This window comes from Paramacrobiotus metropolitanus, unplaced genomic scaffold (genome assembly GCF_019649055.1).
Source record: "Paramacrobiotus metropolitanus isolate TYO unplaced genomic scaffold, Prichtersi_v1.0 Parri_scaffold0000042, whole genome shotgun sequence".
NCBI lineage: Eukaryota > Metazoa > Tardigrada > Eutardigrada > Parachela > Macrobiotidae > Paramacrobiotus > Paramacrobiotus metropolitanus.
The window spans coordinates 598,713-720,608 of record NW_026570262.1 but is presented as its reverse complement, the minus strand read 5'-3'; the positions used below and the strand labels follow the sequence as shown (position 1 = coordinate 720,608).

The following is a 121,896-nucleotide window of genomic DNA, read 5'->3' as shown; positions in this document are numbered from 1 at the left end:
TAGAAAAGTTGCGTACTTAAAGTCTTAAATATTAACGAAGTAGGAATTCAGTGAAAAAACAGTTCGTCGTACGAAGTAGCCATGGTGCGAAGTGCGAACTCTAGCTAGTTAGTACGCCGCCAGTAGCTTAAACTCTAAATTAAATTAAGAACGTGCATTTACGCACAATTGGCGTTCCACCGTCGCTGACCAACTGGCAAGCGGCTTCGTCTTCCAGGCGGCGCTAAACAGAGCCTGCGATATACTTACAGTTGCCGAAGAAAACACGCTCGTATTGGCTGGCTATTTTTATTATGTTCCTCGACTATGATTTATCATCCTCAGAAGTGAAACAGTTACTTAAATACAAGGCGATGAAAAGAACACCAGAGGAATTGAAGTACGCACCAGCGGAAGAGAGACTTTCGCCCAACGCCCGCGATGAACGTTGGTTGTGCGTTGCGAAAAACTGACGTCGTGCTTCCTCCGCACGCATACTAAAATGGAATTTCGTAGACCAACGCCCTCCAATCCGCATCGTTTCCCCTGCCTCTTTTTCGTGATATTTTAGCAAACCTAAATAAACCATAAGATCCAGCGAGGCGCAAGAATCTTTCGTCGTAGTGCGCGATATATCGATAGCAAGCTCAGCTGCCGAATTTGTCCTGTGCGTATTCTTTCGCGTCGGCCGGTTTTTTATCCAGTCCGTGTTGCCCTAAAGGCCATTCCATTTCTGTGATTCCCTTACCAATTTCGGGCAGGTTTTGCTATTTTCTTGGTAGAAAAAGAGGTAAGAACTGAACATCGTAGATTTGTAGTCAGTTTCTATAGGTTGGGTGTAAATACCGATGTAGAAAACGATAAATTAGCGGCTTTGACACACCGGTTGTGGACTTACTCTCCTTACTATACAGTATACACATGCTGATGGCAGCACGGCAAACCCACTTCAGCGTTCCCATCGAATCGTTAACACCGTATAGATAATGGGTGGACTTTTGACCCTGCGCTATCGCGCCGCTTGTATACTTATCAATGATGCATTGTACTTACCTGCTACGAACCAAATACACATATCACATTTTCTGAAGAATTATGATTGCAATATGTGAAGTGATTTGGCTAAATTTAAAATTCGGGGATTGCGGCAATCGATATGCAAACTGCATAGGTAGCGATTGCCTGGCTGTGTTTTATTATAAATCGGCCAGCATTTTCGGCTGTATTAAGAAGGGAAATATTTTTGGTGGCGTAACTGAAGACCCTTTGCAGCCAAACAAACAATACCATGGACGCGATTAAGAAAAAGATGCAAGCTATGAAGCTTGAAAAGGAAAACGCAATGGATCGTGCCGATGCCCAAGAGCAGAAGTGCCGCGAAGCCGAAAAGCGCGCCGAAAAGGTTTCACTTCTGATCCGATACTTGTGGATTACTCCTTTGCTGGATCCGTGTACGTTGCAGTGCATCATAAGCGTTATGTGTTTAGGCAGAGGAGGATGTGAAAGACCTCCAGAAGAAGATCCAGCAGGTCGAGAACGACCTTGATCAGACCCAGGAGAAACTCCTTGCCAAAGAAAAGGCCCTTGAGGAGGCGGACAAGAAATGCGCCGACGTAAGTTTCCGTAATTGCACGGAATAAATTGTAAGCAGCACGTCGAGTATACTTTTTTAACCAAAAAATATCGAAAAGGATAGAACATAACCAACTCCCAAGGCACTTTGCACTTTTATACCTCTTCGCCTCGGTCGCAATAGTTCTTTTGTGTACGAAATCAGTACTTGTGGTTCTAACGGTCAAAATTAGTGTCCAGGATTGTGATGAAATGTTTAGATTTATTATTGCTGCTACCGAATACTTCCCCGATTTTGTTTTGTTCTTTTTATTCTGTTAGGGCAGAAAAGTTTGCCGGATAAATTTATTTGTGAAAACAGTTTTAGATTCGCTATCATATCTTTCTTTTTCTGTTAATGTGCTGTAATAGTGCTGGCGAAAATTTCGCTCATGTTTGTGGGGAAAATCGTAACGTGCACTCTTTAAAAGTACAGTATTTTGGAATTTGGACAATACAGTAGTGGTCAGTCGTGTTTGAGCAGCACTTTGTCCCCGGCGACACATTTGATTCAAGTGAGTCAAGAAGTTTATTTGCTGTAAGAAGGGTTAACGTTAGTGTAGCTAGATTTACAAGCTCATCAGCAGATTTTCTCGCGTTCTGGCTGTCAGCTTCCGCCAAGATGTTAGCTTCGTGCGGGCAGAATCCAAAGATCAGGGGACGGCGGCAACCGATACGCACATCGAGCTATTTTAGTCACGTACAAATCCATCGCGGCTGTGGCGCGAGTTTGTGCTCTTACCATGTTTGGATAAGTCGAAATGTACGTCAGACACGATTAATTTTTTGTCCCAACCCACCTCGACTAGTGCTGATAGCGATGTAAATTTAAATAGAATTTTTTTTAATGTAGCATCTAAACTTCCAAAGGAGTATATTTTTTGTTGTTGGCTTTTCTAAATGCTATACTTACTTCTCCATGGATTAGCCATAGCGATACATAAAGTTGTACATAGTGATGTCATTTAATTTTTGTAAATACTGTAACGCAAACGAAAAGGCATTTGCGGTTGTATTTAAGGTTACGAAGTTTGCTTAAATTTGTGGACATAATTTTTAAACGTTAGGCAGTGTAGTGGTCGCTCAGATAATCCAGATTCCAAACCTTCTAAGACTTTCTAAATACGCAATTAAATAATATAACGAATTGAATTACCGAATTACGTTCAGAAATTCAGTTTTCGTCCATAGACTTCAACCAGTGCTCGCTAGATTAGTTAATATGTTACCATTAGCATTAAAGAATTCTTGAACAGTATTACAGACCGTACTACGGTAAAGCGCGGCGAAAACGAAAAAAAACTATGCGAAAACTTTCACGCCAGTTTTCCCTTCTGCCGGCTGCTAATTGTTTTTCTTAACTGTTTTATTTCGCTGTGAGTTTAAGGATGACGTAGGTTTGTTCGTAATATAACAAACTATGTGTGCTACTTTATGAATATGCAGCATGGTGCCGAAATAGCAGTACGATTCAGTTGCGATTTGCGAATCTGCAGTGTACCTGAAACTGTCCAATTTCTTAAATTGAAAATATGAAAGCATTCTGCAATGAAAAGGTTCATCTTCGGATGAAGTGACCTGAATAATAGCAACTGCTGGATATCAGCAAAACGAGGCCATTTAATAAGCGTGAACTTAATAAGCGTCAGATCTTACGATCCACATCTTTCACACACTGACCACACCAAGCTTCCGTATTGAATGGCTTTCACTGATTTAAAAATAGCTCGGAATATAAACTGGCTACAGTTTCGCAGTCAGAAGTATAGTCAGAGTCGATCTGAGTAATCCTCGACGTTCAGGGAACAAGCAGTCTCCACAAGGAAAAACCATATTGATGATAGTGGTGTTAGATGTTTGAGTTGTGTGTATACGACTAATGTACGAACTACGAACAGTCTGCAGAAGAGGTCGGAGCGATTGCTCGGCGAATGTATTGGATAACTTTCATGCATGTTCGTTTGTTTCGCTGTATAGTATTTAGTTGATTACCGCGGTGTTGATCAGAATGGACGGTTGCGAAATTTTTTCTAATGGTTCATGATTATGATGCCGTATTGAAACTGGTCCGCTGTGACGACAAATGGTAGAAAGGAGCAGGAAACCTTTAGAATCGCCGGCGCCGGAAGCTGGTGGTGGCCAACCCGGAGGCGATGTCGCGCGTGCAGAATTTGTCGAAGGGGAGGATTATTCCAGTGTCCGTTGTAAATCTCAGTCTGTGGAGCAAATAAGCAGTCAGCACAAACAAGCACAAACCAGAAAGTCCAGATTTCCAGGCCTGGCTCTAGGGTCTTCCTTAATGAAGTCTCCGGCTGAAATGAAGTTTCAGATTATTGGGAACGAACTACATAACATTATAAATGTTCATATGAAGCGGGTAAGAGCGAATGTTCTATAGATTGTGGTGGTTAAAAACTTTGGAATATATGTTCAATGTATCGATATCCATCTCAGTACATGTACGTTGGTTTTCATGGCAGTAATCTCAACGAAGTCTGATGTGCCTCCAAGGCGAAGACTTAAGACCAGGGCACTGTAATCGAAAAGTGACCAATACTACGAAACGGGAATACGTACCGTGTGCGGCATCACTTATAAGCCTGACAGATTCGAATAATTTGTTGTGCTGTAAATTTGTGATAGTGCCCAAAGGTGCACAGCTGTTGCAGCTCTTGGCGATCGTACCAGTTCCGGCATTTTCGTACAGGTTCCGATATAGCGTGCACTTTCATGGCATATCAAATATTTGCTCTACAGAACGATCTACAAGCTTACGTCAGAGTTATCAGTTTTTAGGAGATGTACGGACTGTCTGTCTATCATCATTCATAGTGCAAATCCAAGTTCTTAAGCAAACAACTTGAACATTCAACTTCCACATCGTAACGTGCAAAGGCAGTTGCAAGTGCCGTAAGAGGTATCGAATTCACTGATTGCGAGTTGTGAACTCATTTTGACGAGAGTACGTAGGGGCAAGAGCTCTGGAACTTAGAGGCCGGTACGCAGCTTAAATTTTGAAAGAAAAACAGTGCAAGGTGCGAAATCTAGTTAAATTTTAAGCTTCTTAAAGGTTAGAACAAAATTTGTTACTCAACTTATAATTAAGTTGCAGGTTCTTTTTTTTCCAAAAATGCCCGCCATGCGACAGCAAATACTTATTATTTACTTAATAGGATTTTGAAAATGTTAACTGTGTTAAGATCGTTTGTCTTTGTGCTTTGTTGTTGAAAGACGCATAATGGTTATTTTGTTTTCTGAAGTCTAAATCTTGTAAATCAGTGCTCATTCAATATTCGTAATGGTATGCATTATGCAACTTTGCATTACTGTGCTCTCTGCTGACTACGTCAGTACTTACTGTATTGTACATTACAGCACCTTGCTTACAGATATCTATATGCAGACTATGAGTATGCAGTACACTGTTTGGTGCCTTCAACCCCATAATAACCCGAAAGGCGCAATAATAATCAATGTAACCGGTGAATCACGAGTTGACGAACTCGTTTGCAGACAAAACACGCATTTACTTTGTTTTCCTAAGACGAGGCTCTTAGTCATTTTGTTTATGAGCGCTTAACCTAGTCAGTGCGAATTTAAACGCCAAATAGGGACGTGGATCGATATTAATCACGGCCCAGGCAAACAACTCTTCGGTTTATCGTATTTGTTGTGGTTATGGGCTGACCGGAAGTGGTCAAGTGCATTTGGGCTTTGGGTTGTATGTCGGTTGTCAGATAACGATACCGATTGCCGAGCTTATCGTTAATTAGGATTTCATTCGATATCCCGTGCGACTGTTTCTAGTAATAATTTAACCCGTAAAACTTACAATTTGTAAACACATCACCGTTGAAACTTTTGTAAACACATTCGTCTGCTGTACGTCTGCACAAAATTGTATGCACACCTGGACGGTAGTCTGCACATGTACAGACGAAATGGGCAACAACCGTTCACAGACAATTTTTGATTTGGTTGTTTTATACGCATTCGATAAAAGTGAATAAATGTCGGCAGTGGTGGTCAAAACCGGATCACAAATCCATTGCAACGACTCAGCCACATGTTACGACCAGTCGACCCATAGTCGGTCAATAAGGGGGTGTGCCAAACATAGAGAGAAGCAAACGAAACGTCCACACACGGAGTTGATGAGCAGGTGGTTTAGTTCGCTTACGTATATTTGCAGCGCTGTATTCGAGAGAGCTTACCTATGCGTTGTTCAGCATACCTGTTCCGTTTCACCGCGTTCCAATCTGATGCGTTAGTACTGAAGAGAGATTTTTTCCATAAGTACCCTGGCTAGAGAGCAGTTTGCTTTGGTGGGCATCCTATCGAAACCCCAGTTCCTCCGCGATCGTGGTGATCACTTGGGATACTCTTATCATCCGCTGGTATCTCTTCGCTCCAGTTCCGTCTTCCCCTATTAGGTCTTTTTAGGCCGTTTCTTCCATTTTCTGGTTTTCGTATTTCTGATTCAAAATGGCTCACCACACGCAAGGCAGTATGCTGGATATCCTGAAGAAGAAGATGCGTCAGGCTAAGGAAGAGATGGAGAATGCAAGGGATTCTGCAGAAGAGGCTGAAAAGCGTCATGCTCTTGAGATTAAAAGGCGCGAAGAAGTAAGGTCGCCATTATATTTTTTATCCATTTTTGTAATATCTTGGCGAATCTTGGACTGCAGATTATGCAATGTACATTATGTGCAGTAATGTTACTTAGTAAAAAATTTTAGAATCCGATTCTGAATTCGCAGGCTACCAGTATAAGTCTTCATGTGCAAGACTGCAAAGCAAAGCGATCCGATTTGACCATTTCTTTTAAAACTGTTAAACTGATCGCTATTGGAATTTGATTGAGATCTTTGTAAATACACTTTGATAAATTTTGTAAACGTTCTGGCTTTGTTCTTCTTGTTCCAAAAAGATTTGGCTTGGAAGTACTTATTAAGGCGTATGGTTTTGGAGGGAGTTCGGATTTGTCTGTGCTTGCTTATCCTGCGAAATTTTGAGCCAGCTACTTTACAACATTAGATTTCCTTATGCGTATGAAATATAGATGAATATTAGAATCCGTGCTGGCATAGGATTTTAATTTAGTGAAATCTTAAGCCCGAATTCAAGGTTTAAAAAATTAACTTGGAGGACTGATACTGGCTTCTGATTTGATACTGCTAAATTTTCTTGTAACTGCGTTTTCCAGAAGCAAACACGAGGGCTGGGAACTTGAGACATAATAGAATAATGATTCTGTTTTTAAATAATATGTTGATATGATTGCATTTTAATGCACTGTGTGTTCGTGATGCGTATGTGGGGCTTTAGTTCAGGTCTTTCTGATTTACCGCTTGTTTTTTGTTAACGCTAATAGCAGAGCGCCAATCACCAATCTCTGCTGCCATTATGATATTTGTATATTGTAGTAATTTTTTACAACGCAACTTGAATAATAAGTGTGTTATTATGATATCGGAGCAATTATAGAGGCCATCGTGCAAGAATGTGTGAATTAATGACACCTTGTGGTACATTTCGAAGCCATATTGATGATTGCTCTGTCTACAGATACATGGCAAAACTGATTTTTTGAAAATCTTGGAAATGGCTTTCTTTTAATCGGGTTTCCTATTTTGCCAGTTACCGTTGCCTGATTTCGTGTAAAGTTGAATAATTTCTTGCAAATTTATGTTTGCAGCTAGTTGATATATCGTTGTGCAACGAGATCGGTGTAAGTTTTCGCAAAATTGCGCATATTATTCAAATTGACTGCCATGAAGTTTGACGGGGTCTTTCAGGAGTTATAATTATCTTGAGGTATTTGCACAGGTAAAATCAGCCGTCAGACGCAGAATTTGTCTTGACCTATTCTAATTTTACCAAGGCGTGAAAGAGAGAGAACCGCCGGTATCTGTACAGCATTATGTAAAAAAGCGCTAATGTCAACGTTGTTGGAAGACTTGGTTTGAACACTGCCACTTCCAAAAAAGGTATTGGGATGGCCGCCATAAGTGGTGTGTACATTTAATCAAACAAGTAGCTTTCCTTTGCCTGTTGGCGAAAAATCGCGTGATACTACGCGAGTGATACCGCTCGTGAAGTGTTGTTGCTTCGGAAATATGCAGGGTGCTGCACATTCTTGTGGAAATAAGTTTAAAAGGAGCGATTTTAGAATAGGTGCATCATTCAGTGTGTGTCCATAAAGGCATAAACGGTACTTCGCTATCTTTTCAAATTGAAGTTTTTTTCATGATTATTGCGAAAGGTTATCCGTTGGGAGCTTGTAGTAATTTAATGGATACTAGCACATAGCAATTTTGAACTCAGCAATTGGTGCTCGTTTACATACACAAATTTACATACAGACGAACACAATACATTTTCGTTTTATATACTATTTAGCTAACTGTAAACTTCTGTTAAATTTCAACACGATGATGGCGCGGTCACTGTTGACACGTTTGAACAAACGTAGGCAGAAGTTTGTCCACAAAGTTAGATCTGTGTTTGAAATTTTTGATTGTATGCATGGCGTGCAGCTTCTTTGACACTTAGAAATGCCTGCACGTTATCGTTTACGTTGTGGATCTTGCATAAGAATTGAATATTTTCGGTTTTGTGCTGTCTGAAGTCAGTTACCGTTGATTATTGAAATCCTGTAAAATTTTGAATGTGCGTATAAAATGCAATATGTAGGGCGAATTCCCGCAATGAAGTCTTGTCTTTAATGGTGCACTACACCAGACAGTACCTAGCTGTAAGGAAGAGTGTAAATGAAATGGTCGTACTGTACTTACCGTTGAAAAGGGATGCCGACGTTTCGTAAGACAAAAACCTATCCGCCACTGTTATGTGCAGTCGTTATAAACTACCGGTCTTGTTCGATTGTACTTAACACATTTTGACACTATTTTGCTAGTTATATTGCTTAATAAGCGCATATTTCCGGAAGATAGCGATATTGATAACATGCATTGACTTTTCTTGTTGAACTCTGCATTGGTCGGTGTGCAGATTAACAATTCATAGCATTTTGTTGCGATCGAGACGGAAATAGAGACGACACAGAGAGTATGTTACGGTGCGCCGCCGCCGCATGGCCAGAGGCCACTCTTTCACTAGATTGTTTACGCGCTCTTATTTATTTTTTGTCTGTTTTTGTATTACACAGGCGGAAGCCGAGGTGGCAGCTCTGAATCGTAGGATTCAGTTACTCGAGGAAGATTTGGAAAGGACCGAAGAAAGACTTAAATCGGCCACTTCCAAGTTGGAAGAAGCATGCGCCGCAGCCGACGAATCGGAGCGGTGCGTATTATCGAAACACGTAGCATGACAATTTGTGACTAATTTAGTGATCGCCTAACAATTCACGCCGAAAACAGTTTGACTGTCTAGCACTTTATACCAAGAATTTTTGTGATAGGAAAGCATATTCTCAGTAAAAATCTTTAGAACATAATATGATTACCATACCCTTAAAGTATAAATTTGAATTATATAAAAGTTATATAATACCCTTAAAGTAACCTTAAAGTAACCCTGCATGTTCATCCCTTTTTCACCTATCAGTGCGAGGAAAGCCTTGGAAAACAGATCAAATCTTGACGATGATCGTTGTTCTCAATTGGAAGAGCAGCTTGCACAAGCACGAGCGTTAGCCGAAGAAGCAGACCGAAAATACGAAGAGGTATCTTTTGCGGTTTCTCCTATCCGTCTGGGTTCTACTGAGGATTTTGTAAGGTTGTTGGGTTTTTAACAATTTACCCGTAATTCTCCGCATGCAACACCCTGCACCAAAGTTTTCGGCCATAGAGCGAGCGCAGACTTGCATCAAATTTAATGAGATGCAGAACGGACAGACATGTTATAGCATAAGTATAATGATAGTGTTCGGAAGTCACTGGAACAGCGGTTCAGCATGGATGATTTGAGAGTTGAACAGCTGGAAGAACAACTGAAACAGGCCAGAACGGTCGCTGAGGAAGCTGAAATCAAATACGATGAGGTTAGCGTTGATCTCCTGAATCCACTTTGCCCTTACTGTTTAGAAAGACCCCTTCGTTCGGGTGAAAGGGTTAGGGTGATTCGGCGGCTTTTGTGATGTGTTGTGATGTTTGCATGCTGGTTGATTAGCTGCTTTGGTGGTGGTACCTGCTGTATTTTTTAATGCTCTGCAATGGCCGAACAGCAATCGGAAGGTGCTGGAGAGCCGCAGCATCACTGATGAAGACCGGTGTGCCGTGCTGGAGAGTCAGTTGGCCGAAGCCCGACTGATGGCTGAAGATGCTGATCGCAAGTACGATGAAGTGGCCCGTAAGCTGGCCATGGTGGAAGCTGATCTTGAACGTGCGGAAGAACGTGCCGAAGCCGGTGAATCGTAAGTTGGTCACCGCGGATTTTATTGTACCATTCGACGAAGCCGCTGTGCAGAATGCTTGTTTTTGCACGAAAGATTTCGGTGTTGCATTCGCATGGAAATATATCAAATGATGCACTTCGAAAAACTAACATATAAACCTTGTTGTGCAACCAAGTAGCGAACCCCAAAACAACCTTGCAAAATGGCTCCAAAAATGCTGTTTATGTGACCCATGTTGTCTCGTGTTTACTATTGCCATTTCCTTGCCCATGACATTATATGGCATGTTCTTTTACTAACACGCACTTTCTTTTTCCAATTCTCGTAACAGGTTGCACGCAAACTAGTCATGGTTGAAGCTGACCTTGAGCGCGCGGAGGAGCGCGCCGAAGCCGGAGAAATGTAAGGCCTCACTAACCATGTGAACATGTATTTAATAGCCTGTGAACTGTTTGTCTGTACTAATGTTGCGGCACGCGAATGTTTTCGTTTAATATTTGTAAACGGTGGTTGTATAACGATTCTGTTCAAACGTCTAGGAAGATCGTGGAGTTGGAGGAGGAACTCCGTGTTGTCGGTAACAACCTGAAATCTCTGGAAGTCAGCGAAGAGAAGGTACTGACAAAGCCATAACAAATGCAAACTTAGCAATACAAATATCTTTTGTGGTTAATAGGCTCTGCAACGCGAAGATTCGTATGAAGAACAAATCCGCGTTATGACCACCCGGCTTAAGGAGGTATGCATTGTTTAGCTGAAGAGATCCTGTTCAGATTTTAAAATTTTACAGGTTTTAGGCATGTTTAACTGTGTGATGGTTCCGCGTGCGATTGATAAAATTAATGCATACACAACAGCGCAATATTTTCAAAATTGTAGCTTTGACATCCAGTTTATACGTGAATGGGTCAATCAGAGTTGTCGTTTTACTTTTTATGTGGTGTGAGGTGACCAAATCTCTTGCAGGCGGAAACTCGCGCGGAATTTGCCGAACGGTCTGTACAGAAATTACAGAAAGAAGTGGACCGCTTGGAAGGTATGGAATTTGTTTTGTATGACATCTCCAACAAAAGTTGGGGTGTTTTCATGGTTGTTCTTATTGCGTACCGTTTGCGGACCGTTGTGTATGTATACAAAGGTGTATGTTATGATAATGTGCGACCATTGTATTTGCCCGCGTGTTCTTTACGTTGTCTCACAAGTTGAATTGTTGTGACTAACACAGACGAGCTTGTTGCCGAAAAAGAGAAATGCAAGGCCCTTACGGAAGAAATGGAAGCGACGTTACAGGATATCCAGTCCATGTAGATGTGCATTCTGCATGTACATATATGTTATCTGTATGTATGCCCCATTGGATTAATAACAGCATCTTACGATTAGATTTCACCCTACTAACCGTATGACTTGTGTATGTATAAATGCTTGTAATAAAATCAAAAATTAATAACGATCAAAAATGTGTTCATATGCCTTAACAGCACACTACTTATATTTTCCCCATCCGCCTTCCTTAAAACTTTTAACCGTTTATTGGACGTTTACGAGTACTTATTGTGGTTACCAAAATCTGTGCAAAAGTGCTTGTCGAATTTTCGTTGTGTTAATGAATTGCGTTGTAAGATTTTGTGATGAGTTTTCTGTGGAAATTTGTTATCTTGTTGAATTCGACGGCTTACAAATGTGGCATTTCGCAGATGTGTCGGTTCTTGATTGTAATACTGTTGCGTTGCAGACGACGTGGTCCACGAGAAGGAAAGATACAAAACCATCTCGGACGAGTTGGACCAGACTTTCTCCGAGCTATCAGGCTACTGAGCAGTCTTCTTCTCTCATCTTCCGCTTTATTGTGCCCTTCTGTCATCAGCTGTTTGTAAAAATCTTAAAAAGCCACCCTGTATATCAAGACCGAAAAGATTTTCGTTTGTGTTGTCCTTTGTTTATTTCTGACCGTTTGACGACATCATGTCCATAACTCCCTTCATCTGCACTCTCAATTACGCCATTTCCGTATCATCCACCCCGACTACACCATCTGTTGAGTTTGGGTTCTTTTTGGTTGTCGGATATTGGTTATAGTCACCTTGCTATCCCTGTGCTTTGGCCAGTTGGTAGTGCTTTTGGAAGCTACACATGCAGTATGGAGTCAGACGTACTAGTTTGTGTTCTAGTGCAAATTAACTTTATTTTAGCTGTGTCTTTTGTGCTTTCATAGACCATTTGATTTATAATTTCTTGATATTGTTTTAATTTTACCTTCATAAAATTATGTTTTTGCTGTTTATTCTGGTTCACTTTGCTTTTGTGCCATTCGATACCGGTAATATTATTATCATTGAGTCAGTGTTTTATTATCTGAGGCTACAACATCATGGTTTAGCTATTCGTTGTATGCGGTTTTCAACAATTTAGCTGTTCCTGATATTTACGGTTTAATAAAAATTAACGAGGCAATCGGAGATGGCATCAGAAAAAATCATGGTAGGCCTTAAAATAGCAGTGTGCGTTATACAGTATCTTGTCGTCACTAAAAAAAGCGGTATGCATAAACTGCATTATCCTGTGGTAATATTACATAAAATAATGGCGGACCGTTACACTATTTTACTAACGATAAAGTGGGTCGACTATTGGAGAATGCACAAGGTTTTGTTTAGTAAGTGGTTATTTGATGATAGACTGCAGCTTCTGAAAAGGTCATACAGAGTACTTAAGGAACAATCCAAGCAAATTCTTCGGGACTCTGAAACAAAATTTTGTAGTGTACTAAACATCGAACGGTTTTTGTTTTTTAGTATTAAATAAACAGAAATACGCGTGAGTGTTTTGATCTGTATATATAAATCATAACAATTTTAAAGGAACAGGTAAATTTTAATGCTAAATCACTTATATATACCGTGGAATGTGGAATGTGACCACTGTTCTAGAATTGTTGAATCCTAACAATAGAAATTGTTAGGATTCATTTTGAGTAGTGTGACCGATGTTGTTGTTCTGCGACCCTTTGATGGCATTAACCGAATAAAACTTACATAGAAATTTAACTGGTATGTTAAACAAATAAAATAAAATGATCAATTCTGAATCGGATAAAGATTTTTGTGGAGTAGCGCATTCCGGATTTGTCCAATAGCTCCATTATCCCCACATGGTTAAGAAATTTGAGATTTTCTCAACTAGCGCGCAGCCAATTAATCTAGGGTCGGTATATGAAATAAACCTGTGAATGTATCAGTATAATTGCTTTTAACAGTATAATCAAATACTACCTAAGGTACAATACAGCCAGCTTGCGCAGTCCGTATGCTTCTGAGTTCCGGCTAGTACTGTAAATGAGCGTAAGTGAGTGCGTACATATGAGCTTTACTTTAAACAATTTCAGCGATATTTTACACATAAATAAACCTTGTAAAATGATTAAATGGTGACCATAAATAAATCGGAATAAATTGATAAGTGTAATACAACTCCTGAACAATTATGGGTCGCTTTATTAAGAAAAAATTCTTCGCTGGCTAGCAATTACTGTAATTGAGAGCAGTTATGGCATAAAGGTTAAGAAAGAGCACCGGCTGCGCTTAAACAAAGCTGTAAATCATATCATAATTTAACATGGATATTTGCTATACATACGTATTCCTTTCGAAACAACGTTATATCCAGACAGGACCAGACTTATGAGTCCCGTAACTATGTATAACACAGTTAGCAGTGCTACAGTAAACGTATTATGCGCAGCGGCAATATCAAGCGAAGGAAACCGGAGAACGGCCAACACTAAATGCAATCGACGCCGCGGCCACATTCCCGAAGCAGCTGGATCATGTGTTTGCGATAAGCTGTATAGTATGCATTTATCACAGTTAGCTCTTCTCTTGTTCCCTCTTCCGCTAGCCGCCATCTCTGGACCCTTGGCACGGGGTTTGTTCGTGATGAACTAATGTTCGCGTTGTCGTACTGCCGCTGTTGACTGTGTTGTATCAGCAGTTTTCCCCGGCTAACATACATATTCCCCAAATCATGTCATGACATAATGTCGGGCTGGCCGGGCGCGTTCCCAGATTAAGACCGCCGTAGTACGCGGCACACTACTCCAGCCATCCATCCCATCTTCGTACATGATACAGCCCGCAGCTCAGATATATGCGGACATGGCGCGAAAACTTGTACCCCACCACAGATAAGTGTATTCCTATATACACACTCTCCAGCGGTGGTTGTGTGTACATTACTATCAATGCGCTGCTTTGGAAAAACGACGGCATCAAATCAAATGTCTTCCTCTCATGGCTTCCCATTGTTATATGCAGATTTTTGCTCATTCGCTCGGTAGCCGCATATCGTCGTCGTCGCTGCGCACATTTTCGCACATTATGACTTGCAACCGCACTACTGCACTGTATATAAACTGCACAGTGCACAAATCGTTTTTTCTAGCGGAATTAATGAATGTGGATACATTACGCGGGAATTATGGCTGACTAAACTCATGTGAATTTTTAATTGTGACCAATTAGACGATATTTGTCAAATGGATCCTTCGAATCTTGAAATAATGAGACGCGAGAGTTGCTGTGCACAAATACCGTATATAGATACATTCCGCAAATAATGCGCCGATGCCGCATGCATCGTTATATATATGGCACAATGAAAACCGCAATAAACGAGAACTGCTTGCATCCGTCTTAAATGGAATAATCTGGTGGATTAATCCCGGCTATCTCTTGTCACATGCATGGATAAGGAGGCCCTAGACAATGAAAATGGCATTTTTTTGTCCACCTCCCTCTCTGATTTTCATACCGCGGAGGTAAGCTGCAAATGTTTTAGATATAAATCTTAGAACTTGTTGTCAGTAAAGGTTTTCACTTTCCGCAATAAACGGTGAACGCTTTCTACCTTTTATTGAGGTTGTAAATTTTTTCATTAACAATTACAAATCCACCATAATTAAGTTAGATAATACATAAAGCTTACTTTGAGGGAAATGCACAATGCAAAGCTGGCTTACGTTTACGATTAGTACCGCTACGATTTCAAATTTTCAGTTACTTAGTTGTTTGTAAGAACCTCCTATCCTCAGATTCATTTCTTTGGAACCCAAACACTCCTTTCTTGAAGCAATATTTGTTATTCGTTTCATTACTGCAAAAGTTATACTTAATTATTGTACGGAGATCGTGTATAAAACTTCATAAGAATTCTTCAAATAATGCACGGAAAATTTCCGATCAGCTAAGCATGTAACACTGTTAAATACGATATGCACATTGCTACCGTACATTTGCATAAACCGAAAAGAACAGAGGAAGTGAAATCCAAGCTAGCGTGTCCTGATCTTCCTGCAAGGCCGCAAGGTATAACCAATCTTCAGTTAGACGGCGGATGATGGGAAAAAATAGTGTATAGTATACTTTGATTTCCACATGAGATCTGTCGGTTTTTGCATAACCTTTTAATACTTACGTGATTGATCAGATTAACCTTATCATTCAAAATCAGGCATATTCTATACATACAAGTCAGTGAATTTTTTTGCAGATGTTTTATTTATTTGCGAAGGTTTTAAGTACAGAACATAATCAAGCAAGGTAATAAGTTTTTTTGGAACTACGGGTTTCAAGATTTGAATGTTCAGTACGCATGCCGCAAAAACTACGTATAATACAGATAGTTTAGTTTCAGGTACAGGTTCAGAAATTTGGTTCATGATTTATACAAACTAAATAGTTTATGATTTAATGATTGAAAAACAGTATATAGTCACTCTATTTTGTTGCTGTTTATGCGATAATCCGAAAATGTTTCGTGAATGTGCTGCTGCAGATTGATACGATTTGCATTATGCGTTAACAGGAAGTCGAGTGCAGTATGGCAACCATAATATGTTACCGGATGTGAGCAATTCCGTTTAATTTGCTACAGATCACAGAATTCTTACAGATTCCTTAGAGCTCGTGGTCACATAAATAAGACACATTACACTTTCTTTGCGTCATTCCAAGATTGACATTATCCTGTAACCAGCGGCGAGAGGCTAAGCACAAATATTATTTGGATTGTATACAGACCTATGTAGAATGATAAAAAATAAGCTCTTCAAATGTTTAACTTCGGTGGAAAAGTTATGCCATTGTGTTTCTACTGTTGAAGTACATCAGGAATTAATGTTTACTTACGCTGCTTTATGTCACACTTTGCGCAGAACACGCCACTATGCTACATGTATCGTGCTGTAACGCAGACTGTGCAACACACAAGACTGAGACGAGCGTGTAAAAGTTACTTAATTATATAGATATTGAAGTATATCTATACTTCAGAAAAGTATAGTTCTATACTGTGTATAGTATACTCGTACTTTTGTATGTGGATCACTGCTGCACTGCTTATGTTTATTTCTTCTACTTCAGTTAATTATGTAATAATCGTTAATTATTATGGCGTAGCTCACAATCCGTCTACGCGACGGTCAATATAGTAATCTGCTAATTTTGAACGTACTTTCTTTCGTAACAAAAGCATTGCTTATTACAGTTAGGAGCAACGTTTACTTTAATTGGCTACCATTTTGAGAGAGCAATCCAAATAATTTAAGAAATTAAACAAAATTTATTACGGATACTTTGAAGTTGCCGATGCAAATTAAAAAGTATCCGACGATCGAGTTTCCGCCTTGCTGCAATCAAATGCTAACATTTATGAGTAAGTATGTTTAAACCTTTAAGTTTTACCGATGTACATGTATGAGTCCACTGCATTTGCCATAACCTTTTGCATAGAAATGGAACTGCAAAGCCTGTGTTTTTTATGAGTTTGGCGCTATTGTCATGCGTAGTTTCAAGATGTTTCTTGACAATTAAATTCATGGCGAAGTTGTAGCAGTAGTGCAAGAGCAAGGCGGAAATCAATTTGCAAATCGGTTAGTTGCGGGCCGTAGGAATGGTCGATTTTCTATAACTAAGTTTTTCCCCTTTGGATACCGTGCGTATGTACAGCGCGGATCCCACTTCGCCGCGAGTTGAGACGTTAGGACAGTAAAATGTAAAAATCGTCATGGTTATGTTGTTGGATCAGCGAGGGTTTTGATTACCAAGCGCGCGCGCCGCTGCTTCTTAATAACAAAAAGTGCAATCGATATTAACGACGTCATGGAACTGTGGACGCTAGACAGTTGTTAATACCAAGTTTTTGTTGCTGCTCTAAATCATAAGTACAAGAAGGCATTATACATGCCTGTCAAAAATCTTCCAAAGCTGCAACACCGTCCTCCAGACGATGATGCAATTAGCATATTCTCGTAACCGAAAAAAGCATTTTTACGTTAACATTGAGATTTACGACTCTTTAATCCCGATGAAGCCGGCGCAATTGTGCAACAATGTGGCGTTTTGTGTGCAACTTATTGTTAGCTGATTTTTATACATACTTCAGTAAATTTACACACAAACATATTTGCATGCACCGATACTTGACAAATGTAGGGCTAAATATACCGCTAATTACGTTGCTGTAATAAGTAGCGCTTCCGGTTGAGCCGGCAAGTTGCGGAAGAATCCGTTGCAAAAATAATATATACAATAATTATAATGTAGTCGGAAGGATCAGGACACATATTTCAGGGCAAAGTGGTTAGTGACATTTACTGCTATCTTCTTCAAATTCCGGCTCGACGATTAACGTTTAGGGATGTACTTGAAAATGGTAAGTAACAGGAAGCTTATTATTATTAATGCTGATCCCCGCCCAGCGTTTTTGTACAGGCATCAGCATAGAGCCAGCCGCATGTGTGTGATCAGCGGACTGTGAACCCGTACACTGGTGCACACTGGCCTAATACAGGAGAGTATGATTATTTTTGTGTTTTGCGCACTGAGCTTTTCGCGCGCGGCGAGCCGCCTCTCGGTCCATGCCACACTACTCTGACTCTTGATCAAACACATTCATAAATTTGTTTAATTTAAAATACTGCAGCGCTGTACGATTATTTACAGTGGGACAGTGCACTTATAAAGCGGCGCTTGCCGAACTAGATCCACTTCAGATGCCGTGTAACGTTGCGAATATGACGACTTGAGTTGCCCATTAGTCGAATGTAAAGTCAAGGTTTCGCCGAGCGTCTCTTGCTCGCGTCTGTTGTTTATGATCAATCCCTGACGAGAGTAGCCAGAGAATCACGGCTGATATTGTGTGTGCGCGCGCGCTCTCATCAGTTCTTTTGATAATGACTGCTCCACAAAGTGTATCCATTGTTGCAGCCTCTCTTCCCATCGGCAGCCGACGATACTGTGGAAACTAGTTTCATTCATGCGGAATCAGAGGAGGAAAGCAGCGCCGATATGGAACGGCGTCCCCTACAGGGACGCAGCACGGCTGGCAATGGTTTTGCGGAGGATGAGGCCAGCTCGTCAGCCGGAGGCGGCACACTGGCCCCGCTCGATCCCGAACTGAACGATGTGCTGGAGAAACTTCTGACGCCGAAGAACACCTCTGAATCCCTTGTGCTTCCCTCTTCTGACCAGCCGGATACGGATGTGGGGGAAGATTCCGACCGGTTTGATGATGAAGATTTCGACGGTAGGCCGAGAAAAAAAAACTTTTCCGTTTACAAAACAGTAACTGTAAATATTCAACTAAGTTGTATTGCATAAAAAAATGTGTGTCTTGTTGATCAAAGGTCTGTGTACTCTGTAAAGTGTTGTTAAATCATCGTTCTTATCGGCATTGGAATGTTCAGGTGTTTAGGAGATAACCGATAGTCGATACTAATTATTACGTATGTCGGTATGTGTTAAGTAAATGTGCAAAAATATGTTTCTGTATTATCCGAAAATTTAATTTAATTTATAATTATTTTTTGGCGTAATTAATGGCTATTTTTGGATCATTTGCTAACTGTTTGTTGAAGCTAAGTCACTAGAGAGTGTAAACTGCTGTGTTTTCCTCAGCCGCACATTTAACTGTATGACGATTCTGTCATCTGCAAGATACGCGATAATTGCACCTAAATTTACGGCTGATTGTTAAATACTGTTTTTGTCGTGTCTTTCTTTGATGCAATGCTTTTGTTTCGAATCTTTCGATAGTTCTTGTTTTTCCGGTACAGTCTGTTGTTAATCTGGAACTATTTCAGAGCACCGCGGCTTTAGCGGAGCCACTTTACACACCCACCATCCCCTTGTCCCGCAGTATTTAAAAAAGAAACTGGGCCGCCGGAAATCTATCCCGCCTTCTGCCAGTCATCCGGCACGTTTACAGGAGCGCACGTTTACTCCCGAATTCCGAGCCTTATTAGATGCACCTGCCTCATTTCCGCATATTCTGCAGCCGGTTAGTGAGCAGACAGAGCCCACCGACGGCGATGATCAACAGGTAAGCACCAGTATTAATTCATCGTTGAGTCTGTCGCACAAACCACGGTGCACAAAGCGGAATTATTATTCATCAGTCCCTCTGTGTTGGTATTATGGGCCCGGTTAATGGCTGGCAATAATTCGATAACTCGCATTTGTATTGATTTTCTGTAGCGTAATACGATGTCCCATAGTGGGAGATAACTACGTTAACGATCGGGATGTTGACGCAAAAGTGCCGGTGTTCTTCTGAAGTGTTCGTTACTTACCTGTTTTATGTTAGTCATAATCATAACAAATGCTTCTTTATGTTGCATGGTTTACAAATAACACTGGCATTTTTTGACGTTGGAATGAGCAATTGAATCCGCTAAAAATCACTGTAGCCCTTACTTAATAATAACACAGTATTGCTGAAGCAAGGGTTTTCGATTCGGAAAATAAATAAACTTTTTTGCCACTTCGGCACGTTGTTCATCGTTCCTTTTACTTTTCAAAACATTAAGCGATTGAAAGGTTTTGCGTCATTCTTGATTAGTGAGATTCGATGGGAAACACCAGCCAACCAGACCAGTGTTGATTTATGGAAAGTGTGGATTGTGCATCTCATCAGCTCGTCCTTAACAATTAGAGCAAACTAAAGAGCACATCACTGACACTCATAACAAGCTCTTTGCAGTCAATTGAAAATTTTCCTAACGAGCTCTACGATGTTGTAAACTGTTTAAGGGCTTTTCAAGACCACCGTAGAACTGAAGGGGCATATTTTTAGCATAAAGATATCGCATGAGAGACTGCCACTAATTCGTTGTTATCGAATGCCAATTTATGATGCAGTGCTTGCGCGGAAGGTCTTTGAAAAACGTGACTAGATCGTGTTTCTGCTATGGACTTGCGTAATATGTTTGTGCAATAGTACGCCTTGTAGCACAATGTCGAAACAAAACAAATATTAAAATTTTCGAAGTAGCTACATATTCTGGATTTCTGGATTTGCACTTTATTATTCTTAATTTTTTTAACAGTTTACATTATTGATTTTAAGTAATGTGTACATATGTACATGTACAATAAAGGTACAGTAACAGTCTTCGGTTCAGAAATACATCGAGTACGCAAATGCACAAATCACGAATGGACTTTTGAAGGATTTTATTCAGTACGGCACCAGTGGCCGAGAACGTACTGTTGAATCCACGAATTAGTTTCAGTCAGGAAGAGGCTCACTGATACGAAATTTTGACAATGAACAGAGTGAATTAAGCTAGTTTACCATGTTTACATGCGATATTAACTCCATTAATAGCTAATCTATTCCACAGGAACCGCTGTTATCAGCACTGGCCGATGCCGGCCCACCAGTGTATGGAGGGGAGCATGATCATGAGCCTGAACAGGAGCCGGCATTCCAGCCGACTAAGCCCTCCCGAGCCAAATTTTATTTCAGTGCCGAATCCCTGGCGCATGAGTCACCACCCGGCTCACCTAAGGGAAGTGTGACTGAACATCGCCGTGGCTCAGCCGGCAGTCATAGGCTTCAGAAATCCGTATCCATTCAAGAGCATTCTTCACCCGAGCATCAATCCACAGGAACACTGCTCCCGCGGGCGCCGTCGGAGCCCAATGGGGAAGTGCGCTTTCTCATTGGTACAATGTCCGACGATGACGAATTGTGGCAAGCAAAAGAGCGACGACGCAGGTGAGTTTGCAGAACTGGATGCTTGATCATTTTAAAATCATTGCGCATGGTAAAGGTGGTTAAAAAATTACTGGAGAATTTCCACTGTGACTGTAGCATCGGAGATTTTAATTGTCGGTCTGATCTTTTAAACATGTTAAAATGACTGAAAGCGGATGTGTTAGAATTACGCCCTCATGTTGCTGTTATGGAATAAAATTTTGTAGTCGTAAACAAATGCGTGCGGCACGATCTACGCCGCTGTTTGAGGATCCCAGTTCACGACGACGTGTCGGCTCTGATGTGGAATCCGTCCTAAAGTCAATGCCAACTGAAACCGAAGAAGCTGTTAATTTGAAAGATAAAGATTTGGATGGAATGTGGGGTATGAGCGTAACGTAATACTAAGGAAAGCAGTCAGATTTTAAAAGGTTTTTGTGTACTTCGGTAGGCCATAGAATGCAGGCTGGGAAAGTTGGAGTAAGACCAAGAATGAAAGGTGTAAAATCTATCATACATCCCGGCAAAGGTCATCCAGCAGCAGCAGTCCTCAGAAGAGCCGGTACTGTGCACGCCGGTGGACCAATTCCACAAAAGAGACGATACGAACGCACTCCACATGAAGTACGTAGGATCGTGTGACCGTCGCACAATTAATTGATAGATTTTTACATATTTATGGGACTGTTTCTTCTGACTTCGAAAGTGCTAAGCGATTTTATTTATTCATTGGCAGCAGAAAAAATTACCTTAATAAAGAGTGCGAAAGTGAGAAGATTAGTATATCGTACGTATGGAATATTAATACATTTTGTAATAGGTTTATGTGGAGATGGAAGAATTAGTGCAAGATGGAGAGCAAATGGAATGGAAGGAAAAGGCCCGTTGGATAAAATATGAAGAGGATGTTGAAATGGGTGACAAGTGGGGAAAGCCACATGCTGCATCCTTATCCTTTCACAGTTTGCTTGAACTGCGCAAGTGTCTTGAGAAAGGTTCGTCGTCGTCGTTGGGTTTATGTAACGACAATACGAGACATTGAATAGAGATGATGTTGACTCTGCATTCATTCAGGCACAGTTTTATTGGATCTTGAAGGAAGTGATATTGGCACTATAACCATGGCTGTTGTACGTAGAAGGCCACTTATGCTTTACTGTTCAGTCACAGAAAGTATATTTTATATGCCGCATTTTTTGAAGGTGGATAATATGGTTATCACGGATCAGATTAAGCATGCTGATAGGTGGCCGGTGACAAGAGCTCTCCTTGTTCGACACCGGTGAGATGCTGTTTAATCAGAATTTGAAAATCTGTAGAGAATCCACAAGGGATGAATGATTTTTAGTTAAGCAGTCTCGTAGAAATAATTCTTATCGTTAGTGCTTGCTCAAATACTGTATTAATTACGGCTGCTTGTGAACAATCGTGTGTTTAGAATGCATTTTGGTCTTAAACTGTATATTTTAAATTTGCGTTGGAACGGGACAGTGTTTGAATGTATATTTTAAAACTCAGAGTTACTTACAAACGTCTAGCGGAGTTGTTACGAGTATCGTACCTTAGGTAATTTTATTAAATGCGTGAATATTATGATAGCCATATGTCGGAGCAACCGCCAACTAAAATGAAAGGGAGCGGATCGGCCATGAATTTCCAGAATTTGATCGCATCGTAAGTGTCGCCGTTGCAGTGGCAGCACTGATTTATATCTGGTTATATGCTTTGATTTGGATGACTTCCGCTAATGATTGCCATTGTGTCATACAGACTGAGCTTTTCACGAACACGAACCGGAAACAGTGTGCAGCGGATGAATAGTGCAGCCAGCCTGAAGGATATCGAAGCGGGCCAAGTTCAACTACCAGCTAACGCCACGGATGTGACAGTGTCGACAGAGAACACCGGCAAGCCGTTGCCCAATAGTGCCTCATTTGATGCGCATCCCCGGAAGTTCTCGCAGATCCCTCAGATTCGCAAGCGTATTCCTCACGGCGCCGAAGCGACAACAGTGTTGGTGGGAGCGCTGGATTTTCTCCGCGAGCCGGCTGTAGCCTTTGTGCGACTGGCTTACGCAGCTAATCTGCATGGATTTTTGGAAGTGGATGTGCCGATTCGGTTTCTGTTTGTTTTGCTATGTCCAAAAGGTTCGCTCGATTACTATGAGATTGGTCGGTCCCTGTCCACTCTGATGTCGAACAAGGTAACGTATGGGATAAATACCTTAACCAACTTGGAAAAGAAAACATATATTGTAATAAATAAATTCTATCGGTAAATTCAAAGAAATAGATTCGTAGCAGTAAGCAGTAGAGAAAATGTCGCCGGAACATGGATGAAAAAAGTGTTTCAGAAGAAAACAGTAGATAAGATTATTAAGATGTTAAAGTTGTCAGGCAGAGAGTTGGGGTAGTTCAAACGTCTTTTTTGTTGAAGATTTATGTTTTGCTACATGCGAACGTGACATAAGGGTTGACGACAGTTTATTGTGATGCACCGTTGTACGCACACAGAAAACTTCATCTTGTGAATTTTGTTTACAAATGACTTCCACGAAAACGCCTGGTAAATTAGTATTGATTGATGTTTTATTCGATTAAGACTTGGGGTAGCAGATGCTGTGCATGTCAATTTGGCAGCGGTTGTACTACGCGGATTGTGTACTCTAGCCTGCCAAAATCCGTAGCTATAATGCTAATGACGTTTCCAGGATTTTCACGATGCCGCATACCGAGCCGATGACCGGCGCGACTTGCTCAACGCTATGAATGAATTCCTGGCCGACAGCATCGTTCTACCACCTGGCCATTTGGATAAACCATCGCTGTTACCCTTATCAGACATTCAAAAAATGAATAAAAATGTCCAGCAAAGACGTCGTATGTCCCGTAAAGATGTCTCTCCGCTTGCTAGTCCAAAGAAGTACCCTGCCAAAAAGCGCCGATATTCTGTGATTCCGGATGATACGTTACGGCGAACGGGTCGACTGTTTGGCGGCCTGATTAATGATGTGAAACGCCGGTTTCCTTGGTACTGGAGCGATATTCGGGATGGACTGAATTTTCAGTGCCTGGCATCAATTTTCTTCATCTTTTTCGCTAATCTGGCCCCGGCCATAACCTTTGGCGGGATATTGGGTAAGGCATAGAGGAGGAAAAAATGTTTGCATAGCGCCTGTTTACCGTCGAGTTGCTTGTGTGTAAGAATGTGGTTTGTTCTTTGGATGCAGAGGATAAAGTCAAACATTACATGGGAGTGTCGGAAATGTTAATCGCTTCATCGCTCTGCGGAATGATGTTCTCCCTTGTGTCAGCCCAGCCACTGACTATAATTGGCGCCACGGGACCATTACTGGTTTTTGAATACAGTCTTTATAAGGTATTTACTTGGAATAAATTGCGCTTATCTACAGAAAATGCAAATATGTGTAGTTCAGATGTTTTCAGTAAAGTATGAGAAATTTTAGTTCCCTTGTTACAAATTTTACAGAAGAATGTAGGATAAAGCAGTGACATTTCGTTCGAGTTTGTTCGTACTACTTTATATTTCGTTTACAAGATAAGAAGTGATCTAATATGCTACTGAAAAAATGTTTTTATATTGACCGACCCTTATTTCGATGGATGAATGTATTTTCCACGGCCGCATTGATGGTGGTCGCAGATGCTTTACCAGCGGGATAAATTTTTCTGCACGCATTCCGGGGTGCGATTAACGAGTCATTACATCATAAAGCTATTTTTTTGCTTGGAAAATACTTGAGAGTATTGGACGCTGGCGCTGATGAAACGCCTTTGTAAAAGAAGCTTTCGGGTTATGGTTGATTACCAACCAATAACGCTGCCGGCAGAGAGGCCGAGGCCGCTCCATAATGTTGTAAACTTGATCAGGCTGAGCCTTTGTGCGCAAAAAAATTCCCATGCTGTGGGATCTTTTGTGCGCGGTTATACACTGTCTATGTGTGTGTGTATGGACCGACCGTCTTTGCGGACAAACACACAGAGCGCTCTGGTGCTGTCATGGCTGAAGGAAGCCATTAAAATGCTCGTCGCTTCCTGCCCCGGAATGTGCTGGACTATTGATTTTTGTATACACACATATATGTACATATTCTTTATTCAGGTTCAGATGTTTTTGACACATCAATGTCGTTTATTTGCAGTTTTGTAAGTCAAGTCACATTGAGTTCATGCCATTTCGGATATGGATTGGATTCTGGGTGGCGGCCCTGGCTGCCATCGTCACGGCCTTCGATTTAGGTGTTTTGATACGTCACGTGACCCGCTTCACGGAAGAAGTCTTTGCTGTATTGATTGCCTTTATCTTTACATTTGAATCGCTCCAGAGAATTTATTACGTAAGTTGCTGTTGAAAAGCGAAAAGACTGCGGACGTGGACTATGCAACGCGCTCTGCTACATGTCGTTGAACAAATTTACACAAATAATCTGGGAGTTTTCCAGTTCAGAAATAGTTCCAAAACAGCACTCGTGAATAAGAAAATATTTACGTATTCATAGGGACTAAAAAGTTGACTTAGATGCATAAGGCGCGTTATTATGCGCCACTAAGGCATAATTATATTACTAAAATAGAGATATCGTCATGTGTCATTAAAAATTGCAAAGGTCATGCGCTTATTTCTAAGTTATTTGCGACGCTTTGGTTAAAATTGGAACAACGTTGTTTGCTCTAGGTCTTTTATGCCCATCCTTTGCTGACGATTGATGAATACTGCACGGAAAGGGAGAAAACGTTAGCCATCCGTGCGTTAAATGGCTCACAGATTCAGAACTTGAGCTTATTAAATCCGGCTCATCGTCGGACGTACGAAATTCTGCCTTCCTTCGACCATCCCAACATCAGCCGTTCGTTCGCAACACATTTTGATGAGACGGTGACCGAATATTCTAATGAACCGAACACCGCTTTATTCTGTGTTATTTTGATTATTGGAACGTTGTTTATTGCCACTGAGCTCCGGCAATTTCGAAATAGCAAATACTTAGGGAGAAATGTGAGTACTGTATGGATTTTCTTGTGATAAATTTTGCCAGCAGTTGTTGAATTTTCTTTGTAGGCGAGAAGAGCCATTGGGGATTTCGGTGTACCGATTGCAATTTGTGCTATGGTGCTGGTGGACATCTTGGTTCCTATCCACACGGCGGTAAGTAAATTTATACGTAGCGCGTCGCTCTTAAAATAGTTGTATGGTAAGGCCGTAAGGGTTTGGTTTAGTACTGATGTAGTGATATTACTTATTGTCCGAAGATTGTAGATACATATACGAGTATATTGTATGTATGCATGTAATCTGATTTCGTAATTACCTTCAGTTATTAGATGATAATAACGAATCGCGACGACTGAAAGCAAGACTTGTTGTGATCGTTATAGAAATTAGACATTCCAAGTGATTTGACCCCAACAGCGCCTAATAAGCGCGGTTGGTTTATCAATCCCTTTGGGATTAAGAAGGCCATCGCTGGGTGGGAGGTGGTGGCCGCAATCATTCCCGCCCTCCTCGTTTTCATCTTGATGTACGTGGAGGTGCAGATAACGTGGTAAGGACCTGGGAAGTTTTTCAAATCCATCTCGTAGTGGGTTGCGTAATGGAAACACCCTTTCCTTTGCAGTATACTGGTGAATAAGAAGGAACGCAAGCTAAAAAAAGGTTCGGGTTACCATTTGGATTTGCTGATTGTTTCCTTTATGGCGCTGGCCTGCTCTTTCTTTGGATTACCATGGATGTGTGCAGCCACTGTCCAGACCATCTCCCACATCTCCAGTTTGTCGGTTTATAGTCGAACCCATGCCCCTGGTGAAAAGCCAAAATTGTTGGAAGTTAGGGAGCAGCGTGTGACAAATTTCTTCTGCAGTTTCCTAATTGGTAAGAAGGAAATTCCAGGGATTCGGTCTTTCGGATAAACCTTGTAGAAATCTTATTCTCTTATGTTTTGTGACTTAATCGAATTAATTTCCAAAAGATACCTATCTGTAATTGTATTTTAGGTGTGAACAAATGAAAAGTACTTGGTTGTTGTATTTATCACTGTTTTATCATTGTTTTTAGTTGTTGTATTAAATACATTATGTAATGCTTTACCTCGCAGGTTGTGGTGTGGTGTTTGGATCGCCCGCCCTGCGTCTTATCCCCAAAGCTGTGGTGTTCGGTGTTTTTCTGTACCTGGGTCTGAGCTCCATTACGGGCGTGCAGTTTGTGGATCGGATTAAACTGTTCTTCCGACCAGCCAAACACCACTATGATCTGAACTACGTACGGAAAGTGCGGACCTGGAAGATGCACGCCTTCACCGGCATCCAGCTGGCCTGCCTGGCCGTGCTGATTGCCGTTAAATCCACCGATGCCGCACTGGGATTCCCCTTTGTCCTGTTGCTCATGGTGCCGCTGCGGCGCGGTTTGTCGCGATTTTACACGAAGGAGGAACTGCATGAACTGGATAAGGATGATTGTGATGTGGATCAGAGCGATTCCGAGCGGGACGATGGCGATGACGAGAAGAGTTCCTTGGAAGAAACGCACATGCCGGTGTGACACATTCGAGTGACGAAGTTGTTGGAGGATTCAGTAATAATAATAATTGTTGTGTGGATTATGGCCGGTGCGATCTCGCTCTCTGCGATCGGAAAGAGATGCTGTAATAATTTATTATGTGCCCATTGGTGCGATAAGTGTATTTTTCTTTCTGAGGTTTTTTTATCCGATTCTGGTGATATTCGGGGATAGCCGATGAAGGAGCTTGTATACTCGCTTTTGCGGAAATGTGCGTTGAATCAACGCGAACTATCAAAACTTTTAATAATTGTATTCAGAAGTTGTTTTGCCTTGGATTTGCGTGGCTTCTGGTATTCTTGTCTTCCTTTGTTTTTGACCGTTCCGTACGTGTTTTATTTAAATGGTTTTATTTCCTTTCCTGCTCAACGGCTCTTGAAAGTGATAAAAGTCTATTCGGGCTCAGTCTGTCGTTGCTATAATTTTTCTTTTATTTCAATGGCGTTAAAAATATTAGCAAATAGGAAGCGTTAACTGCTTAAGTATAATTATTGCAGTGGAATTAGCAAACGTTTACTGAACTTCGTGGTTCCGTACTTTGCCATTGCCTCGTGAATTATGCATATTATATGCTATTTTTGTAGCCTATTTTATATCTCGGATATATTACTACTCGTATATTAGTCGCCTTTCATAAAGGTCACTCACTCACTACGTTATGTCGGTCAGCATGCCCGGCAACTCATTGTTTTCAAGGGTGTCTAATCGCCCTTAAAAACAATTATTCATCATTTTAATACAACTAGCCGGCATATTGAACCCACTGTGATCCTTTTCATACCCTTTTCATTATCAATGGATTCAAAAGGAAATCGGAAAAAGTCGGTGTCCCTGGCGGAGAGCAGCGATCAGCGGAGATCTAGAAGCAACTCTATGGAAAAGCGCGGCACAACGCTGCGTTTGAGCGCCGGTACTGATCGTCCACCACGATTTACAACAAAATTCAAGTCGTTGATCGATGATTATACGGTAAAATATTAAATGAGCTTCCAAATTTGTCTCGTGACCACAAACTCTTTTTTTTTGCAGAAGCTTTACAAAGAACATCAAGAAATCATCAAGGAAAATAGCAAACTGCAGAACGGAATTGCGCGATATTTCAAAGAACATTTGGTATTATGGAACGTCTACACATCATGAATTATGAGACATTTTTAAAGATAATATTAATTAATATTATCTTATTAAGTAATGTAATTAAAATATTTATTTCAGCAAGTCGCTCAGGACACAAAAAAAGCCAAGGTCGAAACCAAGGAGGAAAAGGAACGCAACGCTGGAGAAGCGGAAGAAGAACACCAAAGGCGATACGAAAGTGGCTTTCGTACGTACAGACTTTTGTGAACTTATAGCGTGATACGTCAAAATTTTTGCTTGTTGTTGAGCTGTCAAAATTCGTGTCGAATTAAGATGAGTTGCCTTGTTTTTTAGGTGTGGTTAAGGAACTGACAAAAAAGATTGCCGCGACGAAAGACGACGCTGCTGCTCGCAATGAAAAAATGAAGACTGCAGCGGCAGCAAAAGAAGTTGCAGTGCAGAGCAGCTGGAAAGCATTTGAAGATAAGCAACTGCATTCAGCGAAGGCAGCGGTTACCCGCGATGGGCAAGCATTAGATCCCATTGTCATTTCTGAACACCTCGAAAAAATCCGCGGAAAATTACATGATTGGCGAGAAGTAGGAATGCGCGGTGCCCTGATATGGAAAAAGAAGCAGGATTTGGAAGATCAGCTACGACGACTGGTCAGTAGTCTCAGTACAATAAATATTCGCAGTCTTGTGCGACTTCCATACAAATATTACATGATTATCGTATTTATTTATAACATGAAATATGAGTAGCTTGGCTTATAATATTTCAGTTAGGGTAACTACCTTTCAGAACCCCGAATTCTGATACAGATAAATCGTTATCTAGATCTCCATTTAATTTGTTTATCGGTCTTTTTAAGCAACAGATAAAAATGCTTCCTTTAAATTAGGGAAATGCACCGCTTTTAGCTTGCAGTGCGGCACTAGAAGACAGAGGCGAAGCGGGAAATCAAAGTACGAGTACGTAACTGTTCACCGCGCTTAAAAGACACATTTATTTAAAACAAACACGGCAGACTATTTTACTGATTTAGTTTTATGCTCTCAAACTATTTGTGACAGGCAAGCACAGAGAGCTCACAGGTGACTTTATTGTACAAATAAAGTGGAGCAAATACCGCGTGAATGCGGGGAAAAACACAACAAAGGCCAGTGTCTGGCAGAAATCAGCAAGTCAAGTTGCTGCGAGCTAGTTCTAGAGCGTAATGATTGTAGAGAAAGAAATGTGCTGGCGGCAACGGCGTCACGCTGTCCAGACACATGGAATGTGAGTGCGCAGACTGGACTCGTATCCAACGCGAGCGAATATACGCTGAGTCATACAGCGAGAGAGGAGCGAGAGAGCAAGTATGCTCAGTGAGTGCGCCCGCGGTGTATCCGCATAGGCGGAGAGTGCAGTGCAGCCACCCACGTACGTACAAGAGAGGGCGAATCAGCATGTGTGCAGTGATACGCATACGCAAAGTGGCGTATCTATCACGCAGGCTGTCGTGCCTCTAACATGCCTCTGGGCGGGAATCCGAGCTCCTGCGAGGATGCTCCGACTCAGTACCGCGCCAGCGTCGCACCTCTTCGGTCGACCCATGTGGGGTCGCCGGTACGCGTCCTCTTCCGGCGGGAGTCCGGTGTCTGTTGACCGTCCCATCCTTCACTTCCAGATCCATGAGAGGCAAGCAACTCACGGCCGCAAATCTGGAAGCCGCTCGGGGTTCGTTGTTGGACCGGTATTGCTTCTGTTAGCCTGGCATCTTGCTTCTGTTGGCTCGCGGAGAAAGTGAAAGAAAAGTAATGACGGTTAAACAGCGCGAAGTAAAAAAGTAATAAAGTTTAATCACAATTCCAGTGAGCAAAAAGTAAATGCAAAACAGATCTGGTTAGAGATTCTAAGTAAAATACAATTCCGTTTGTTAGAAAATGTACAAAAATACTAAAAAAAAGATCTGTCCGGGGGCTTATTCCGACTAGGATGACGTCCACGGGTCTTGAGTTTCCACGGGGTCTCCTGTCTAAATGCAATCCGGCGTATCAGGTCCGGGGCGTCGGTTCCCGGGTTACCCAACGTAACCGGTAAATTCGTCCGAGGTCGGGTAAGCACGGCTGACACTTACGTCCGACTCGTATTCATCCGTTCCGGAGTGAGAGGCACTGTCGCTGTTGCGAATGCCGAAGCATCCTCTCTAATTAAGGGGATGGACCAAGGTCATCGGACCAAGGTCAGCCTACCGGTAAGTTAGCCGGCGGCAAGGGAGTTCGGCTAAGTCCCGAATTCCAGAAAGTCAGGTCGGACAAAACCGTACTTGTGTCGTGCGACTTCTGTGGTCGCCAAGTGGTAATGCCGATGGAATGTGGTCGGTTAAAACCGTTAAATCTGCTACCACGAGCCTGGGTGTGACTTCCGATACGAACTGGCTCGAAGGTCCGGTCGGAATTTCTTGTTCCTCCATCCAACGGTGGTTTATCCGACCTTCTGTCGGTTGAGGATGGATATCCGACCTGAGGTCGGTTGTAATGTTGTCCGACCTGAGGTCGGTGATAACGCACCTCCATGGTCGACCTCGGTAACTCGTGTTATTTAGGCCCATGTGGGGCCAAACAAGTCCCGTTAGGTCGAATTCGTCCATTCCGAGGTCGTTTCCAGTTCCGGTCTTCAGTTTTAGTCGTCTTTCACCGACCTGTTATCGGTGACTCCTGATGTCCGACCTGAGGTCGGGTATGATGTTATCCAACCCGTGGTCGGTGGTAATGTTATACGACCCGAGGTCGGTTACCACGTGACTGGTCCGTTCGAAGGTCGTATCCCGGCTAAGCCGCTGATGTTCCGGGCGGAACCGAGCGATCCGGCGTTCCTAACCGACTTCTGTGGTCGGTTGGACCGGTTCTCCGACCTGAGGTCGGTGATAATGTTATCCGACTGGAGGTCGGTTACTCCAAGTCCCAGGTCGATTAAGGTCGATTCCTTCTGTCCGGAAGTCGTTTTCCGTGAACATCCTGGATGGCGTCTCCATCCACCGACCTGTTGTCGGTTACTTCTCATGTCCGACCCGAGGTCGGTTAGAACGTGGGATCATCCTCATAACCGACCTGTTGTCGGTTGTTCCACTTTATCCGACCTGAGGTTGGACGTAATGTTATCCAACCCGAAGTCGGTGATTCTTCATCCAGGTCGGTTTCGTCCGTCAGGAGGTCAGTTTTGAACCTCTGGGCACTCATCCGATCTCTGCGAGGTTTGTTTGAAGCGATGGTCTCTTTCATGCCTCTAACATGCCCTGGTTCGGGTCGATAGTTTTGCCTCTGGACGGGTCCGGGTTCCGTCAGATGCGGCAGTTCCATGGCGTCTGTTGTCCATTCAGCATGCAATCCAGGTCGCTTGTGGCGTCAAGGGACTTCTGTGGTCCCACTCCACAAGACAGACTCTTTGGTTTCAAACCGGCGTAAGGTCCTCGCGCCTCAGCAGAGTTGTGCGTCGGGCCCCGACTTATGTCAGACTGCCCGTTCCCATCCCCATACAACATGCAAACTGAAGTAAAATCAGATCACTTCACTTCCCTGGTTTGGAGTTCCTCCGTTCGGTTCCGCGAACCTGTGACGCCTTGCCGCTTCTGTTGGGGAAAGACATCACACGTCCGTAGGGATCTGTATGGGGGTGCGAGCCGTGTGTTCTAACACGGTCTGCCTAGGATGTTCCATTTAAAACATGGGGAAGCAGGTCGCGGCGGAGTCGTTGGTACGTCAGTAGCCAAATCACCGTCGCTGTTCCTCTTCAGGTAATGGCAGCACGGTCAAGCCGCGCGTAGTCGTGGTCACCGGTGAATCGGTTGGTTTATCCGATATCCTCCGGGGGGAGACTGCGGTTGGACTCCAGGTACAGGTTCCTGGTTGAGAGCCTGTAGGTCCGGGTTCAAACGGAGAATCCGTCCAGACTAAAATCGTAGTCGGATGTCGCGGTTTGCGGTCGCCATTACCGACTTCTGTGGTCAGTAAAGGCTACGATAAAGCCATCCCGTTTGTAATTTCCGTGTGCTTCCGTCAGGCCGACGTCGGTTAGTCGACATCTCAAAGGTCGGCTACCGTTGAAAAAATCGACTTCTGTGGTCGGTTCTAGGTAGCGGGTCTTAGTTGACACTGTCCGGTCCGTTGCGGTCCGAGTGACTCCGTGTTGTTTGCGGACTTGTTATCCTTTCGGCCATCCGATTTCGGAGTTAACCGTGGGTGCCTTGGCAAGCATGGTCCTGAACACACCGCAGTGCTGTGTTCCGGGCCATGCTAGCGGAATCCTCGCTGGTTCGTACTCCGGAGTCCGGTTGCCGGAGTGTTGATGTCGTAGATCGTAATTAACCAACACGGTCTGCGTTGGATATATCCTTCTGTATGACTTATCCTTCGGATGTAAGGTTGAAACTTCACCGACTTCTGTGGTCGGCTAAGTTATCCGAGTCGTGATTAGAGAAGGTCCAAGTTCTACCTTAAAATTGGCTGACTTCCGTGGTCAACGAAGGTAGTGGATCGTGGTTCTGTGACACGGTCTGCGTCACTTCCTTTAGTTACCTCGGGAATGGTCAACTTCTGTGGTTGACTGAGGTAACGGGGCACGGTTAAGGTCGCGGTTTGCGAAGTTAGGTCTCTGGGCGGGAGTCCGGTTCTTCGCTCCTGCCTTCGGTTAATCCAAAGCGTCGTGTCATAACAGGTCGGTTTTGACTTCTGTGGTCAATTCCGAACCATGTGACATTGCGGGCCGATGAGGATACCACTGTCTGCGGTGATGAAAGTTACTGGTCGGTTACCCGGTCCCAAAGTCGGCCACGGGTGCCAGGCGAACATGGTGTCGAGAACGTGACAACGTTTTCGACACCATGTTAGCGTAATCCTCTCGGTCTGTTCTCCGGAGTCGGTTAGCCGGAGTAATCTTCTTCGGTAGCAGAACGTGGTTCACGATATGCTATGTTAGCAAGCCGGGGCGTCTGTTGGCTCCGGTGTAGCAGATATGGTTCCGATCTGCTAATGCCATGCTGGGGAACTGAGGTCGGTTGCCCAGTTCATTCCAGGGGATTCCTTGGAGGACGTAACGGTACGGTGAAAGAACCGAAATACCCAGGTCTGACCACACGTTTCCGGGTCCGACCAAAGAATCCGGCCAACTTATGTGGTTGGCGCTTCTGGCGTATTCGTGGTTCACGTCTGCTTTAGGGTCCATAAAAGAAAAGTATCCGTTCCATGTTTTCCATGTCGTTTCTCGACGTGGCTGTTTCTCAGCCGGGCAGGTTCTCCGCTAGGTCGGTTCTCGACTTCGCTGTTTCTCAGCTCGATGTCCCTTCCTTACTGTTGAAGTGGGACCACAGGTTCCTTATGTGGGAACCTGTTATCCCAGGGGGACTGAGATCGGCGGGTCTCCGCCGAAGTAATCTTCGTCGTCATCGTCAGATTTAGGTGGTGGTCGACCAAGGCGCCGGAAGACGTCAGGCTTACATGTTGCTGGTGGTTGCCCATCTGGTTGTGGGGTGCCTTCCTGGCCAGGTTGTTCCGCCCGCGCCTTCTTAGCTTTCTGGACCTTCCTACGGAGCTTATGCGCGTTAGGTACTGCGCCGGGTGCCAAGTCGTCCGACATCCCTTCTCCATATGGTCTAGAGGTGAATCCACTAGGTAACGCTTTTTCTTCGCGGTACCACTTCACGAATTCGGCCGCATCGTCGTCTGGATCTTTGAAGTCCTTGCGGAAGGCGTATCTGGCCGCGTGCCGTTCCTGTATGTAAAGGAGATCGCGTGCCAAACTGCCAAGATGATACTTCGCATGGGTGAACCAAGTTGTACGACGATCGTATCCAGTTCTGGTGGGATATGTGCCGTGCGACGTGCTCCCCACAGCGTGTAGTGGCAAAAGTAGTTGCCTAACCTTGCTGCGAAGACGTACCGCAAAATGGTTGCATTTCGATCTTCTGGTCCCGGTTCTTCCTCCGGCAAGTACTGCAGTAGGTCCAGGGCCGCTCGAGCCGCTGCGATGATGAAGGCCGGGTGGGCGTCGGTGATGACGAATTGAGCCACGCTTTCCAGTTGATCGCGTGAGTACTCCTGAGGTCCGAGCTGACTTAGACTCGTCCTCTCCGGTGTGGACAAAGGTACGTCCAACAGTGCCGGATCATGCACCGAAGGCAAAGCGTTTGCTCGATTGATCGGGTGTTCCACGTTGGGGTGGTCGTTCATGTTGAACTCGCCCATCCAGTTATTCAATTGGAATCTGGTCTGGAATCCGGATCGGATGAGGAACTGACGCAGGTTTTCCACCATCCGCCAAATGTGTGGTCGGTGTCGTTCCTCATATCCCAAGGTATTCATGATGTAGTTCGTCCGTTCGGTCGGGTGTGGCATGACGACCTCAACTCCCTGTCGTCGGGCGTTGTCATAGCGAGGGTCGTCCTGGCTTGGAACTTGCACTGTTGGCATCAAAGCCATCTGGTTTGCCACATCGACGTCCATTTCTTCAGGTTTATCTGCCGGTTCCGCCATGTGGGCTTCCGGTTCTGGTTGCTGTTCAGGTGGGACAAAGTTCCGTTTCGACTTACTGGTTGAGTCGACGACCAGTCCCATACTCGTCTTCTCCGGACTTGACCGTTTACCAGGTGAAGGTCGGGTTGCTTCGCTATTGCCGTGTCCGGCAGAGGCTCGTCGTTCCTCGATTCTGTGTCGAGCGTCGTGTCCGAGCCTATGTCGAAGGTCGTGTCCGGCTAATGGTTTAGCGGGTCGGCGCTGCTGTTGAGTCGACGACGCGGCAACTGGTTGTGCCGGGGTTCCAGGTTGAGGAATCTGCTGGGGGACGGATGGCTGGGTTTGTGTAACCACTGGAACGACCTTCTGTGGGATCGTTGCCATCTGCTCCACCGTTGCGGGGTAAAGAGTGACCATTTTCATGGTTCCGTCGTCCTGTCGCATCATCATTTGGATTGATGCGGACTGAAGAGGTCGGTGGATGTCTCCGACTATCACTTCTCTCACGTCATGAAGCACCTGTTCCGACTCTGAGCGGCCTTGTGTGGGCTGCTGTAGGTGAACAGTGATTTGGGGTTCATGCTTCGTTGGTGGTGGATGGACCTTCATGGTGGCAATTCTTTCGTTGACTGCCTTAAGTTTCGCACGGTCCTCCTCCTGGCGCCGCAGGTCTTGTTGCTGACGGTATTCCAGAAGCCGATGAGTCAAAGTCGGTGGCACTGTGTTAGTCCATCCAGGGTCGGAAGCGCGGTTGCGTTGGATTTCCGACAAGTGATCCTGTTCGTAGGCCCGTAACTGGTTAATTAGACGTTCGCTGCGGGCTAAACGTCGGTATGCGCTGATGTTCCCAGCGACGACGTTTATGTACAACGCCGCTGCTTGCATCGCGTCACGACGTCCGACTTGTGGGGTATGTTCATCCGAGAAAGAAATGATGCAGTCCGCGCATGGGAGTCTGTTGCCCTGCGGAGTTGAGTTCTCTGCAATGTCGGCGGTCCGCCGTGTACGCCTCCGTTCGCGGCTGTTAAAAGAAAAATTAGACGATCCGTTTCTCGGATTCGTTAGCCTATACGTGTTACGCCCTATGATTACAACGGTCGGGCCAGGTCGGTTCTCGAGCTGGTCCAAGGCACTTATGTGGTGCCTAATGAGGTAGGTCGGGACATTCTGTTGTGTCCGAGGGGAGGTCGGTGATCACAAGTACTTGTGTGGTACTCATGAAAGAGGTCGATTCTACGACTCTTCCGACGTATTCCATGTCTCCTCATCCGTTAGTCGATTCCACCCGGTTCACCTGGAGAGAGTCGGTTGGCTCATTCTGTTGCTCCATGGTCGGTGGATGCTTCGGTTTCTTAACCGTTCCGATCTTCCGTTTCGGCTTGGGCGGTCCGACCTCCTGGTCGGTCACTTCGACTTCCGTGGTCGGTGCCGCCGGGTCGGTTGATTTAACCGTCCTTTTCCTGTAAGTCCGTTTCGGCTTCGTCGGTGCGATTGCCGGGTCGGCTACTTCGCCTTCTGTGGTCGGTGCCGCCTGGTCGGTCGTCTTATCCGACTTCTTCTTCCTTGCCGGTTTAGTCACCGACCTCTTGGATTCTTCCGTAGGTTGGTTGGATGGCTGAACTGGTTCTTCGGACTTGTTGTCCGACTCCTTTGGTTTCTCCAAGGTTGGTTCAGCTGGTTCATCCGGTATCACATTTTGCTTCTGCAATTCCTGCAGGGCTGGTGTCTCGAAGTCCATCGGCGGTTTCTTCCGAGGTCGACCTCGACCTCTTTTCTTAACCGTTACTTCGGGTTGGTCGGTTAAGTCCAATTTCTGCGATTGTTCGATGGTTACTTCGGGCTGTTTAGTCGACTTACTGGTTGCCTTCCCTTCCGTGGGGTCGGTTCCCAGGTCGTTATCCGGCTTCTTTTGACCAGATGACCGAGTTACTGGTCGACGTGCGTCGGCTGGAAAATGTTTCACTCGGTCGACGGCTACGGTGTCTTCCCGTCCGTCCTCACTTCGGAGTAGTAGGTTGTTCGGGCCAACGTAGCTGATGACCGTCCACTCTCCGTCGTATCGTTCCATCCTGGCGGGGTCCTTAGTTGGGAATTCCACCGTTACCTTATCCCGTGGTTTGAAGGTCGGTGATGACTTCTTCTTATTATAAACTTCGGCGCTCCGTTCAAAGGCTTCATCAATGTTGATGCGCGCAATTTCGTGAGCCATCTGAAGTCGTTCCTTTATCCGCCTGATGTAATGTTCCTTATCCGTATACTGTTCCGGTGCGTTTGTTCCGGCCACTAAGTCCTGTGGCATGGTCATTTCCCGACCATACAGCATGTGGTAAGGTGAGAATTTGGTCGAGGCATGGACTGCTCTGTTCATCCCGCAGACGACATATGGTAAGGCTCTGTGCCAACGGTGTCCGTCCTTTATATTGCAGAACTTTCGTATTCCGTCCCATATCGTCTGCATTTGCCGTTCGACTTGTCCTTGGCCTTCCGGATGATAGGCTGTTCCAAGCGTATGTTGGATGCCGAAAATCCTCGCAACTTTAGCGAATGTTTTCGCCGTAAAGTGCGTCCCTCGGTCCGAGTGGATGAAGGTCGGCATTCCGTACTTCAGCAGGACATCTTCCACAAAGAACTTTTCAAATTCCTTCGCGGTGTTTGTTTTGGTTGCCCGGGCGATGGTGAACTTCGTCAGCTGGTCGGTTACCACTGCGATGTATTGGTATCCTTTCGTCTGCGTTCGAGGTAAAGGTCCCTTGAAGTCCGCGTAGATACGATACCAAGCTTCACCAACCTCCATCTTCTGGAGTTTACCCGGTGGGGGACGTCGGACCTTGTTGGCCAAAATGCACTGTCGGCATTTCCGAATGTATTCAAACACATCGGTTGACATCCGTTCCCAGTAGTAGCGCAACTTCAATGCTTCCATTGTTTTATCACGTCCGAAGTGGTTTCCGGTTTTCCCATCATGTAGCGAGCGTATGATGTTCGTTCGCATGAAGAGAGGTACGACGAAGCATCTTTCCAGCTTGTCGTTAATTGTCTTCAATCGATATAGGAGTCCCTGAGCCATTTGGTAATGCTCGGTGTACTTCGACTTGTAGTCGAGTTTATCCAGGTTCTCCAGTTCATCGATGATTTTCCGTAAGTGCGGGTCTCGCAACTGTGCTTTGCGCAATTCCGCGTTTGTTGACACGGGCGGTACGAGTATATCGCCATGTGGGCTCAACTCGTCCGTCTCTTCCGCCGTATTTGCGGTCCGGATGGTCGGTTCCAATATGTTGAGGTCCGACGTCTTCGGAGCTGGTACGTTGACGACCCGTACTTCTGTGGTACTTAGGTCATCCCAGTCTGAAATGACGTTACATCCGGGAAGAGGTGGTGGAAGTGGAATTTCCGGTGGTTCCTTCTCATCCCTCTTCTTCTTCTTGTATGCTTTGTCCTTCAGACGTCGTAAGGTCCGTACGGTGCAGACTTTAATTTCGTCCTTAAAGTCTTCGAAGTTAGGCACCTGATCCAACTCTTCATGTGGATCTTTGTCGTCACTCCGTTCGAGTGGCCACCTCGACAAGGCGTCCGCATTGTCGCAGAATACTCCTGGCTTGTATTTGATGGTTATGTCCCGTCCTTGTAAAGCCAGTGCCCATCGTGTTAGCCGAGGGTTGATGCCAGGTCGGTTTGACTCGCATCTAAGCAGGTTCTGCAATGCCCGATGATCCGTTTGTACGGTGAAAGGTCCATGGTCGATGTAGTGCTTGAATTTTTGCACTGCCCATACCACGGCCAAACATTCCCATTCTGTGACTCCATAGTTGAGTTCAGGTCCGTGTAAGACTCTGCTGGCGTAGGCGATCGGATGTCCGTCCTGGGATAACACCGCGCCAAGTCCGGCTCCGCTTGCGTCACATTCAATGACGGTCTCTTTTGCCGGGTCGAACTTCGCCAGTACGGGCGCTTCTGTTAACGCCTTTTTGATTTCGTTGAACTCGGCCGTGTGGGCCTCCGTCCAATCCTTTTTGATGTTTTGGTCCTTCCGTAGGAGCTCGTACATCTTCGATGTCTTCTGGGCGTATCCTCGGATGAACTTACGGTAGTAGTTAGCCAATCCCAGGAACGACCTCAGTTGGCGTTCTGTCCTTGGGTAATCATGTTGAGCTATGGCTGCTACTTTTTCATCGTCGGTTTGGACTCCGTCTTTGCTAAGGACGTGTCCGAGGAACAGCATTTTATCCGTTCCGACCTCGCATTTGGAGGGCTTAATGGTGAATCCGGCATCTCTGAGGCATTCGAGGGTCGCTCGGAAAGCCTCGACAAAATCTTCGAAAGTTTTGCCGAAGAAGATGATGTCGTCAATGTATGCAAACACGCCTTTCTTCCGGGCTGATGCCGTTATCTTATCCATATGCATCTGGAAGGTCGCTGGTCCGTTGCAGACTCCAAATGGCATACGGTTAAATCTCCACATTCCCTCCGGTGTTACGAAGGTTGTGTAGTCCTTGGAGTTTTCGTCCATGGGGATTTGCCAGAATCCGGACTGACAGTCTACCTTACCGTAGTACTCCATTCCGGCGCACTGGTCCAGTAACTCGTCCGGGTTCGGTAACGGGTAGTTATTCTTCTTTGTTACTGCATTCAACTTTATGTAGTTGATGCAGAAACGAGTTCCAACCGTGCCGTCTCCGTTCCGTTTCGCGGCTAAGACGACGGGGAAGCTCCATGCAGCCGATGAAGGTTCAATAACTCCTTGATCGAGCATTTCCTGCACATGTTTTTGGATGAACTCCCTTCCTTTCCAGCTTGTTCTGGTGGGGTTCATCTTAATCGGCTGTGCACCTTGGACGTCGATGGTGTGTGTTACACCTTTGACATCTCCATATGGTTTCTTTGAGGTTGGGAAGACGGTCCGGTATTCCCAGGCGACTGCCTTAAGTTGGGCAAGTTGCTCATCGGTTAAGTTCTTACCGAAGTTCATGGAGTCGATGATTCTTCGTCGCTCTTCCTGGGATTCCGCGTCTTCTTCCTCTACCTGGGCTGACCGTATTCTTGCTTCTTCAACTCTCTGGTCGTCCGTCATCATTTGGAACGGTTCGACTCGACCCATGGGGGCACCTTTTCGTAAGGTGACCTCACGGTGAGTGTGGTTGGCTACCATGATGGTAAATCGTCTCCCATCATGTTTAGTTACGCCATCCATCATTTCGACTCCGTCTCGTTGGGGGTCGGATCCACCAAGGTACATGAGTTTCTGTCCGGTGGCTACTGCAACGTCCATTATAACGTGTACTTGGGTTATCGCCCGCGGTAGGAGTTTCACTTTCCGTTGAGCTCTAACTCCTGTCGCCTCGAAAATTTCAAATTTCGGCGATGGCTTTGGTTCCGGCTTGGGTGGCCAAGTCTTGGCAATTCCAAGTGGGAGTTCCCATTCGACGTACTGGTTGTCGATATCCGGTTCGAACATGTCGCTGTATTGCATATGGCCAAGTTTTATGCCTTTCTTCAATATTCGCGGTAGGTGAGTCATGTTCTGGATGTTTATCCAGGCCGTGTCTATCTGAGGTCGGATCTCAATTTTTGCTTCTATCGGTCGGATAGGTCGGTGCTTCCGCCGTAAGGTGTAGAAGTAGATGGGTCTCATCGGGTCCATTGGTCTGGCTGTCCGTACCTTGATAGAGCACGTTGAGTAAGGTGGGAGAGAGACTCGCTCGCTGTTAAAGACCACCTGTCGGTCTAGCGGCTTCGAGTCGATGAACGGGTCCAGTGCTAGATGATGGACTTGTGGGTGCTTGTTGCCCAAGTTCAACTCCGTAATCGAGTTAACTTTTGCAATCCGGACCTTCTGTGGGCGCGGTTGCTCCGACTTCTGTTGGTCAGTTAAGTTAACCGAGGTCGGTTGTTCGGTTGACAGCTGCTGGGTTACTATGGTTGGAGGTCGGAGGTCGTGTTCCTCCGGTTGGCCTCCTCCAAATTCCCGTAAAATTTGAAGTTGTTCGAGTTCCGCTTGTTGTTCGACATCGACTGGCTTTTCCTGTCCGGTTTGTTCCGGGGGAGGGTCGACTATGAATTCAGTGTGGATGATGGACCGCAAGGCTTTTGTCAGCCGGACGTCGTAGGTCGGTTCTTCGTCCTCTCCGGATGAGTCGTCCGAGTCGTCATTCCGCGGTTTATCTGACCTGCAGTTTCGTACTGACGGGTCGAATTCCTCATCATCATCCTCCTCTTCGGATTCTTCCGAAGGTTGGTTGTCGGAGTCTGTGTCCGGTGAGTCACTCGAACTTTGTACGTCCGAAGCGTCCGAGTTATATTCTTCGGATTCTTGCTCGTCTTGAGGGTTAGCGTCAGGTGTGTTGTCGTGTCCGACTTCTGTGGTCGGTGGCACGCTACCTTCTCCGACTTCCGTGGTCGGTGCACCCTGGTCGGCCGTTTCCTTTGGTTGGGTCGGTCGACTCTCTCCTTCCTGATTCTCCAGGTCGGATGGCTGTGAGCTTATGTTGCTCAGCCATTGGTTAGCTACCGACTTGGTCTTCCGGCTTGAGTTTACCTTCCGTTCTGGTTGCGGAGGGGCCGGTGACGACGGTCTGCCGTCAATCCAAGTCAGGTCATGGTGAGTCTTCAGCGTCCGGACGACTCCATCAATATTATCGTTGCAAATTATGCAGCGATCAGGTCGGTCAATTTCGCCAATTTGCGTGTGCTCAGTTGGCTTCTTCAGGTCATTGACGAATTTGACTTCCTTCGGAAAGTGTTCCGTGATTGGCGGTAACGGGTCGGGGATCGTCCTTGTTATTGAGGTGTCCTCGCCGTACCGTTTCCAAAACGCAGTTGTAGTCGATTCTCCGTACAACTGTACTTGTCGCATGTAACTGAAGAGTGCTCCGCCTAGTTCTTGGCAGGGTATCTCCAGAGGGCGTGGTACTGGAAGTCCGTATTCCATGTACTGCCGATGGATTGGGACTCGTTCGTCTTCCCATTCCCAAGCTTCATCGTCGATGTCTTCGGCGAGGGCCAATACAGGTTCGCATGTCCGTTGTGCTTCCTGTATCTGGTCCGTGGTCACCGCTCCGTTCTGTTGGAGAGTGGCCATCATCTCCAACGTCCGTCGGTCGAGAAAGTGTTGTATTCCCGTAAACCAAGTCCGGTACTTTTGTTGGACTTCTAAGATGGCATCCGCTTCCGTTGCGGATGCCTCTGGTATCGGGATAGACTTTACTGCCGTCTTCAGTATGCGTTTCTTCGGACGTAGTTTTCCAGTTCGTATCCTTTCTTCGTACGCTTCGATGGCGTTGTGCAGTTGCATCTCCTCGATCAGAGTCCGGTTGGTATCCCGGCAGTCACGGCAAATGTTGGGCAAAGGGTTTGACGGGTGATCAAGCCGACTTATCCTTGCTTCAGTTGTTACCGTGCCCGATGCCTCTGGTATCGGGATAGACTGCACTACCGTCATTCCTCCAGGTCGTTCCGGGTTAGGAATGGGCGTTAGCACGAAGGTGAACTTGGAATGAAGGTAATCACATCCAAGTAACACTGGGATATCCGCGTTGTTCGGTTGAACGTGGAAAGTGTGATGGCTCGTAAATCCCTGCAGCGTTACCGGTACGGTGCAACAGTGAGTTACGGTGAAGGCAACTTGTCCGCCTACGCCAAGTATCCGAGTGTAATGGCCAAGAGGTTGCATTGGCAGGTCGTTTTGTTCGCAGAATCGTTGTTCGATCAGCGAAGTCTCTGCTCCTGTGTCGAGCATCGCCATAGTGGGCGTCGGTCCGATCTGGATTGCGTGTGTCCAGGCTCTGACCGTCTTCGGTTTCTTGTGAGTCCCTTTTTCGAAGGTCACTTCCCGTACAGTCGGTGTGACGGGAATTAAGGAGACTGATCCGCCTTCTGTTGGCGTCAGCGTGCCTTGGATTGGTCCCACTTCGGTTACGACCACTTCATGTACCTGAGGTCGGTTAGCTACTCCGTCCTCCAGCACGTCGGTGGGAGTTTCGAACCGTCGTGTTTGTTCTCGTATCCGTTCTTCTATCGAGGTTTCTGTTGGCCTCACTTGCGACCATATGTAGTCAAGGTTGACGAACGTCCGAGATCCGGCTACTGTTCTAGCCGGTTGAGGTTGTTGCTGGGAGAGGTCCGACTCCTGCTGCAGCCAGTGAGCGGGTGCCTGTGCTTCCAGAGGGACTGTTTCCCATATTTCGACTTCTCCTTCCGATTCTTCGGTGAGGTCGATAGCTGCCATTGTTGCAGCGTATCTATCCGTTGCGCGTCCGGATGATACATTGGGGAAGTTTCTGTTGCCCCTTTGCGTGAATCGGCGTCCCGGTCCTCCGCGTCTTGGCCCTTGTCTGGGCTGCTCGGTTGGGTTTCTTCTCACCGGCAGTCCGGTCCAACTTCCGTGGCCGGTCCGTCCTGCGTCACTTTCTGTGGCGGGCGGCGCAGTCACATTGTTCGTGCTGCGTAGGTCGGGCATTTCTTGCGTTCCGACCTCCGACGTTCCAATGCCAAGTTGAGGTATTGGGTCGGCCGTTCCGGGCAATCCCTGCGTTCCGGCCTCTGACGTTCCAGCGCCAAGTTGATGCGTTGGGTCGGGTGAGTCGGGCATTCGTTGCGTTCCGGTCCGGATCTCGAATTTGCCATTGTTAACAAAAATTCCGAGTCGTTCTGCCATTGTTCTGGCCGTTGTGGCTTCATCTGTTGAAGCCATTAATGCGTTGGCGAATTCTTCTTCCGTGCTGTTATGGTCCAGACCTAGTTGTCTGACCAAGGCATCCATCCGTTGGATGACTTCCCCTTCTGTTGTGGGTATGGGCGATTCTCTCCGGTTAAAGTGAAGTTGGTTAGTAGGGTTATCCTTGTCCGGTGGTTCGGTGGGATGTCGCAGGTCGAATGAGTCACCGGGGCTCATCGACCTTAAGCGTTTCCCGAGGAGTTTCCCCGAGCCGGCCCATTGTTGGGTGACGGCGAGCCAAAGGGCTGATGTGGCGGTAGCATTTGCCGCTGTTCCGGAGATCCCTGTTGACCTCCACCGCTATTCCTGCGGTTTCCGCCCGACCCATTTCCTGAGCCGGCCTGCTGGTTTCCGTTACCAGCACCGCCCGAGCCTCCTCCTTGTTGGCGTTGGCGCGGGGTGGCACGATCTGTGCCGAGTTCGGGTTGGCCGAACCCAACGGTCCTCCCGTCAGGTATCGCGTATGCCAATCCTCATACCAGCGGCGATTCGGGTTGTCCTGCACCCGAGTGCCGATGAACGCGCAGCGTGCCTGGGGATGGTTCCCGAACTTGCAGAAGTGGCAAGTAAAGCTGTCCGCCAGCGTCCACTGAAGGAACAGTTGTTCCATCTTATCCGCATAAGTCGTAAACTGCCGAGCACCTTGTTGTGCTTGGGAAGGTCGGTTACCCTGTTGGTTTCCGCCTCCGCCGCGGTTAAAGTTACCGCGGCCGCGATTTCCGCCGCCACGTCCTTTTCCGCGACCGTAGCCTCCGCCGCCGAATCCTTGTGTTGGACTCTGACCGTATGCGGAGTATCCCTGGTTTGGGTTTTGGTTGTATCCAGAACTTCCGTTGTTCTGGTTACTTCCAGAGCCAGGACTTTGGCCTCCGTAGTTGTTTACTGGGGCTCCGGCTGCTGGTTGGGGTGCTGCCAAGTTGACAGCCGCCACTCCGGCCCAGGTCGGTTGCTGGACCGGCGCCATTTGCGCTGGTGGCGTCATCGGTGTGGTCGGTTGCACGTATGTTGCCGGTGGACTTTGGTATCCCGGCATCATGTATGGCTGGTACACTGTTTGTACTGGTGCCTGCGGTAAAGGAGCTGGTGTCGGCGTTGTTGCTCGGACCCGGGCATAGTCGGTATCCCGTGATCCCTTCGCCACGTCGTACATCTCCTTTCCGTTTACGAACTGGCGTATGTAGTCACGCAGTTCTACCGGTGTTGCCGGCATACGAATCTCCAAGGCTTCTCGTAGCTTGGGTTCGTGAATGTTATCCTTCAGATGGAAAAGTGCCATCTGGTCCGTGATGGTGTCACATCGGGACTTGATGTTCATCATGGCGTCATAGTACTGTTCTGGCGTCTCTTGTCCAAAGCGGTACTTTCGTTTGGCCATGGCGGTTACGGCGTTAATTTCCTTGTTTTTGTCGCCGAACCGTTCTTCGAACTTAGCCAACCAAGGTTGACTGGCCATCCTCCGGCTGGTTCACTGCCGGCGGTGTCCCTGTGCCATTGTGCGGCCTGGCCTTCGAGTCGTGCGATGAGGTCTGTCATGAACGTGTGGTCCGATTCATGCCATTCTTGTGCTTCCGCGTAGAATCGACGGATTTGTTTCAACCATCCCTCGAGTTTGTTATGGTCGCCGTCGTATTCCGGCAATTTCTGCTTACGTCCGCGGGCACACACACGGATCATCGTTTCCTGGAATGCCCGGTTAGCCGCTTGTTGGGCGTCCATGGCAGGCGGTGGGGGAGGGTTTGCTTCCCAACCTTGTTCCGCATGGTATCCCCGACCTTGTTGGTCTGGGTAATACTGGTTCTGTTGCTCCGGATATCCATAATTCTGTTGTTGTGGATATCCTCGACCTTGTTGGTCTGGGTATGCCCGACCTTGTTGGTCTGGGTATCCGGCCGGGTACGGTTCCGGCTGAGGAGCTGGTGCTCGTGGTGGCCGTTGTGGCTGTTGGTAGAATCCCGGTGGAAGGTCGTTCACCCTTCCATGCTGACTTCTGAACGGCCTTCTCGGTGGTGCCCGACCTTCTGTTGGTCGGAACCGAGGCACGTTCTGCGAGTCTTGTGGGTACTCGGCGGGAGGGCGTTCCGGATTCGGTTGTCCGCTTCGTCCTCCTGGAGGTAGGTCGTTATTGTATGACCTAGCTCGTTCACGCCGGTAATCGGAGTCGCTTATCGTCAAGCGGCCGAAGTCGTCCATGTTGGGATGTGAGCTTGTTCGCTCTCCTAGTCGCCGTCCTGCGCCCCATTGATTAGGCGCTGGTCCATTCGGGTGGGACGTGGTGGGCGCTGGCGCATGCATCGATGTGTGTGTTGCATACGTGGTACTAGTGTAGGTACCTGACGTGGCCGTCGTCGTTGTCGGCACGTTTGACGTTGGCACATGTGGTGCCGCAGTCGACGTATTCCGTTCCGGTTCTGGACGGTGGGGCAGAGGCTGTTGCTGCGGAGGAGTTCCGATGAGCGGGTTAGTTGTCACCACGCCCACGAAGAAGTTCTGTTCCTTCTTCTCCTCTTTAGGTTTAATGTCCCACAGGATATCTCGGACTGTTTGCGACGGTTCAAAGTGGAAGTCCGTTGCCATCGAAGTCCTGTAGGATGGAGGCTCCGTCCTGGATTGTTCCAAGTGTTTCGTTTCCTCCTGGAGACAGCGTACCTCCGTATCCAAGTCGTCGGTATACGTGGTCATTTCGTCGATATATCGATTTAAGTCATCGATATATTTATCCGCGTCCAGACCGTAGTTGTACAGGTCGTTTTCGCGGACTTCCAAGTGTGCGATGCGGTTCTGTTGCGCTTCGTGCACCTTTTGGGCTTCTGCCAGGCTGTGTTCCAGCTGTGCTCGGAGTCGTTGTTCCTCCTTCAGCACATCGTTGAGTCCATAGACCTGGTCGGTCAGTTGGGCGTTCGCCTGTTCCAGGTCGGTGATGGCTCTACTTCGGTCAGGTGAGGCAGGTTGCTGGCCGTAGTGAGCCATTAGCTGTCGTCCTGCCCTGACCAGGAGAGTTTCCATCTCCCTTTCGAGTTGTTCGATTCGGTGTCTTTGCCGGTCGACCTCGTCGTCGGCCTGCTTGAGTTCGACCATGTATCGGTCGACCTCCTTCCGGTACACTTCAGCCTCTTCGTTGGCTTGATTAAGCTGTTGGTGGAATTTTCCTGCTGCCAGTTCCGATTCGACCAAGGCTGCTTGTGTGTCAGCCATGTCTTTTTCCACAGCGTGGAGCCGTCTTTTCAATTCAAAGATTGACTCCATAGATGTCGCGAGTGTACTCTTGAGTCGCTCGACCTCTTCGAAGTCGTACCGACATGGGTTGTCGGACCTCTTGAGGTGACTCTCCAGATGTTCTATCCGGCACTGTTGAGCGGCTATGCCTTTGTTGGCGTCAGCGAGTTCTTTTTCCCATCGCCTCCGTTCGAGTTTATGGGTGTCCTCCGATCGTGACATCTGACTTTCTGTGGAGTTAACGATTTGGTCGGCCAGGACGATTTGAGTTATCAGATCCTGGCATCGTTTCCTGAGTCGATCGACGTCTTCGATCTTTTCTGGAGGTGTGGATGCGATCCACTTCCGTGCTGTGTACTCAAGCGTACTTGCTTGGTACCTATGGTTACCCAAGTGGGGTGCCACCGGCGTTCGGAAGAATCCATCCTTGCTACTGGGACGTGACATTACTGTTGTGTCAAAAACGTCGTCCATGGGTGGTGGCGTTTCGCTACCCGAGTCGCCAAGTTCGAACATCGGTGGCGACTGCTTCTTCAGTAAGTCGACAGGTCGACTTGTTGACGACTTGTCCGACTTCACCTTCGGTTGAGCTTCTGTTACTCGGGTCGACCTGCCTTCCGTTGGCGAAGGTCGACTTAACGGTGAAATAGCCTTTTCGTTAGGCATCGGTATGTTGGTTGGTGATCCAGCCGGGTGAGGTCCGCTTCGTGGCGGGGCCTCAGTTTCTCCCGTTTTGGCCGATAGTTTAGGCCACTGGATGTCCATATCCGACCTGTTATCCGCTGGCTTCCGTTCCAGGGAGGTCGGTTGGACTTTACCGACCTGCTGTTGTCCGATCCTTGGAGTTGGTGGGAGTTGTTCGACCTCGGTTCCGACTTGTGTTGTCGGACGAGGTCCGACCTCCATGGTCTGTCTTTGTTGACCGACCTTGGTCGGTGGAAGTAGTCCGACCTCAGTTCCGACTTGTGTTGTCGGGTGAGGTCCGACCTCAGCAGGTGGCTTCTGTTGACCGACCTCCTTGGTCGGTGGAAGTAGTCCGACCTCAGTTCCGACTTGTGTTGTCGGGTGAGGTCCGACCTCAGTAGGTGGCTTCTGTTGACCAACCTCCTTGGTCGGTGGACTTCCATTCTTCTTGGTCGGCGAAATCCTCCCGACTTCTGTTGTCGGTTGGACTTGGCCAACTTCCTTGGTTGGTGATTGCTGTAGTCTTCCGACCTCAATTCCGACTTGTGTTGTCAGATGAGGTCCGACCTCCGGTTGAGGATAACCGACCCCCGAGGTCGGTTTCCGTTGACCGTCCTTAGAGGTTGGTGAAGCCCTACCGACTTCTGTGGTCGGTTGGACTTGACCGATTTCCGTTATCGGTTGCTTCTCTCCGACCTTCGAGGTCGGTGAAGTCGCTCTACCCGAGTTGGGCGATGTCGACCTCTTCACGTCATCCGTCTGGTTAGGTGATGTGTGTCCGGCGTCGGTGACTTTCGTAGTCGTTACCGACTCCTGAGCTTTCTGTGAGCTCAGTTGAAGTCCTTCTATTGAGTCCGTAGAGGTCGGTACACCATGTGGGTGTTCCGCCTCGGCATGAGACAATGTGGTCTCAGCCTGCAGATGCTCCATTTCCCCCCCGGTCGGGTGGGACGGGGCTGCTAAGCCAGCTCGGGGCTCGAGGAACGTCTTGTCGTGGGCGTCCTCGAAGCTGTCATCGGACGTTGGGTTGGAATCGGCGAGGAGGATCCGCTCGTTGCGCTTCTCCCTTGCCTCGGCCGACTTCGTTGAGTCCGTTGATGACGGCTGACTTTTATCCTGGCCAGAGTGCCGTAGTGCATACGGCGCGTTGGAGGTCAGGCGCCGCGAATAGTCCGTGTTGAACTTTCGGGCGTATTCGTTTTCCTTCGGGTTCGACATCGTTGTCGGGTCAGGTCGGTTCAAGTGGAACCAACGAGAAACTTGTACTGTTGTACAGTAAATTGAACAATCCCTTATGTGGGGATGTTCAATGAAATCAGGAACGTCTTTGGGTTCAGGAACTTCCGAGGGTCAGGATGGTCCGACTTGTTGTTGTTGCTGTTGTGTTGATGTGTCTGTGTGTGACTCAGTACACAACGTTACAATACAGTACTATGGTACAGTACAGTATGATAAGGTACTACAGTAGAGTACGTCCTATACTACTGTGCTGACCAGTATGACGTCACAGGGCTAAGTGGTCTTGCACTTCGCTGCCTACGTCACAGAATGCGAGCCGCGTGCAAAATTTAAAAAATGATGATTCACGCCTATGTTAAGCGTATGGGAAGTTTCCCCTGCACGCTGATTGGCTAGCTTCAAAGTACTGAAAATCGAGCGTTCTGACGTCACAAGGAAATTCGGGAATTTTCGCGCTTATTTTCGCGGAAAAACAAAATTATTTTTAGGTCGATCAGAGATGTTTTCTGGTCGAAATTTTAATTTTTAAGCCGTTAGAAATAATTTCTAGATTCTCAGAAATTTTTCTGACGGTGGAAAATCCGTCAAATCAAGAAAGTAAGAAGATGACCGACCTCTGCTCCGTTACACAGGGTGGTCAGTTAGGTCGGTAAAGTAATTTTGTAGGTCGGTTTCTCCGACAAAAATTAACTTTTTACCGTAGAAAAATTATTTCTAGTTCTTAGAAATAAATTTCAGCCGTTAAGAATTAAGAATTATAGCTAGATTCGACCTGTGTCGACCTGTAACCAGGACTTTACCGGTTCGTTACGGTGTCCGTGGAGGTCGGTGATCCGCCGTTGGGAGGTCGAATTCCGCCGTTAAAGTTGCGGGTCTCCGTTCAAGGAGAAGGTCCCCGATTGTTGAGAGGATCCTTGCGCGCTGCAGGCTTCCTTCTGAGCCTGGTCCGTCAGTTGCGGTGGGGGAGTTCCCGTTTGTCCGTCTGGGGCAGTCAGCCAAAGTGCTCTCCTTGTGTGGAAGAGCCAAAAGATAGGGCAAGCGAAGGTGGCAGGGATCGCTTTTGCGATCAACCTGTTGCTACCACAGTCGCTAGACAGCAAAGACCAGGTTGAAGCAGAGGCTGCGTTCGCAGTCAATCTGTTTTCAACCGTGGGTTCTTCGAGTTCTCCGCAAGTTATGCCTTTACCGTCTCCTCAAAGGATCCGATAAACCGAAAAACCAGACGATCTGCTTACCATGTGACAGGCAAGCACAGAGAGCTCACAGGTGACTTTATTGTACAAATAAAGTGGAGCGAATGCCGCGTGAATGCGGGGAAAAACACAACAAAGGCCAGTGTCTGGCAGAAATCAGCAAGTCAAGTTGCTGCGAGCTAGTTCTAGAGCGTAATGAATTGTAGAGAAAGAAATGTGCTGGCGGCAACGGCGTCACGCTGTCCAGACACATGGAATGTGAGTGCGCAGACTGGACTCGTATCCAACGCGAGCGAATATACGCTGAGTCATACAGCGAGAGAGAGGAGCGAGAGAGCAAGTATGCTCAGTGAGTGCGCCCGCGGTGTATCCGCATAGGCGGAGAGTGCAGTGCAGCCACCCACGTACGTACAAGAGAGGGCGAATCAGCATGTGTGCAGTGATACGCATACGCAAAGTGGCGTATCTATCACGCAGGCTGTCGTGCCTCTAACAAAACTTAGGGGATCTTTTGTAATTTGTAGGAACTGTTTCAGTAATATCGCATACAGTAGTTTATCAACTTCATAAATTTGTGAAATTTTTACTGGTACATTGTTAGCATCGTTTTAAAATTTTGTTTAATTTGAAGCATCTTTTTTGTCGGCGAATTTTAATAATTGTAAACGTTAGATGTGATCGTCTGGTTAAAATATTTTATCGTATTCAAGTTGTTTTAATCATTTTTTTTAATTTTGAAGGGAATTTGCTAGATAAAAGTTTTCTTTTCGCGCGAATTGTTGTGATTGGCGTTGCACTTATAATTAACTTGTAAAGCAGTGTAATCTGATGAGACTGTGGTTAGCGGGTGGGGGATGGCAATGTTGGCAGTAATCCGTATGTGGGCGTGAAAAAGCCCCGCGATCGTGGACGAAGGTGTGTCAGTTTACATTTCGGCGGCTGTTGCTGAAACCTGTCAAATGACGCTGTCTACATGCTTATTATCGGCTCATCGTTTCGCGCTTTCTTTTACGTATTTAACGGGTTTCCTTCCGGTGTTTATCACGTTATCAGCTAACGGTTGCTGTCGTTTTTCGGTTGGAAATAAAATTAATTATAAAGAATTATTTCACGCGCAAAATATTATTTTAAAAAAACAGGGAATTCGGAAAAAATCGTTTCAAGTGACCGGACTTCCGGTGGTGAGATATTGTTTTTTTATTCAGATTTGAAAAGCCCCTTTTTTACTTCCCGTGGCTTTTGACATGCTGCAAAAATCTTTGTTATCCTTGATTTTTTTCGATGCGTTATCGATTGCCAAAAACGCTTTTATTTGCAGAAAGAATATCAAAGATTTTGTTTAACATTTTATTTAGCATTTTATTTCTCGTTTTATTTAAGTTGTATATTTTAACAAGTTATTTTATTGTTTTTACTGGCAGAAAATATAGCAAACATTTTATTTTCCGGAATTTTTCCTAAACTTTTTGCTCTTGATTATTCGTCCCTTTTCTTTTCTGTGGATTTCTTTGCGGGTATTGCAGTATTACACTGTTTACTGGTGTTATGTTGATTACGCGGATATTTTCCTGGACGGCTTTATCAGGGCACAGGAAATTACACAAACTGGTAAACAGTTTAACAGCCTTTTAACCCGGATTGATTGCTTAATTTCTGCGCCGTCCCCGTTCCCTCACCTGATCGCGCAGCAGCCATACACCCGCGATAACCTTATCAGTCTCCAATTCAAATTCACCAAATCACTATTTACCACCGGCATGTACCGTGTGGCACACGTAGTCTATTCCCCTGTCTGCAAACTTTGATGTCATAGTCATATTTTCTCCACTTTTCATATTAAATTTCGAATCCACTCTGCTGCTTAGTTACCCCTTGTTTGAACACGGAAATGTGGTACTTGTATTTTCTCACATTATATTGATTGCTTGAATCCTGAGTGTCTTACTTCCCGCCCCCCATTGACGTGGGATATGATCCCGCGGGCTGTTGATTACGCGCGGGATCCCCGGTGTTAATTAACGCGCCATGGAGGAGATCAGTAAACGCATCAGTCAGCGTTTATCGTTGCAGTTGAAAACCCTGCCCCTACTGGTTGGCTTACAATCCCCGCCCTCCCCCCTGGCGGTGATTACCTACCCCCCGAAGATGGACACCACCGTGGAGGGGGTGCCCGCTGAGAAGGAGGCCCCGCTCGACCTCCCGGAGCCCCGGAAGTCCCCGCTGCTCTCGGCTTCCCCGCAGAACGCTCGGTAAAATCAGTAACCCCCTCCCATCCACATTTTTTCAAGTTTTTTCGGTGTAGGAGGGCCTCCAGTCCCGCGCTCCCGGATATCGCCCTCTCGGCGCCCGACCAGTACCACCTCCCGCCCGTTAGCGTCCCGGCCAGCCCCACGGCGCCGCCTCGCGTCCGCCACCGCGACACGGACCGCGCCAAATCCCCCAGCCCCTCCCCGGGCAACGACAAGGACTCCCCGGGGAAGATCGGAGATTTTGTGGCCTCCTACTCCACCGCCAGCCCCTCGGCGGTCAGTATCGCGTTCGAGAAGAAGGAGGAGGGCGCCTCGCAGTCCGGGAGCTTCGACAACAGTCAGGAGGTGCCCAGCGGCGCAAATAGCCGCGAGGGCAGTGTGGAGCGCCCCCTGACCCCCCTGATCAGTCCGCAGGGCGCCAGTGCCGAGGAGGTCAGTCTGGGCAGTGCGTCGTCCACCAAGAGTTCGGAGGAGGGGAAGGAGAAGTCGTCGGGTGGGAGTAATGGGACGGCGGGCGGTGGGGAGAAGAAGCAACAGCAGACGCCCAGTAGTTTGGTGGTGCGGCATAACTCCGATGCCAGTTCCATCGCTAGTTCGGCCGGGAAGAGCGGGAAGAGCTCCGATAAGAAGCGCCAGCAACGCTGGTACCAGGTACATTTTATGCATTTTTTTGTACACTTTTTTTAATTTTATCATTAATGTTGCACATTTTTCCATATTTTATTCGTACACATATTTTTTTACACATACCTATTACATTTTGTTCACATATCTATTACATTTTATATTTTTTTCGCGTTTTATGTGTATTTTACACATATTTTATACGTTTGGATATGTATATGTTGGTTTGATACTCCTATCGGCTGTCAGAAGTTTAGTAGCGGCATTGTAGAACAGTGGCACAAGGTTGTTCCTTCGGCTACCTAAGCTTGCGCCTCATCCGTGTACTACTTGTACGAGTAGTTTTTAAGATAATACGTAACTTTTTATTGTTATGCATAAAGGTACAGCAGGATCGTAAATTTTATATAGTTGGTTATGTTACACAGTTGGTTTGCATTCTTCATACGCTTATCCCGTGGTATAATTTTCTAATGCGTATTTTTTCTTCTGTGTTAGTCGCTGTATCCTACGTACAAACAACGCAGCGAAGAGTTCCGTCGGCTGTTCCCCAGCATTCCGGAAGGCGAACGCCTACTGATCGGTACACTGATAAAAAATAAATTTTTTCTGTTGATCATTGTCGGTGAAGAATTACCCGAATTCGTTTTCCTGACAATGACGGTGGGAAATGGGGAAAATTTAATTTTGAAATTAATTGGGTAATTCCCGCCGCACCTTTTTCTGATGAATTTTGTGATTTTTATTTGCAGATTATTCCTGTGCACTGCAGCGTGATATTCTGGTGCAGGGCCGCCTGTATGCATCGCAGAACCATATTTGCTTTTATGCCAAGATTATCGCTTGGGAAACGAACGTATGTGTATTTCCATTTTTTTTTATTTTCTTAATATGTGTGGAAAAATTTATAAATTGTAGTTATACAAAAAATCTATAAATGTCCTATATGAAATAAATTTATCTGGAGTTTTCTGTGTACAAAATAACCTATAAATGGTTTGAAAAGTTCTAAATTAATTGCGGTTTTTGTGAAGCATCTGCTTTATAACTAATCGTATTCAAATTTTCTGATTCAGGCAAATAAGCTGTGGTATATAAATTTCGTTACATTCTTTAAGAAAGAAAATGGTATAATTAAATAATAATATATAATTTGTAAATGGAATAAAATCGATTTAAAATTGCGGCTTTATTCTAGAGACGTATTAATGGTTACAGATTTGTACGTCGTGGAAGAATGTGCGTGCGCTAAACAAGGAGCGCACCGCCAAGATCATTCCGAACGCTATCAGCTACGCAACGGATCAGGAGCAGTATTATTTTACGTCTTTCGGACAGCGCGATAAAACCTTCACCAATCTGTACCGGATCTGGCAGGGCGCCGTGAAAAATCAGGTACGTATTAAATGGCGCTGTTAAGTTACATTATCTGGTCATGGGCAAGGTTACAGCATTTTTCACCGCCTCTTTGCTAAAAATTTAGCTGAAAGTTTTCCTGTTGGAAAACTTCCAGCTGATTTTAACTGTTTATAGTGTTACGATAAATTCTGATGGCAGTGCATCCGCTGCATAGTAGAAAATCAGTGCAAATTTGCCGCGCATGGAAACAGGTTCAAAAGTTTTAAATGTGTTTTTAATTGCAGCAATGAAGTTTTTCGTTCAGTGGATAAATTTTTTTATTCCAGAGAAAATTGACTGGCAGATCTGACACTTTTGTACTGCACAAGTCCGTATAACGGATAACATTGTAGAAAAGTGGCTGCAATTTTCATAAGTCCATCGTCTGTTCAAATGTGGCCCATTTGGCAATATATATGTACAATAGTAGAGGCACCGTATTGAAAGTAGTAGTGGGGTATAAGTTTTACTTTTTTTTCCTTGCTTTTTTCTGTTGTTCACTGCTAACCGGCCCAAGCATTAGCCTACAAAGATGACATAATTATTATAAAAAATGTAATTTATGTGTACAAAATTCCTTGTGTATCGTCTGCAGCCGATAAGCCCGCCGGAAATGTGGTCATTCATCCACACCAGTACGGCGACGATCTGGGCCTGACCAGCGCGATCAGGCCAAAATCCGCTGCATAATAAAAAATCAGATAAAACACAATTGGCGCGCATGAAACAGTTTAAAAATGTCGGAAAGTATCGTATATGTTTGCTACAAATTAAATTCATCGTTTTCTTTTGATTTTAAAAAAAGTGTGCCAGATCACGTACTTGGTACTGGGAGCGATTCGTAGTAGTGTGGTTGTAAACTAAACCGTTCCAGGCATTGTTGAATGCCGCGTGTAGACAGCATAACACAGGCACGAATTACGAGTAGTAATGTTGTGATACTTAACAGTTTTCAGGTTTTTTTACGCTTTATTGTCATTCACTGATAACAGACCCAGCGAGTGACCTAAAAATAGAACAGAAATGAATATAATTAAAAAAAATATAATTTTGTGTAAAAAGAGTTCTGTGCATTGTCTGCCCCTATGAGACCATGATGCCCATCGGAAATGTGGTCGTTCATCCATTATCCGTACGATGACAATCTGGAGAATCACAATAAAAAAATATAGAGAATCACAATTTTGCGCACATTTAAAGCAGGTTGCAAAGATCGAGAAAATTGTTGAATAGCTTAAGTATCGATTTTGTCTGATTTTTAACAGACGTGCCTGATTTCCTGTAGATTTGTACTGGAAGAGTTTGCAGAGCAACTAGCATCATAGAAAACTGGCTGTAAGCGAGGAAACGGGAAGCGCACCAGGCAAAAAAGCGCAGACGCAAATTAATTTGTAGTGATAAACTTGCCGTTTTTTTTACCGCTTGGGCGGCTTTCTTTTATCCACTAACCACTGATAACAGGCCCATCGATTAGCATAAAAAGAGAAGAGAAAATTAATTAGGAAATGTAAATGGGTGTGTAATGATGCAGCCGATGAGCCCGCCGGAAATGTGGTCGTTCATCCACTACCAGTACGGCGACGACCTGGGCCTGACCAGCGACGACGAGGACTACGTGCAGCCGGCCTACCTCCGCTCCCTGCCCGAGCTGATCTCGGCAGTCAACGGCGCCGCGGAGGCGGAAGCGCAGGCCGCCCAGCACCAGCAGGAAGGCGGGGGCGGGGAGTTCCCGCTGCCCAACGGGGCCGTCGACAAGAAGCTGGAGACGGAGATGATGGACGCCGGGCCGGTGTTCAGTGTGGGCCCGTGTGGCCCGCCGGAGCTGGTGCGCAACCGCAGCGGCAGTGTGGGGTCCGGATCCAGCCGCAGTTCGAGTAGTGGGGCGTCGGCGGAGGGCGAGGAGGCCCAGCAGCAGCCGGTGTTCATTCCCCCGGTGCCCAGTGGGGCGCAGGGATTTATCGATCATGAATTCCACGTCCCGTTTGATAAACTGTTCCTGGTGCTGTTTTCCGAATCCACCCTGCTGAAGGTAAATAGCGGAAGAGAGAATTAGCTGTAATATTCGCTGTTTTTAATAATTTTTTAAATTCTATCATTTTATTATTTAGTGCCATTTATTTATTTTTATTTGTTTTAGATGTTTTTACTTTTATCATTTTATTATCTGTTTATTCTATCATTTTATTATTTATTTTATTATTTCTACCTGCGCTGGCTTATTATAACGCGGACTAAAGTAGTATGAAGGGGCCGGTAGAATGTACATTTCTATCATCTTTGTCACATGTAAAATGCATTTCTATAGTTTTTCCACTTTCTCTAATACAGAATAATATTAAAAAAATACATCAATATAGTTTGTTAACGTGATTTTGACTATATTGAAAATTCTGCTTCTTTTCCAATGCTAAGACCACGGGGACCTCTATTGAACCGCTGCACTACGATTGCTGTCAACTATAGAACTTGTTGCCGCTTTACTGCTTAGGATGTCATTTACCTGGCATTAATTACCCTTGTGACTGTGAGAATCAAATGTTATGTTATCATGAATGTGCGTTTTTCAGGAAATGTTCCTGCGACGAAAGATTTTTGATACGAAATTCGGCCAGTGGGTGCTGGATCCCAGCAATGACTGCCAGGTGCGAGATGTGAAGTACTGCATCTCCGTCGGACCGAAGACCATTCGGACGGAAGAACGACAGGTAGATCATTCGAACGATCCTTCTGAGGTAATTGCGCGACATAACAAACATTTCGTTGAATTTGTTAGACGCTCCTCAAGGAATCAGTTCCGGGCCGGCTGCATCTGGTGGACTCGGTCGCCCAGAATCACGGCGCTCCGTACAGCGATAGGTAAATTGGCCGGTGATTTTTCTGGATTTTTCTACCTGATTATTCCTACATTGTTTTCTGGATTTATCTGCATTATTATTTTATTTTACGTGATTATTTTTACATTCTTCCTGCGAGTCTTGTGTATTTGTAGCTTTTCCGTCGTGACGCACTACATGGTGCATAAGCTGGACAGCAAGAACAGCCGTTTGCGTGTCGTAACCGAAATCGTCTTTCGCAAGGCCAACTGGGCGGTCAAGGCGCTGCTGGAGAAGGGCGTGATGGACCAGCTGCGCGACTATTTCTCTGATCTCAGTACGTAAGGCGATAACTGTCGTTATCTCAGGCGTTAACTGTCGCAGCAACATTTTTTTTAGCAGTTACGCATAGCATGTTGACAAATGTTGTAGTGTAGTGGCCGACTGAAAATCTCAGTCCGATGTGAGGATTTACACTAATTTACTGCGCAAACCACGATTTACGAATCTAATAAATATTTTTGCGATTTTTTAGAAATTTCGGATTTATGTTGCACCTTTAATTTTTATTGTAGAACGGATAACCGAAAACCGGTGTTTTAACTACATATTGTTAAGAAGCCGTGTTTGTAACCGTTTGTGGGTTTCTGTTACCGGTAGCCGATACGTTCACCGGGAATGTATTCTCGGCTTTTTTACCGTGTGGTTGATTTTGTTGCTGTTTACAGAAAGTCGTCTGGTGACGTACGAAGCTGAGCTGGCCACCGCCGGCCACGAGGAGATCCCCGGCTCGACTTCGGACGCCACGTTGCGGGTGGGTCGCTCCCGCACCGGTTCGCATCACGGGGAAGGCGAGGAGACGACGGCGGGCGGGGCAGCCAGCGCGGTGCCGGGCAGTCCCCATTCGCTGCTGCGACACCGCAGTCGCAGTAAGTGGGATGATTTATTACCATTATTACAACTAATAAAATAAATAAATCATAAAGAATAATAATAAAATAAAGGAATAAAGAATAAAATAATTGCCAAATGAATTCTGATGTGGGGTGGTGGTGCCGTAGCGAGTGTCCACCATGTTGCGGCCGATGGCCTGCCGGAGGGAACGGCCGGGACGTTCTTTGTCACGCAGTTGGAGTACGGCAAAGTCAAGAAGCTCGTCTACCTGTAAGTCACCGCCCATACCGTGTTCTCTATCGACATTCAGAATATTTCTGGAATAAAAAATTTATTTTCCACTGTATTAATGATTATTAACGTCGCCTTGGAGGCTTGGAGATCCCTCTCTTGTTGTGAGAAAAAGACATTGTAAAGTGATGATCGTAGTGCAGGGGCCGTAGTAACATCTGGGTGTGGGTAAGAAATATTTACGCCTGTGTGGAAATTTGCGACGTGCTAGTAGAGCGCTGTAACTGTAAGTTGTTTTATTTTTTTATCTACTGTATTTTACTTTGTAAATTGAGATTTCTTTAACGAAAGCTTGAGATTAGAAATAAGGATTTTTTTGCGGTAAGGAATTTCTGGGACATAATTTCTGGGACTGGGCGCCGTTTCTGCTTTCATGGAAAAATAATCTCACAGTTTTTCACATCACTAAAACTTTGTTTGGCGTGATGGCTAATAATGATACCGTATTTAAGCGTTAAACTCGTCCACTGATAGCTTACTAATAGTAATTTGATAACTTAACAAACACCGAATACTGGGAATATTGACTGATAAAATAGTGCGTCGTAGTACACTGACTTAGATAATTCAACGAATTCTTTTTTGACATATTTTTATTTTGTTTTTGCAGCATTATTGTCTTGTTGTTAATCAACGCCCTGCTGTACTGGCGCGTGTGGGAAGGCCAGGACAGCGCCCCGTCCGCGCCCCTGCCGCCGCCAGCCCCCGCGGCCTGCCCACCCGGTCCGATGCCGGGATTTGAGCGGATGACGCCGCGGTAAATTGGAATAAACCTGACGAAAAATACGAGCATTGTTGTGTTGATGCGGCGATTAATACAAGCGTGTTGTCGTGATTAGGGAGGGCGTGGGCGAGCAGGAGTGGATGGAATTACTGCGCGCCAGCATGACGGATACGGGGAACGCGCATTTGCTCAAGGATGTCAATGAGGGACTGGGCAGTGTTCTCAGTGGCTTACGCAAGGTGTGTTCAGTAATATTCCCTTTTGTTTAATAATAATACAGTATTAAATCCGGTTATGGTAGTGAAAGCTGATACTCGTAATATTTCACGCCTAAGTCAGTCTGATACTGTAATTAATTTCGTTCACGAAAAGCATTATGCCTTGATAGCCTAGTCGTGTCGAGAGAAAGTTTTCAGAAATTTTACTGGAATTAAAACCTGATATTATGAGTAATCAGTTAAAAATGATTAATTTAAATTCTTTATTTGATCTATAGTTCGGTTTAATACTTGATGAGCATTTTAAGTGAGCAGTTAAGCTTTGTGGATAGCGTAGGAGTACTGATGTTTAGCGGAATTAATTGTAAGTTTATAAAAAAATCACCAGGTTATTACTGGGAATGTCCTTTTTTTAAAAAATTGTCAAAGTAAAGGTGCCAGTTGATGTGTTTATTGTTACAACCAGACCGTATTGCTGAATCATATAACCTTAGCCATGATAGAGACATTTTGGAGGGCACGGTTATATCGCCATTGCACTACCATATTGCTTAATTTTACAGCGGGCACACAGACGATGTGATAAGTTGGCACACAGTGACTGTTAAATATTAATAACGATGTTATTATAATTAATAATTTTGCTAATTGCAGTTAATTTTTTGTTTGAAAATTAAAGCTGCTTGTGTTGTTATTAAATATAGCAGGAATACATCAACCTTCACTACGAGTCTGGCCCGGTAGCTGTGCACATAAAAGTTGGTAACTTCTGTGCTTGTTAATTAAATCTTGTTGGTTCGTAAATTCCGAATTACGAGGTACTAGTACAATTTTTAATTTATAAATTTTCAATAAATAAATTATTAGTATAATTTAAGAATTAAATTCCAGAGAAGTAAATTATTGGTACAGTTTCTGAATAAGGATTTCTAAATAGATAGATTTTAGTGTAATGTGTGAATAATATTCTGAATACATGATTGTACCTAAGTTTGATTTCTCAATAGTGTAATTTCAAATTAAACCCGGAGTTTTTCAAGAAATTGTTTACAGCATGAATCTGATGATTGTAGATTAGCACGGCGCTGGAGACGCTGCAGAGCAGCCTGATCAAAACCGGCACCGCATCTCAAATCGACAACGTGATACCTCCTTCCGGTGAATAATACATTACCCCATTTTCCCCTGTTATTCCTTTCTTTTTCGTGGGCTGTCTACGGTGCGCTTCGCTGGACCTCGCTAAGCTTCGTGTGATATATGGATTCATGGATAATTGCGCCGACACAAACACAGTTGTGGATCTGATTATTATTGGATTACGGAATTCCCGGTGTGGCTAAAATGCCGATTTTGCTGTTTATTTTTTGCATGTTTCTTCCGGTTTTCTAACCTGCAGCGCTGGTTGCGCAGCGTGGATTTTTTTTTCGTTCGGCTTGTGTGATGCAGCAATCGTGGGGGAAGCGGATGCGCAGGATTCTCGCTGATTTGTACAGGAATGCTGTGATGGAGGCGGGGATTACGGGAGCGTTTGTTTCAATATTGTGTTGCGTGTTTTACAATATTCGCGATTAATTTAATATCGCCGCGCTTTGTTCCTGGTTATGTTAATGTAAATGTGCGCGATTCAGAGAGTATTAAATCGTTGCGGTTTCGTATTAGGTTTGTGAATGTGATTGTAGGCCATATAATTTATTGTTCGGAATAATCATATTTGGTTTGGTACGACGTAAAACCACTAAGCCGACGAGATTGCGACTGAGAAAATACAATAATACTTAAATGCAAATTTGCAGTCTAGATACTATGTATATGGAATTTCTTGTCTGATTATTTTTTTACAATCTTTAATAAAACTTGCTGCGAAAACTCACACCAAAAATAGTACCACTAAAATCCACCAATGAAGCAATCTTTAATGCTCTAGTAATCACTCTAAACCAGTATCCAGTACAAAAATAATAAACTTTTACCACACCAGTGAGCAAAAAAAACGAATTAAAAAAGGCGCTCTCAAAAGACGCTGTAGATTACTGTTCAGAGATCATTAATTTTTAGGATTTAGGAAAGAACAAGGCACGCATAAAAAACTAATCGACATCCTCGATGACGTTTGCTCCACACCAACGAAAATTCATACAAAAAAAGGGAACCGAAATTCGAAAAATAAACAGGAATGCACAGACAATAGTCTTAATCAGTTGGAACCGTGTTTGATTGTACAGCGACCGCGCGAGAGAGACGAGATGATTAGTTCAGAGGAATAAATAAAGGGAAATGCAGGGTGCGCGTCTACTTGTTGACATTGTGCTCGATGACGGTCTTCTCCTCCTTCTTGTACGGCACATTCCCCCCGTCGCCGGTCGTCGCGGGCGCATTGGGATCCAGCGCGGGCGTCACCTTCTCGTAGGCGGCCATGGCGAGATGCGCGGTGTCCCCAGTCGCTGCGGCAGAGTATCCGCCTAAAGAAAACCATAGAAATTAAGTTGTGCGCATACTGGCGGAATGCCTGTACTGCGTGGCAGCTAGTAGTCAATTTAAGGCGGAAATCGATCGCTCGTTAAAAACCAAGCGCACATTAACGATTAGCTCGTTCAAGCCGGCTTACAAAGAAATTTTTAAAAACGAAAGCAATAAGTAAAAACAACTAGTCGAAAACTGTAACAAAAAACGAATGCATGCGAAATCTAAAAAAATAAAATAAATCCCGAAGTATGGACACAGGACTGATTTATGTCAAGTGACTGTAACCAGGACCAGGCCAAGGGAATTCAACAACAAGATCCGGCAGTTCATGAATTATTATAGAGGAATTCAGAAATAAATCAAAATGTTAAAAATTCATTAAGAAACCGCGACGAAAAAATCGACAAATGTTAAGGCATTATAAAAAATATTTAGGAAAATATTAGGGCATTAGTTCGAAGCTCGGAACCTATTTAGAAATTATTAAGGAATTATAAAGAAACTACTAGAAAATTAAAATTAATGAAGGGCAAGCAACAGATGGAAAAAAATGTAGAAAATCATCACGGTTAACTGCTTTGGAAAATTATTACAAAGTATTGTAAATTAATACGAAATTAATGTGACGTACCGACGACAGCAGCCGCCGACTGCACATTGTCCCCCACGACGGTGGCCGCGTGCGCCGCGCCCTCCTTGGCCTGCTCCAGGAAGCTGCGGTTGTCCTGCACGGCATCCTCGGCCTTATCCAGCTGCTGGTTGACCTTCGTGTTGCTGGCGTCGCTGGCCTGGAGTGTGTTATCGATGGCGGCCTGCGCAGCGTCCTTGCTCTTCTTATCGGCGGCGTCCTTGGTCTCCTCCGACTTTTGGCCGGCCTGCTGCGGGCCAAAGGCACCAATGAATTGCACGTCGTCGTCGGAGCCGTCACCGTTGCGCTGCACATTATGGGCGGCATGCTGGGCGTCGTGCTTCAACACCAGCACTTCCATCTTCGCCGGCGCCGGAACATAGTCTACGCATGCAAAACCGTACCATTACAATTCTGCGAAACGTGACAGTTTAGTGGATGATGAAAAATTATCAATAAAGGATCGCGTAACAATTTATGAATGACAGTAAATTTAAGAAGAATATCTTATCAAAATTTATTAATTATTAAAAATACATAACAGGATACCTGCTGGGAGTTACAGATATAGGTAATCAAAAAATAAGAAAATATTATAACAGAATTTGTCTTACCGTTGATGACAACAATGTAGCGCGTTTCGCCTAGCACTCCGATGACAACTTTAAAACTCTCACGACGCCGGCCCTAATTACAAACAATACAACTTAGTATTTATGTTTTTTATAATTATTACAAATTCAGTAACCGAAATTTATTTTGACATAAATTTTTAATACTTTCACTGTTTCATAAGGTAGATTCATACTTCGTGTATGCGCATACAAAATACAGAAACCTGTCAGGGAAAAATTTTCAATTATATGATTATTTACAAATGTGCCAAAAATCTGTTCTGTCGAAAACTTACAGAAACGTCACGATATCTGCTGTTACTAATTATGTTTATCTGCGTATCTGGTAACCTGCCACAAGGCGGTAACGTAGTCGGGACCAGGCGAAACTCGAATGTATTTCGCCACATGCACGAAGAATGAATCTACCTGAAGAATCGCGCCGACTGAAAACCCGATACCCTGGGACGTGGATGGGGTGGCGGCAGAAACAGTATCGCTGTCTGACGGCAATCCGGAGGCATTCGGGCGAAGCGGTGCCACTGCAGTAAAAGTCACACCCACGTCCTTGTATCGGGTCGGGATATCGCTAAAAAAAATTTACATATTCAGATTTATGGCTCAACTTACTTATTGACGCCTTGTAGCTACCGAAATAAAAATAATCACAAGCGCTGCAAATTACTTCATGGTTAAAACAAAAATTTTAAACATTAAAAAAACAACCAAACTTCCTACCCCTCTCTAGAGTTAAATGGTTATGTGATCAGAACAGCCGTAGCGTTTCCTTTAGCAATAGCTGAACGAAAACGCTGCTTGAGAAAAGCAGTAGAATGCGCTTCGCCAATCAAGTTATTTAAATTTAATTATTTATTTAAATTCAGGTGTCCATTTTTTTTAAATTTTATCTTATGTAATTAGAAAGGATATTTAATTCGCTCAAGTTGATGTCAATATATGACGCTGTCATGTGCTTAAATGCAGGAAAATAAAGTTAGCAGATTATACTACTGAAAACTAAAACAGAAAATACTATAAACAGGCTATTTATTCATACAACAGCAGACCTAAGACCACTCCTTAAATTAATATTTTGATTCAATACCAACGGCACAGTCTCCTTAAAAAATTTTTGAAAATTTTTTTTTGAAATTTTTTTGTCTTGCCCAGCGTATTTTCGCAAAAAATTAAATGCTGCATCTTCAACGTCCGCGCATACTACTCTGTACACGAATTAACATAGCAGCACAAATATCAACTAAATTTTCTAATGCTATTACAACCAAGCCGGCCATGGAGTGCACTATTAACTGAGTCGATAAATCTTCCTTTTCTTGACATGCACATTAGAATTTAAAATGTATGGACACTCGCCGCGCATGCTTCACCTGGACGAGCCGTGTAAATACTACAGGCGTCTCAACACTTTATACCACACCCTTTACAGAAAGATGCAAAAATATTTATGCTTTCTTTTTCTATTTAAAAAATACTATCTACAATTTTCATATAAATATTTTTTCTGTTTATTATAGTACTATGACTGATATCATTAATTTTACGGTTTGTAAATATGTACTAACCGTTCCAGTGGATCGACCACATTATTATATGTTGAGAACTGCATTTAGCCTATGTTATTGTGAATAACCCAATAAAAACTTTTACCAGACAAAAAGTATGGACTTGGATATAAACGCATTTTAACGATGGCCTGACCCATGCAAGGGAAAGCCACTTACTACCGGGTGGCTGAACAAAATGGCCGTCTGATTTTTCACGGTGTACTGAGTCAATCTAATGTCTGATTGGCAGCGTATTGATTTTATTCGAAAGAGCAATCTTTACTACATACAAAAGTTAAGTTACACTAGCCCTATATAAAGATCTAATTTAACAGTAAATTATTTTGAAAAATTAGGTGGAGTTTGGGGATGTCCCGGAAACCAAATTTCAAATTTCCCTATTTCTAAATTAAAAATTGCTGTTACTCAGCTAAGTAGATGGCAGTATTTTGCATTACAGTTTTTGGTAGGGCAGTTGTTTCCTGTTTTATTGCTGCTAAGAGTTGTGGTTTTCCGGTGATTGCGTTCGGCCAGGAGACGAGTCAGTTTAGGCCATGCAAATGAAATTCTAGTGAAACGGAAGTAGAGTTTCAAAATCAATTCCTTTCTAATGCAAGAAGTATTGATCTGCACCAAACTAGTTTCTACTACAGCAAGGCCTTAGCTACATATTTCAGTTAAGCCGACATTAATTTCCTATTTCACTCTACCAGGCAGCAAAAAAATTGTAGCAAAAATGCCTAAAATATCAGGTTATAAAAGTGAAATTTTTTCGAAAAGTGACGAAATGCGCTAAATGTACAGCGCACCAGGCGCAAGCATCAAGTAATTAAAATTTTGGTAGTAAGTAAAATTCTCTGTCGAACGACTGTCAACACGATACGGTGCGACAAATCGTTCGCGAGAAATAAACGTAAAACGGAGACGGCCATTTTCTTCAGCCGCCCGATAAATACTGTATATTATTACTTAACGCTAACGATATATCATACTAAAAACAAAAAAAAAAACACCGCACAAAATTCTTTCAATACTTAATTTGAAAAGTGATTATAAAAATATCAACAATAAAACAATACTTGAAAAATAAAAAATTCACAACAAAAATATGAAAAAAATACAACAATATAAAACAACCCAATACCACACAATCATGAAAAATAATAAAACGAGTACACTCCCACTTACCCTAAATTAAACATCTGCTCGCTGCCGGCTGAGGCTGCCATGCGCACCTCCACCACCGTGCCTAAGACTCGTCGGCGAACCAGGCTGTCAGCTGCGATGAACCATTCCAAAGCTGACCAGCAGTTGATCACGCCTGCCTTCAAACTTTCCAGCAGGTTTTTGGCAGTCAGCTGCTTCTCTGCTCCGAGCAGTTCTTCGAGTTTGGAGAAGGTGATAATTGCAACACTTTCTAAAAAAAATAAAAAAATTCCCCAGATTAGCTGATTAGGACATCCTTTCAGCGACAAAAAAATAGTGTTCCACTGTTCCTCGCTGGGCAAACACTGCTGCTTCGGTATTCGGGCTCCCAGTTAAGGTAATCCTCTTACCAATTTTTAAAAGAATGTCATACTGCCGAAAAACAGATACTGTTTCTTCTTCCACTCTCTTCGCTTTCTTCGGCGATCCTGGCTCTCCCGACGATGATCGCCGTTTGCCCGGAACGTGCTCCATGATCCCGCGCACTGATTTGTGAGTCAGACAGATTCAATGATAACGTGGCTCGATACAGAGGACAAATAGATAAGCGCGAAATCTGTGGAAAATGATTTATCCAGGGATATCCAGGAAATCGTGAAAACCCAAACAAACACTTCTCAGACTGCCTGAGACATGAACGATACGGCACGACTCGTGCCGCACGAGACGGGCCTGAGACGGCGAGCGCTGAGGCGGTGAGTCTAGTCTGCAAAATGCTGAGCCTGACGGCCAACTCTGCAATCGATGCGGAATAGCATATGCTCTGCGCACTGGGCGGTCCACTTGGAGCGAGGCGGAATGCGGCTGGTTGCCAGGCCAGAGGGCGCTCTAAGCGGAAAATTGGGAAACTGCACCCGCTGAGCGGTAAGCCATGCGATAAGCCATGGTTGACGTACATACCTCAACCAGACAAAATTTTTCTTAAAAAGGGTGTAAGGCGCCATCCATAAATTACGTCACGCAAGTAGTGGGAGGGGGGAGGTCCTGAAAGCGTTACTGTTTGTTTCAAGGGGGAGGGGGGCTTCTAAAATTTGTTACGATTATGACGTCAACATGCTATATCGATGGAGGGGTTCTAATTTTGTTACGTAGCGCTCAGGGGAGGGGATCTCGGTTTGTTAGCATTAGTGACACAGGGGGAGGGGGTATCAAAATGTTCAATTTTTTGCGTGACGTAATTTATGGATGGCGCCTAATAAGTAATAAGTTCTAATAACATAGTAAAAATTTCACAAATGTACCAAGTTGATAAACTGGGCTTGTCGAGGAATTAAGGGCGTAAAGATACATGCAGTGCACATATTATACGCAAAGCGCTATAATTATTGGCATCAGATTGATGGCCACTACACTACAGTTTTCGCAATAATAATTATTTCATGCAATACCAATTAATAGTTCCAATATTATTTCAAGTATGTATATTACGAGTAAAACAACAAAAAAGACATATTAATTATGGATAAATAGACATCTGACGTGCACCAGTCATGCCTAATTCAGGTAACGTGTAAAAAATGTGGCTAGCTAGAGGCGCGCCGTGGTATGTACAGTAGACTGCCGGCGGTAGTCTGCCGCAACCCACAAATGTGCATTTTTCGCTGTCTTCATGCGCCCATAATTTCTCGACAAGTATGTGGTGACGGTGACGTAAAGGTGACTGTTCGATTGGCCCGACTTGAAATCCCTTGTAGAGTTCTTTAGTTGTGCCGTAATAAAACAAACAATAACGATGCGAAAAAAATTTATCAATTATAACTGAAGAAGCAGCACTGCTCAGTGTTCTTAAAGCTGGCAACTTGTGGGCTTACAGCATGTGGCATTTTTCGAAGGAACAAGATTTGAACATGGTTGCTGTAAACTAGCGGTGGTTGTGAACCACATTATTTGCCCTGAGCGCGCGTGCAATACCGCTGGAAATTAGTGGAATTGAAATACTCGTAGTTTACGTGCCGAACGACAGACAAACTTTTACCCATGGTCCATGGACATCACGCTGCACTCGTATCGACAAATAACGCATCTGCTGTGCGTGTCCAAAGATAAGGGCCGAATGGGAGGGCTGCGATTTTTTTTAACAATGCAAACTGATTCAGAAATTGGCAACGTGACCCAGGAACGTATACGGGAGGGCTTTTCCGTTGTTGCACGCCTCTTGCAGCGTTAATCCTATTAATTTTAACGCCTGGGCGTTAAATCCGATTATTATTAAACTTTTTTTTTATTACGGTACTTCCACTAGCATTTCTTTCCGCCTTGCTGATGTAAATTTATTTTACTTAATTATTTTATTGCACTTTGTACTTTTTATCTCTTATACGGTCAAATTTCCGGCCAGTTTGTTGTCGTTGCTTGTTTTGGTAGGGCGCTGGCGGTGTGATTCAAACGGAACTTCCGTTACGGAAGAAGCGAATTTACTGGACTTGCCATGCCACCGTGAGCGGTTGTCCGCTGCCCTAACAGTGAGCAGGAGCTTGGGCGATTGACTGTAACGGTTACACTGGGCGGGTGCCGTCTAGTCGTAGTAAGCCGTTAGTGGTCCAGTGTGAGCTGCTGCCACCTGGGACAGCAGCAAGCTGGCGACCAGTTTATGCGAAGATACTGCGTGGCTGCGTGCGTGCTAGTACTACCGTACTAGCAGTCTAGCACGTGCGTATCAAGGGGAGGGAGAAGCACGCAGAAACAGAGTTGTTGCAAGCCCGATAAACTCCCTCTAAAGGATCTTGTCGACGGCTGCGCCTTGAGGTTGAAATAGGGAAATTAAGTTTCTGTCACTACTGTTATATGCAGCGAAGGGCTTTTTTTACTTTTTAATGGAAATGCTTTGTGAGCGGTATTTATACCGTATAATTGTTTACATAATTATATGTTCTCGCTGTCGTATTTTGTCTTTTTACAACGGGCAAAAGCACCAGCTACTGTATCGCAACGGTGAGTTGTTAGGGGAAGCTTTTAGGTTAAGAATCGTTCTTGGGTTCGAACATTTTTGCCATGCTACGCTGAATCTGGGAAATTTTCGGATTTGAAGAAATTCCGCCCGTCAGCCGTTTCTTACTACTTGCTTTCTCCATAAATTCAGGTGGTGACGTTGGTTTCGAAAGACATAACTACTAGAATCAAAATGTGTACTCGTACTGCTCCGTCGCACGAAGACAATAAATTCACCATTATCATACAATCACAAAAAGGGTGCTTGGTAAGTCAACTTATTTATGTATATCGTATACAATAACGGATAACCATAAGTACTGTAAATCAGTAAATGCAACAATTTGTTTATTGGCAGACCGGAGCGCTACCCTTTATTTTCAAAACTGTCGGTTATCACGGCGTCTTTCCATTTCGGCGTAAAAGATTTCGGTTATCATAAAAAGCGTAGCCGTTTCGACGTTCGGTTGGTTATGGACAGTATTGTACAATACTGTCTAAATGTACTTCCTATTATGATGTAATACGTTGAAAACTTAAAACTAAGCCTTATCGCAAAAGAGGCGATACGGTAATGCCTAAGATAGGAAAATGAAGGCCAGATAATAGTGATATAATTATAAACATTTACCACGCTGAATATTTTGAAATCTTTCAACGAAATTGCTACGCGCGAGAGCCTCCCGCGCTGCGCGCGAGAGTACTGTATCTCGCGCTATGTATTGACTACGCGCGAGAGTTTTTCCCCGCACAAAAAAAAACTAACAAAAAACAGTTTGAATCAGCGTGTTTATCACGACATGGCAACCAATAATTACGGAAGGTCACCTTTTAGTGCACGAAATGCAAAATCTGACCGTATCGGCATTTTACATTTTCTGATAATTCAAGTATTCTCAACTCTCAGCCGTTATGGCGTCAGAACTTAAAGTGGGAAATCGTTATGAATCCTTCGCGGAGGTTTTGAGAGCGGTGGAGCAATGGAGCCAGCGAACACACCAAGTCTTTATAAATCCCGGCGGCAATGCGAAAACGTCAAAGACGCATCCGTTACTTTTGAATATTCGCAGGTGACAGAGCGACTTGATCAGCCAACCCGGTGTTTTGTGTGCAACTGCTACATCAACTGCTCGTTCGGACTGCTTTGTTGGCATATAATCCACGTGCGCCGAGAAGAAGATCTGAATCTGTTTTCGGTATCTGACATGTTGCCACGATGTATCCTACATCGGTGTACTTTAAAAGATATCAAAATATCATCATACATCATGTATAATGTGTCTTTTTAATCTTATTGTACCATGACCGTGAAAACAAGTACAGTACGCGATAAAAGTCTGAAAGTTAGAACTTATGGCTAAACTAAATAGTATAAACCTTGGTACACAAACATCTTTTTCTAACACTGGAGAGCGGGACGGGCTTATTTCCCAAGAAATAAACCTGTAGTTATAAAACTAAAACCATTATATTAGAATGATGCTTTACTCACAAGCAGTGTTAAATATAAATATACAATTTCATAAGAAAAACTTGACAATAAAAAATAGCTTTGGAAAAGGTCACTTATTAAGCATCAGCCGACAGAGGCGGCCTAATCATAGAGAAAATTTGATCTAAATTCGCTCCGTCGTCGCTCTCCCCATGATCGATGCCGCATTTCCTCGATGCTTTACAAGTGAATAGACTCATGTAATGGCGTATAGGAAAAATATATATAGATATGATTCTAGATCTCTTATATGATATATCTGTATCTTAGTTTAGCCACTTGTGCAGCTTGTGGTTATACTGTAGATATACTAGCAAAAAAACGATCCGAATTCCAAAATAACCGTATATCGCGTAAATGAGTCGGCAATTTACAAGAAAGCGTCCCCCGCAAAAATTGTTGCCTTAAAATATAGAAGTATGTATTAGTACTGTACTGACTATTATTATTTTCAGGAAACACGTATGAGTGAGATGAATATCTTGGTATACGGCGAAATTTAAATACTTACAATTGTTAGAGGTACGTAAAAGCACATCAAACTATTGTGCATACAATACCATCAATGTGAAATAGGCGATCGAGTACGTAGTTGCGTGATCGTTCTGCCCGCAACTGCAGAGCTAGGTTGCAGCATGACCAAAAGATCGCCAATCTCCCAAATCGATGTCCGTAGCAGCCGAAATCCGAAAAATGTTATTATACTCGTAGATTGCATTCGTATTGTTCTTGATATACGCTCTTGCAAGTTGCAAGTCTGAATGTCTAAGCATGTGGAAAAGAGTTTCCACAATTCCACTGGAGTAGAAAACTGGTTCCTTGTTGACCCTAAACATTTTGTCTTTCACCTAATAACTTGTGAATTCTCATTATCGCGTGAATGTCTTTTTTTCATGTAGGCCCCTCTGGATGAACTGGAAGCAATGTCGCGGTATCATCCTTTATTAACGGATTCCAGTCAAATCAGCTATCGTAACACTGTCGCTGTCCGCAACCTCGACGACACTTGGTGGCTGGGATACATTCAGAATATAGAAGGCAACCGCGCCTTCGTCCATTTTGACTGTAAGACGGTCGAAGCTCGCTGGATGCCCATGAAAGACGTCTGGCCTCTGCCATCCTACTGGGACACCGTGGTTTCCAGTGAAGGTTACATTAACATTCCCATATTTGCGGCACTGCGTGATAACGATAAAGGACCGCTTCGCTTCCGACCAGCCGTTATGATAAACCGACTCTTGGCGTGTAATGTGGAGTGCGAAATGTTTTGCATCAGAACCGACGGTTGTAGTTCTCGTTTCGAGGTGGTCCACAAAGACCAAGTGGCCACTGAGCTTCCGCCCAGTCCACCCCGTCAAGGCTGGGGTCTGTTGTATACCAAGCACTTCGTCCCGTTCGGCCAAGCGATAGCCGTTCTTAGCGACCCGTCCGATAAGTTTCGCATCATCAAGCATGTTCGCGACGCCATTGAAGCTAGGATGGAATTAACTCGTACATATATTAGAAACTGCTGCCGATTTCATCTACGCATCGAATCTGAACGTTGCATGTTTATCGTTATCAGTCGCGACAACGGCGCGGAATCGACGTACTGGTCTGAAACCCTGCTAAAAATTCTGGAAACTCATCTAGCCGGTCGGAATAATTTACCGCCCATCCATAAGCCAGCACTAGTACTTCAAGCGAGTGCAAACATATCTTACGAAGCCGGTTAGTAGCCTGCCGTTAACGATGTTATCTTTCAGGCGGTGTCTCCGTAGTGCAAAATGAGGCATAAGTACTTAAATTTATACGGGTTATACGGATTAGGTTGCATGAGGCTCTGTTTGAAAATTCATATACGGTACTTCGATTTTAACCGTCTTTAGCTACTTTAAGTATAAGTTTTCATATTTGCTCACCAGGTTTGAAAATTTCGTGACAAAATAAAGTTTGTGTAAACGATTACCTTTCATAGTAAAAACTTCACTTGCAAGTTGAAGAACAAAGCCAATAAATTTCCATAAAAAAATAAAAAGGAATAACAGGAACTGGACCGGGTGCGCTCCAGATTAATTGGTCTTCCACGTATAGACATTTTAACAATTTGTAATTTTCCAATAGTTTCGACTTGTTTTGATAATTACGGAACAGTGAAAAGCAAATCAAAAGGCTAGTCGCGCGATCAGCAGCTATTCGTATAGCCCGCCACATGGGTTGGTGCGGGACTGCCCTTGAACAAAATATCTGGACAGACTGGACTTATGAAAACCTACAAATAAAGTGAGCAAAATATGAAAAAAATCGAATTACTGTAGTACTTCGCTTTGTCACGTATTTCGGTCACTTTGAGTGTATGGTTTCAGATTCGGTCACCGGGCAGTGGTACGACCGCACATGTGGCGCACCACATAAGTAGCTGCTGATCGCACAACTTGTTTTCAGCTGATTTTTTTTAAAGCTGCAGTATCAAGAAAAATCGGCCAACACTAATTTTAAATTTATTTGTTGAAATTGGTAGAAGTAAAAGACCAGGTTTTTGCGTCTCACCCGGTTTAAGTTTGTTTTGTTTGCTGTGTTTTTTTTTCTGAAAATTTGTATGTTTGCGCTTCAGGTTTATTAAGAGAAGTCGTTTTTGAGAAAACTAATGATCTCTCATCATCTCTGTGAACTTCGATATGTCAGAAAGTTTGACTACCTGGTGACCGAAGTATGAAACCATACACTCAAAGTGACTGAAATATGAGAAAAGCGAAATCCTTACTCTTTTTTTAGAAGGCGGAGTTGATGCATTGATGCCGAATCATTTGACGCCTTCGTTGGTGAGTGACATCTTGTCCCATTTGGATCTGCACTCGCAAATGAAAGCAAAACGGTACGGAGGATCTTAAAAATCGCGTATATCTTTCGAAAAGGAATAACGAGACTGCCTTTCAAAGGATCATGATCGGTCTTCCGGAAGTAGCAGTTTGTAGCTTGAGCCTTGAGGCACCAATCACGATTTAACCGGCTGCGCTGAGGGCACGTCGAAAACTGTAAATAAACTGCAGAGGACGTCCCGCTACATACCAAAATTCCCGCTTCTAGTCTCTATCAAAATAAATGCTTATTTATACGATGTCCAGGAAAGAAAGCAGCCAATATCGTCTTATTCTCATGCACTGCAAATATCGCGTGGCTGAACTGAATGGCGGTCTAGTTAACCAAAGTACGCTTGGTCAGTGCTTGATTGGCCTATTAGTTACATTCGAATGACCTATGCTAACAACTATCAAAGTCCAGTTGAAACAAAACTAGCACACAAAGATTTTATTTTGTATTTAAATGCTTTGAAAGAATGGGAGGGGTCGGAGGTTTGCCTGCAGACTGACGTCATTCTTAAATAAAAAAACAGAAAAACTTTGAATGTATAGTTAATATGGGAAGGAAAGCCACGAGGTTCTGCTTTCTGCAATCTAGGTCAAACTAAATTTCGACGTGAATCTAACTGGCGCCATTGCTGATGAGAACGTCTCGGTATCTGATGAATGTTATATTGGAATATAAGCGGTTATTATCTACTGAGTTGTTGTTGCTTTTTCTGAGATTTTTTATGGTAGTAACGGAGGGTGTCTGTATGTGTGCCTTGATAGGGTGTGTGCCTTATGGGAATTGCTGCTTAGCAATTCTAGGATGAAGGAGCATGTCAGCATCTCTTTCGAAAGCTGCTGGAACCTCAAAATGGACACCGATAACTGCTTCAAAGCGGCCTCTCTCCTCAGCCGCTCAATCAGCTCAACGACCATCAGTCTCACTTTGTTGAGAGTCTTCCCGCCAATCTACATTCACTCTGAATTTATAGGCGCGATGTTCGATGCCATTAAAATTAAGCTGCCTTTGCTGGTACTCAAAGACCATAATGAGGTCGCACCAGAATGTTTTGGACAAAAACGATCGTATTTAAAGCATGGGGCAGCGTGGAATATGACGCTGTATAAGCATACATGCGACTCCGTCGTACTACGCAACTGGACAGTATCCGATCTGTTCGGTCGACACATGTTCAAAGTCTTTGTGATCCAGAGCACGCTACCTGACGGCGTTTACCTGCCAGAGCATGAGCAGAAGTGGATGGTACCCTACAAGTGGCAGCCCGAACATATGACCAGCATAGACAAACTGCAAATTACCATTCCGAAGCTCCTTCTTCCCTGTAGCGAAGGCAAGTTGCGCATGACCAGTCGCGTGATGTGCGCTCTGAATGACAACTTTCCGCTGGTCACGGAGGAGATGCTAATAAAGGTCACGGCTGTTCATGCGCGGTGGCTGCGGACTCTGGTCTATCCCGAGGACTGGCGGACCATTCGCCACTACCTAATGCTGTAAGTAATAAGAGTTTAGAAGTATAAACTCTGTTCGCTGGTGGAAAGATTCATGCAAGTAAAATTGGGGTGCATCAGTACCCAGTGCATCTCTTTCACAAACATCTCCGTAAAAAGGCGAAAACACCAGTGAAGCACTGGTTTCGAATTATTCTTTACGTGGCTTTTCTCGGGCTGTTGCAAGACGAGTTGTTAACTGACTTGATAGTACCGCAGATGCGAAATATTCAAATACTTACCGGAGCTGCGGCTCCTCCGGCAGCTGCGGTAGTTGCCAGGGCTCTCAGTGTATGTAGGAAAACTTCTTTGATACTTCCGACTTATCAAAAAAGTACTCAGTCTTTCTTATTTGTTTGTTTTTAAAGTTCATTTTTTACTATGAAAGCATTGCCGTTTTACGGATCGGAACGAATGAAACAGTGACTAGATTATGCGGCACTCCTACAACTAGGAGTGCCAGATTTCGTCGGCGGCCCGTGACCTTCAAGTACCTTAAAATTAATAGGTTTCCTTAGTTTTTGTCTTTTTTTTTGTTTTTTCTTTCCTTAATCAGTTTTCATAATTTTGTCGGTAATTTTTAGTTCATGATTTTTCTTAATTATGTTCTTAGTTTTTGGGGGTTTTCTTAGGTTCCTTTAACTTCTTAGGTTTTTTTGGTACCTCATATCTGTTCATTATCCCGGTGACGAAATGCCGAGAATCGCAGCCTTTTCGTAACAAAACGGGTGTCCATGAATATTGCTGCAAAATTGCACACGCATAATGCGTGTGCAATGCGTGAAATTTAATAAATGCGTGACGCATTTATTAAATTTGTCAGAGCTTTATGATTTTTAAATGATGGGGTCTCGCATGGCGTTAAACTAAGCACTTTACTGCCTACACATGTTATTATGACATTGTGTGGATCTGCTTGAAAGTTGCATGCGTACAGGTATTACTGATCGTTGTAAACTTGCTACCAGAAAGACCATACTCGAACCGAACGCATGCCAGCGTACTCTACCCAGTAGTAAGTATTTATTGCTTGTGTGCTTTGGCCTTTGAGTCTACTGTCTATCCATTTAATATCACAGCAATAGTACAGTATCTGTATGGAGTTGCTGCTGAATGTTAGTTTATGTACCAGGGTTTTGCAAAGGCTTTTCTTGTTAAATAATTTCTGTATTACGAAGCAGCTAATCATTATCACCAACAATTTCCGCGTCATACGTAACTATGCAAATTACGACTTATAAGCAACTAGACTTGTAGTGTAGGCTATTCAGATTGGCGGAACGATACAGTCACAAGTTTCCTATAAAAGCGAAAGATTTGTACTAAATGCACAGCCTCGGCCGACTACAGAAATAGGCGGCCTAATCACACTGAACATTTCGTCTAAGTTAGCCGATACTGGTGCTGTTCCCATGACGGAGGCCGCGTTTCCGCGTTGGATTTCTATGCTGATGCGTTGGCGCAGATACTCCGTCGCCCGTACCTCGCCTGTTTCCAGTTGTATCATCTTCCCGACTTCGGTGACCAAACGAGAGGCGTCCGGTCCGACTGGTCCGAGTGTTTCGACGCCTACTGCACGGAACAAGTAATCTCGGGTGAGTTCCCGACACTTCACCACTTTATCCTGCTCTGCCCGCGCCGCGGCTGCCCCCGCTTGCTTCGATGTTGCCGCGATGTGCGACAAAGCTAAATAAATTGTTAAATAGGAAAGATAAATCGCCTACTCATATGTGAGAAACAGTATGCGCCGAGAGAACTTCTCTCAGCGCACTACAGTTTCTCACATATGAGTAGGCGAGATCTTGCGGCAGCTGTGAGCTGTGTCAATGGGCTTTGCTTTCGGCAGGGAGACGACAGAACAAGGAAAAAGCAGCAGCGGTGACCTTTGGGCGTCACATTAATATATTGCCCTGTGTCTTATCGCAAGAGAAGTTCTCCCACAAGGGCTTATTCCATGGTTTACATTTGTGAGAGAATGAGCGCTTGCTTTCATACTGTCTGTAGGCACTGCAGAAAGCATTCGGTACTACGTACTATGCATTCGGTACTATTCTATTAATATTTTATATGGTTAGCATTAAATATCTCAGTATGAAATGCTTTATGCGTCTGTTCAATCGTACAGCAGTAAGAAGTGCGGTGTATCTCACGTTAATAGACCCTTAATTCGTTAAAAAAAAGCCAGTTCACTAGAAGCACGTAAAGGTTTGTGTAAAATTGCGTGAAATGACAATCTTGTAGCAATACTAATGAAATGAAATGCGATCCTGTTCTGTGGGAATCCCAGCTGAGCAAATGCACTGTGATTCGTTTGCAAGCGCGTTATTTTGTATATTCCGTTGTACAGGTTCAGCGGGTTTCACTCGGATGGAAGTCCAAAAGAGTGGGACGAGGTTGATCTGAGGGTTGTGGATGTATCCACATGGAGCAAACTAGCCATATACGGGATAAACGAGATGTTCCGAGTGTAATTAAACATGCACAGAGTAGCAACATTATCGATCTTGTTTGGAATGATTTTTCCCGGCATCGCTACCAGTATAGCACCAGCAGCAGCAGATCCCGGGTAACAAGAAACGGAAACCTTGAGGGGAGTTTTCTGCGCGTATCGCTGCCAAGTGCCAATGGTTCATTTTCGGTCTACAGTATTTAAAGGCAACACTGATTGGACAATTGATGTCTTTCTTTCTGGGTTCTGAGCTGTGGAAACATCCTGTGTGCCTGTTTAACGGTTCCTTACTTAATGCTTCTTATTTTCCTACGGATCACTTAGCTTTTGACAACGTTTAAATGTCTCAAATGAATTTATTATGAAGTAGTGTCACCGCGCTTGCGAATTTTCATTTTGGTGGCTATTGCGTGTTAAACTTCTCTGTTTCGATATCGATACGCAGTACGTACTCGTAACAACTAACAATATCTGATACAATATCTGATATGTAACAATATCTGTAGATCATGAGTGCAGACATGATCAGACGTCTCCAGTAAACAAACGGAAACTTCCTTGAAAACAAGGAAGCCCCGATGCGATTTTTGGAATTAACAGGTTTGACTAAGCAGTACCTGTATAAGTGAAAAATACTACTACGATCGTTTCGGCAAAATTACTGTAATCATAAATTGTACTATCGACTATTATTATCCTTTAAAGTTAGTACACCTACGTACAGTACCACAAGCGCAAAATTATGGATGAATCCATACTTCTATAAGTAAGTACTGTAATTAATCGGCAGCGTACTCCAGTTGTTTGTCGCGCTAACAGTCAGAGTCAAAATATTAAATTCTAAATAAATAAATTATTAAGCTGATTTCTAGATAATACGAGTACAGTGAATAACTTCAAAAGCAAACTCGGATTTTTCCAAAAAATGCTAACTGCGTGAATCTGGTACTTGTAGATCAGTACGGCGCTGGAGACGCTGCAGATCAGCCTGATCAAAACCGGCGCCGCATCTCAAACCGACAACGTGATACCGTCACCCGGTGAATAATACACTACCTCATTTTTACCTGTTAATTCCTTCGTTTTCGTGGATGGTCTATGCTGAACTTTGCTAAGATTCGTGTGATACATGGATCCATGGTTAACTGCAACACACACAGTTGTGGATTTAAAAATTACTGGATCACGGAATTCCCGGTGTGGCTTGCGACGGGTGTGGCCAAACCGCCATTTTTGTTGTTTATCTTTCTACATGTTTCTTTCGGTTTTCTAATCTGCAGCGCTGGCTGCGAAGCTTTGGTTTTTTTTCGTTCGGCTTGTGTGATGCTGGATTGTCCGGGAAGCGGATGCACGGGATTGTCGCTGATTTGTACAGGAATGCTGTGATGGAAGCGGGGATTAACGGGAGCGTTTTGTTTCAATATTGTGTTGCTTGTTTTACAATATTCGTGATTAATTTAATATCACCGCGCGCTTTGTTCCTGGTTCGGTTGGTTGGTTGGTTGTGTAAATGTTGGCGGTTCAAAAAGTATTAAATCGTTGCGGTTTATTATCGGATTACGAAGGTGATTGTAAATAACCCATATAAAATAAGTTTATTGTTCAGATTATTATTCTTCATCTTGATAAATACCAGTTCATAAGCGTGTACAATAGAAAAACCTGGCTTACATTATATCCGATCGCGATGAGAATCGCCAGGTTGCTACTGGGAATATCATTTGTGAAAAAAATTGTGAAAGAAAAGATACCATAATCATGATGATACCAATGCAAATAGTAACAGTTCGCTTTCCTTCTGTTAGAGTACAGAATGCCCCGACTCGCTTTCACGGCCTTTGCACTACGATAATGTTACGTATTCCGCAATGCTCTACGCCGGTCTGCGCCGCCTACTTTACTGTATAGGCAAAACTAAACGTGTTCCACCGTTTCCGGCTACTGCATGCTGATGACAGCCTGATGTCAGCCAGCTGATGGTTTGCGTTGTGGCTTGACTGTGTTTTATGTAAAGCGCTGCTAATAAGGCTGTGTGGCATTGGCAGTACATGCATTATTAGCTGCACTGGGCTTCCTGCAGTTTTACGGCAGTTGACGTGATGTGTCTGGAATCTTAACCTGTGTATCGCGCGCTGTTTCAGAGTTTCTGTAAACGTGGTTTGTTAAATGAATGTATGTAGTGTGCTTGAATTAACATACATGTGTAATTTATGGGTACAGGTGCGCTCTTCTTTCCCGACGAGTTTGAAATGGAAGGGGTGTAACCGTAACTAGTGAAATTACTCAAACCGTTTCGCTGTACTGCTCATGGTATCCAGAAGATGGTGTACGCTGTGGCTGGACAACCGCCAATGTTTCACGTCAGACACGGATACCAAAAGTGCATACCCTCAATACCAGACAATTCGCAGGCTGCATTTTGCACTGCCCTATGCTTGAAGGCGAGTTTACGATGATTTGAGCTTTGATAATTCAAGATGCCGTTATAAGCATTGTTGCGAAAAAGAGATTGTCTCTTTTTACTCTCCTGCCATCAAAATAGTTAGGGACTTTGGAGTTTGGACCGTGTTTCATGGACGTAAATAAGAATGCGATTACAGCTGCACATATACACTCTACGGATGCAACTAAATGTGGAGACAGTGAAGTTACATACTAATTCCTTGTTGACCTAAAGATTTGTATCATTTAACTTACATTTGTGTCATTATCGTTCCATTTTTTATTATTTTCTTTATGGATACGATGGAAGCGATGCCGCCATATCATCCGTTATTGGCGGATTCCAACCAAATCAGCTTTCGTAACACTGTCGCTGTCCGCATGCTCGACGGCATTTGGTGGCTAGGGTACATTCAGGATATTGAAGGCGACAACGCTTTCATCCACTTTGACTCCAAAACAGCCGAAGCTCGCTGGATGCCCATGAGAGACATCTGGCCCGTGCCAACCTACACGGACACCATATTTTCCAGACAAGGTTGCGTTAACATTCCAATATTTGCGGCACTACGTGATAACGATAACGGACCGCTTCGTTTCCGACCAGCCGTTATGATAAACCGAATCTTGGGGGGTAATGAGGATTGCGAAATGTTTTGCATCAGAGCCGACGTCTGTAGTTCTCGTTTCGAGGTGGTCCACAAAGACCAAGTGGCCACTGAACTTCCGCCCAGTCCACCCTGCCACGGCCGCGGTTTGCTATATACCAAGCACTTCATCCCGTTCGGCCAAGCGAAAGCCATTCTCAGCGATGCTTCCGATAAGTTTCGCATCATCAAACACGTTCATAACGCCATTGACGCTAAACGGGAACCACCTCACGACTATATGGCGAAATGCTGCCGATTTCATATACGCATCGAATCTGAACGTTGCATGTTTATCGTCATCAGTCGCGACAACGGCGCGGAACCGACGTACTGGTCTGGGATCTTGTTAAAAATTCTGGAAGCTCATCTAGCCGGTCGGGGTGATCTACCGCCTGTCCATAAGCTAGCATTTCGCGCGAGCGAAAATATCCCTTGCGAACCCGGTTAGTAAGATATCCGTACACGTCACTCGTTATAATGTTACTGTATCTTTCATGTGGTGTCTCTCTGTTGCAAAATGAAGCATGATACTAAAGCGATAAAGTACCACGTCTCGTTGTTCGTAAAAAATCCCGATCCCTGCTAACCTACAGTCTGTATAGCGCCTGGCTCAGTGGCACGACATAGCCTCTGTTGCACAGAGCGCATGGGTTCAAGTCCCGGCGTTTACGCTTTTTGGAAATTACCTTCCAACAATTGTCAGAGAGACTACCACCTTTCGAAGGCGGTTCGGGCCGCGGCTGGATTAAGCCATTCCCTTTGAGATGACTAATCATCGTCGTTTTAATACTTAAACATATACGGGTCATTTCTTTATCGTACGGATTAAGTTTGAAATTCAGATACTGTACTGCGAAGTTAGTATTCGAATTGCTCATATCCTTCAAGTGTAATGTTTCATATTTGCTCGCCAGGTGTTTAAATTTTCTAACAAAATAAAGTTCGTAGAAACGATTAAGTACCTTTTATAGTAAAAACTTCACTTATGACTTATAAGGTGAGGAATAAAATCATACAACTCCATACAATCCAAAAGGAACAACGGAAGCTGGAGTGCTGGACCGGGTGCTCTTCAGAAGAACTAGTCTTCCACCTATACAAATTTTAACAATTTCTCTTTTTCAACAATTTTCCTGGTAATTACAGAGCAGTGATAAGCAAATCAAAAGGCTAGTCGCGCGATCAGCGATATATAGCCCGCCGGACCGCAACATAGAGGTTGGCGCCGGACGGTGAACAAAACATGAAAACATACACGTAAAGTGAGCAAAATACGAGAATAATCGAAGTATTGTAGTATTCGTTTTTTAGAACTCGGAGTTGATGCATTGATGCTGCATCATTTGACGCCTTCGCTGTTGAGCGACGCCTTGTCCCATTTGGATCTGCACTCACAAATGAAAGCAAAACGGTACGGAGAATCTTTAAAGTCGCGTATCACGATTTAACCGCGTAGCACGATTTAACCGAAAATTGTAAACCAAACTGAAGAAGGGAACGTTCCGATTAACGTAATTATCGAATTTGCACCTCCCAATTGTGCAATTTGCAGTGTACGCGAACAGTTTGTACACCCCGAATGAAGAGTAGTCGCGTAGGTTTGAAATTGTGGCAGCTTCAGTTCAAAGTATAAACCAGTTACGAGTATCATCTACAGACTTGTTGTTGCTGATTTTGTGATTTTTAATGGCGTTTAATAGTGTCTGCATGTGTGCCTTGACAGGGTGTGTGGCTTATGGCTATTGCTGCTTAGCCATCCTAGCATGAAGGAGCATGTCAGCATCTCTTTCGAAAGCTGTTGCACCCTCAAAGCGGACACCGATAACTACTTCAAAGCGGCCTGTCTCCTCAGCCGCTCAATCAGCTCGACAACAATCAGCCTCACCCTGTTGAGAAGTTTCCCGCCACTCTATCATCACTCTGAAATTATTGGTGCGATGTTCGATGCCATTAAAATTAAGTTGCCTCTGCTTGTACTCAAAGACCATGTTCAGGCCACATCAATGTGGGAACTCGGGGAAAAACGATTGCATTTAAAGCATGGGGCAGCGTGGAATATGACACTGTATAAGCACACGTGCGACTTCGTCCTGCTACGCAACTGGACAGTTTTCGACCTTTTCGGCCGACACATATTCTCAGTCTTTGTGGGCTGGCATACGCAACTTAACGACATTTACCTGCCAGAGCATGAGCGGATGTGGATGGTGTCCTGTGAGTGGTAGCGCGAACTTATGATCAGCATCGATAAACTGCAAATCACCATTCCGAAGCTTCTTCTGGCCTGTAGCGAAGGCAAGTTGCGCATGACCAGTCGCGTGATGTGCGCTCTGAATGACAACTTTCCGCCGGTCACGGAGGAGATGCTAATAAAGGTCACGGCTATTCATGCGCGTTGGCTGCGGACCCTGGCCTATCCCGAGGACTGGCGGAGTATTCGCCACTATCTAATGCTGTAAATATTAATTTGCAGTATAAATCTCGTTTGCGGGTGGAAAAATTCACACGAGTAAAATTAGTGTGCGTCACCAAGCACAACTGTTTCACAAGTACAAGTACAACTGTTTTACCAAAGTCTCCGTAAAAGCGAGAAAACGCAGTAAAGCCCTGAATTAGTATAGCCTTCCTTTATTCTCCAGTTGGTATTTCTGTGTCACTGGGTTTTGCTTTCGGCAGGGTAACGATATAACAGAAAAAGCGGCAACGGCGACCTTTGGGCCCCACGTTGTCGTGTGTGAGTGTGTGTGTGTGTGTGTCGTTGTCGTGTGTGTACTCGTAGAAGAAGTTTTCCCACAAGGGCGTGTTCCACGGTTTGCATTTGTGAGAGAATAAGCGTTGCTTTTTTTGCTGCCTGTGGACACTGTGGAAAGCATTTGGTACTGCTTATTTGCTGTTAATATCTGATATCGTTAACATTAAACATCTTCTCTGTAAGTGTGAAATGCTCCATGCTTCCGTTCGTTAGCAGCAAGAGATGCGGTTAAACGCACCTTGCGTCAGGAGAGTGCTTAATCTTGATTCGCTTAGAAAAAAGCCGAGGTCACCAGAAACACGTAGAGGTTCCTGTAACGGTAGTTGATAAGTGCGTGAAATGACAATCCTGTAGTACCGATACTAATGCGATCCTGCTTTGCTAAAATTTCAACTGAGCAATTGCATTGTGATGCTTTTGCAAGCGCGTCTACCACATTATTCTGTCTATCCCGTTATGTAGGTTCAGCGGGTTCCACTCGGACGGAAGCCCAAAAGCGTGGGACAAGGTCGATCTGCGGAGTGTACAGGTGTGCACCTGGAGCAAAATGGCCATATACGGGATAAACGAGACGTTTCGCGTGTGATTAATCATGTACAGAATAACAACATCATCTAGCTTGTTTGGAATTACTTTCCTGATACTGCTGCCAGCACCAACAGATCCCGGGCAACAGAAGACGGAAATCGTGTCAGTGTCAGTAATTTATTTTGGATCTATTTAATGCAAAGCTGATTTGACATTTGATGTCTTTCTATTTCTGTCTGGGTTTTGAGCTGTTGAAGGGGAAACGTGCCTGCTTAGCGGTTCTTTTACATAATGCTTCTCGTTTTCGTAAGGATCACTTAGCTTTCTGACAACGTTTGAATCTCTGAAACGAATTGTTTTTAAATATGAAATAGTCTCACCGCGCTTCCGCCTTTTCGTTTGATGGCTGTTGTGTACGGATACTAAAATCACGAAGTTATATAGATCTCAATGGAATCACATTTTAAAATGGTTTCAAAAAATTAAATAATTACCGCAGCTTAGAGTAAATATGGCTTAGTGAAAAGAAACGTTATATGTTTTCACGCAACAGCTTGGGATAAAACAGATCACTAGCGATACATAATGTGTTTCCTGGTCGATAGAAGGAGTGCTTGGACAAGGGAAGTTTCAAGCAGTGGGAAAAAAACGATGTAACCAGTAATCGTATTGTCATGTGATACCTATCAATGGCGGTGATTGATAATACAGCATAGTACCTTGCGTACAAGTATTTCAGGAAGATCGATACCGATTGCAGAGCAAAAACTGAGGGAGCATAGGTAGAAAACCGGCACATGGAAACAACTTGTTTACTACGCCTGTAAACATGCGACATACTTCCGTGTCACCGCGAGACTTTGCAGCGTCATCTCTCCATTGCGTTACTCGCTCAACGTATGACATTGGCGCGCAACCGACATTTCCCAGCAGGGATGCCTGTTCTCTGGTCTGACGCTTTGTGGATAGCCGTCCAGCGATGTGTCTTCATAGTGCGCCAAGGACAAGGTGAAGGATAAATCAATAGAATTCATCGAGCTAATTTAATTACCAAGGTCCGCACGCAGGAACTTTTGCTGCCGCTGCGGTCACACACATATGTCGATATCTTATGATCGATCGCAGCGCTGGCTTGCCCGTAAAAACAAGCAGAAGTTTCACGTAGACATTGCATTTCCAAAAAAGTGTTAGTGCCTATTACATAATTTAAAATCGCACCGTCGACTGCAGTGAGAAAGTTAAAAATTTGGCTACGCACACGAACATTCGTCGACTCTCTCTGAGTGAGTACATGTGGCGGCCGCAGAGATACATACTTAATGAAATTGATTAATTTGTTCAAGCAGATGTCTACAGAGGGTTGACTTGCATACCGGAGCCATGGTCGATCGTGGGATCGACAAGAACTGTTACCAGGCAAATATTGTGCGGATGCTTTTACGTGACAGAGCCTAGTACCTTAATCTTGTTGTGCGAAATTCACCAAACTGAGCCGTGACACAAAGCGCCCTACTATAACTGCCATTTCTCTGCGTAAGCTGCGGCGGATGTTAACTTTCGTAAAACCGATGGAAAAACAGTCTATCAGTTTTTCCTGGTGGCCCCAGGAACTCCCCAGCGGTTTGTCCGTCAAGGATGTTAGGCCCTCCTCTATATAAAGCCGATTTGGATTCATACTATGCTTATACCATTTGTCGTTTCCGACTTTCACATATCAAAATAATGATTTTGCTTCTACAAGTCATCAAATTTTCTGGTTCTCCGCTTTCTTGCTATTTCGAAATTCGGATTCTTTTCCTCATAAAAAACCTTATCCTTGGCCCACTCCAGCGCGTAGTAGCCATGATTACATTTACTGCCAGGCTGTGAACCCAAATGTTTTCCTCAATTTTTTATGTTTTTCCCGTCTGGAAAAACAAGTTTCGATATACATGTATGTATAAGGGGCAAAACTAAGCCTGTTCCACGGTTCCCCTGCATTGCTGCCGTCACCCGCCTGGAGTGTGACGTTACGGCAGTACATATGGTTAAATCTGGCGCGGTACATAAGCGCCATGTTCAGCCACAACGTAAAACTCCAGCCGGAAACGCTGGAACACGTTTAGTTTTGCCCCCTATATATATTTGGCAACTGGTCACAAACAGTTTTAAATATTTTTTAAAAAAATTTAATTATTTGAATTAGTGGAAATGTGCGCTCGCGTATTGACACAAGTGCTGGCAGATGCCGAATAAAAGTATTTATATGTTTTAATTATTTTTTGAAAGTAGTAAGGTTCTTGATATTTACTTTTCGTTCTTGATATTTACTGCAAGAAGGAAGAATTCTGAACATAAATGCGTAGAAGCATTATTACAAATATGGATGGAAAGGGCTAAGTCAGTTTATGGGGGTAAGTTGTAAATCAGTATGTCGGGCTGGCGGGCCGCCGGGCACGATAAAATTGGACTTTTCATAAGGCGTACGAGGAGGATTATAGTTGAGTCGGTAGCGCATAGCTGCTGCGAGTTAAATTGCACAGTTGCACACCATTTCTGTAAGCTGTTGCCATAAGAGCCAACCGTGGATGGTTGCATTTCCAACAACTAAGCAACAGTCAGCCGTGGGGGGTTGCAGTGTTTACTTACCAACCGCAGCTATTGGTCTGTGCAACCATCCACGGTTGGCTGTTACGTCAACAGCTTACGGAACTGGTGTTCAGTTTAACTCACAGCAGCTATGCGCTACCGACTCAACTATAATCCTCCTCGTACAGTTACTGCCAGTACGCGATTTCTGTCCGCATAATTATAGAGATTTTTTATCAGTTTGGATTTTATGTAACAAAATTATTTTGCAAAATTCTGACTTGCTCAGCGCTCGCATCAACCTCTTTGCTTAAATCTGCTGGCCGACGGCCGAAATGAATTTTGGCCGGCGTATTTGTGAAAATAGGTACGTTGCGTCATAAAAATCGGCTCCGCTGATTAGAATTCTTGGTAATGCTTTTATTTCATGAAACAAACCTAATTATAATTGATACAGAGCCGATTGACTCATGTGTAGGCAGTATAGCGTACATATGATGCCATAATAAGAAATGTGGCAAGATTTCTTTCGTATTTGTTGTATGATTTTTCAAAACATCTTAAATATCACGGCTCTTTTTAAGCATGAACACAACACCACCAAGAACTAATACAGTCAATATTATACTTATTACAACCGGCAACCAGATCCAAGGTACATCCTGGGCCGTTTCAGTATGCTGTACGTCAGGTACGGTATTTTGCAAGCTTCCACTGGGCTTGCGGCTTTCGGCTAAAAATAAAACAGTATTAATCATAGTAAATTAGTGGCTTATTTCTAGTAAACCCAACTTAAGCAGTTTTTACTTTATCAGCAAGAATTTCAAAGGCGAGAATCGCTCGCGAAATACGTTCATAAACTAAAGCGCATTGTTAATGTTTATTTAAAAAAATGCGCAATGTCCCGGGTGGCTGATCAAAATGGCGGGCTCCGTTTTTAGTTTGCTTCTCGCAAACCGCTTTCCCCACACGTAAACTATTTAGACTTATTAGATAGACAATTTTATTGGCTACTAAGGACATAAAACGTTTTTGAAAAAATTTAACCGTGCTCGTTTTAAATGGTTCTAATCAAAGTCATGTCAAAATATATTTGCTCGCCAACTCGTAAAACGTAGAATCTCGTGGCATTTCTTTTCCTTGTGGACTTTTTTTAATATGTTTTACTGTTTTATCTAGCAGACTACTTCTTCTTTCCTTAGTAAAAATGTTTTGGGCCGGCTGCATGCGCTGGACGAGTTATTCGCCATCGCACTTTTTGAACTTTCCCAAAAAAATGCCGATTTTGTATTTGATCTGTTTAAGCAGTTTTCGTTAAATTTTCGGCTGGATGACAGGTGCAGCAAAAAAATGCCGATTTCAATTATCGACCCAAGCGAAGCGAAGGTCCTCTATGTTCAAGATTACAGGAGTTTTTGTCGGTCACGCAATAATTTGTCCGTCGGTCACGCTGCTCACGCACTACGTGATAGGCTAATAGCAGAAAGCCTATAATATTATAACAGAATACAAAGTAGTGTAAGGTTATATTATAGGGGGAAACCGTCTTCGTGGAGCCGGTTCACGGCGCTGCTGCCGTCACCCAACTGGAATGTGACGTTACGGCAATATATATACTGTAATATGGATAAATCGGGCGCGGTACATAAGCACCAAGTTTAGCCACAACGTAAAACTCCAGTCGGGTGACCGCAGCAGTGCAGGGAGACGGTTCGAGTAGACTGGTTTTGTCCCCTATATTTTGTGAAAGCATGTATGTTTTTCACTGCTGTGTATTTACTAAAACAAATCGGCATTGTAAAAATTCGAAATTTGTTGGATTTTGTCAACGTGGAAAACCGGTTTCCTCTACATTGCAGGCAGTCCAATTGCAGTTCTTCCTGTTTTTCTTTTATGAAAATCGTAGTAATGTATTGATTTTGCTTATTGATTATTTTCCTTTAGTTATTTTACTCGTATTTAGTGCCTTTTATGCGAACTGAGTCAATGAGTAAATTCTTTACTTAATAATTGTAGCAGCAACGTGTTTATTAGGGCCCGGAATAGGCTACTAATGTACTTACCTTAACGAGCATAATTTTTGTTTGGCTTGGCCAGGTGCTGTTGACTTATACGTACATAGCAATAATGAATGAATGTCGGGTGGAAAGTTGGAAGGTAAGAATTTTGCTACCAAAAAAGTGTTTGGGAGTACTGTAAGTTCAACGAAGTGTTTTGTGTACAAAATTTGGTACCAGAGACCGACATATTTCCCTCAGAAGGGTCAATATGTATTTTTACGGACGGAATAAGATTTATGATTGTAAAAAGTACTCGTTGTACTCCTTAGTTAAGTAATTCGTATGCTTTTTTGTATATTTCTTATGAAGAAATACAGTAATTATTGTTTTTGAACTAACACAACTTAATAATTTTCTCTGCTTGTGCTCTATACGTGGACTTGTTTTATCTGTGGAATTTTCGTCAATCTTCCCTAAAATGCTCTACTGTAAACTTTCGTACTGAGGCTGTTGGCAAATCATTCTAACTGCATAATACAGGCAGCAGATCTTGATGTTGACTAGAAATATTATGTGAATTTAACATAGTACGAAAATTCGTAATACAGGATAAGGCTTTGTTCAGAATGGACCTTACGGAATTTTGTGGCTTCGCTTCGGTCTTTTAGTGCTAGCCTGCAGCGGTGCACTTCCCTAGTAATTTATATATATATGTAACTAACACATTTCCCTTGCAGAAATAGGACTAAAACATACAAGCTTTGAAACACTGGTCAGAAATTTCCTTACGAAAACCCTGCTTGTTGATTTCACGACAATCCCTCGTCCGGACTCTTAGTTATTCCCTATACTGGCCATCCCTTGTACTTCTGATGTCAGCCGGCTGGTGTTTTACATTGTGGATGTACATGGTGCTTATGTACCGAGCCGAGTATATTGGTTTTTCCCCCCTATACGCTTTATGCTTATACATAATTTGCGCAAGGAATTTGAACTGATTCATTTACAGAGCTATACAACGAACTTTCAGGCGGAGGGCGAAGCTAACAGTCGGTTTTACTGCAAAAATTCCAGGTATAAAACCAAAAACAGTGATTTTTAATGACTTACAATAGTTTTCGGGGCGTTCGTGCTTTTGGAGGAGGGTTTTACAGATCTCTTCCAAGGGCGTTTGATTTGATAGTGAGTCGGCTACCGACTGTTCTTCTGATTCATTCAAATGCTGGCACTAAAAAATCACTGTAGCGATCAGTACAGTAACAAAAGAGGGATGCAAGATAAATCACTGTAGTGATCAGTACAGTAACAATAGAGGGATACAGAACATACAAATATGCGCATGGTAGCATTTTCCGCCATCTTGCAGAGATCCTCAATTTTTGCAGAAAATAGTTCTGCCTGGGGTGGTACACCTTCGCTCAGTTGTTTTAAAAATCCCGAACACTCTAAAAAATTTACAGGTAAGTTAATGGTTGTGGTAGAGCGAAATCAATGCTTATGTTTACAGCGAATTTATTGAGAATGATGGTATCATCATTATTATGTAGTATAAATATACATTTATTCGGCAATAGCCAATTCAGATAACAATGAGCTTGCGCAGGTAGAAACCACCTTAAAATGATTCACAATTTAAACAGAAAACAAAGACTGGCATTGCTGACCCTCCTTGGGGGCAAAAAGCCACTCACGCACCACAGTGTTAGGAGACCAGGTATCATTTCAGTAAAATAGCGAATTCGCTTAATAAATTCTTACCATTGTATCCAACGGCCGTGTGCTCGACTATCCGTTTCTTACGGATAGCATCAGTCCCAGCAAGATATAAAAGTGTCACGAAAGCACTACAAGTATAAATTATAAACAAGGAGCGGCAAAAATTCATAATGAATTTTTGCTCCTCTGCGTGTTTTACGAACTTCAGTCAAAACCAACCTCAATCCTCAACGGTATTAAGCAGATCATATTTATCTAAAGGGCTTTCCACTTGTTTCCGGTGCAGGGTGACTCACTCTTGCTCTCAAGCTTTTTATATGACGAGCGTTGACGAGCCGTTCGGGCAAAAATATTTTCTGTATCTGTATTATACTAGTGGACCCGGCGCAATTTGCGCGAAGTACTCGTACTAGTAAATTAGCGGCTGATAACTGCACGAACTATGGAGACCTACTCGTACAATACAGTACTGTACTTACTTTCGTTATTACAATTAGCACGATAGTAAAAATTACGTACTTATCAGCAGTCGTGATAATGAACAGCCAGCCAAGCAACCAAAAATAGTACTTGCGCGATTGCACCGTTTAAAACATTTGAAAACTACATAATTAATAATTTGACCACTCCGTTCACCACTTCTCATTGCCTTTCAATCGTATCGTATTTCTGTACACAAAAAATTTTGAAACTTTCGAATTCGGTACTCGTACTACCTTTCCTTCCGTTCATTGCGTTACTGGCTGCCCAACGGTCCAAGACAAAATTTCCTTCGCCTGATATTTGCATTTGCTTTAATCACACTTGCTTGTTTAAAATATTTCTGTACTTTACATTCATTTTCATTTTTCAAGATATTTCTAAAGTATATGTTTCGTAAATGTCCGAAACATGCTGCTACATACTTTAAACAGTCGGACGAAATACCATTATGTTGTCGTGCAGTGAATTTCTGGACATAGAATTGGGAATAATTTCCGAAATTCAGAGGAATTTATTGCTGGAATTTATAAAAATAATAATTTCTGGAATTCAGATATGTTTACAATAACGCGCACGTCTTTAAAACATAGCAAAATTATTGTGCAGAAAATACGCTGCAAAGTGTTTTCCCACGTCGGACCATGAGGGACGGTGAAAGGCGAAAACCGAAAAGGTAGCTTACCGTGTAAATAGCACGCAATGTAGCGCACGGGGTGAGCGTAGACCAACCGAAAGGTTTTAAAATTTGTGAACGAAGTGGTCGCAAACGTTTTGGCTTTCAGTTTTTCACGTCTACTTGTGGTTTGAAAGTGCAATTCCGAAAACACTAAAAGCAAATCCAGTTTTCGACTTTCGCCAATTTTGGGATTGCTGTGTACTGTATGTATTGTTAGTTTGTGTGAATTCGGAATTTGGGCTATTACTGTGCCACGGAATCCGCTCGTGTCGTGGCGGCCGGTGTCACCTGCCTGTGAAACTATCAAATTTGGTAACATGAGGTTTGAAACCCGAACGGCGGCATAGCCCGCAAGAAGTTTCCACGTTTACAAAAACTAGACATAACAAACACAAAATTTCCCGGTTTTTTTTTCAGTTTTTGCTTGTAGCAATTTCCACAGATTTAGGTACATTGCGAAACTTCGCAGCCCAGCAGCAGCAACTGCACAAATTTCATAACTGGAATAGCTGTCAGATTACTATGTGTAGTTTTTTTACAGTACGTTGTAAATAATTTGTAGAAATCACAACAGGACAAACTTTAAACTTTAAACGTGTGCCTTTTACCTTCAACAGTTTAAACGCAATTAAAACGAACTCGACTACAAACCGGATAATGTGTTGCAAGCTGCAGCCGTAAGTACAGTACTTCTTCGCCGTTACGGTAAAATCAGTAGAGCCCCACAACCTGCGCAAGGTGGCAGCTACATATTTACTTGGCTGCGCTCCGTTAACTGGTTTTTGACGTCCAGTAGACTTTCCATGTTAAAGTTGTGAATTTTTTCTCAAAACTGTTTACGTTTTTCTGAAATCTGATAACTTTGTACAAATCTACACATTCAGGGCTATCGAACGGTACATAGACATTCAAGTGTGGCTGAACGTGTCTATGACTTAGACCCTGACACACACAGATTTCGTGCACCTTCTTATTCTTTTATATAGATAGATAGATAGATAGATGTTACTAATGATTTGCTTGTTAGGATTGCCATGTTACTCATGCAACGGCGGCTGCTATGTATCTGTATTATGTCATGTTTCGCATGATACACGGTTTTGTGCATCGTTTATTCTTAATATGCAAATTAATCCTTAATATGCAAGTTACATTTCATTTGCAAATTACACTTAGAGCCAGATATCTTCAAAATTTACGTGAGTACATATAATTGTTGTAAATACCAGCGGTATCATGAAATTCATGTTCGTAGCACTTACCAACATACAGTCCTAGGCAAATTTGCAAGTATACGGTACGTACCGGTATTACAGATCCCGAAAATGGCAAGTCTTGCGCGAAGTCATAAATCGATTTTACCGTAAGGTTTTACCCAACATACGTCCGAAATTTTTCTCCACACTCAGGCGACCGGTCAGTGATTTTTAACGGATGGTACACCGTGGCAGCTTAAGCGGGGCACCGGTCGTCTATTTTTACGTTGGTATCCAGAAAACTCATACCAAAGTATTCTCGCGTCTGCCCCTTTGCAGAATTTTTCGACGTCGGAGCTAGCAGGAAAGGGGGCCGTGGTCCCTCAAGCCCCTCCCTACTAAATTCGTCACTGGGTATCCTTGCCACACTGCCGAAGCGGCTTCTGTTGCTAGCCGTTGAACCCGGCAAATTTTGCTACGTGGAGAAACCACCAGTAAAGTCACATTTGTACATAAAGAAAACAATCAAGTGAAATCCAAACCATTGTTGAAAAGATGTCATGTTATCAAACGCAGCAGTACAGATACAAGAGTACCAGCGAAGCGAATCAACAAATGAAAAAGAGATAAGACTGACTCAATGATAGTCTGTGACCCATAACTAAAAGTATCCTTGAAAAACGTCTCCTTAGTTGCAACGCCTTTAAACTGCTCCAGTTCTGGCCAAAATTTACATTCCGATCCATAACAAAATTAAACTGTTTGAGACTTTAAGTCTAGAGCCCATGGATCTGTATTATATGAAAAAAAACATTTTTCAAACTTGTGGGGACGACAAACTGCATAACAAAATGCCGAGGGGCTTCGGCAGCCGTCCAGGAAGACGATTCAGGCTTGGGCCTCGGTCGGCGCGGATTATGGTTGGTAAACCACACCGGCAAAATGGCGATAGAATTCGACAGCGATAACGCTGCACACTCCATCCAAAACCGCCAGGGTCAAACGATTTAGAGTGCTCACGTCAGACGCTTGCAAGACATTGTACTCACTCAGTTCTTTGAGAGTAGATGACGCATCGTGCGCATTTCCCTGTTTTGATTCTCCTCGTCGGCTTAGTCGAGTGTGCTTTCCCGATTATGATATCATTCTGATTATGATTTTTCCGGATTTTTCTACGATTTTTCCTGTGCATTACGATCGTGCAAATTTTGTCGTCCGATGTTGTATTTTCTCTTACGAATAAAACGCAGTTTTATTCCCGATTGTCTTTTCCATCCAATCTTCCCATTACGGGACCGTTATACACGCCACCACGTGTAACATGGGGGAACGCAAGCCTCTAGTTGTTACCGCGTTGCTTGAGCCTACCAGCTCGCAACGAGGAATAATCTACAGAAGGAACCATAATCCGAAGCACTTAATCTTCCGCATCTTCCTTTCCAATTTTATCCTGGAACCGATATTTAATTTTGCCATTTATTTCTGGCATCATTTCCACCAACGGAATCACCGAGCCAGTACCGCAAAGTTTTCCGAAGTCTTTTCCCTACATTCACATACAGTCTACCACGGACTTGTCAAGAGGCGGAGCGCCGACCGACCAATCGGATTTGAAAATTACCCCGCTCGAAGTGATTCGGGCCAATCACGGTCACGATTCATCGGCGTTCAGAAACCATGTCGCCGAAGCCAACGCGCAACAAGAAGGAACCCGTCCGCTACGGATTCGAACCTGCACCGATTAGCCATCCACGTCATTCGTCTATCATGTCCATGGCCGATAAAAAACCACAGTCTTTTCGCCGTCAAGATCAGCACGCACGGAACACACCGGGCCAGCAAGTAAGTGCAGTTTCCAGTCCTAGGATGAACCCCGACGCTATCGTTACCATGGCTGACATTCACGCCGAACCTCCGCGAGCGCATTCTCAACAATCCCGCCGATCATCCGACTCTTCAATCGTGTCTGTGCAGAGCGGCAAATCATTGGCCACCGTCCGAAATTTCTTTTCGTCCGCCATCAAAGCCGCAGGCAGCGCCATTTCTGCGGTGTTGCCAACCGCCCATGGTCGTACCCCTACCACGAAAGATGAACGTGTTTTCCAGCACCAGTCCGGCTACATCGCCCAGCTGCAGGTCCAGAACGCGAAGCTGGTCGCAGAGAACTCCCGTCTGTCCGATAGCCGCAGTAACTCACCGATTGCTGGAACAGTAGTTTCCCGACAGTCTCCGGAATACCGTGCCAACCGCCCCTAGCGGTCACCAACGGCAAATCAGAACTTTGTGGTTTTGGACCCAGAACAGCTTGCTGATACCCTGGCCAAGGCGTTCGAAAAGGAACGCCGCAAGAAGTCGCCGCAAACGCCAAGTCCAACACCGCCGTTGCGTCAACCTGCCGCTGAACCGCGTCCAGTCCACATCACCGAAACACCGTATCAGCCCATACTGAAGTCTAACCTGTAGTTTGTGAAACCGCCGACGTTTGATGACTTCGATATGGCCATTCAGCATTGGTTCGTGCTGTTCGAGCGCGCTGCCAAAGCTAACCAGTGGACCGATACCGCAAAGCTGGCAGCAATACCATCCTATTTTGGGGGTCAAGCGTTGAAGGTGTTCATGCGCATCGATGCCCAGAAGCCGGACCGGACATACACCGAGCTGAAGAAGGTCCTGATTGATCGTTTCCACGATCAGGACCGCGTGTGGAAAGCCCGGTTGGCTCTGCAGGAACGCCAGTACACCGGTTCGGAGACTCCAGACCAGTACATCGAGGCCATTCAAGTGTTGACCTTTGCCGTCAACCCGGACATGTCGGAGTTGGAAGTTTTCGGTTTCCTGACCAACGGCCTAGCTAGCCACTGTACCGCAGTATTGTGAGCTTTGCACCGGCCACCATCCACGATTTCCAGACTCGCATGCGCCGGGCCGTGGCCATTGACGAAACGTTGAGCCGCCGATCAAAACCCACCGCGGAATCGAAGACCAGAAGCAGCCATGGAAACCGAAACCGACTTTTACGGCCCGCACGAATGAACCAGTGTCGACGCCGGCAGAGAAGCCCAAGCCGGCCGAGCAGCCAACATCGTCATGCCCACCGCAGCCACCAAAACCAGCCCGTACCGGCGATCAGGACCGACGTCAGTACCAGCAAAAACCACCGAAGTGCTGGTTCTGCGGTGTTCCGGGTCATCACAGCGATCGCTGCTTAACCAAACCAGCGGATTTTGGACCGGTTACGGAGAAGGTGTACTTGAAGAATGACCAGCCAAAAAACCACTAGCGGCGACGCCAGTGGGTCACGTCAACGCCGTATTTCCTAACGATCCCACACCGGAACCGCCACCGTCCGGGCCAACCTTCGATGTCCCAGTGATGTCTCATGAAGCGTTTGTGCATGATGGCAAGCCGAAGATTTCCACGATGTTACGCCAGTATGTCACCATAAACGGAGTGTCACGCCCAGTTGTTTTTGACACCGCCGCCAGCAGTTCCATCATGCCAGCCTCTTTTTGTTCCGATCTGCAGGCCATACCGAAACCTCTTCCCGAGCCTCACCAGTCGTTTAGTGTGACCGGTTGCAACGGAGATACCCGGACAGTTGGGACCACATGTGCCGACATATCCGTCAGTCTTTTCGGTGAACCGTACCGGCACACTATTTTCCTCCGTGATGACAACGCGATGCCGGAAATCATATTGGGCATGGACTTCATGGAGGGAAAACCGTTTCAAATTCGCTGCCAGGACCGCATTATTGTCCCGGAACAAGCTGCACTCCCAACCGACAACCAAGCCGACCTGCATGAACGCTCAACCAGCTATTGCACTGCGACTGGCCGACAGGATTTTTCTGTGCCTTCAGAAACCGAATCCGCCCAAAGGTCACCAACCGCACACGGTGCGCCAAGCCCAAGCAGCATCCAGGCAGTCTCGATTCCGGTGGTCCTTGCCGAGGAAGTCACAGTGCCAGCCATGTCCGGACTCGCGATCGAGTTGGCATTCCCTTCAGTCACCGCCTGCGATGGCGACTACGTGTTCATTCCTTCCCGCACGCCATTTGAGCCGTCCGGCCACCCGCAGCACAACGACGCGTTCTCCCGCGGCGACATCCTTCTCGAACACGCCATCGTAACCGTCCACAATGGAACCGCGTACACGTTCGCAAAGAACTACTGGGACCGTGACATAACCCTCCGTGGATCCACACCGCTTGGAACTTTGGAGTTGTACACGGAAAACCCTGACGCACCGGTCCTCTCATTCAGTGTGAAGAGCAACCCAGCGGCGGCAGACTCTGCCTACGAGCCCGTTTCTCCGGCCTTGGAGGAACAACTCCCTTGGAGGAACATGATCATCAATCCACGGCTGACGACCAGCCAGCGCGACCGATTGTTCGCAGTACTACGTCGCCGCTGCCGAGCTTTTCCGTCACTGGGCCGACCCGTTGGTTGCACCACTGCCACCGAACACACCATTGAAACCAGCGACTCACCGCCAGTACACCAACAGCCGTACCGAACCTCGTGGACGAACCGTGCTTTCATTCGCGAGAAGGTAGCCGAGATGACTCCACCTCACCGTACGCTGCACCGGTCGTCCTCGTCGACAAATTCGAAAACGAAAAGATGACCAAACGATTTTGCGTTAACTACAAAGGACTGAACGCCCAGACAGTTAAGGACGCATACCCGATGCCCCGCATAGCCGACGCAATCGACGCCATTGGACCAGCCGCTTGGTTCGTTACGCTCGATTGCATGTCCGGCTATTGGCAAGTTCCGGTTGCCGAAAAGGACCGCCATAAGACCGCGTTTTGCACTCAGGACGGACTGTACGAGTTCGTCCGGATGCCTTTTGGGCTCTGCAACGCCGGAGCCACTTTCCAGAGGATGATAAACACCGTGCTCGCCGGCGAACTGTGGATAACTTGCATCGTCTACATCGACGACATCCTCATCTTCGCCGCGACGTTCGAAGACCTGTGCGCCCGCCTTGACCGCATCTTGGAACTCCTGGAAAAGTATAACCTTACCGTGAAACCTTCCAAATGCCGGTTTGCTTTCCAGGAAGTTGAGTTTCTCGGCCACATCCTGTCTCCAGACGGTGTCCGACCGAATCCGAAGAAGATTTCCGCCATTGCCCAGTTCCCGGTTCCGAAATGTTTGAAAGACGTCCAGCGATTCGTTGGAATCGGAACCTTTTACCGGACGTTTATCCCAAATTTCTCCACAATTGCCGAACCGCTGACCCGTCTCACCAAGAAAGTACTCAAGTTCCAGTGGGGCGATGACCAGCGGACTGCGTTCGAATGCCTGAAAACGGCTCTCAGCTCCGCACCCGTTCTGGTTCATTTCGACCGAGACGGACCGCGCCCGCAGCTGGTGACAGACGCGTCCAAGGAAGGCGTTGGAGCCATCCTCAAACAGGACGGACATATCATCGGAGCCGTTAGCCGAAAGACCAACCATTACGAACGGAATTACGAGATTACCGCACTGGAGTGCCTCGCCGTAATTTACGGTGTTGACCAGTTCAAACACCTCCTCGAAGATGTCCAGTTCGACATCGTTACCGACCACAAAGCGTTGGAGACCATGCTCTCGTCAAGCCGTACCGGCACCGGTAGCGCCCGAGTCAACCGATGGGCCTTCATGCTGTCCAAGTATCAGTACAAGGTGATATACCGCAAAGGAAACCAGCATACGGACGCTGACGCCATCAGCCGATCACCACTGGACGAAGCGCCGGAGTCAGACCCGTACGATGTACCAAACTACGCCGATACCTATATGTTGGAACCGTTGTTTGCCGATGTCTTTACCTTAGTCGCCGAAATTCCCACCGTTGGTGCGACCGTCGCCGAAGTCAGTGCCGACGCTGACCTAGCCGGGGAAACGACCGTCGGCGAGGCTGAGTTCACCCGAAGTGCCTTTGCCGCCGCGCAGCGTGACGATAAAACACTGGGCAAGGTTGTCCAGTTGTTGTCCGATCCACCGGCCAAACTGTCCCGTGAACAGTTACGCCTGACCGAGCACTACTCGCTAATTGATGGCTTGCTGTATCGCCGCACATTCCGCCGTGGAACAGTACGATCCCGTTTGGCCATTCCTAGAGTAGCGGTCGACCGTATTTTACACCAAGCGCATGACGTTCCTCGCGCCGGACACGTTGGATTCGATCCTACTTGGAACACAGTGTCCAGCCGCTTCTACTGGCCAACCATGCTGTCGGAAGTACGTGACTACGTTCGCCCGTCTCCCCGTTGCCAGCTGAGAAATCCGAACAAAAACGCCGCCACCGGTTATTTGGATCATGTTCCCGTTGAGAGTGTCCAATCCGCCGGATCCATTGACTTTTTGGGACCGTTTCCCGAATCGTACGACGGTTTCACGTATGTCGCCGTATACACCGACCTGTTTTCCAAGTTCACGATCGCGAAGCCGCTGTACAGCAACACAGCCAAAGAGGTCATCCGATTTCTCGAAGAAAGCGTAATTTTGCCGTATGGACCACCGAAGATGCTGATGTGTGACCCTGGTACCCACTATACCGCCGCCGCTCTCCGAGACGCTACCGAGCTAATTGGAGTGAAACGCCACTTCACGACCACACATCACCACCAATCGCATGGCAACATCGAAGCCAGAATGCCGTTTCCATCTGCCGCACTTGCCAAGTATGTCACCGATAACCAGCGAGATTGGTTCAGTTATGTGACTGCCGCCGTGTTTTCGTACAACACCACCGTCCATTCCACGACAAAGAGGACACCGTTCTTCTTGATGTTCGGCCGTGAAGCCCGTTTACCAGTGGACGCCATTGTCGAAGGCATTGCACCAGCCAAGTTTTCCACTTACTCCGAACATGTGCAGCGTTTCGCGGATAGAATGGCTCACATCTACGAGGAGACTAAAATCCGAATTTCCGCCATGCACGAGAAGTCCAGCGACCGTCACGACCGGAAATGTAACCCCGCACTGTACCGTGAAAACGACCTGGTTTTACTGGAATCTTGGCATAAACCACCGGTGCTGTCGAAAAAACTACTTCCGAAGTACCATGGGCCGTAATGAATAACCGCCGTGTTAAAAGAAAATTTATTTTCGATTGTCCATGTTCAGACCAACGAACGAATGCAAAAGGTTAGCGGAGCCAGTTTGAAACCGTTTTACGAGAGAAAGAAGCCGCAGCTGTGGTATGGCCAACCGCCCCAAGAGTATAATATCGACTGCCCGTTTCCCACCGCTGAAGAACCGGATTACGGTATTCCGAATGCGTTACCGGTAACATCAGAACAAGCCGCACCGATATCACCTCCACAGTGTGATGACGACCACGGGATACCACCGCCGTTACCATTGGCCGATATCTTACCGTTTGGATGTAGCGAAATTCCTGCAGCCGAAATTCACCAGCAAATCCCAAGTGATCACGCCGTACGAAACCGCCGCCAGCGAAAACCGAAAAAGATGTCCATTATTACCGGAACCGTTCCATCTCTGGAAAGCCCCGAAATTAACGTTGGTCAGCAAGTTCAAAACGTTACAGTTAATTCCGTATTTCCCTTGATATTATCCACATCCAGCACATCCAGTGAAAACCCTTTGAAAAGTGCCATCTCGACTCTACCGATCCTTTGTTTGGCTATGAAGGCCGATTTCCCGCTGTACGGATGCCGCACATCAAAGGTGCCGGCCAGTGGAAATCCCCAACCCAACACCGCGCCAATCGCATTCGAGCACAAAGAAGCCAGACAGTCTACCGCACTGCGTGCACACTGCAGTTACCGTCCAGTAGTGCAGTCAGCAGTCAGTAGTCCACAAATTTCTAAACGTTTACCGAATTCCAGTTTGTCGCCGTATACTTTCCGAAGTTTACCTTATACTTACCCGATTTTATCAACACTCGTTGATTCGAGCGCCATGGATCGTCAGCCGATACGGTTCGCGAGTGATTATGGTGGCGAAGAGGGAGAACGATCCCCGTCATATGGCCAGCCATCACGCCGTGACCATCAGGCAGCGGCCGCCAGAAATGCTTCCCGCTGGAACTTTCTTCGTCCAACGACCGCCTACGGTGACATGGACGGTGACATTATGCCATCCATTTCTCCTAAACGGCACCGACCGATCACTGCCCCATTTCCGTCTGCAGGCTCCTCGCGGACGTGTTTTTGCTGCGGACACACAGGTCATGTGGTGGCCAAATGTCCGCAAAATCCGGTAGCCCAATTGGCGGCAGAATTGTCGGAACTAAAGCACAAGATCAGTGTCAAACCGCGCCCGAGTGCCTGCAGCGCTGACAACGAAGCCTGTGCCCGCCGCCTCAACGACATCCAGGGCACACTGGAGCAGCACCATGCCGACGTATTGCAAGCCATACAGCCTTAGACGCCAGCGGAAGGATACCGATTTAACCTGGGCGATCAGGTTGTTTTGAATGGGGCTGACGTGTACTCGAAACCACGCCCGGGACGCCGATTCGTTGTCGTTGACCGCATGTGCAGCGGAATTCCCGATGAGCAACCCACCTACACCCTGGCCGATATTATGGGCGTCGGTACGAAAGTTGCCGCCGCCGAGGACCGTCTGATGGCATACGCCGACTTTTTGGCTGACCCCGGAATCCGCCCCGAGAAGCGCAACACCATCCGACTGGGTGACATCGTCGAAGTCGTTCAATTGGAAAGCCATTTCCAGGTGACCTCTACAAATGATTGGCCGCGAGGAGCTGAGTGGGAATACGCACGTGTCCAGCGTGTGCGGCTCAATGACGGATTTGTCAACACCGTGGCCTCTCAGGCACCGTTCGCCATTCACCAACAAAGCGCCGGGGTGCGCCATCCAGCATCCACCTTGCGCCGTGTTGCCCCCGGACATGCGCCAACTAAAGGGCGCAAGCGCGCCAGACGACCGGCCGAGATACCGCCTCCGGAGGAAACGGAGATGGGACATGCAGATGTGCCCCGCGGATCCGGACACGAAAGTTCTCCGGAAATTCTGTGAGAAATGAACGGACAAGCCACACGATGAGAACATCAGCTGGGTATTTTCGCATTTATTTCCGGCATTTTCCCAATTAACCATTTTTGCCGCATTTGATTTTTGCGTACATTCTTACTTATCGCCTAATTTGTTTGTTTAATATGTACTGCATAATGGTAAGTACCGTATTTGCCTGTTTTTCTTGGTTTTTCTTCGAACGGGGATCCTGCAGTCAGAGTCGACTGCTCCCTGCATCTCCACCATTTGAGAGTAGATGACGCATCGTGCACATTTTCCTGTTTTGATTCTCCTCGTCGGCTTATCCGATCGAGTCGAGTGTGCTTTTCCGATTATGATATCATTCTGATTATGATTTTTCCGGATTTTTCTACGATTTTTCCTGTGCATTACGATCGTGCAGATTTTGTCGTCCGATGTTGTATTTTCTCTTACGAATAAAACGCAGTTTTATTCCCGATTGCCTTTTCCATCCGATCTTCCCATTACGGGACCGTTATACACGCCACCAAGTGTAACAGTTCTAACACACGTAACATAAAACGTGTAGGTTCCTTAATAGAGAGGTTTTGGAACCTAAACCAAGTCAAACTTCGTGGTAATTATAGTTTACCTAAAATCAAGCACTGCTAAAATACTTTACGCATAATAACTGGATAAGTACTGACGCTGTACTGTATTTTATTAATAATCACTGGAAGTCTCACACCGAACCGCCGTCGAAGCGTCGCTGTTGCACTTCTGCAATGCAAAGTTCGGGGTGGGTAAAGGAAGTCAGAGACTAGTGAAAAGCTACAGTAGAAAAATCTTGTTGTAAAGGCAAGCCAAATCTGCTGCGGAAAACCGGATTTTCCGCCGGTTCTGTGTCTTCACTGGCACTGGAGTCTGGAGGAATCATTGCAATTACGAATTACTGAGTCTGACATGCGTACAAGGTTTGCACGAACACAAAGCATTTCTGTTTTCCATTACGCGATAAATAATTCCTGGCTGATCGAAACGAAATATAAGAGCTAAAACTGTATGTTTTGAAATAATACGAGTGCGTTGTCTTCTGTCGGCCGATCACAATCGCCCGATTCGATACATATTCGATACACGTACCGCACAGGATGCGCAATCCTTACGAAGTTACAATTGCTCTACGACGGTTCAGGGATTGTGAGTATGTTTACGCAGACCCTGCTTTGATCCGCCCCCGGATTCCAATGTTTGAATCGTGTAGCGGCAAAGCACTCACACCAAAAGGGCACCGCAGGTGGTGAAATAAAAGCAAAGGGCATTTAAAGGATTTATGGTTAACTAATACTACAAGGATGAGTCTTACACATGGATCACACATCGAAACATCCGAAGGCAATTAAAGCGAAACTCGGCCCCTCCTCTGCGGTCGCAGAAGTCTAAGCAGCCTTTGACCATCGCTGTTACCCTCTCCTAGGTGTCATCACTGACCGCAGAGCATCTACAGCTCACAGCAGTTATTAAACTGTGAAAAATGACCTCCTGGTCCACACGGCAGTCCAAATCGGTGCGGGTGAAGGCAGCAGGCACATTCGGAGCCTCCCAGATGACTCCACCTATCGCACCGTAATCAGCCACGGTGCGAATCGTGTAGTTGTCCAGCCGCAGCCACCGGCAGCGCCGAATGCTCCACAGCAGCGATAAATTACACTTATGGTCATGGCAGCAACCCCGCCCCAGCGATCGATGCATTTCCCCATAACCTTTGCGGTGGCACCAGCACAGGGAGATTTCTTCTTCACTACGATGCCAAAACCACGGATGCAGAGCGTACTCCGTGTCCACTTCGCAGCCTTTTAGACACAACAACAGCAACGATACACGATTGATTTCGAAGTTTTCGATTAACTGACGAATTTGATAATGGTTGGGGATGAAGTGGCGGAGTGAAGACTGCATAATGCATTTAAACTGGTGTCTGGCACTGCCTACAAAACTCAGGATGCGGAAAGAACCCTGAAATTAACAGCTTAGGAGTGCATATTTAAATATAAATACATATTAATATGAAATGGAATTGCAGTACATACTATCTCGAACATATAGTTATGGCTACGGCTATTTTACCGCAGTATAACAATAGGGGTCTGAAATAGCGCTTAGGCTATTTTGCCGCACACTGCGCCGGAATAGCCAGTTGGCTATTTTGCCGCACTATGGTGGGCGAAGTAGTTTGTTGGCTATTTTACCGCACACTGCGTTAAAACAGCTCGTTAGCTATTTTGCCGCACTGTGAACGGGAATAGGATAATTAAAAGGTCGACGATGCGTGCACGGGGAAACGCGGGTGTTGGCTGCGGGTGCCTGCACGGGCGGTGGCTGTGTGCACGGAGTTCGGGCACGGGTGTTCGCTGCGTGCGCGGCAATTTAATTTGTGTTTTTTTTACTTTTACGTTTTGGCTGATTTGATTCTGTTGTACGTTTTCCGAATTTTTTGACGTGATAACATCTTGTGGTTTCCCACGTTTTATTCAGTCACAGCAGGTTTTCCTACCGGTTTTCTGACATATGTTTCCATGTGTTTTTTTTTGTTTATATAATATTTTTGTTTTGCGGCTCAGAGTTTTTTCGATCCGGCTTGATGCAGGTAGTAATGGTGTCAGGCCTCAATAGGAGGCTTCAAGATCGAATGCCGCAGCCGCAACAACCCATCCTGAGCGATGGATCTCAACGGCGGAAGGAACAGGCTGACACGAGGAACTTGATGGACGTGGTACAGAGCGAGATTTCGCAATATGCTTCCAGCACGTACACAAAGTTGCAGTAGTTCTCTCCCTTGTTCTTTCCTTTACTTCTTGTCGCTTAAAAATACTTTAATATGTGCTTTATAATTCATCATTAGTTGAATTCAAAAAAAGAAGTAAGTGGCACTCAAAAGTGATTTTAAAGCGGAACGCCCAGTTTTCCAAACTGGAACAAATTTTTGACGAGGAAATCTTTTTGCCAGTTTCCTTATTTTCTGAAATTTGACACAGACCATCGCAATCGGTGAGGCGCAGATGTAGCTTCTTTATTCGGACGGGAGATACGAAATTCCGTGCTGCCACTTTTAAATATCGTAATAACAAAACATCAAAATTTGGAAAAAAACGAAAACGAATGATGTTTGTTTTCCGAAATTATTTACCGGGACAATAATGCAGTGCATGTGGTCTCTCCCAGTGTTAAAACCACCGCAGATGTCTATACTAAACAGTCGCTTAAAAAACTTCTCAGGAAAAGCAATCTGGATTTGCAGCCCGGGGAGGAACGCAAGGGGAACGGTCAAAATGACTATCTTCCAGTTCACAAAGCTAACACAACGTACCAGTGCCTAGAATCTCACGCAGCCAGATGTTTTCTGAAGGCCACATGATGTAGCAGTTTATTAAACCTGGCATCCATAGATTATAAATTGATGACGATTTTTTAGCAAAGTTTTAATGGAAAGCATAGGAAAGCGTTTTGCGAAATGTTACAGTGTTGCGGACAGACCCTTGTCGGTTTGCAAAATCCCACCGTATTCTAAATTGTCTTCTATTTCTTAAAATTAATTTGTTATGATCGCTAAGAGGAAGGGCTTTCAAATTTAACGGCTCTAAGAATAACACATGCACGGAGAGGATGGAATAAAATCATAAAGAAAGTGGAAGCATATTGCAAAATCACCCTCTGTAGACGATTGCGGCACATCCGACAGGATTAACTTTCGATATCAGCCCGGCACGGCGCCTCCCGGATTTTCCGGTGGTTTGCTGCCAAACCCGGTCGGTTGCGTCAATACCGTGACTCTTCTTACGTCAATTTCTCCGGCGCCGTATTTCTGGCGTCTCGCTGTGGCCGGACCAATTTATGTCGGCGGCAAGGATATCCTCGATTTATGTCGGCGGCCTGTCATCGTAGTCGTGGCCGCCGTTGTCTGGTTTCCACTTTCCGACGGGTTTCGTCGACATCGGTCCTGGGTCCGATGTCGTGCTCGCGCCAGCGTGGGCTGCCGCATCGTCCGTTCTGGTCGGCAGGGTTCATTTTCCGGTTGTCGTGGGGACGCGGTTTGCCATTGTTCTCCGGCAGCTGGCAAATGTGCCGGGCGAGGCTGCGCTCCGACTAAGACGAGTTGCTGTCCAAGCTGCAGTAAGCCAGTGTGCAATACCGCCTGCTGATACATGCGGCCGACCGGCTGTCCAAATTTCATGCTCCAGTATTGCATCATGCCGGACAGCTGTCCCGGCCTGTCCCGGCGAGAATCGCCCGGACGCGAAGCGCCCTGGTCGACGGGATGACCAGGCTGATGCCGACCGAGACCAACGACATGACCGGAAAGAAACCGAGATGTTGACCGGACACGACGCATTGTTAGCAAATCGAATATCTCGGGCGAGCGCTGATATCGGCCAGCCGGATAACGGATCTCCCGTCAAGTTCGACGGCGATATGAAAAACAGGACGGATGGGTATACCAGCTTTGCCACCTACACAAAAGGCACGAAATAGTCGGTAGCGCAGTAATCGCTGATTTCATGGTCGCACATTATCAGGCTCTAACAGGACATGTGGCGGACTAGTACTAGGAACTGACGGCAGAAGAACCGAAGGACGGTTGGCCATTTGATGTCTGGATGGCCAAGTTGACGGCTCGATTTGCCGACCGGAAAGGTGATGTTCGTGCTGGCGTGTGCAGGCGACATAAGGAAACGCGTCGCGCGGACATGCATTTGCCGCAAACTGGACACCTTTCGGCCCTGCGTCTGCATCACCGCCACAGTACGGACAGCCCCAACCGAGCCCGTCGGGGGCAGGCAGGTATGGTAGAGGGACTGGAGGACACGGCGGGAACTACGGCGGAAGCGCGGCTGTGGAGGGAACTTCAACCAGCCGCGAGGTAGGGGCCGCGGTAGTTTTGGCGGAGGTTGGCTCGGCCAAAACTTCGGAAACCTAGTGGGCCCGAATCGGCCTGGCCCGTCACGACACTGGGGAACGGAGATGACAGACGGGTGCAACGACGGAAGCCGCCGTGGGCGGCAACTGGAATAGCCGCGATGGCAGCTTTGGGGATACTGGCGGAAACAATTAGAGAATGCAGCCAATGCGCTAGCTACTGCCGCCTTTGACTCAGCAGCCGCCGCCAGTGGTGCAGCCAGGATGCACGGGTGCCCCAGTTTATTAACAGCAACACATACTGCAGCCTTGGAAATCAAGCGCTCCTGTATACCCGACGGTGGCGTTTGCGGCGCCGCCGTTCCAGCCAGCTCAGATGGCATATCAGCAGCAGCCGGACTACCAGCAGCCGCTGATGTACCAGTCCGGACCAATATGTGCTCCGTTGCAGCAAGGACAGTTGAGCGGCCAGATGGCGTCCGTCCAGATGCCCAGACAGACTTCCTGCAACCGGGGCATGGTCACAAAACACCTGAACGTCCAGTAACTGCAGATGGCTTACTCGACCGACGATCTCTACAAAACCGCCGGATATAAATGGAGCGGGATGGACAAACACGACGCCGGGCGGCACGCTTGCGCCTGTGCAGCGATTCTTAGCGCCGGGTGGCCGGAGTGACCCTGTGCATCTTAAACAAGCGCCAGTTGATAAGATCATCTCCGTGCAGCGGGTGACAGCCGCGAGCGACAGGATGGCGGCAGAGCGGCTTGACCAGACAGAAATATGGATTTCCTCTAAGCCGAATGACGGATTCGACCAAAGGCAGCGGAACGAGACAATCAAACCGCCAGGCAGGCAATGTAAACGTTTGGAGACAATATGGAAAGCGAGTTCCTTGGGACAAGTTTACCAGCTTGCCGGGATGGAGGAATTAACATCGCGGTAAGCTGCCGACATGAGATGCCGTGGTGACGAGTGATTCAACTCCATCGGTATCAACCGCCGGTACGGTCGGCATACGGCGCAAGTGGTAATGGGCCCAACTCGCCTCGAACGGCCGGCGTCGACTACTGCAGAGGTAGCGTTGGATAGCACGAGGTGAGCAGCATCCTTATCCGACCAAACTGAGATTTTCGACCGCGGAGGACCCGCGATCGATATTGACGATGACGATGCGACCGATTGAAGAAGCTCGCATAAGTCGAATAGCGGCGACGACAGCCGGATCGACAAGTCGAATGGATCATCGCTAGCGTATGACGATCCCGGCCAAGTTTCGTCGATACTTTTGAACACGATTATTGTGCCTAACTCCAATGTATTATATCGATAAACCGTTGCCGCGCATGGGGGGTGGATTTTATTAACAAAATCCCTGGTGGACGAATTTGTCCACCGGAAACGAACAAACAACTGCACTGCAACCAACAACTGCATAGCACAAACTTCAAAAGAACGTCTGCACAGGGTAGGTACGCCTCCAAACCCCCAATCACTCTCGCGATCCGACTGCTGCCATACATCGTGCGAATTCCTCTCGTCTGCGATTATCCAAACTGACATATCTCTCATAACAGCTGCTGCGCCAGTTGCCTTGCGCTTTAATTACCGCTGCCGATGCTCCGAATTTGGCTGCTGCTGTGGCACCACCTCGCCGGAAGGAATGCGTGGATAACTTACTGCCGTCGATTCCGGCATCTGCCAGCGTTTGCTTTAAACAACGGTTGAACACGTGAGACGTCACTGCTACCATCTGCCCGGCTGACCGGTACGATAGAAGCGGGTCATTTCCTTTCGCTTTCGTTGTCGCTAACAATGCTTCCACTGCGCTTACTGGACACAGTACACTGCTGCTGCTCAATTTTGGAACAACTACATGTACTTCCGCGCCCTTGTAGCGGTTGCTTTTTAGCGCTGGCGCTGATAATTGCAGCCCCATCTCGATGCGCCGGACATTCAAAACTTTAACATGAGTACTGCTCTTTCTGAACGAACAAAACAAATTAGATGCCCGCAATAAAGAAAAGAATGCCAATAAGCAAGCGGCCCAGAAGGCCATCCTGCGCGCTGCCTGCACTGCATGCAAATGCTTGTGGATAGTTAACAACAGGTCCGCATCTATTGCCGCTCGCTTGTTCGGCAACTCCTCGCGGAGACGCTGAACACCTGCTAGTGCTTCTTTTACTGCAAAATGCGTGAGATCTGGTGCCGCCATGTTGTGCTCATGGTGAAGAGAAATTAAACTGCTGACATAATTCTGAATCGTTGTATGCTGCAAACTGCGCGCAAGCTCTGCTATATACAAACTGACGGTGTGTGCCGACGCCGGTAGTGCTTCCAGGCTACACGCCGCGCAGAATTTCTTGTACCGGCTCCATTGCACCTTTCTCGTTTTCTGAGATGAACTGGCTGTGGCAGACTGCCGCAAACTTTTCAGCCGTTTCTCCAGATCCATCAAGCGGGTATGCTTGTCCTGCGATTGCCGGTAACGGCGCTCCGGGAAAACTGCGAAATACAGACCTGAATTTATCCGCGTTTGTGACATCCAGTGTTAAACGGCTCAAGGCGTCTGCCGCTACGTTTGTTACTCCCGGAAGATGAACTGCGGTTACATAGAGGTCATACCGTAATGACGCATAAAACAAAATCTTCAACCACTGCAGTGCGGAAATATTTTTGGTAGTTCCGCGCGTTAAAAACGGAACCGTAGCGCTGTTGTCGGAGGCGACCACAATATGCTTGCCTGCGAGGTATGGTGCCCATACCAAAACTGCGATGCATGCTGCGATAAGCTCAAGATAATTAATATTATCTTTTAATGCGCCGTCCACTGCTGGCGACGGAAGCCAACTGCCTGTCATATGCTGCAAACTATCGGGTAGGACGTACGACGAGTCCCAGCTGCCTGCTAACCATGCGGTTTCCATGCTTGCTCCAAAGCCGCCGAAGAACGCATCGGTGGCAATGGTGGCGTCTTGCCGAGCTCCATAAACTGCCGGCCACTGCACCTGGCCATTAACTGCCGCTGCGAATCCGCTCCACCACTGTAATTCGTACTGCAATGCCTTCGTAATTTTTGCCAAATGGGATGGAGCCTTAAGTTTTTGCATAACATCGATAAAATACCGGGTAAAAGTCCGTGCTCCGAGGATTGCGCGCGATGCAAACGACATGTGTCCCACAAGACACTGTAATTCGCGCTTACTAACTTTTCTACGCTGCGAAAACTGCATTGCCATTTTTGCAAGGCTGACAAGCTTTTCTTGTGGTAAAACCACTGATTGCGTGGAAGAGTCGATTATTAGCCCCAGAAAATGAACTCTTCTTGTTGGGCTGACGACTTTCTCCCATTTAAACTGCAAAGCCCAGCCGTATCAACAGAGCAATTAATGCCTGCTGCGCTGCCGCACATTGTTCAAAGGAATCCGCAATTAACAAGAAATCGTCCAAATAACATACACACTTGTAACCAAGCCGCCGCAACTTTCTCGCGATCGCACTCGAGATTCGCTGAAATATCGCAGGTGCGTTTGCCAGGCCAAAGCAAAGAAAATTGTCTACATAATAGACTTCTGGGTCACTGCCAAATCCCCATTTGAAGCCCTGCAGCTGCCTGTGAGAAGGCAAAACTGGCACATGTCTGTAAGCTGATTTAATATCAACTACCGCGAAGAAGCTGCCTGCACTGCTGAGTGAGATTACTTCCTCAATGGTCTCAAATCGGAAATGGTCTGGCTCAATGTAGTCATTCAATGCATTGCTGAAGGGACGAGAACAGTCTGTAATGGGACGAGGGACAGCTGACCCAGATTTGGCTACTGCGCCTATTGCTTGCACTCTGAGCGGTTTGACTTGTTGTTGCGAAATTTTGCCTGCGTCTAATTCTTCTCGGAAAAGTTTATCAAGTAGAGGTTTCGTGTCAGAATTCAATGCGCTGCGATAATTAGGACATTGGGACTGCGAAACTGCATTTATATCGGAAACAATAGGGAAGCCGGCAGAGATGCCGCTTAACAGAAACACTGCATCTGAATCATGTAAAAATTCATCAAGCCACACCGAAAAACATCGCGTCAAACTGCTTCGCAATAAAAGGTCATTATCAATAACAAACTGCGAAATATTACCCCGTGTACTGGTATTAATAGTATAATTAACAGAAGAATTTTGATATTGCATATTACAGCCCACTTCCTTTAAACTGCACACTGCACTGCTGCCGCTCTTAGCGTCCGCCGTTGTTATTCCCGATGCGGCTGCCACCGGCGCCGTTGCCGGGACAGTTTGGAGGGCGGTGTTGTTTTGCACCGCAGTATCCGCAATTATGGTCGTACTTGCAGTTATTGCGCTGGCAGCTGTTCCGGTTCCAGTCAAGGCATATTGCCTGGACACGAAAGGGCGCGTGGGTGTAACCGCCCGGCGACTGCGTGACTGCGTATCCGGTTGAGTTGCGAAATGCCCGCGCCGGTTGATTAAACCGGCGATATGCGTCCTGCCGTCGTGTGTCGGCATTTAAGCGATTATCTGCAATCGCAAACTGCTCATGCTTGTCTGCAAGCGAGTATTTATAAATATCTGCGAAACTGCGAAATTCATCGTCGAACAAGACAATCGCTTCATCCTCATACCGGCATCGCCTTCCAGCCAGGAACTCCATGTACTGCAGGAATTCATGCAACGTGTCTGCGTATTTGCCGGTTTTGTCCTGCGCCAACTGCACTGCTACCTGCATGTTACCAAGAAATAACTCATTACAACTCAAATCTTTTGCTTCCAAATTTTTCTTCTTTTTATTACACCCTCTCGGATAAACCAGTTCATGCGCTCTAGGTAAATCTCGTGCCCTCTAGGTAAAACTGTAACCAGTTCATGCGCTCTAGGTAAAACTGCTTAATGCTGCTGCATGCAACTGGAAGTTGCCGGTATGCTGCGCTCTTTATATATGCGCCACCGATGACCGGTGGCCGGCTGAGAGGAGGAGTGGCTATCCGTGTAGGCCAATAATAAACAGATTCTCCCCAGAGAGAATCTTACTCGTTATGCGATCGGTGTCTATACTGGCCCGATCGAGCAGCGTCGACCGGTTAAAGTGCCGGCTTGGACACACGAAGTAGTGATCGGAACGACACCAGCAAGGCGACGCTATATAGTAGAGCCATGACCTCGCTCATCTCCCCGAAGTTCTTAGAGAAGGAAAGCTTGAAAATGGAACCGCTCGGATACTGCAGGAAGATCGCGGGCGTTGGAAAAATAACCGTGTTTGCCATCACTCATAGCTGTACGGCACCCTTCAATCTAAAAGGCCGAACCAGTCCGCATGCGTCCTGCGTACTGGCAGCACGGAGCACGGACGAGTTGCCCGTGCTGCTCCTATACGATTACCTCTGGAAGTTTCTCGGATTTTCCCGGCTGTGCCGTTCCCGGCTGTGCCGTTCCCGGCTGTGCCGTTCCCGGCTGTGCCGTTCCCGGCTGTGCCGTTCCCGGCTGTGCCGTTCCCGGCTGTGCCGTTCCCGGCTGTGCCGTTCCCGGCTGTGCCGTTCCCGGCTGTGCCGTTCCCGGCTGTGCGTTCCGGCTGTGCCGTTCCCGGCTGTGCTATGCCGTTCCCGGCTGTGCCGTTCCCGGCTGTGCCGTTCCCGGCTGTGCCGTTCCCGGCTGTGCCGTTCCCGGCTGTGGTGCCGTTCCCGGCTGTGCCGTTCCGTATGCCGTTCCCGGCTGTGCCGTTCCCGGCTGTGCCGTTCCCGGCTGTGCCGTTCCCGGCTGTGCCGTTCCGGCTGTGCCGTTCCCGGCTGTGCCGTTCCAGCTGTGCCGTTCCCGGCTGTGCCGTTCCCGGCTGTGCCGTTCCGGCTGTGCCGTTCCGGCTGTGCCGTTCCCGGCTGTGCCGTTCCGGCTGTGCCGTTCCCGGCTGTGCCGTTCCCGGCTGTGCCGTTCCCGGCATGCCGTTCCCGGCTGTGCCGTTCCCGGCTGTGCCGTTCCGGCTGCCGTTCCCGGCTGTGCCGTTCCCGGCTGTGCCGTTCGGCTATGCCGTTCCGGCTGTGCCGTTCCCGGCTGTGCCGTTCCCGGCTGTGCCGTTCCGGCTGTGCCGTTCCCGTATGCCGTTCCCGGCTGTGCCGTTCCCGGCTGTGCCGTTCCCGGCTGTGCCGTTCCCGGCTGTGCCGTTCCGGCTGTGCCGTTCCCGGCTGTGCCGTTCCCGGCTGTGCCGTTCCGGCTGTGCCGTTCCCGGCTGTGCCGTTCCCGGCGTGCCGTTCCGGCTGTGCCGTTCCCGGCTGTGCCGTTCCCGGCTGTGCCGTTCCGGCTGTGCCGTTCCCGGCTGTGCCGTTCCCGGCTGTGCCGTTCCCGGCTGTGCCGTTCCCGGCTGTGCCGTTCCCGGCTGTGCCGTTCCCGGCTGTGCCGTTCCCGGCTGTGCCGTTCCCGGCTGTGCCGTCCCACTGACTTAAGCATTGATTGCAAGCCAAACGGTTATGCGCACAGATCCTATGCTGTGCCTACGAGAAAGCAGAATGGCTAGAATTTGTGCTGTTCGGCATAAACAGCCACAGGTTTAGTATCAAAAAGTTTAAAATTTGTTTCTACACCTTTTGATATGCAACTAGTATAGCTGCACTTTGATATTCACGGAGCGCGAGCGTCTGAAAGTAGTGAGTAAGCGTCCAAGTTTTAGTGGTGGCGTGTCGTTGCGAGGTTATTTTGAACCGCGGACCGACTGATCGGTTCAACCTCTTTTTGTCGTACATTGTATATGCTTTAGAGTTTGCACATTTAGCACATAGTACAGAATCTGCACATTTTATTTTTCTTTTAGAATTTCGCAGTCGAAATAAATTTCAGTGTCCGATTTTTGTTTTTGTCGGCTCTAACAGCAGTGCAACGCTTCAGCGAAGCGATGCACAAATCAAAATCATAAAACAATAATAGATAACCAAAAGCAACAATTGTAAACCTCTACAAACTGGAGAGTAAAGAACGCCTTTAAAATGGTTTTTCTCGGCCCAGTTTTGCATCTCCCGGACCGGAATGTCAGAGGCGTACGACTGCGCCTCTCTCGCTGTACGTACGTGTGCTGCTGCACTGTACTCATCCGCTGAAGCGGATATACGCAGCGCATACACTGAGCCACACTTGCTCTCTCGTTCCTCTCTCGCAGTATGACTCAGCGTTCATACGCTCGCGTTGGATAGAGTCCAGTCTGCGCATCATCACACAGCTGATGGCACACAGCACGTGCTTGCCGCCAGTTGCTTCTTTCACGCCATCAGACGCTCAAGAACCTTTCTAGCATCAACTTGCTATTAGCCATCAGTGCTTTGTTCTTGCTTTCCTGCTATTACGCAGCATTGTTCCCACTTTATTTGTACAATAAAGCTCACTCGTGATCTCCTCGTGCTTGTCTGTTACATGGTAGCAGCATCTTTTCTGGTTTTCCTTCCTACGGAACCCTTTGAGGAGACGGTGAAGGCTTCATTCACGGAGAATTTGTGAGGAACCTGAAAGTCACTGTCAGATAGATTGCTGAAGCAATCTCTGCCTTGACTTTGATCGGATTGATCGCATCGTCTTACAGCTGAGGAATAACGGGGATCACTGAAGTGATTCTTGCCCAGCTGGTGAGCACAGTTTCTTCGTCTCTTCCACATTGAAGAGCACATTCCCAACAGCACGGACATTTTCTCTCCCAACCGACGGATCAGACTCGAACGAGAGTCTGCAGCGCGAAGGATTACTCCAATAATACGGGGGCCTTCGGTTTGAACACCGACCCGCAACTCTAACGGCGGTTTTCAGCACGGAAACGACGGATTTCCGACCTCGGACGGAGGAAATCGACCGGAACCGACACCGACACCGACACCGGTAAAGTCACGGTTGTAGGTCGATTTTAGCCGAAACTAGGTCGGCATTTCACTTTCTAACGGTAGAAAACGATTTCTATCCGTAAAATTTAACTTTTTAACGGTTAAAAAGTAATCTCTGACGGAGAAACCGACTCGGAATTTTGCTTTTGGTCGAGAACCGACCTGCTAGGTCAACGAACCTGTCTAGACAGTTAGACAAAGGCTAACCGGCAACAGGTCGGAAATTCTCTTATTTTTGATTTCTAACGGTCTTTCGACCACCAGAAAATTTTCCTTAATTAATAAAAATAATTTCTAACGGTTAAAAACTTAAAAATCCGACTAGATAAATTTTCTAGCCGACCAAAAATAATTTGTTTTTCTCGCGGGAAATAGCGCGAAAATTCTCGAACTTCCTTGTGACGTCATAACGACCGCTTATCAGTACTTAAGAAGCAGCCAATCAGCGTGCAGGGGAAAGTTCCCATAGCTTAACATAGCGTGAATCATCATTTTTTTAAACTTTTGCACGCGGCTCGCATTCTGTGACGTAGGCAGAAGTGCAAGACCACTTAACCTGTTACGTCACACTGGTCAGCACAGTAACATAGGACGTACTACACCGTACTACTATTACGTACTGTACTGTACCATTGTACTGTATATTAATACCCTGTGTACTGAGTCACCAACAGACACATCAACAACAACAACAACATTTCACCGGACGGTCCTGACCCTCGGAAGTTCCTGAACTAAAAGACATTCCTGACTTTATCGAACATCTTCACACAGAAGATTGTTCGACTTTCGCTTTCTAACTGGTAAAACCTTTTAAAGGCTCCACCAGAGCCGACCCGATTCGACAACAATGTCGAATCCTAGAGAGAACGAGTACGCGAGAAAGTTCAACATGGACTATTCTCGGCGTGCGAACATGACCGGGAAGTACTCACTTCGGTACGCCGGTCAAGACAAAAGTCAGCCGTCCTCAACCGACTCGACTAAGTCGGCCGAAGCAAGGGAGAAGCGTAACGAACGGATCCTCCTTGCCGACTCGAATCCAACTTCGGATGACAGTTTTGAGGACGCCAGGGATAAAACATTCCTGGAAGCCCCAGCTGACGTAGCAGCCCCGTCCCACCCGACCGGGGGGGATGTGGAACAGCTGCAGGCAGAGACCACATTGTCTCATGCCGACCAACAGTCGAGCTCACACAGAGCTCAAGACTCGGTAACGGCTACAAAAGCCACCGAGCTCGGCCGGCAATCCCCCAACGGAACGGAAGAAGTGCCGAAGCCGACCTCGCCCAACAAGGATATGGCGACTAACCGAGTCGGATGGAAATCGCCGACCACACAGGTCGAGCGAAAATCTCCGACTAAAGAAGCCGGCGAACAATCACCGACTAGGGAAGCCGACCAACAAATGGTCGACCAGCCCTCAGCAAAGGAAGTCGACCAACAGAAGGTCGACCTACCGCCAACGAAAGAGGTCGAACAACCGACCTCGAACGGAATGGAAAAGCCGACAACAGAAGTCGGCAAAGTCCAACCGACCACACAGGTCGGAAGGATTTCGCCGATCTCGAAGGTCGGTCAACAGATGCCGACCATAGAGGTCGGAGAAAAGGAAGTCGGCAACAAGCAACCGACTAGCCTGGAACGGCAACCGACCGACACAAAGTCGGATGCGGCCGTCCAGTCGACCAAATCACCGACCGGAACGAAAGATTCCGAGGTACCGCCACGAAGCGGCCCTCATCCAGCCGGATCGCCGACTAGCATACCGGCACCCAACGAACGGGTAATTCCGCCGTTGAGCCGACCTTCGCCAACCGGAAGCGAGTCGACTCGAGCAACCGAAGCTCAACAAACGGTGAAGTCGACTAAGGCGACACAAAGTCGACCTGTCGACCTGAACCTAAGGTTGTCACCACCAATGTTCGGAACTGGCGAACTTGGTAGTACTCCGTCACCGACAAACGAAGTCTTTGAGGCAACAAATGCATCAAGACCGAGTAGTGCGGACGGATTTTTTACGACACCACCCAAGTCCGATAAGGAAAACCTCGGATACCAAGCCAGTGCACTCGAGTACACGGCGAAAAAGTGGATCGCGGCAACACCGCCCGAAAAGATCACCGATCTCGACCTACTCCGAGCGAGATGCCACAAACTGATCACACAGATCGTTTTGGCGGATAAGATCGTCGACTCGGCAAAAGGATCCCTCCGAAACTCGGAGGATACCCATAAACTCGAACGGAGGAAATGGGAACGAGACATGGCTGATGCCAACAAGGGCATCGCCACCCAACAACGGGAGATCGACCGGCTCAACGCCATATTGAAGCGAGCCGACTTACCGTGTCGATACGAAGATGACCAAATCGCCATACTTACTGGCAGGTTGGAACGGTCAACAGCAGCCGTTTTTGAAATCAAACGCGAACTCGACGAGGCGCACAAAGCACTCGAAGAGGCAAAGAAAGAACTGGCCGACGTACAAACGGCGTTGGTCGAATCGGAAATGGCGGCAGGAGCGTTCCACCAGCAACTCAATCAGGCCAACGAAGAAGCCGAGGTCCATCGAAACGAAGTCGATAGATATGTGGTGGAACTTAAGAAGGCCGATAACGAGATCGACCGACTAACGCAACGAACCGACGAACTCGAGTCGGAAATGGAACTCCTCCTCGTCAGAATGGGTCGTCAATTCATTGACGCACACACTCGGCAAACAGACTTTCCTAACCAGAGGACTGCCGATGCCGACCTGGTGGAAGCAAACGCCCAATTGGCCGACCAGGTTCATGGACTGAACAAAGTCCTTAAGGAGGAACAGAAGCTCCGAGCTCAACTAGAGTACAGCCTGAACGAAGCTCAAAAGGTAAACGAGGCGCAACACAGCCGCATCCTTTACCTGGAGGCTCGCGAAACCGAGCTGTATGAATTCGGCGAACAGGCTGCTCGCAATCTCACGGAGATGATGCGACAAATGGACGAAATGGACACTGAAACACGGTGTCTGAGGGAGGAGAAGAAGCACCTGGAACAAAGCCAGGTCGAACTTCCCTCATACCGGGAACAAAGCCGAGTCGAACCTCCCTCATATCGAACGTCCATGGCACAGGATCAATAGCCGTCACGAACGATCAGTGACATCCTGTGGGGAATTAGCCCGACCCAGGAAATGGCGAAGAAGGAGAACAACACCTCCTACTTCGTCGGAGTCGTAACAACCGATCTGAGTGTGGGAACAATCCCACAACCACCAACAGTACCGGCTGCTCCGGAACCGGAACACAATACGTCGACCGCGGCACCACGGGTGCCCACGTCGAACGTGGCGACAACGACGTCTGCCGGCGCGCATACTAGCGCCTCGTACACAACGCGGACAACAACGTACGCGCCGGTACCCAACGTGAGAGGAGACCGGGCAACAGATGCCGAACGTCTCCCAGTCCCGCCACTGAGACCTAGCACGGAGGCATATCGCCCACCAAGGACGAACTACAAACCGAATTTACTCCGCCAGAACCCGCAGCTCGACTTTGAACGCGGGCGAGCTCGGTCATTCAACACGGCCGACCAGCGGCAGGACGGACGAAATCAGGAGGACAGCTCCGACCAACAGGGCCGGAGGCCTCCGAACCGACCTATACAGAGTCGGATGCCGGCTCAGGGAACACAGCCCAACCGGTACGGAAGAGTCTACGACCAACCGAGTGGATTCTATCCGCAGGCGCCGAGACAAAATCGAGCGCCCCCTCCACAACAGTATGGAGGACAGCCACAACGGCCTCGTCACGAAGACCAGGCCCAGGCTCGATATCCGCAACAGGACGAATACGACGGCTACGACGAAGAAGCCTACCAACAGGAGGCATACGAAGACCAACAAGGTCACATGCCATACGCCAACCCGCCACCCGCCCCGGCTGCACAACAAGCTGCGCCGGCGGCACATCCGATCCCTCTGGGACAAGACCCAGCACACGTCGCTTTGGTGCGCGCAATGGCCCACGGACGTCGGCAACCCTTACCGCCGTTCGACGGTGACCACACCAAACTTCATGGGTGGCTCAAACAGATCCGAAGCCTGTATCGTCAGGCCCAACAATGGTATGAAGACGATCAGACCTTCATGTCCGACTTGGTAGCCCAACTAGATGGCCAAGCGGAACACTGGCATACCCTCGAAGCCGCTGGAGAACCACTCGGCGGATGGCCAGTCAACTTATGGCTGACCAAATTCGAGCAGCGATTTGCGAACAAAAACAAAGAAGTGAGCATGATATCCCGAATTAACAAACGGATATTCCGTTTCGGCGAAGAAACGCCGGAACAGTACTACGATGCAATGATGTTCATGAAGTCCCAAGTCCCTACAGTCACCGATCAGATAATCCTATATCATCTCAAGGAGAACATCCATGAACCCAAACTACGGGAGGCCCTGGAAATCAGGATGCCGGCAACGAAGATCGAGTTCCGTGACTACCTGCGGAGCTTCGTCAACGGCAAGGAGATGTATGAGGTGCGGAAACCACGGGATGGCGATTACATCCGAGTTCGGGCAGCAACACCTGTACCTGTCCCAACTCCACCTCCGGCGATACCGCAACAGACCGGATATCAGCCGCACATGATGCCGGGATACCAAACTCCAACGGCACAGTACGGACAACCGAGTCCGGCGCCGACGCCACCGGTGCAACAAGCACCAGTCCAGCAACAGACCTGGGCGGGCGCGGCGGCAGCCAACCTGAATCCCCCGGCACCTGGAATTGGAGCCCCCGTTAACAACTACGGAGGCCCAGGTTACAATTCGGGCGGCAACCAAAACAACATAGGTTTTGGTTACGGACAGAACCCTAATCAGGGATACTCCGCATACGGCCAGTATCCCCCACAAGGATATGGCGGCGGAGGCTATGGTCGCGCAAAGGGACGCGGCGGCGGGAATCGCGGCCGTGGGAACTTCCCTAACCGCGGCGGAGGCGGCAACCAACAGGGGAACCGACCTCCCCAAGCACAACAAAGTGCTCGGCAAGCGATGACATATGTCGACAAAATGGAGGCAGCCTTCCTCCAGTGGACGAAGGACAAGACCTTCAGGTGCAGGCACTGCATGTTCAACAATCATGACGAGTCGCGCTGCATATATGGGTCGGATAACAATCCGAACCTTCGGTGGTACGACGATTGGTACCGCCGATACTCGACGAATGGCCCGATTGGCTCGGCGAATCCATTCTGGAGGGACATCGTGCCACCACCGCGCCTTCGCCAGCAACAGGCTGGTGGCTCGGGTAGCTCCGGCAACGGAAACCGGTCGCCGGCCAAGGGAATGGCGGGAACCGCAGGAACAGCGGCGGGAACCAACAGGGTTCCCCGGCATACAGAGAACCGTTGCCGCCCCGCCAGTCGTTGACTTCGACGCCACCCAACAATGGGCCGGCTAGGAGTAATTCCCCGGGAAACGCCCAAGGTCGATGAGCTCCGGTGACTCATTCGACCTCCAATATCCAACCGAACCACCGGACAAGGATAACCCGACTAACCAACCACTTAATTACCGGAACGAATTGAACTTTCCCAGGATGATCGAGGAGGGCACTCAACAGATAGAAGTCATCCTCCAACTGCTCGGACTGAACCACAATAGTTCAGAAGACGACTTTGCAAAAGCAATGTCAGCCTCCACAAAGGAGGTCGAGACGGCTCGGAAGCTAGCCGCTCAGCTCGGCGTGTACGCCAACAATGGCACCGTCGAAGCCTGGCCCGGGATGCATCAAGCACTTGAGGCAACCGACCCAGCGCCTCAACTTGGCGTTGGAACGTCGGAGGTCGGAACGCAAGAATTGCCCGACCCAAGCAGCGCAAACAATGCGACTGCGCCGTCCGTCACACAAAGTGACGTAGTACGGCCCGGCCACGGAAGTTGGACCGGATTGCCGGTGAGGATAAACTCAACCGAGCAGCCCAGACGAGGCCCAAGACGTGGAGGACCGGGACGCCGATCCACGCATCGGGGCAACAGAAACTTCCCCAATGTATCATCCGCCCGTACAACGGATAGATACGCTGCAACAATGGCAGCTATCGACCTCACCGAAGAACCGGAAGAAGTCGAAATGTGGGAAACAGTCCCATTGGAAGTACAGGTATCTGCCTACTCTCGGCCGGAGGAAGCGGACCTCTTCCAACTGAAGGAACAGCCGACCAGAACGGTAGCTGGTTGCCGAACATTCCTCAACCTCGACTACATGTGGTCGACATTGAGGCCAACAGAAGTCTCAATGGAGGAACGGATACAGGCACAGGCACAACGGTTCGGAACCGCCGAAATACCGGAGGACGGAGTAGCTAACCGACCTGAGGTACAAGAGGTGGTTGAAGTCGGAGTTGAATCTACACAAGGTTCAACTCAACAGCCAGCCGACCACGGACCGGTGTCGTTAATCCCCATCAAACCAACGGTGCGGGAAGTAACCTTTGAGAAGCGAACACACAAGAAACCGAAGACAGTTCGAGCTTGGACACACGAAATCCAAGTCGGATCCACGCCCACACTGGCGATGTTGGATACCGGAGCGGAGACCTCGCTCATCGAACAGCGGTTCTGCGAGAGGAATGGCTTAACGATCCAACCTCTCGGACACTACACCAAAATACTTGGTGTAGGCGGACAAGTCGCCTTCATAGTGTCTCATTGCTGTACGGCACCTGTAACAATGCAGGGCTTTACTAGCCATCACACTTTTCACGTCCAGCCGACCGAAGCGGACATCCCAGTGCTCCTCGGATGCGACTACCTGCATTCGAAATTCACCTTCATTCTGACACCGATTCCTATTCCGGAACAACCAGAAGGAACGACGGTAGTGCAGTCTATCCCGATACCAGAGGCATCGGACACGGTAGGAAACGAAGTTCGGATTAGTCGGCTTGATCACCCGGCGAACTCCACACGTAACATCTGCCGCCATTGCCGGGATACGAACCGTACTCTGCTGGAGGAACTAGCACTCCATAATGTGATAGAGCACTATCAGAAACGGATACGCGACGGTACACTACGACCGGCTAGGACTGTACTAAAGTCTATCCCGATACCAGAGGCATCCGCTGACGCGGATGCCATGAACCGAGAAGAAGTACGACAAAAGTACCGAACTTGGTTCTCGGGAGTTCGACACTTCCTCGACCAACGGACGTCGGAAATAGTGGCCACTCTGCAACAGAACGGAGCGATAACCCCCGACCAGATACTGGACGCACAACAAATGTGTGAACCGGTAATCGCCCTTATGACCGACGTAGAAGACGAAGCATGGGAATGGGAAGACGAGCGAATTCCGATCCATCGACAGCACATGGAATACAGACTTCCTATACCACCCCCGCTGGAGATGCCGTGCCAAGAAATAGGCTCTCAACTCTTCGCCTACATGCAGCGAGTAAGGTTGCACGGAGAATCGTCAACGACTGCATTCTGGCAACGGTACGGCGAGGACACCACCATAACGCGGCAAGTTCCTAGACCGTTACCACCACTTAAGCCGCACACTCCAACCGACGTGAAGTTTGCGAGTAGCCCGGCGAAGCCTCAAGGAAACGTAATCCCGGAGGAAACCGATCAACCTTATCGGTGTGCTATCTGTCAAGACAATATTGACGAGGTAGTACGAGCAATAAAAGCTCATCACGACCTAACTTGGTCGGACGACAGACCGTCGTCACCGTCGCCTCCGCAACAGGAACGGAAGGTAGATCGCTTTCGGAAGCCCCAACAGACGAGCATCCGATGGCTGAGCAACATAGGCTCACAGCCAGCCGACCTTGAGAATCAGGACGGAGTAAGTCGACCCACCCAACCGACGGATAAAGTCGACCAACTCGAACCGACCACAAAGGTCGGATTCGAAGACATGCCAGAAGTCGACCCCGAAAACGGATCGGAAGTCGAATTCGAAGATTATCAGTCGGACGACTTGGACATACAAAGTACGAGCGATTCGGCGGACACGGACTCCGATAACCGACCTTCGGAAGAATCCGAAGAAGACGACGACGAAGAATTCGATCTGTCAGTCCGACATTGTAA

The 121,896-nt window shown here is 46.1% G+C and overlaps 7 protein-coding genes across 24 annotated transcripts; 5 read left to right on the top strand and 2 right to left on the bottom strand.

The window, feature by feature from the left end:
* Positions 1-507: 507 nt before the first annotated feature.
* On the top strand, positions 508-12,403 carry LOC129590832 (tropomyosin-like). Of its 12 annotated transcripts, XM_055486252.1 has the most exons (11): positions 508-769; positions 1,252-1,381; positions 1,467-1,592; positions 8,762-8,895; positions 9,160-9,277; positions 10,281-10,351; positions 10,489-10,564; positions 10,626-10,688; positions 10,916-10,985; positions 11,175-11,289; positions 11,685-12,403. In XM_055486252.1, exons 2-10 carry the CDS (start codon positions 1,268-1,270, stop codon positions 11,255-11,257), a joined length of 855 nt encoding a protein of 284 aa, XP_055342227.1. In that variant the 5' UTR covers positions 508-769; positions 1,252-1,267; the 3' UTR covers positions 11,258-11,289; positions 11,685-12,403. The 12 variants fall into 12 exon arrangements, with proteins under 12 accessions (XP_055342227.1, XP_055342226.1, XP_055342225.1 ...); XM_055486251.1 differs by lacking the exon at positions 11,175-11,289 and having other exon boundaries at positions 519-769; XM_055486250.1 differs by lacking the exons at positions 9,160-9,277; positions 10,281-10,351 and adding an exon at positions 9,779-9,967 and having other exon boundaries at positions 526-769.
* A 1,330-nt stretch (positions 12,404-13,733) lies between these two features.
* Positions 13,734-27,960, top strand: LOC129590795 (band 3 anion transport protein-like). 3 transcript variants are annotated; one of them, XM_055486174.1, is made up of 19 exons: positions 13,734-13,798; positions 18,214-18,532; positions 19,089-19,327; positions 20,631-21,007; positions 21,214-21,371; positions 21,438-21,610; positions 21,807-21,981; positions 22,061-22,116; positions 22,189-22,268; positions 22,586-22,660; positions 22,757-23,189; positions 23,697-24,123; positions 24,216-24,364; positions 25,149-25,343; positions 25,682-26,002; positions 26,066-26,152; positions 26,383-26,549; positions 26,622-26,875; positions 27,099-27,960. In XM_055486174.1, exons 2-19 carry the CDS (start codon positions 18,295-18,297, stop codon positions 27,539-27,541), a joined length of 4,047 nt encoding a protein of 1,348 aa, XP_055342149.1. In that variant the 5' UTR covers positions 13,734-13,798; positions 18,214-18,294; the 3' UTR covers positions 27,542-27,960. The 3 variants fall into 3 exon arrangements, with proteins under 3 accessions (XP_055342149.1, XP_055342147.1, XP_055342148.1); XM_055486172.1 differs by lacking the exon at positions 13,734-13,798 and adding an exon at positions 14,238-14,765; XM_055486173.1 differs by lacking the exon at positions 13,734-13,798 and adding an exon at positions 17,798-18,143.
* A 280-nt stretch (positions 27,961-28,240) lies between these two features.
* On the top strand, positions 28,241-29,635 carry LOC129590852 (uncharacterized). The gene is made up of 5 exons (XM_055486278.1): positions 28,241-28,528; positions 28,589-28,672; positions 28,775-28,883; positions 28,991-29,301; positions 29,541-29,635. Exons 1-5 carry the CDS (start codon positions 28,355-28,357, stop codon positions 29,616-29,618), a joined length of 756 nt encoding a protein of 251 aa, XP_055342253.1. The 5' UTR covers positions 28,241-28,354; the 3' UTR covers positions 29,619-29,635.
* Positions 29,636-50,749: 21,114 nt separating this feature from the next.
* On the top strand, positions 50,750-78,455 carry LOC129590841 (protein Aster-B-like). 2 transcript variants are annotated; one of them, XM_055486265.1, is made up of 14 exons: positions 50,750-52,415; positions 52,469-53,066; positions 53,538-53,622; positions 53,792-53,895; positions 54,258-54,434; positions 55,969-56,466; positions 57,005-57,142; positions 57,211-57,293; positions 57,427-57,587; positions 57,979-58,179; positions 58,312-58,414; positions 59,046-59,192; positions 59,275-59,398; positions 78,015-78,455. In XM_055486265.1, exons 1-14 carry the CDS (start codon positions 52,192-52,194, stop codon positions 78,105-78,107), a joined length of 2,736 nt encoding a protein of 911 aa, XP_055342240.1. In that variant the 5' UTR covers positions 50,750-52,191; the 3' UTR covers positions 78,108-78,455. The 2 variants fall into 2 exon arrangements, with proteins under 2 accessions (XP_055342240.1, XP_055342239.1); XM_055486264.1 differs by lacking the exon at positions 78,015-78,455 and adding an exon at positions 60,451-61,032 and having other exon boundaries at positions 50,764-52,415.
* Positions 61,276-66,508, bottom strand: LOC129590844 (uncharacterized). Its single transcript, XM_055486271.1, has 6 exons — positions 66,204-66,508; positions 65,836-66,064; positions 63,512-63,671; positions 63,083-63,155; positions 62,472-62,852; positions 61,276-61,836 (listed from the first exon to the last, which is right to left on the bottom strand). Exons 1-6 carry the CDS (start codon positions 66,325-66,327, stop codon positions 61,667-61,669), a joined length of 1,137 nt encoding a protein of 378 aa, XP_055342246.1. The 5' UTR covers positions 66,328-66,508; the 3' UTR covers positions 61,276-61,666.
* Positions 68,557-77,579, top strand: LOC129590843 (uncharacterized). 4 transcript variants are annotated; one of them, XM_055486267.1, is made up of 8 exons: positions 68,557-68,784; positions 69,852-69,977; positions 70,729-70,795; positions 71,173-71,983; positions 73,028-73,127; positions 73,885-74,613; positions 76,003-76,205; positions 76,958-77,579. In XM_055486267.1, exons 4-8 carry the CDS (start codon positions 71,197-71,199, stop codon positions 77,011-77,013), a joined length of 1,875 nt encoding a protein of 624 aa, XP_055342242.1. In that variant the 5' UTR covers positions 68,557-68,784; positions 69,852-69,977; positions 70,729-70,795; positions 71,173-71,196; the 3' UTR covers positions 77,014-77,579. The 4 variants fall into 4 exon arrangements, with proteins under 4 accessions (XP_055342242.1, XP_055342241.1, XP_055342243.1 ...); XM_055486266.1 differs by lacking the exon at positions 69,852-69,977; XM_055486268.1 differs by lacking the exons at positions 69,852-69,977; positions 70,729-70,795.
* A 7,957-nt stretch (positions 78,456-86,412) lies between the features above and the next one.
* On the bottom strand, positions 86,413-89,939 carry LOC129590853 (uncharacterized). Its single transcript, XM_055486279.1, has 4 exons — positions 89,758-89,939; positions 89,329-89,444; positions 89,110-89,227; positions 86,413-86,732 (listed from the first exon to the last, which is right to left on the bottom strand). The coding sequence occupies exons 1-4, from the start codon at positions 89,882-89,884 to the stop codon at positions 86,560-86,562; spliced, it is 534 nt and encodes a 177-aa protein (XP_055342254.1). The 5' UTR covers positions 89,885-89,939; the 3' UTR covers positions 86,413-86,559.
* Between the last annotated feature and the right edge of the window lie 31,957 nt (positions 89,940-121,896).

Excerpts from the sequence above, each read along its gene's own strand:
- LOC129590852 (XM_055486278.1), top strand. The coding sequence starts at position 28,355 with ATGGATTCAAAAGGAAATCGGAAAAAGTCGGTGTCCCTGGCGGAGAGC. Across the intron at positions 28,884-28,990 it reads GCGATACGAAAGTGGCTTTC|GTGTGGTTAAGGAACTGACA; the intron begins GTACGTACAGAC and ends CTTGTTTTTTAG. Across the intron at positions 29,302-29,540 it reads AAGATCAGCTACGACGACTG|GGAAATGCACCGCTTTTAGC; the intron begins GTCAGTAGTCTC and ends CCTTTAAATTAG.
- LOC129590795 (XM_055486172.1), top strand. The coding sequence starts at position 14,691 with ATGGATAAGGAGGCCCTAGACAATGAAAATGGCATTTTTTTGTCCACC. Across the intron at positions 26,003-26,065 it reads GCAAATACTTAGGGAGAAAT|GCGAGAAGAGCCATTGGGGA; the intron begins GTGAGTACTGTA and ends TTTTCTTTGTAG. Across the intron at positions 26,153-26,382 it reads TGGTTCCTATCCACACGGCG|AAATTAGACATTCCAAGTGA; the intron begins GTAAGTAAATTT and ends TGATCGTTATAG.
- LOC129590843 (XM_055486268.1), top strand. The coding sequence starts at position 71,197 with ATGTCGCGGTATCATCCTTTATTAACGGATTCCAGTCAAATCAGCTAT. Across the intron at positions 71,984-73,027 it reads AAACATATCTTACGAAGCCG|AAGGCGGAGTTGATGCATTG; the intron begins GTTAGTAGCCTG and ends CTCTTTTTTTAG. Across the intron at positions 73,128-73,884 it reads TCGCAAATGAAAGCAAAACG|GGTGTGTGCCTTATGGGAAT; the intron begins GTACGGAGGATC and ends GTGCCTTGATAG.
- LOC129590844 (XM_055486271.1), bottom strand. The coding sequence starts at position 66,327 with ATGGAGCACGTTCCGGGCAAACGGCGATCATCGTCGGGAGAGCCAGGA. Across the intron at positions 63,672-65,835 it reads GAGCAGATGTTTAATTTAGG|CGATATCCCGACCCGATACA; the intron begins GTAAGTGGGAGT and ends AATTTTTTTTAG. Across the intron at positions 62,853-63,082 it reads CTACATTGTTGTCATCAACG|ACTATGTTCCGGCGCCGGCG; the intron begins GTAAGACAAATT and ends TTGCATGCGTAG.
- LOC129590832 (XM_055486248.1), top strand. The coding sequence starts at position 3,674 with ATGGTAGAAAGGAGCAGGAAACCTTTAGAATCGCCGGCGCCGGAAGCT. Across the intron at positions 9,596-10,280 it reads CTGAAATCAAATACGATGAG|GTTGCACGCAAACTAGTCAT; the intron begins GTTAGCGTTGAT and ends TTCTCGTAACAG. Across the intron at positions 10,352-10,488 it reads CGCGCCGAAGCCGGAGAAAT|GAAGATCGTGGAGTTGGAGG; the intron begins GTAAGGCCTCAC and ends TCAAACGTCTAG.
- LOC129590841 (XM_055486265.1), top strand. The coding sequence starts at position 52,192 with ATGGAGGAGATCAGTAAACGCATCAGTCAGCGTTTATCGTTGCAGTTG. Across the intron at positions 53,623-53,791 it reads AGGCGAACGCCTACTGATCG|ATTATTCCTGTGCACTGCAG; the intron begins GTACACTGATAA and ends TTTTATTTGCAG. Across the intron at positions 57,588-57,978 it reads CGACTATTTCTCTGATCTCA|AAAGTCGTCTGGTGACGTAC; the intron begins GTACGTAAGGCG and ends TGCTGTTTACAG.
- LOC129590853 (XM_055486279.1), bottom strand. The coding sequence starts at position 89,884 with ATGAATTTTTGCCGCTCCTTGTTTATAATTTATACTTGTAGTGCTTTC. Across the intron at positions 89,445-89,757 it reads CACGGCCGTTGGATACAATG|AGTGTTCGGGATTTTTAAAA; the intron begins GTAAGAATTTAT and ends TAAATTTTTTAG. Across the intron at positions 89,228-89,328 it reads ATGCTACCATGCGCATATTT|TGCCAGCATTTGAATGAATC; the intron begins GTATGTTCTGTA and ends GTGATTTTTTAG.